General features: G+C 46.8%; 1 pseudogene across 1 annotated transcript; it reads left to right on the top strand.

Moving 5' to 3' along the window:
- The first annotated feature begins 43,612 nt into the window (after window positions 1–43,612).
- On the top strand, window positions 43,613–125,600 carry LOC143925131 (protein mono-ADP-ribosyltransferase PARP14-like; annotated as a pseudogene). The gene is made up of 13 exons (XR_013261939.1): window positions 43,613–43,810; window positions 78,538–78,743; window positions 82,812–82,845; window positions 86,815–87,018; window positions 92,061–92,297; window positions 96,951–99,196; window positions 106,243–106,398; window positions 107,933–108,154; window positions 108,284–108,347; window positions 111,864–112,562; window positions 115,553–115,692; window positions 121,439–121,613; window positions 124,871–125,600. The product of XR_013261939.1 is annotated as a protein mono-ADP-ribosyltransferase PARP14-like (transcript).
- Window positions 125,601–144,179: the final 18,579 nt, after the last annotated feature.

Here is a 144,179-nt window from a genome sequence, read left to right as displayed (position 1 = left end):
CTGGCTCTTCCCATTTACACTGTGATCAGCCGTGATTGGACACGGCTGATCACATGGTAAAGAGTCTCCGTCGGAGACTCTTTACCGAGATCGTAGTTGCCGGGTGTCAGACTGACACCCCGCAACAACGATCGCCACGATGCGCGCCCCCGGGGGCGCGCAGCGGCTCATAATCCTAATCACGTCATATGACGTCCGGTTAGGATTATGAAACCACTTTGCCGCCGTCAATTCCCTATAGGGCGGGCGGCAAGTGGTTAATCAATGTGCCCGGCCCCCTACTCTACATGCAGGGTGCCAGCCCCAAGGATATTCATGCTTTTTTTTTTTTAAGCACATGATTATCCCCTTCCCGCCGAGCGTACGCAGATGTGCGTACTAGGCTTCTGGGGGTTATACCGGGATGATGGGCTTCCGGGGGTTATACCGGGATGATGGACTTCTGGGGGTTATACCGGGATGATGGGCTTCTGGGGGTTATATACTGGGATGATGGGCTTCTGGGGGTTATACCAGGATGATGGGCTTCTGGAGGTTATATACCGGAAAGATGGGCTTCCGGGGATTATACAGAGATGATGGGCTTCTGGGGGTTATACCGGGATGATGGGCTTCCGGGGGTTATACCGGGATGATGGCCTTCTGGGGGTTATACCGGGATGATAGGCTTCCGGGGGTTATACCGGGATGATGGGCTTCCGGGGGTTATACCGGGATGATGGGCTTCCGGGGGTTATACCGGGATGATGGGCTTCCGTGGGTTATACCGGGATGATGGGCTTCCGGGGGTTATACCGGGATGATGGCCTTCTGGGGGTTATACCGGGATGATGGGCTTCCGGGGGTTATACCGGGATGATGGGCTTCCGGGGTTTATACCGGGATGATGGGCTTCCGGGGGTTATACCGGGATGATGGCCTTCCAGGGGTTATACCGGGAAGATGGCCTTCCGGGGGTTATACCGGGATGATGGGCTTCCGGGGGTTATACCGGGATGATGGGCTTCTGGGGGTTATACCGAGATGATGGGCTTCTGGAGGTTATATACCGGGATGATGGGCTTCCGGGGATTATACAGAGATGATGGGCTTCTGGGGGTTATACCGGGATGATGGGCTTCCGGGGGTTATACCGGGATGATGGCCTTCTGGGGGTTATACTGGGATGATGGGCTTCCGGGGGTTATACCGGGATGATGGGCTTCCGGGGGTTATACCGGGATGATGGGCTTCCGGGGGTTATACCGGGATGATGGGCTTCCGGGGGTTATACCGGGATGATGGCCTTCTGGGGGTCATACCGGGATGATGGGCTTCCGGGGGGTTATACCGGGATGATGGGCTTCCGGGGTTTATACCGGGATGATGGGCTTCCGGGGGTTATACCGGGATGATGGGCTTCCAGGGGTTATACCGGGATGATGGGCTTCCGGGGGTTATACCGGGATGATGGGCTTCCGGGGGTTATACCGGGATGATGGGCTTCCGGGGGTTATACCGGGATGATGGGCTTCCGGGGGTTATACCGGGATGATGGGCTTCCGGGGGTTATACCGGGATGATGGGCTTCTGGGGGTTATACCAGGATGATGGCCTTCCGGGGGTTATACCGGGATGATGGCCTTCCGGGGGTTATACCGGGATGATGGGCTTCCGGGGGTTATACAATCCGGCGCTTCCAGCGGCTAGGGAGGGACTTACGGCTTCATTCCAGTCTCCTAATTGTAAACACGGAAGCGACGTCATGACGTCACTTCCTGTTTACTCGGCTGCCAATGGCGCCGAATTTAAAAATATATACACTATTCAGAATCACCGAAAACGGCGATCTCAATACTTTGAAGTGTAAAGGAGGGATTGGAGGTCTTTTAGACCCCCCCCCCCCCTCCGATCCCTCCATAAAGAGGACCTGTCACCACCTTTTACTGTCACAAGGGATGTTTACATTCCTTCTGATAGCAATAAAAGTGATCAAAACTTTTTTTTTAAAAAACAATTTATTAATTTTAAAATAAATAAGTAAAAAAAAAAATTTTAAATCGCCCCCCGTCCCCACGAGCTCGCGCAGAAAAGAAAACGCATACAGAAGTCGAGCCCGCGTATGTAAACGGTGTTCAAATCACACATGTGAGGTATCACCGCGATCGTCAGAGCGAGAGCAATAATTCTAGCACTAGACTTCCTCTGTAGCTCTAACCTGGTAACCGGATTTTTTTTTTTTAAAGTGTCGCCTATTGAGATTTTTAGGTATCGTAGTTTCTCGTCATTCCACAAGTGTGTGCGATTATAAAGTGTGACATGTTTGGTATCTCTTTACTCGTTGTAACATTATCTTTCACACTATGAAAAAAAAATTAGCTAATTTTACTGTTTGTTTTTTTTTTTTTAAATTCATGAAAGTGTCCCTATTTGCAAAAAGTTGCGTTTAAAACACGGCTGCACAAATACCGTGTGACATAAAATATTGCAACAATCGCCGTTTTATTCTCTAGAGAGTCTCTGCTAAAAAAATATATGTAATGTTTGGGGGTTCCAAGTCATTTTCTAGCAAGAAATATGGATTTTAACTTGTAAACACCAAATGTCAAAAATAGGCTTAGTCATGAAAGGGTTAAAGCACCGCACCCCACCTAGTTGTAGCAAATTCATAAAGAGAAGAAGCGGGGGAGGGGGAATGGCGCTGTCAATGATATAAAATGTGTCGGTTGCCACAATAGTGACAAACCAAAAGCTTAGTGCCTGTTCATTAATATGATCCGTCATAAAAAATGATATAAAAGGATATTATTCTTGTCATTTCCTGGTGTGGTTACTAGCACTTTATACACAGTATCTCACAAAAGTAAGTACACCCCTCACTCACATTTGTGTAAATCTTTTCTTCTCTCTTTTTCATGTGACAACACTGAAGAAATGACACTTGTCTACAATGTAAAGTAGTGAGTGTACAGCTTGTATAACAGTGTAAATTTCCTGTCCCCTCAAAATAACTCAACACACAGCCATTAATGTCTAAAGCGCTGGCAACAAAAGTCAGTACACCCCTAAGTGAAAATGTCCAAATTGGGCCCAAAGTGTCAATATTTTGTGTGGTCGCCATTATTTTCCAGCACTGCCTTCACCCTCTTGGGCATGGAGGTCACCAGAGCTTCACAGGTCTCCACTGGAGTCCTCTTCCCCTCCCCCATGATGACATCACAGAGCTGGTGGATGTTGGAGACCCTCCCCTCCTCCACATTCCCTCTGAGGACGTCCCACAGATGATCAATAGGGTTTAGGTCTGGAGACATGCTTGGCCAGTCCATCACCTTTACCCTCAGCTTCTTTAGCAAGGCAGTGGTGGTGTTGGAGGTGTGTTTGGGGTGGTTATCATGTTGGAATACTGCCCTGCGGTCCAGTCTCTGAAGGGAGGGGATCATGCTCTGCTTCAGTATGATCCCGTTCTAGTCCTCAGTACTTACCTCTCTCCTCCTTGTAATGTATGAGGATCCCCTCCAGTCCTCAGTACTTACCTCCCTCCTCCTTGTGGTGTATGAGGATCCCCCTCCAGTCCTCAGTACTTACCTCCCTCCTCCTTCTAGTATATGAGGATCCCCCTCCTGTCCTCAGTACTTACCTGTCTCTTCCTTGTAGTGTATGAGGATCCCCTCCAGTCCTCAGTACTTACCTGTCTCTTCCTTGTAGTGTATGAGGATCCCCTCCAGTCCTCAGTACTTACCTGTCTCCTCCTTGTAGTGTATGAGGATCTCCCTCCATTCCTCAGTACTTACCTCCCTCCTCCTTGTAATGTATGAGGATCCCCCTCCAGTCCTCAGAACTTACCTCCCTCCTCCTTGTAGTGTATGACGATCCCCTCCAGTCCTCAGTACTTACCTCCCTCCTCCTTGTAGTGTATGAGGATCCCCCCTCCAGTCCTCAGTACTTACCTCCCTCCTCCTTGTAGTGTATGAGGATCCCCTCCAGTCCTCAGTACTTACCTTCCTCCTCCTTGTAGTGTATGAGGATCCCCCTCCAGTCCTCAGTACTTACCTCCCTCCTCCTTGTAGGGTATGAGGATCCCCTCCAGTCCTCAGTACTTACCTCCCTCCTCCTTGTAGTGTATGAGGATCCCCTCCAGTCCTCTTGTAGTATATGAGAACCCCGATCCCCCCTTCCCCAGTACCTACCTTTCTCCTCCTTGAAGTGTATGAGGATGTATCCTCGGGTGCAGTCGGTGTCTCGGATCTCACACTCTCCTCCGTCTGATTTGCTCCTACTCCCGAAATACAGCTGCAGTTTATTCTTTAGAGGTTTCAGCTTTTCTGGCCCCTGATCCCAGTGTAGGGCCACAGGGTGCTGGTACTTGCCGTCTCCCATCCTGGAGGGAAATGGAAGGGGTGCGGTGAGATTCTTTGTGTATTCAGAGAATGTGAAAGCTTTTCTGCAGAATTTAGTTTCAGTTTTGAATGTCAGGTGACTTATTGTAACTACAAATTATAATTGCTGAGGATATGAGGGGTAAGGATGGAGATGATTTACTTTGTATCCATATCATGATTATCCACACCGTACACACATATATACATTCTTATCTGTGCTAAGATTATCCACACCCTGGAAGGATTGTTTGTAAATTCTGTATTGTAGACAAGACACACTTGTCTTTGTCCTCCTCACCTGGTTGCCCCCACACACGCCTGACACCATCTGACACCAAATACCTTTATCTTGGTCTCATCAGAGCACAGGACATGGTTCCAGTAATCCATCTCCTTAGTCTGCTTGTCTTCAGCAAACTGTTTGTGGTCTTTCTTGTGCATCATCTTTAGAAGAGGCTTCCTTCTGGGACGACAGCCATGCAGACCAATTTGATGCAGTGTGCGGCGTATGGTCTGAGCACTGACAGGCTGACCCCCCCCCCCCCCCACCCCTACAACCTCTGCAGCAATGCTGGCAGCACTCATACATCTATTTCCCAAAGACAACCTCTGGATATGACGCTGAGCACGTGACCTCAACTTCTTTGGTGGACCATGGCGAGGCCTGTTCTGAGGGGAACCTGTCCTGTTATACCGCTGTATGGTCTTGGCCACCGTGCTGCAGCTCAGTTTCAGGGTCTTGGCAATCTTCTTATAGTCTAGGCCATCTTTATGCAGAGCGACAATTCTTATCTTCAGATCCTCAGAGAGTTCTTTGCCATGAGGTGCCATGTTGAACTTCCAGTGACCGGTATGAGAGAGTGAGAGCGATAACACCAAATTTAACCCACCTGCTCCCCATTCACACCTGAGACCTTGTAACACTAACGAGTCACATGACACCTGGGGGAGGGAAAATGGCTAATTGGGGCCCAATTTGGGGATTTTCACTTAGGGGTGTACTGACTTTTTTGCCAGCGGTTTAGACATGAATGGCTGTGTGTTGAGTTATTTTGAGGGGACAGGAAATTTACACTGTTATACAAGTGCTAATTTTAGAGGCTTATATGCATTGTTTTGCCATAAAAAGTGATTTTAATAATGCTTAAAGTGAAACAATAAAAATGAAATATTCCTTTAACCGCTTGCCGACCACCGCACCCAGATGTACGTTGATGGAATGTCACAGGCAGGCAAATGGGCGCCTTTGAGGCGTGCGCCCGCTGAGGATGCATGCCTGTGGTTCCTGGTAACTCGATGTTCGCCAGCGGCCCGCAATTGCGGTATGGAGAGGTGGCACGGGGAGATGGCTTTGTAAACAAGGCATTTCCCTGTTCTGCCTTGTGTCATGACAGAGATCTACTATTCCCTGTCATCGGGAGCAGAGATCACTGTCATGTCCTAGGTAACCGCCCCCCTCCCCCCCACCACAGTAAGAATCACTCCCTAGGACACGCTTAACCCCTTGATCGCCCCCTAGTGTTAACCCCTCCCCTGCCAGTGTCGTTTGCACAGTAATCAATGCGTATTTATAGCACTGATCGCTGTGTCAATGGTCCCAAAATAGTGTCAAAAGTGTCCGATGTGTTCGCCACAATGTCGCAGTCACGATAAAAATCGCAGATCGCCACCATTACTAATAAAAAAAAATAATAATAATAAAAATGCCATAAATCTATCCCCTATTTTGTAGACGCTATAACTTTTGCACAAAGCAATCAATAGATGCTTATTGCTCACTGTCACAGAGTTGGTGTTCGCCTTGGGGACAGTCAGAGACGTCCTATGCAGGGCAACCCCAACAGGAGGGTAAAACTGGACCCGTATCTGCATGCAGCATTGGATCTGGGTCACAGGTACGCAGGGTGCTCATTCTTTGACTATCACCGCTCATTTTCAGCCAAGGCAGCAGCCAGACTCAAGGTGATCCTTTATCTCCCCACCTTTTAGCCCTTGTACACACGGTCGGAGATTCCGTCGGAATGTTTCCTATCGGACCGTTTTGTCGGATATTCCGACTGTGTGTGGTATGCATCGGACTCTTTCCGTCCGAATATCCGACGGACCAATTTTTCCAACTTGCCGGTAAAATTTTCAGACAAAATGCTCCGATCGGACATACTCCGATCATGTGTAGCCTACTCCGAGGGACAAAGTGCCACGCATGCTCAGATCAAATTCCTAGACCAAAGCTATTGGCTACTAGCCTGAACGTAGTCCCGTTGTAACGAAATAACGTCATCACGTTATGTACAATCGGATTTTCCGACAACTTAGTCCGACCGTGTGTATGCAACATCACTTCCGGACCTCTTTCGGAATAACCCCGACGGATTTGGTTGTCGGAATCTCCGATCGTGTGTACAAGGGCTTAGTGTTTCTCTCCCAGGTACAAGACCGTGACTAAATCCTTAAGTTTGATGTGCCAGGTATAGCGGATCTGCCCATGGGAGACGAATTTCTCAGGAACTGGAATGGCATGCCAATGTTCATTCCGTCAGCATCTCCCTCTTCACCTCCAGGTAGTTATGGACGCTACACCCTCCACGGGTCCTCGCCTCCATTTTTGGCCATCTTGGGTTCACAGGGCCATGGCCGTCAGAAATCCTCTTGATTCCCGGGTTCAGTTAGTCCTCCTCTTTGTTCGACCTTTACCCCATTGTTGCAGCAGCTCAAGTCTGGTGCAGCAACTGGGCAGGACAAACAGTGACGTTCGCCACAGACAACCAAGCCACAGCCAGTATTATAAATAAAGCAGGTCCAAGTAGCCTGCCATCGTGGCCTTCCTGCGCAGGCTGGTGCCACTATCCCCACAGCACCAATCTAATGTCCTCCGCGTCTACATCCCAGACAAACGCAATAATCTGGTCGACGCACTACCCGCAGAGCTGTCTTTAATACTGATTGGACCCTGGGCAAAAATTTTCTTGGGGCCCCCCCCTATGCAATTTCACTCTCCACCTGCTCTGAGACATACAGTAAACTGATTTTAAGTCTAGCTGATATTTATTGTATCAGATCAGGCAGAAATTGTGATTGGTTGCCAGCAGTTACAGTACAGCACAGGCATGTACTGGCCATTGGGACAACCGGGAGTTTCCCGGTGGGCCGATGGCTTAGTGGGCCGCTCAGATGTAAGGGGGCTGCTGATGGGACTCTCTAATGTAAGGGGGCTGGTGATGGGACACTCTGATGTAAGGGGGTGCTGATGGGACACTCTGATGTAAGGGAGCTGGTAATGGGACACTCTGATGTAAGGGGGCTGGTAATGGGACACTCTGATGTAAGGGGGCTGGTGATGGGACACTCTGATGTAAGGGGGTGGTGATGGGACACTCTGATGTAAGGGGGCTGGTGACGGGACACTCTGATGTAAGGGAGCTGGTAATGGGACACTCTGATGTAAGGGGGCTGGTAATGGGACACTCTGATGTAAGGGAGCTGGTAATGGGACACTCTGATGTAAGGGAGCTGGTAATGGGACACTCTGATGTAAGGGAGCTGGTAATGGGACACTCTGATGTAAGGCAGTGCTAATGGGACACTTAAAATGTAAGTGGGATGAAGTCCAGGGCCAAATTTCTGTCCCAGTCCAGGTACAGCATATCATTACTGCTTACTGACTGGTTGCTAGAGGTTACAGCACACATTATGGCTCCCTAATTAGTTGCTAGAGGTTACAGCACATCTGCTCAATGCAGGAGAGCATGATATACATATGAATGCTGCCTTTATTTACATATCAATGCCACCGACCGCAGCTATTTACTTAGAAATGCAACCGCTATTTACATATGAATGCCGGTTATTTACACGTAAACACAGGGTCTGCAGGTGAGTCATCTGTACACAACAATAGGGCAGAGCTGGGCAGCCTTAGTAGCAGCACTTCACACAGATATTGGGACACAGCAAGGGACTAAAACTTCAAGGGACAATGGAATTTAAACTGGGATAGTTAGCAAGTATGAAGCAGCTGCTTTGGGCCCCACAACAATGACAGGGCCCAGGGCAGCTGCCCCTTTTGCCCTGCCTTAAAGACGGCCCTGACTACCCGTTAACTTTGCGTCATTCTTTTCGCATGGAACCTGGAACCGACCCGACCATGTCTCTTATCCCACATTGGTTGTAGCTAACCTCGTATTCAAATAACACCTTCACGACGCTACCTGCCTTATTAATCTATCATTATCTCACAACACCCTGAAGGCCTACCGTACAGCCAGGGAGGTCTCTGACAGGTTACTAGCCTCAAACCCCAGAGCAATACCAGGAGATCTCCATCACATCCTGGCCTTCATATCATGCCGCCACACACAGTTGGCATTGTCACACAATACCATTAGACTCTACTTAGCTGACATCCAGTACTTCATCCCCTTACGAGATCCCAACAAACCGTCTTGTTTGCCGCCCATACGGTCAAGACCATGTTGTGTGGTATTCACAGGCAATGACCCCAAATCAGTAGCAAATGGCTACCCGTCACCAGCGCCATATTCCGAGATGTGTCCTTCATCCTGTCCCATTCCCCTTTCGCTTAGTTTCAGCCTGGTCGTTCAAGCAGCCATCTACCTGGCTTTCTACAGCTTCTTACGCCCCAGTGAACTCAGTCACTGTCCCAGTTGTAAGCTGTTACGTAGACGACCACCTCACACGCCATCAGACTTAAGGCCTGTTCACACGGTCGGAGTTTTTGACAACAAACATGCAAATTAGCTGTTTTGGAGCAACATCCAACCGCGTGTACGCTCCATCGGACAAACTTTTTCTGTTTTCATCTGACTTTTGTTGGCTGTGCGAACGGACAAACTTTTTGACAACAGAAGTCCGATGGAGCAAAGTCCGATCGTGTGTACGCAAAAGCATCAGACTTTTGTACAAGGTACAAACAAACACGCATGCTCAGAACCAATGCAAAAGATCAGACTACAATACAGAAGTTGACCAAAGGTGGCGCTGGAGTCATTGAACGTCCTCTTTTGAAGTGTCGTCAGTACGTTGTGACGTCATTACTTTCGTGTTTGTTGTCAAAAAGTCAGATCGTGTGTATGCAATACAAACTTGTGGACTACGCCCTTTGTACAAAAGTCCACGGGAAAGTTTGTACAAAGTCTGATCGTGTGTATGAGGCTTTACTTCATCTTGCACCTCAGGGTGTCCACAACAGTCCGATCTGAGGGTTGATATCAAACTTTTCACAAACTCTCGACGCCCGGTGCCCCGTGTCCATTCTAGATCAGTTATTAGCTCACCTTTCTGATCCCTCGCAGGACAGCCCATTACTACCGTTCCTGATTAGTCCCCTGATTAGCAGCAACCAGTTCATTAGGCACGTCAAGATCCTTTGAGCAAATTAAGCCTTGACCCCGGCCGTTTTCTTGGATATTCTTTCGCATTGGAGCAGCATCAGCAGCCTCACGAAACGGGGTCCCAGACCACGTGATCAAAAGATGGGCAGGCCGAAATCCACCTGCTTTACCCGATACATCCCCAATTCACAAGTGGAAATGTCACGAGCCTTCAGCAACCTTTCCCTGTAGTGTCTTATTGTACAAAAATGAATAATTACCTCCCTAACCGAGTCTTTTGCGCCCTTCTCTTGGCATATCGCCCAGCAGACTCACCAGGGCTCACCTTACAGTAGGCCAGGGAACACTTCAGGTCTATTTTATGTTGTTAGTCTTGTGACGTGTTTATGTGTTCTTTCATATCTCTTAGCCCTTGTACACACGGTCGGACATTCCGATGGAAAATGTCCGATCGGACCGCGTTGTCGGATAATCCGACCGTGTGGGGGCTCCATCGGACTGTTTCCGTCGGAATATCCAAGTTTGAGAGCTTGGCTATAAAATTTTCCGACAACATGGTACGATCAGACTTTGTCCGATCATGTGTAGAGAATTCCGATCGGACAAAGTGCCACGCATGCTCAGATCAAATTCCTACACCAAAGCTATTGGCTACTAGCCTGAACGTAGTCCCATCGTAACGAAATAACGTCATCACGTTCTGAAAGATCTGATTTTCCGACAACTTTGTCCGACCGTGTGTATGCAACAGTTTCGGACAAAATCCGTCATACAAAATCCGACGGATTTTGTCGTCAGAATGTCCGACCGTGTGTACAAGGGCTTAGAGCGGAGGGCTCCGACCATAAATATATATATATATAAATATATATATATACACACTAGACCAGTGTTTCTCAACCTTTATGGCGAGTACCCCTGCAAATCTAAAAAAAAAATCCTAATTACCCCTGTCTCGAGAAAGTGATGGGCACTGATAGGCGACACGGATAGGTGTTATTGTCACACAACTGGGTGGGCTCAGGGCGCAGTGCTCTGCCCCCTCCCCCAGTCCACCCTTTTTGAAGCCAATTAGAGGCTCAGGTTAAAAAAAAACAACCCCGTTGGAATCCATGCGTCCGGCGCCCTGCATGTAGATTTAAGGGTCGGGCACATGGATTAGGGGGACGCACCCCTGCGCCCCGTATGGACGGGCCACCACTGATCCCACCAGAGTTACCCCGCTGGGAGGCTGTTTAGGCCGTCAGCCAAACAGAAGTGCGAAAGGCATTCCCTGCTGCCCCCCCAGCTGCACACATACACATCCCTTTTATATGGGAGGCTGCATGCCGCGGAACGCCTCTGCTGCCAATAAGGATAGCTCAGGCGGGTTTATAACTTTATCTGAACACACTTGAGATCATCACTGCTCATCACCCACCCCCCCCCCCAATACAGAGCTCTCCCCCCTCGCCATCCTAGTACAGAGCTCCCCCCCATCCTAGTACAGAGCTCTCACCCCCATCCTAGTACAGAGCTCTCCCCCCTCGCCATCCTAGTACAGAGCTCTCTCCCCTCGCCATCCTAGTACAGAGCTCTCACCCCCATCCTAGTACAGAGCCCCCCCCCATCCTAGTACAGAGCTCTCCCCCCATCCTAGTACAGAGCTCTCCCCCCTCGCCATCCTAGTACAGAGCTCTCTCCCCTCGCCATCCTAGTACAGAGCTCTCACCCCCATCCTAGTACAGAGCCCCCCCCCATCCTAGTACAGAGCTCTCCCCCCATCCTAGTACAGAGCTCTCCCCCCTCGCCTTCCTAGTACAGAGCTCTCCCCCCTCATCATCCTAGTACAGAGCTCTCCCCCCTCGCCATCCTAGTACAGAGCTCTCTCCCCATCCTAGTACAGAGCTCTCCCCCATCCTAGTACAGAGCTCTCCCCCCATCCTAGTACAGAGCTCTCCCCCCTCGCCATCCTAGTACAGAGTTCTCTCCCCATCCTAGTACAGAGCTCTCCCCCATCCTAGTACAGAGCTCTCCCCCCATCCTAGTACAGAGCTCTCCCCCCATCCTAGTACAGAGCTCACCCCCCTATCCTAGTACAGAGCTCTCTCCCCTCACCATCCTAGTACAGAGCTCTCTCCCCCATCCTAGTACAGAGCCCCCCCCCATCCTAGTACAGAGCTCTCCCCCCATCCTAGTACAGAGCTCTCCCCCCTCGCCATCCTAGTACAGAGCTCTCTCCCCTCGCCATCCTAGTACAGAGCTCTCTCCCCTCGCCATCCTAGTACAGAGCTCTCACCCCCATCCTAGTACAGAGCCCCCCCCATCCTAGTACAGAGCTCTCCCCCCATCCTAGTACAGAGCTCTCCCCCCTCGCCTTCCTAGTACAGAGCTCTCCCCCCTCATCATCCTAGTACAGAGCTCTCCCCCCTCGCCATCCTAGTACAGAGCTCTCTCCCCATCCTAGTACAGAGCTCTCCCCCATCCTAGTACAGAGCTCTCCCCCCATCCTAGTACAGAGCTCTCCCCCCTCGCCATCCTAGTACAGAGCTCTCTCCCCATCCTAGTACAGAGCTCTCCCCCATCCTAGTACAGAGCTCTCCCCCCATCCTAGTACAGAGCTCTCCCCCCATCCTAGTACAGAGCTCACCCCCCTATCCTAGTACAGAGCTCTCTCCCCTCACCATCCTAGTACAGAGCTCTCTCCCCCATCCTAGTACAGAGCTCTCCCCCTCACCATCCTAGTACAGAGCTCTCCCCCCATCCTAGTACAGCGCTCTCCCCCCTCGCCTTCCTAGTACAGAGCTCTCTCCCCTCATCATCCTAGTACAGAGCTCTCCCCCCTCGCCATCCTAGTACAGAGCTCTCCCCCCATCCTAGTACAGAGCTCTCCCCCCTCGCCTTCCTAGTACAGAGCTCTCCCCCCTCGCCTTCCTAGTACAGAGCTCTCCCCCCTCATCATCCTAGTACAGAGCTCTCCCCCCTCGCCATCCTAGTACAGAGCTCTCTCCCCATCCTAGTACAGAGCTCTCCCCCATCCTAGTACAGAGCTCTCCCCCCATCCTAGTACAGAGCTCTCCCCCCATCCTAGTACAGAGCTCACCCCCCATCCTAGTACAGAGCTCTCCCCCCATCCTAGTACAGAGCTCACCCCCCTATCCTAGTACAGAGCTCACCCCCTATCCTAGTACAGAGCTCTCTCCCCTCACCATCCTAGTACAGAGCTCTCTCCCCCATCCTAGTACAGAGCTCTCCCCCTCACCATCCTAGTACAGAGCTCTCCCCCCCATCCTAGTACAGAGCTCTCCCCCCATCCTAGTACAGAGCTCTCCCCCCCATCCTAGTACAGAGCTCTCTCCCCTCACCATCCTAGTACAGAGCTCTCTCCCCTCACCATCCTAGTACAGAGCTCTCCCCCCATCCTAGTACAGAGCTCTCCCCCCCATCCTAGTACAGAGCTCTCCCCCCCATCCTAGTACAGAGCTCTCTCCCCTCACCATCCTAGTACAGAGCTCTCTCCCCTCACCATCCTAGTACAGAGCTCTCTCCCCTCACCATCCTAGTACAGAGCTCTCTCCCCCCATCCTAGTACAGAGCTCTCCCCCCATCCTAGTACAGAGCTCTCCCCCCCATCCTAGTACAGAGCTCTCTCCCCTCACCATCCTAGTACAGAGCTCTCTCCCCTCACCATCCTAGTACAGAGCTCTCTCCCCTCACCATCCTAGTACAGAGCTCTCCCCCCATCCTAGTACAGAGCTCACCCCCCTATCCTAGTACAGAGCTCTCTCCCCTCACCATCCTAGTACAGAGCTCTCTCCCCTCACCATCCTAATACAGAGCTCTCCCCCCATCCTAGTACAGAGCTCCTCCTCCCCATCCTAGTACAGAGCTCTCCCCCTATCCTAGTACAGAGCTCCTCCCCCAGATACTTACCCCATCCTCAGTGTAGGAGGAGCAGCTGCCAGGAGGGCGAGGCTGTCATCCTTTGTCTGAGTGCCACCTGCTGGCAGCCGCTCCTCCTGCACTGAGCTGGAACACGATCCTGCCTTCTGCTTTTAGAACAAGTGACAGCCGTTATCGGCGGGATAGTGCCAGAGGTGGCGCTACACAGCCCTGCGATAGGGTGACTCTGCCAGGAGAATGGCCCCCTTTCTGCACATTCCCCTTCGCCACCACAAGAGGCAGCATTTTATTGCCTTACAGCGGTTATTACACCCCTACAACAGAAATTTCCTATATCACATCTTACTAATCAATAGATGTGACAGGTGCATTAGTTTTCTTTTTTTGAGGCTTCCCCCCCCCCTTTTGTTTTCCCCTGGTGATCTGGCCAGTAACACCCCTCCTGTATTACAGCGCCCCCACTCTGGATGAAGAACAGGGGACACAGCAGACAGCAGCATTGTCAGTCTGGGGGGAAGGGGGGATTAGATGGACTAGCAGATTTAGATACACTAACAAATTGAAGGCAAACTCCAACTCACACTTTATAATCAGTTACAGTAACAGGTTTTTTTTTTCCCCTTTTGGGATAAAGGTTTTACATTCATAAATAAAAGCTGATCATTGTAAGCACCCCTGTTAGTGGTAAATGGTTTGTCTCAACACTGAAACATCTGCAGCACAACTTGTTCTTTGGAAAAACAACAGACTTACTGGCAGGATCACCAGGTGAAAATGGAAGCCTAACAAAGAAACCAAATGCAGCCGTCACATCTAAGAATTGGTACGCTGCCATATAATACATGTTTGCTGTTGGGTTTAATACCAAAGTAATGAAGGGACACCAAAAGATACGTCAATTTAACCACTTGCAAAATACGCTATAGCTGAATGGTGGCTACAGCACGATCGTCCAGCTCTGGGAGGACGTCTATTGACATCTTCCCAGAACAGAATCACCCACGTGCCCGCTTTGGCATGCACCTGGCACGCACCTGGGCATGCTCTGTCCTTCAGAAACAGCTGAACACAGATTGGGGTAAAGGGCCAATCACAGCTGATCATGATGTAAACATACTTGCTGGCTATCGGCATTCCTTTCCTCGCACTGTCACAGAATGAGGAGTGGAGGTCCGGTAACCAGCAAGTGTGACAGGGGACATCTGCACTGATAATCAGGGCACCGATCATCCATGTCCTCATGATCAGTGTAGACCCAATCAGTGCCCATCTGTGCTGCATATCAGTGCAGCCTCATTAGTGCTGCCTATCAGTACCCTTAAGTGCTGCCTGATGATACCAATCAATGCTGCCTCATCAATGCCCATCAATGCTGCCTCATCAGTGCCCACCAGTGACTCCTCTTCAGTGCCTCCTCATCAGTGCCCACCAGTGCCTCCTCAGTGCCTCCTCACCAGTGCCTCCTCATCAGTGCCCACCAGTGCCGCCTATCAGTGCCCTTCAGTGCTGCCTGATGGTACCAATCAATTCTGCCTCATCAGTGTCCATCAATGCTGCCTCATCAGTGCCCACAGTGACTTATCATCAGTGCCCACCAGTGCCTCCTCACCAGTGCCCACCAGTGCCTCCTCACCAGTGTCTCCTCATCAGTGCCCACCAGTGCTGCCTATCAGTGCCCTTCAGTGCTGCCTGATAGTACCAATCAATTCTGCCTCATCAGTGTCCATCAATGCTGCCTCATCAGTGCCCACAGTGACTTCACATCAGTGCCCACCAGTGCCTCCTCACCAGTGCCTCCTCATTAGTGCCCGTCAATGCTACCTCATTAGTGCCCACCAGTGCCTCCTCATTAGTGCCCACCAGTGCCTCCTCACCAGTGTCTCCTCATCAGTGCCCACCAGTGCTATCAGTGCTGCCTATCAGTGCCCATCAGTGCTGCATATCAGTGAATCCTCATCATTACCCATCAGTGCCTCCTCATCAGTGCCCGTCAGTGCTGTATATCAGTGCATCCTCAGTGCCCATCAGTGAAGAGAAAAATTACTTATTTGCAAAATGTTATAATGGAAACAATTGTTTTTCAAAACTTTGTGTATTTTTTGGTTTATTTAGCAAACAATAAAACCCCCAGAGGTGATTAAATACCACCAAAATAAATCTCTATTTGTGTAAAAAAAAAAAGATAAAAATGTCATGCGTGTACAGTGTAGTATGACCGCGCAATTGTCATTCAACGTGTGACAGCGCTGAAAGCTGAGAATGGGTCTGGGCAGGAAGGGGGGGGGGAGCTCGGTAGGCAAGTGGTTAAAAAAATAGTGGGATTGATGTGCGTAATGCTGATTTCATGCGTTCCCTGTGTGTAGATATCGGCAGTCATTTTTTTTTTTTTCTCAGCAGTTTATTTCTGGGAATTTCCCACAAAGGAAAGTGAAAGTGAATCTGATCATTTGCAGAGCGCTCGCTGTACGGGGAGACGCCCTGCGACTGTCAGGAAATGGCAGAGGCTGCCCCGGGCTCACGTGAAGAGCACCGCTCTCTGATCACTGTAACAACAGAAAACATCCCCAGTCATCTTTGTGGAACAGAACGCGTTCATTTTCCGAGTGATGACGGGCTGCTGGCGGAAAATCCGACCGTTTTGTCTGCTAAATTGGACAATTGTTGTCGGATTTTCCGAGCGTGTGCACAAAAGTCCGAAGTACAAACACGCATGCCCAGAAAGCAAGGAAGAGCCGGAAGCGGCCGGTCTTGTAAACTCGCGTTTGTAATGGAGAATTAACATCCGTGACGCGACAAATTATGAAATCTGGAAGCGCAGCGCGCAATTCCCTTCTTCTGTAATGGGATGATAATGAAGCTGCTTTGCTGGTGATAATGATGGAGAATTTTCAAAGGCTTTTTTTTTTCTAGTGATATCAAAAATAATATTATTATTATTTTTTTTTTTTTTGGGCAAGTTACCACAACACCATTACCCCGGAGTTTATAAGATCAAAGATACAAGTATGTTGTTGTCCCTTGTTAATGTTACATTGTATTTTTTTAAATGTAACCACCGACACCCAAATTGTCATTTGAAGTAAAACACACAGCAAAATATTTTTTCTACTTTTTTTTTATTGTGCTTTAAAAAATGAAAACAAATAAAATGAGACACGCTCTCTGCCAATAGAACTTAACTAAAAAGTGCATTCGATGCATCCAAAAATATAGAAAATATACCAAATCAAATCATTATTATTCAACCAAAAAAATTAAATTAAAGCCTCAGGCATGTGTCCTGCTTCTTAATATAGGGGGGTCACCAATGCCAAGAGTTGGTGAAAGCAGGTGTAGCACTGACCCCCCGAAGGAGCGGCTGATTTAATTGGGCTTACCGTTACCTTCTTGACCTCGTGAATGTCTAGGGGGTTTCCCGTGGCAGATGGCCCAAGAACTGTAGAGACTGACGCCAGATCCACTTAGAGGGATTTTTATTTGCAAAAAATAGTTAACGAACACAGTCTCCCAACATAGGGCTAGAAGGTTTAGGTAGGAAAGTCCAGGTACTCTTAGTGCTAAGTCAAATAGGAAAAGTCTGCAATGATGGGCACAGGTAGGCTGCATTGGTGGGCATGTGAGGCTGCATTGATGGGTACAGGGAGGCTGCAATTGGTAGGCACAGTGAGGCTGAATTCATGGGCACAGAGAAACTACATTGGTTCGGCACAGCGAAGCTGCATTGGTTTGGCACAGTGAGGCTGCATTGGTTTGGCACAGAGAGGCTGCAATGATGGGCACAGTGAGGCTGCATTGATGGGCATAGTGAGGCTGCATTGATGGGTACAGGGAGGCTGCATTGGTGGGCACAGTAAGACTGCATTCATGGGCACAGTAAAGCTGCATTTTATGGGCACCGTGAGGCTGCAATGATGGGCACACTGAGGCTGCATTGATGGGCACAGCGCGGCTGCATTGATGAGCACGGCGAGGCTGCATTGATGGGCACGGCAAAGCTGCATTGATGGGCACAGCGAGGCTGCATTGATGGGCACAGTGAGGCTGCATTGATCTCTTGTATCAAGTCTGCAGTCTCTAGCCATCTCTTGTACTCAGTCTGCAGTCTCTGACCATCTTTAGTATGATGTCCTCAGTCTCTAACCATCTCCTGTACCATGCCCGCATGCCTCTGACATCCCCTGTATCATGTCTGCAGACTCTGACATCTACTGTATCATGCCTGCAGCCTCTGACCATCTCTTGTATCATGCCTGCAGCCTCTTACCATCTCTTGTATCATGTCCTCAGTCTCTAACCATCTCTTGTATCATGTCCTCAGTCTCTAACCATCTCTTGTATCCTGTCCTCAGTCTCTAACCATCTCTTGTATCCTGTCCTCAGTCTCTAACCATCTCTTGTATCCTGTCCTCAGTCTCTAGCCATCTCTTGTATCCTGTCTTCAGTCTCTAACCATCTCTTGTATCCTGTCCTCAGTCTCTAACCATCTCTTGTATCATGTCCTCAGTCTCTAACCATCTCTTGTATCCTGTCCTCAGTCTCTAACCATCTCTTGTATCCTGTCCTCAGTCTCTAGCCATCTCTTGTATCCTGTCCTCAGTCTCTAGCCATCTCTTGTATCCTGTCCTCAGTCTCTAGCCATCTCTTGTATCCTGTCCTCAGTCTCTAGCCATCTCTTGTATCCTGTCCTCAGTCTCTAACCATCTCTTGTATCCTGTCCTCAGTCTCTAACCATCTCTTGTATCCTGTCCTCAGTCTCTAGCCATCTCTTGTATCCTGTCCTCAGTCTCTAGCCATCTCTTGTATCCTGTCCTCAGTCTCTAGCCATCTCTTGTATCCTGTCCTCAGTCTCTAACCATCTCTTGTATCCTGTCTTCAGTCTCTAACCATCTCTTGTATCCTGTCCTCAGTCTCCTCAGTTCAGGTGGTTGAGCAATATCATCCATTTTTACTTAGAATATCCTGAACACATAGATGATGCTGTAATATCCAGCAGGTTTTTATATGAATAACTGTCAGTTCTGAGTGTTGTGTCTTTTCATTCAGTGTGAGATCTCCCCATTGGTAGTTGGCAGATGTTGTGTCTGAACATAGAGATAAATATCCCGGGTGCTGCAGACAGTAGAAGAGCAGATGCTTGTTATGCTGAAATTCAGAATACTGTTACATGACACAAGGAGGCCGTGTCTTTTCTCTAGCGGTGTTTCCCTGAACCCGCTAAGGGCTTTCCTCTTCTGGCAAATTCTGATCAAACTGCCATGCGACTCGAAATCACCACTGCTAAATTCATCCTGACTCTGCAATGTAATACTGACATGTAATCACACAACATACATGATATACAATGTAATACTGACATGTAATCACACAACATACATGATATACAATGTAATACTGACATATAATCACACACATGGGTTGGACTTTATCGACTTTTGTCCTTTTTCAACCTCACCTACTATGTAACAATCTTGGGGAACTGAGGCAAAACAAGGGCTAATTTAATCAACAGACACAAACAGCATGAGACCCATCAAGCAGTATGTTAATTGGTGTAGTATATATAGTACTACACCTTTGCACTAAGGAAATCCATGCCAAAAAGACAACTAAAATAGCTAAAAATAAAAAAGAATAGACCTGAAAATGCATAGCAACTTAGCTTCCATTATCCTGAACCTAAGGCTACTTTCACACTGAAGCATTGCGGGCGCTGGCGGTAAAGCCACGCTAAATTTAGCGTCACTATTCGGCCGCTAGCTGGGGCGGTTTTACCCCCCCGCTAGCGGCTAAAAAAGGGTTAAAACCGCCCGCAAAGGTGGAATCAAGTGGAATACAGGGGACGGAGTGGGTGGATTATATAAGGGGTGTGGTTTATGAGGAGTGGGAGGGGTCAAAAATGATGGGCGGGTTCTGGCTCCCCTCCCCCATTCAAAAACTTCACCAGCCGCCACTGCTGTGGGGATATGTGCCAAGTCGATGTGGCCTGAGGGCACAGGAATTGCAAGCTGGGCTGGCTGGGAACAGTAGTCCACCATCCAACATGTGCTTTTAAACTACTAGACCTCCAGGGTAGGGGGTGGGGGGGAGGTGCTGCAGGCCTCTGGCCTAGTAGCAGTGAGCAACCAGTGCCGGCTTTAATGAACTATTCAGAGTTGCTTAAAGAAGAAGATGTGACATTACTTCTGGATAAGTTTTGTGCAGGAGGAGAGGAGTTCTGGGAACATCACCCTTACACGGTCAAGAATGATGTCCTCATCCTTACACTGTAATGGGTGAGGAAGTCCTGGAAGCAATAGGGGCTGGGCCATGCCGTTGGGTGACGTTCGTGAATCGGCCCGGTGTCATGTCAAATAGTGTCCCCCGTCGGATAGTGTCCGCTGTGTACTGTGCATGCGCAGTATACATCACAACCAGATTCCGAAAATATCCGAAGATGAACGGCGCCTGCGCCATGAGTCCAGGTTCTATCCCCACCATCCAAGTGGACATAGAGTTAGAATAAAAAGAGCCGATCGAAGCGAGGCCGTGCCCGAAGCGTGGCGAGCGAAGCGAGGCCGTGCCCGAAGCGTGGCAAGTGAGCCCGCGAGGGGCCGTCCACTTGGATGGTGGGGCTTGCACCTCGACACACGCCGCAGGCGCCGTTCATCTTCGGAGATTTTTAGAATCTCCTTGAGTTCCGTACTGTGCAAGCGCTGCGCCTGTGCAGTACACAGCGGAAACTATTCCATAGGTGGACATTTCTGGACAGAATACCGGCGCCCCTGTGAGTTTCCCCTCCCTCCAATGCTGTGTCAGATCGCCGTGCAGCCGCATAACGATGTCCCACCTCCTCTTGTGATAGACGGCACAGTGATCCAATGCTAGGAATCATTGTGCCGTGTGTCATAGGAGGCGGGACATCGTTACCGCGGCTGCACGGCAATCTGACACAGCGGAACATCTCATTAGATGGCCAGATCTGGCACAGCGGGACATCAGGAACTGGTAAGCTTTATATAATGCACTGGCAGGATATGGATATATACAGGCCCAGAAATTCTCTCACAGCTATGGTGGAAACAGACAAATCACATAATATTCAGAATAATACTTTCTATTCTTAGGTCAATTGTTTTGTATTATTTAACCACTACCCAAATGGACGGACTAGCTTTAGTTTTATGCTAACCAGATCAGATGCCTTAGCCACACAAAGCAAGCCAGTGTTGGAAGGATGTCTAGTATGATCAAGTGACCTCTTGAGTGTCTGGCTGTATATAATGGACACTGGCAGGTTGCTCGGCTTATATTCGGGTCGGCCTATACTCGAGTATATACGGTACTTGGGTCCTTACCAGGTTTCAATAATGCCGTGTACACATGACCGGACTTTCCAGCAGAAAAGGTCAGACGGTCTTCTCAACGTACATTCGACAGACTTCCGAATGAACGGACTTGCCCACACACAAACAGACTAAAGTCTGTTGGAAAGTCCGTTCGTTTTGAACGTGATGATGTACGACGGGACTAGAAAGGGAAGTTCAATAGCCAGTAGCCAATAGCTGCCCTTGTGTCGTATTTGGTCTGTCGGACCAAGCTACAGACGACCGGTTTTCCCGATATGAATTGAGTCCGTCGGACAGATTTGAAGCATGTTCTATTTCTAGGTCCCTCGGATTTTTTTTAAAGAAAAACGTTCGGACTATCCGATGGAATGATTCCGTCTGACCTAGTCTGCCAGAAAGTCCGGTCGTGTGTATACGGCATAAGACAATAATTTAATACTATAGGGGCATGATCTGAGATACCCCTGGCCTCATACTTAATATCACAAAGATATGGAGCAAGGAGTATGTTCCCAACGCTAAATCTATTCTAGAGAGAGTCTTATAACTACTGAAAATGCATGGAAATTGCCTATTTGTTGGATTATGCTGTCTCCAGAGATCTATCAATCCCAATTCTTCTACAACTCTGGCAAAGGCCGTAGGCCCCAATGAAGTTTGCTTATCCGTTATATTGTATTTATCTATTGCGGAATCCATATAGTTATTAAAGTCACCAACCAGTAGGCATGCACTCTAGTTTACCAGATACAAACTGAATATATTCTTTAAATACTGCCATTGAATATGGCGGGGGAATATATATATATTTCCAATCACATATGGTCAGCATTATAATGTACAGTACAAAAAAATAAATTGACCTTTACTATCCTTCTTAATTTGTCTACATGTAAAATCCAATCCATTAGATATAATTATAGACACTCCTCTGGAATATGATGTATATGTAGAATGATACTGAGTATTAAACTGATTCCATTTTAAAGCAGATGCCAAGTTGAAGGCTGGATAACGAGATGAACGGCCACACGAAAATACCGGCATCTTCAGAGCTGTGGTTCCCTATCACCCTAGGCCCTCGGTGCAGGTAATATCTCAATTATTACTATTTGTCTTAATAAATGTTTCATATATACATATATACATTACTTAAATCTTTCTGTTAAAGTTCATGCCTTAAAAGTCCACCATGTAGGGGACCTCCTTTTCTTTTCAAAAAATGTGTAGTACCCTGTGCTGTTACTTTGAGTTTAGCTGGGAAGAGTATAGAATATGGTAAATCCATCTGCCTCAATTGCCGCTTCACTTCCATAGATCCCACCCTTTGATGCTTATCTTTGAACCGTACATCCGTATATCTGAGAGTTGTCTAGCTCTCTGCAAAATAATATCCCTATTGTTATAGTTCATTTTCTAGATCAGGGTCCTAGCTGCACACCTGTAGGCGATGCTCTAGTAGGGACTCTATGAGCCCTTTCTACTGAGAAGAAAGAGGAAAAATGTTCTGAAACCGTGGTGGATATAAGCCTTTTCTCTATGAATTCAGCTGAAGTATTTCCCTCTACCCGTTCAGGAAGGCCTACTATTCTAATATTATTCCGGCGAAGACGATTCTCCATGTCTTCCAATTGAGTCATGTATGGATAATTGTTGCTTAAGTCTTTTATTAGAGTTCACAACTGTGTATAGGAAGTCTTCACCTGTGCTTATTCTCTCCTCAGCAGCTGTCATTCTCTCTTTAAAGATTTGGATATCTTGTCTGATTGAAGTTAGGTCCTCCCTCATTCCTTTTAAATTATCAGAAAGAATATTCACAGAGCTGTTACATGTAGAAATGGCTTTCAATATATCTGTCAGCGTAATTACATGCTCTGTCTCTGAGGTATTCAATATACTTGAGGATTTAACAGAGTTATTACACAAAGCATTCTCTGAGGCTCTGTTACTCACTGTATCATCCGGATGTTCCAGTTGAGTTATTACCCCTTCTCCGTACATGCCCTGGGACTTATCTGAACCGGCAGAGGCTCCCTCTTTAACTGCACCCTGCAGTGAGATGGATGCTGCAGACAGAGTTTCTTTTTTATCCATCTCTGGTGCATGTGCAAATTTCTGAAGACGAGTGGCAATGTCTTGAGGTTTATCCTTCGCAATATTCGAGTTTTCTTTTCTGTACTGTTCTGAGGGGTACTTTCGGTTGCAAACTGGTCCCCAGAATGGTCCACATTCCCCAAATCCTTCTTAGTCCTCAGTGTCACCCTCACACTCTCCTAGCAGGAACGTAGCTAAAGGTAAACTAGAGAACAACCAATATAGCAGGCAGCAGATATAGCAGATATAACAAGCAGCTGATACGACAAGCAGAACGTGTGGCAACCAACTAGTTTATAAGGCAATAAGTATAGCAGGCAGCTTATTTAGCAAGCAACGTAGATACAGCAGGCAGCTGGTATTATCTCTATAACAGATAGCTAATATAGCAGATTGTAAATATAGCAGACAGCATTGTATATATATTTTACTTCTCTTTTTTCTCCTTTTTTCCTTTTATAACAAGCAGCTGATATACAAAAATTAGTAGGTATAGCAGGCAGCTGATATTATTTCTGTAACAAGCAGCAGGTATAGCAAGCAGCTGATAGAACAGACTGTTTTTTTTTCCCTTTCCTTTCTCTCCTCTTCCTTTTCCTCCTTTAACTGACAATTGCGCAGTTGTGTGACGTTGTACACAAATAAAATTTATGTTGTTTTTTTTCCCCCACAAATAGAGTTTTTCTTTTGGTGGTATTTTTTCACCTCTGCAGTTTTTATTTTATGCGCTATAAAGAAAAAAAGAGCGACAATTTTGAAAAAAAAAATATATATTTTTTACTTTCTGCTATAAAACCAATCCAATAAAAAAACTAAAAAAAAAAATGTAATTTCTACATCAATTTAGGCCAAATCCCAATAAGCGAATATTGATTGCTTTGCGTAAAAGTTATACCGTCTACAAACTAGGGTATATATTTTTTTTTTTACTAGTAATGCGATCAGCGACTGCAATATTGTGGTGAACAATCGGACACCTAACTGACACTTTTTTGGGGACCAGTGATACTAATACAGTGATCAGTGCTAAAAAAATATACACTGTCACTGTACTATTGACAATGGCAGGGAAGGGGTTAAATATCAGAGGCAATCAAAGGGTTGAATGTGTTAGTAACAAGTGCTTACTCGCTGTGTGGGAGGTGCTTATACTAAGGGAAGGCAGAGATGCGTGTTCCTGCTCTACAGGGACACAGAATCAATGTCTTCCCTACTGACAGAACAGCCGTCTGCCTCGTTTACATAGGCAGATCGCCATTATGCCTGTGTACTAAAAATTGTCCGCGGGACTCGCTGCTGGGCTCTCGCTGTGTGTGATCACAGCGGGAGCGGGTCGCCGATGCGCGCATGCCCCAGATCTGGAAGTTTAAGATCACGTACTAGGTATGTGATCTGGTGCAGAGCGGCCACCCTGCCATGGTAAATGTGGGTGAACAGTCAGGAAGTGGTTAATTCTTTTTTTTTTTGCAGATAAAAAAAAATCGTTGTTGCAGGACAATAATTATAAAGAAGAGCCTTGTTTGTCCTTAAGAAAATAATATATTGGTACATTGTATTCGGGGGGCGTGGCGACCGAGCTCCAAGATGAATGTCTGAGCTGTGAGCTCCGCTCGGCCGTCGGAGAGAATCACCCTTCCGAACCTCCATCGGTGACATAAATCCACGCAGTCTCACCCACTGTACAGCGCAGATACCGACGCATCTACCGAGCATGCCCAAAAACAAGAAGAACCCGCAGACGCCGCGGAAACTTCCGAAATTCTTCGGAGCGCGCGGGTCTGCACAAAATGGCGCCGGATCACGCGAGACTCACACTGCGCACCCAGGGAAGGCCTCGCAGCAACAACATCTCCGGGCTACTTCCCTAAGCGGATCCTCCTTGGGGATTGCTAGCCCGACCACAAGGAGCCCGGCTAAACAAAAGCAAAGGATCTCCTCTCCTGACGGAACCCGAGCAGACCGCGACATGGAGGTAAGCGGATCCGCTCCTACAGGCCTTACTCCACAGACCCCGGCCTCTGACCCGATTGTGGCCTACCCCACCTCCGACCGACCGGTCTCGGATACGGTCCTTAAGGAGATGCTGCTGTCCCTTAAAGCCTCCATACAATCTGACCTCACTGTTGAAATCACTAACTGCCATAGAGAAGTATTAGCCCTGGGCAACAGAGTGGACCAAAAGGAACAAAGAATGGGGGAATGCACTACCTCCTTTAATGCTCTAGTGGAGGCCCACAGGTCACACGGGGAGGAAATAGCCTGGCTAAAAAGTAAAGTAGCCGACCTCGAGGACTGCTCCAGGAGGTGCAACATTAAGATTAGAGGCATTCCTGAGGCCATACCTCCAACCCAATTATTACAGTATGTACCCACGCTATTCTCCACCATTATCCCTGCATTATCCCCTCAGGACTTGACCATAGATAGGATCCATAGGATCCCCAAGCCAGCACTCCTTCCTGACGGTGCTCCTCGGGATGTCTTACTTAAGATGCATTACTACCATGTCAAGGTAACAAATTATGGCTGCGTCCCGTAAACGTGACAACAAGCTCCCTCAATATGCAGAGCTAATCCTCCTCCCAGACCTGTCACGGCATACCCTTCAACTGCGCCGCAACCTGGCGACCATTACAAAAGCCTTACGAAATCACAATGTACCACACAAATGGCGCTACCCAGCAAAGCTGTCCATATCACACGAAGGCACCACACACATGATCTCCACCCTGGCAGAAGGTATTGCACTTTTGCGACAATGGGGCATAATACCACAGCAAGGCCCTTTGGAGCCACCGGCCACACAACTCCGCTCCACTCCGGATGAGTGGCAAATGGTCTCACGCAAACGGGCCACCAAAAATGTCACCGATGGAAACACATGATCTCACACCGTTAATCATCCAGATCTCTCCTCGGACACAAGGGCTCTTCATCTTTTCCCTTGTTCTTACCCCTGACACATGTCATATATGCAGCTCTGTCTGCACCTGGATCGTTCTCAAGATTCTATTTTTAATGTTATGTTTGTTTTTGTTTACTATTGTGGTTACCCCCTCTATTTTCTTAGCACCAGACCTACACATCGTGGAAAGATACCTCTTGCTCTACTGCATATGCGGCTACCTTGGCAGTACACTATGGGCCGACCTCCTGGAGTCAAGTTGACCCTGGCAACCCTCAAAGGACACAGTGAGTACGCTTACAAGTCATACCCCACCTGAAGAATGACTATTACATGTGTATCCATTAACGCCAGAGGTCTTAACCACCCTGTTAAACGCCACTCGTTGTGGTCCGAAGCCCAGAAGCTCAGGGCGGATATCCTGTGTGTGCAGGAAACCCATTTCAAAATGGACAATCACCCCAAATGCACACATAGGAACTACCCACATGTGTTTGTGGCACCCACTCCGAACAAAAAGAAAGGTGGTGTTCTCCTAGCCCTACGTGACACTGTCTCATTCAACCTCAAGAACTCCATAATAGCCGACAATGGTTGCTACATCATCGTACAGGGTGACATCAACTCTAAATCTTACACCATTGTGTCCATATATGCCCCTAACACCCGTCAGGTCAGATTTCTGAATAGACTGCTCCGCAAAGTGCAATCCATCCAATATGGTAGTCTTATTATCGGCGGCGATTTCAATTTAATTGTTGATCCACAACTGGACACACCCGCAGCAGCAAAACATACCTTAACAAGATCCTCCAAACAGTGGGATTGTATGACGCGTGGCGATGTACGCATGGCAACGAGAGAGACTTTACCTTCTTCTCCCATAGGCATGGTTCTTACTCAAGAATAGATTTGTTTTTAGCAGATAAGTGGACTCTACAAAATGTCTCCTCCTCTCAGATTTATGACATTACGTGGTCAGATCACGCTGCCATCTCACTATCCATTCATGAGAAGGGTGTCTCCCCCACTTCACCCATCTGGCGCTGTAATGTTAGGTTGTTACAAGAACCCGACACTAAGGAACTGATCTCTCAAAATCTACAAGCGTACTTCCAAGATAACGACCACTCCATAGAGAGTCCCTTTACACTCTGGAATGCTCATAAAGCATTTATAAGGGGCATCCTTATTCAGCTAGGAGCTAGAGCAAAAAAAGAGATACACAGCGACCATAGACTCCATAACATCCGACATTCACAGACTAGAAGCCCTTAATAAGTCATCACCCTCACACCAGCTAACCAATCAGCTGTCTGCTCTTAGGGAAAAATTACGTGAACACCTGGCCCAGAAATACGACATTTACCTCTGTCATTTGCAGCTGCGCACATACGCCAATGCAAACAGGGCAGGTAAAAACCTTGTCAATAGGATTAGAGCGATACGCACCAAAACTAGAATTTCACATCTAATACACCCCACATCTCATCACAAAATTATTAACCCTCAGGATATTGCGAACCAATTTGCACAATATTATAGTGAACTCTATAACCTTAACACCTCAAACCACCTAACCCAAAGTACAACATTTTCTCAAAGATTTGGATCTCCCAATGCTCTCTGAAGTACAAATTGAATCGTTGAATTCACCTTTCACGATTCCTGAGATAGCATCCATTATCACCTCAGTTCCTCATGGGAAATCCCCTGGCCCTGATGGACTAAACAACGAGTACTTCAAAACGTTCTCCACTGTCCCCTCTCCATACCTCCAAACAATTTTGACACAAGCAGCAGATTCAGCAACGTTTCCCCAAGAGATGCTAAAAGCTTATGTGACCACTATCCCTAAACCTGGTAAGGACCCTACTACCCAAAGTAATTTTAGGCCTATTTCCCTTCCGAACACAGACATAAAGATTTACACCAAACTGATCGCCCTTCGGTTAGCAGAGTACATACCATCCTTAATCAGGAGCGACCAGATGGGCTTCATAAGGGGGAGACAAACTTCTGATGCAACGAGACACATTGTCAATATTGTTCATTATGCTAATATGCCTAAAACGCCTTCTCTGCTGCTCTCTATAGACGCAGAGAAGGCGTTTGATAGGGTAGAATGGTGCTACATGAAAGAAGTACTCCATAGATTTGGCTTTCGTGGTCTTATCTCCAACGCAATGTTAGCTCTGTATTCCAGTCCATCTGCTCAAGTCTTGACCACTGGTATGCTCTCCAATCCCTTTACTATCTCTAATGGCAACCGCCAGGGATGTCCGTTATCCTCAACCATCTTTAATCTTATGATAGAACCACTGGCGGAGGCCATTAGATCCCAGGTCAATGTCTCTGGACACATGTTAGGATCACGTAGTCGCATTATTAACCTGTTCGCGGATGACGTTATCCTGATGTTAACAAATCCATCCCGGTCTTTTCCCTTAGTACACGAAACCTTGAAAAAATTTGGAGAGATCTCGTTCTACAAAGTTAACTTTGTCAAATCCTTGATTTTAGACTTAGGAATTGACAAACGTACCAGACTCCAGCTTCAAAATGCCCTCCCATACAAATGGAAGGATGATGGCATACCCTACTTAGGCATTATAATAACCAAATTCACGAAAACTCTGGTCTCTGCCAATATTAAGCCACTACTCCTTAAGGTATGAGAAACACTCAAACACATAGCTAAGATCGAATTGTCATGGATGGGTATACTATCAGCGTGTAATATGCTGGTTCTCCCTCTCATACTGTATATGTTTAGATCCATACCTTTACCTGTTCCAACCTATTTCCTCAAGACTTTGTCCACCACTCTGTGGAGATTTTTGTGGAATGGGAAAAAAGCTCATTGCTCTCCTAGTAACCTAACGCCTCACAGTCGCGTAGATGGAGCGGGACTAATTGACGTCTATGACTACCTATGGTCGACTAGACTGGACCAACTCCAACACTGGTATAAAACTACCGATGTACCGCTCTGGGTTGAGTTAGAAAAACACATGGCCCCGATACCGGACCTTGCAGTGCTACTTGTGGGTGACATATGGAAGGCTTGGGCTCTCCACTCCACTGCCCCTACCATACAAGACTCACTACAAGCATGGAGGTTCTTCCTAAACCATGCCCATAAACTCTCCAACACCATAGACTACAAGTTTCCAATCAGCCTAGTCGAAGCTAGAATCCCTATGCTGTCTCTAAGACAGTTCCCCAACTATGGTATCCATACCATCCAGGATCTACTGCCCAATGGTAAGGATCTCACTAGTGAACAGATCATAGATAAATATGGTCTCCCCAACCACTATCAGTTCACGTGCATTCGTGTAGCACACTTTCTGAAACACAACCCTCTCCCCACACTAAAATTACCACCCACAGGAATTTCCTCACCTGCGAGCACCCCACAAGGAATGGAATTTTGCTTTTCTACTCCCTTCCACAGGACAAGAAGTCCTTTGTGAAGACAAAAATCGATCACTACATGGGAAGCAGACTTAGGTAAAATGTTCACGGACAACCAGTGGACAACTGCATTCCGCAAAATTCAAAAAGCATCACACTCTGTTATCACTGGGCAATGACCATTAGAATTATCAACAGATGGCAATACACACCGTATAGACTAGCAAACATTTTCCCCTGCGCCCCGGGAACATGTTGGAGGAACTGCGGACAACCAGGACATCTGCTACATATGTTCTGGGAATGCCCTAATCTAGTGAGCTACTGGAACCAAGTATTCCAACTTATAACATCTCTCACGGGTATCAACACTCATCCCAACCCGACACCCTAGCGATCTTACATATAGGTCTTGACAAGTTTCCCCACAACATGAGGATTGTAATTTCCAACATTCTTCTCTCTGCGAGATCCCTGGTATTACAATACTGGAAAACTGCTCTGACGGTGAACATTTCCGACCTGACCAGAAAGGTACACCAACACTACACCTTAGAGCGTGCATTAGCCATAAATGCATTGAAATGTAGACAATTCAATGCAATATGGAGTATGTGGACTGCCAAATATATGAAGTCTTGAATTTAGACTTTAGTCTTGTGCTCAAGTAAACCCGTGTTCTCACTCCTTATAAGAACAGTTCTGTGCAGTAGAGTGTGCGTATACCATCGTTTGTGTAACCACATGCTTTCTTCTTCTCTTTTTTTGTTTTCCTTTTACCTTGTTCACTTATCCCCTTTTCCCTTCCTGTACTGTGATAACAACTGATTGCTAATGTGAAACCAATATGTCCTGTACTTCCTACCCTTGTATTTCTTTTTCAAAAACAATAAAAACTTATTGAAACATAAGAAAATAATATATTTATGAACTTTGTATCTTATGTAATGACAAAGTTATTGCCTAATGAATAAATCTATAGCAGAATTGTAAATATTGCTCCGCTCCATAGGGGGTGTAGAGGTGTGAGAGGCAAAGTGATTAAACGTGTTCAGTTGCCTGTTTACTGGTTTATACTTTGATTTTACTTTGCCTTGCCATAATAAATCTATTTAATCTGCAATCAAGTTGCTTGTGGCCTACTTTCTGTGTACTATTACAGAGTGGTGGCATACCGACATTGAAGTTACACAGCCAGGTGTGTCAGTGGGGACCGAGCACCGAGGACCCATCATATCCATACTCCTGCGGGGGTAAGCGCTACACTACAAACTTACATGGTGACTGTGAAGGATAACCTATTCCCATCTGCCCAGGACTTCACCCACACTACATTATAAAGGGGTTCAAACTCTACCCACATCTAAAGCCAGAAGATAGACCCTACTGAAAGGGGTACTAACCCTTGACTACATGCAGAACACACAGGATCTAAAAAATTCCTGCTGAGCAGGTATACACATTAAACATTTGGCCTCCCTTTCACACTGTAACACTAACATGCTTACATGGATTGTTAATTAACCTTTTGGACACTGTTTTGTATACTTAAAATAACCTTTCCCTAGATTATGAAAAAAAAATATTTATGCCATAAAGCAAAAAACCTACGCTGATTTGGCTGTATGACACACATCCAAAGTATTTAATATCAGAATACAGTGTTGCTGACATATAATATTATCCTTCTTCTCCCTCTCTCAACCTCTCCATTTTCATCTCGTCCTTCTTTTTCTCCTTTATCCGTCTCCTTCTTCTTCTCCCCCCCCCTCCATTTTCATCTTCTCCTTCTTCCTCTCCTTTACTTACTCCTTCTTCGTCTCCTTCTTCTTCATCTCCTTCTCCTTCTTCTCCTTCTCTGTCTCCTTCTCGTTCGCCTCCTTCTCCCTCTCCATTTCCATCTTCTTCTTCTCCTCCTTCTCTTTCTCTTTCTCCTTCTCCTCGCCTTCCCCTTCTTCCTCCTTCTTCTCTTTCTCCTTCTTCTCCTTCTCCCTTTTCTCCTTCACCTTCACATTCTTCGTCTCTTTCTTCTTCTCCTTCTCCCTCTTCACCTTCCCTTCTCCTTCTCCTCCTCCTTTTCTTCCTTCTTCTTTGTCTCTTTCTCCTTCTTCTTGTCTTTCTCTTTCTTCTCCTTCTCCCTCTCCTTCACATTCTCCTTCTCCTTCTCTCCCGCCCCCCCCTTTTTTCTCCTTCTTCTCCTATTTTTGTTTCTCCTTCTCCCTTTCCTTCTCCTCCTTCGCCTTCTCCTTTCCCCTTCTTCTCCTTCTCCTCTCTCTTTCCCCCCTCTCCCATTTCTCCTTGTCATCTCCTCCTTCTCCTCTCTCTTCTTCTCCTCCTCCTCCTCCTCCCCTCACCTTCTCCTTTTCCCTATACCCTTCTGCATTTTTCGCCTTCTTCTTCAACTCCTTCTCCTTTTCCCTCCTCAGTGGACCTTCACCTTCGCCTTCGCCTTTCCCTTCTTCCTCTTCTCCTGCTCTTTCTGCTTCTTCTCTTTCTCCTTTCCTCCTTCTTCTCCCTCTTCTCCTTCACCTTCTCCTTCTTTATCTCCTTCTCTTTATTCTCCTTCTCCTTCTCCTGCTTCCTTTCCCTTCCACCCCCTCCCTCTCAATATTCATCTCCTCCTTCTTTTTCTCCTTCTTCTTCTCCTCCTTCTTCTCTTTCTCCTTCTCTTTCTCCTTCTTCTCCCTCACCTTCTCCTCCTTCTTCTTCTCCTTCTCTTTCTCCTTCTTATCCTCCTTTTTCTTCTTCTCTTTCTCCCTTTCCCACTCTCCATTTTCATCTTCTCCTTCTTCTTGTCCTTCTCTTTCTCCTTCATTCCCTTTTCCTTCTTCTTCTTCTCCTTCTTTTTCTCCTTCTTTTTCTACTCCTTCCCCTTCTCCTTCTTCTTCTCCCTCCCCCTTTCACCCTCCTTCTTTGCCTTCTTCTTATCCTACTTTTTCTCTTTCGCTTTCTCCCTTTCCCGCCTTCTGTCTCTCTCCTGCCTCCTCTCTTTTTTTTTTCTCTGTCATCTTCTCTTACTTACCTTTCTTCTTCTCATTTTCCTTCTCTTTCTTCTTCTCCTCCTTCTTCTCCCTATCCCCCTCTCCAATTTTTGTTTTCTCTTTCTTCTTCTCCTTCTTCTTCTCCCTCTCCTTCTATTCCTTCTCCTTCTCGTTTTCCTTCTTATTATCCTCATTGGTAATAGTGGGAGGAATAGTGCCCCATCATTGGTATCAGTGGGCGCAATAGTGCCCCACCATTGGTGTTAGTGGGCGGAATAGTACCCCATAATTGGTGTTAGTGGGAGGCATAGTACCTCATCATTGGTATCAGTGGGCAGAATTGTGCCCCATCATTGGTATCAGTGGGAGGAATAGTCCCCCATAATTGGTGTCAGTGGGAGGAATAGTGCCCCATCATTGGTATCAGTGGGAGGAATAGTACCCCATCATTGGTATCAGTGGAAGGAATCGTGCCCCATCATTGGTGTCAGTGGGAGGAATAGTGCCCCATCATTGGTGTCAGTGGAAGGAATAGTGCCCCATCATTGGTGTCAGTGGGAGGAATAGTGCCCCATCATTGGTGTCAGTAGGAGGAATAGTGCCCCATCATTGGTGTCAGTAGGAGGAATAGTGCCCCACCCATCATTGGAGCACAGGTGTGTCAGTAGGAAGGTGTCTCTGAAGCTCCTCCAGGTGATCGGTGTGAGAGGGGAGTGGTGGTGAAATCTCTCCCAGCTCTCCTGGCCCCTTTCTGGGGAAGCCATGGAGGCCAGCGGGGCCTCTCCTGTTGGAAGCTCGCATCCAACTCCTGGGCCATCGGGTGACATGCCTTCCCCTGTACATGCCATGGCTTGTGATCTCTCTGCCCCTGGTGAGGATGAAGGCTCAGAGGCCATTCGGGAGCGAGTGGTGGCCAGGATAAAGGTCCTGAATAGGGAGAGAGACAAGCTCTGGAAACTGAAAGTGGAGCTGAAATGTTTGCGAAGGCAGCGCGAGGGCTTGCACAGCAGGAAGCGCGGATCGATGGATTCAGAGATCAAACTGGCTAAAGTCCGGGTGGACCATTGTGTCCATAATGGAAGGAAGAGATGGGCCCTTCAAGGAAAAGTTTGGCAATGATGAAAGGTTTGGAAGGAGGGCAAAGGCGGAGGAGGAGACCCCCAGTTCTAAACCCCTGCCCCCTCAGGAAAGGTAAGCAGCCCCATGCCTTCCCAGGACCCGGGAGGCATGCTGAGGGCCATCCAGGCAATGGAGTCTCCTATGCGGGGGGATCAGTTGGCGTTTGGTGGTGAGGACATAACAGACAATGTGCCTGGTGGTGTCAAGCCTCAAGCAGGGGATAAAACTGTTTTTGTGTCATCTAACACGATGAGCAATGTTGAAAGTGTGCCCAGTGACAGTCAAGTTGCTAATCCTATGTGTAGCAATGCTGATGCTGCAGTGCAGCAAGAATTGCATTTAAAAAATGACATTTCTGTAGAGGAACTACAAGTGTCAGCTCAGCCTGTTAACCCTCCTTTGGCTGAGTCTAAAGCTGTTTGCCCCACAGCTGCTGAAGACTCTACAGCGCAGCATCAGGAGACAGCTGGTACTGCAGCAGAAACTGTGACCATTCCTGATGGGAAATTGAATGTGTGTGACTGATAGCAATTGTGCAAGTGTGAGGGACAATCGTCCCAGCTCAGTCCAAGCAATTAATAATAATAATAATAATAACAAAAATAATAATGCACAGACTACTGTGACATCAGTGTGGAACCTTTGCCCTGATAAGCCTACATTTGCTCAGGTGGTACGCTCTGCTCCTGGTTTCTCCACTTCCAAGCAGTTTTTCCCCCTACAAGCTACCACTTTGAGCACCCCAGGATCTGGTCTTGGGTCTCTGGCTTCTGCTGGGGGTCCGAGAAGAAATGTGGTAATTCTCAAATGGAAAGGTGGTGCAATCCCTCCAGCATGGTGTGCAGTGGTGGATTTGATTTTGGAGATGGGTTATGGGGCAAATGACCTGTGTGCCCTAATACATGTACAGTGGGGCAAAAAAGTATTTAGACAGCCACCAATTGTGCAAGTTATCCCACTTAAAAAAAATGAGAGAGACCTGTAATTGTCATCATAGGTGTCACCTCAACTACGAGAGACAAAATGTGGAAACAAATCCAGACAATCACATCGTCTGATTTTTGAAAGAATTTATTTGGAAATTCGGGTGGAAAATAAGTATTTGGTCTCCTAAAACAAGCGAGATTTCCGGCTCTCACAGACCTGTATCTTCTTCTATAAGAGACTCCTCTCTCCTCCTCTCATTACCTGTATAAGAGGCTCCTCTCTCCTCCTCTCATTACCTGTATAAGAGGCTCCTCTCTCCTCCACTCATTACCTGTATGAATGGCACCTGATTGAACTTGTTATCAGTATAAAAGACACCCGTCCACAACCTCAAACAGTCACACTCCGAACTCCACTATGGTGAAGACCAAAGAGCTGTCGAAGGACACCAGAAACAAAATTGTAGACCTGCACCAGGCTGGGAAGACTGAATTTGCAATAGGCAAGCAGCTTGGTGTGAAGAAATCAACTGTGGGAGCAATAATTAGAAAATGGAAGACATACAAGACCACTGATAATCTCCCTCGATCTGGGGCTCCAGGCAAGATCTCACCTCGTGATCACAAGAACGGTGAGCAAAAATCCCAGAACCACACGGGGGGGGGGCCTAGTGAATGACCTGCAGAGAGCTGGGAACAACGTAACAAAGGCTACTATCAGTAACACACTACGCCGCCAGGGACTCAGATCCTGCAGTGCCAGACGTGTCCCCCTGCTTAAGCCAGTACCTGTCCGGGGCCCGTCTGAGGTTTGCTAGAGAGCATTTGGATGATCCAGAAGAGGATTGGGAGGATGTCATATGGTCAGATGAAACCAAAGTAGAACTGTTTGGTAGAAACACAACTTGTCGTGTTTGGAGGAGAGAGAATGCTGAGTTGCAACCAAAGAACACCATACCTACTGTGAAGCATGGGGGTGGCAACATCATGCTTTGGGGCTGTTTCTCTGCAAAGGAAACAGGACGACTGATCCGTGTACATGAAAGAATGAATGGGCCATGTATCGAGAGATTTTGAGTGCAAACCTCCTCCCATCAGCAAGGGCATTGAAGATGAAACGTGGCTGGGTCTTTCAGCATGACAATGATCCCAAACACACTGCCCGAGCGATGAAGGCGTGGCTTCGTAAGAACCATTTCAAGGTCCTGGAGTGGCCTAGCAAGTCTCCAGATCTCTGGCCCATAGAAAATCTTTGGAGGGAGTTGAAAGTCCGTGTTGCCCAGAGAGAGCCCCAAAACATCACCGCTCTAGAGGAGATCTGCATGGAGGACATGGAGGCCACCATACCAGCAACAGTGTGTGACAACCTTGTGAAGACCTACAGAAAACATGTGACCTCTGTCATCGCCAACAAAGGATATATAACAAAGTATTGGGATGAACTTTTCATATTCACCAAATACTTATTTTCCACCATAATTTGCAAATAAATTCTTTCAAAAATCAGAGAATGTGATTGTCTGGATTTGTTTCCACATTTTGTCTCTCGTAGTTGAGGTGATACCTATGATGACAATTACAGGTCTCTCTCATTTTTTTAAGTGGGAGAACTTGTACAATTGGTGACTGACTAAATACCTTTTTGCCCCACTGTAGCTGGGACACAGGATTATACTATTAGCTTCACCAGGCCAGAGGGTCTTGACCTGTTCTGGGAGCGATATGAGGCTCGGTGCAGGTCAAGACCTGAATGGGAAGGTCTGGCCCCAGTTGCAGTTTCGCAAAGGTCAACAGTGAAAAAGATCACAATTACTCTGACTAATGAGAGTGTCCCTGCTCGGGATCTAGAGGTCTAGTTAAAAAATGATGGCGAGGCTTTGACTAAGCCCAATAAAATCCTCGATGAGCGTAACATCTGGACTGGGGATTGGTCAGTAACAGGTTGGCCAGGGATGTGAATGTTGTCCGTCACCTGCCCTCCTCTGCTTTTATAGGGAGGGATAGGATGACTATTTTCTACCCTGGTCAGCTGAAGCTGTGTCACCGCTGTGGAGAAAAGGGGCATTTGCGTTCCTCCTGTTCAGCCTTGATATGTTCAGTGTGTCGGGGTCAGGGTCACATGGCCAAGGACTGCACCAATATGATCAGGTGCAACCTGTGCCTGCGCCTTGGCCATCCCTACAGCCAGGGCTGGACTTACCATTGGGCTTGACTGGGCTCAAGCCCATGGGCCCCGCCCAATAGGGGGCCCTGCATGCCCTGCCGAGATACGTACCCGAGTGTACTCGGCTAAGCTCCGCTCACAGTCACGCCCAGTCCCTATAATGGACACAGGGACTGGGCGTGACTGTGAGCCGATCCGAGTACACTCGCCTACTCTCGGCTCCGCTTGGGACTGCGAGAGGACCCGAGTGCTGCCGAGAGCCAACCAAGAGGAACCGAGAGCCGCCGAGATACACAGGACTTTGCTCCATTTTTAAACTTCAAGACTGCAATGACAAGGCTGCAAATGACACTGGGGCAAGGCTGCAAATAACAAGGCTACACTGACAAGGCTGCAATGACACTGGACAAGGCAGCAGATGGATGGGCAAGGCTGCAGATGGACACTGATAAGGCTGCATTGATGGGCATTTAAATGTAAGTTTTTTTCCTTAAACTTCTCTCCTAAACATGGGGTGCGTGTTACACGCCGATAAATATGGTAATGTATAGAAGGTAGGGCCCGAAAGTGACTCAAGCCCAGGGGCCCCCACCACCCTAAGTCCTGCCCTGCAAGTGGGGCAACCCGCTTTCGTTTACCTTCCGGCGAGATCAGAGAACCTTCCACCTGCGTCACCGACATCTTTACCTGCTTTGTTTGAGTTCCTGCATGCTGAACCGATTGAAGTACCTAATTGGCTGGCTCTTCTCCAACGACCGACGGGCCGCCTGCCCCCACCTGGGGCAGGCGGGGGAAACCTACTACCCAGACCACAGAGAGGCCGCCGCCGACAGAGGCCGTCATCCCTGGAGATTCATAGAGAACTATAAAGCTCTTCGGATGTGAGTACATTCCCCCCCTCCCGCTCCCCCCCCCCTGTCCCCAACCTAGACTGAACTGTGAACTGCCGTGTACACCTATTTTGCCCCCCCCCCCACCGCCCCCCTATTACTATCCGTAAGGCCGGCTCCTGCACGTTTGAAGTGAGGGTTTCAAAAACTTAGAAGAGAGGGCTTACGGCTTAGGCGTCCTCCCTCCTCCCCTGGTTTGCACCGCCGCAGCTGAGGGACAATCTTACGAGACCCTACCTGGGAACATAAACTATGGATGTACCGTTACTCAGCTCCGAGGCCGGCTAACTCGCCCCCACGGGCTGCTACTTTCCACCTTCTTGCAGACGGAGCTCTGCTGCGCCTTCCCCCCCCCCATGCTACACAAAAATTGATGAAGGAAGCTTCAGAGGACTGCCTATGCAGATTGCTCACCCAAGAATGCTCAGGACACCACCTGAGATCACCCCTTTCGGGATTGAGATGGACGGGGTTTGGGTGACAGGGGGGGGGGTCTGGGGTTGGTGGGCGAGGGGAAACTACGAGGAAAATGACTGCCGGGAGAGGGGCCTCAGGGGAAATTAAGTGGGGGGATGCTGGACTTCACAGTCCCCTACTACCAGACATTGCTAGGCGTATGGACACCTACCACGCTTCCTTGATGCTCGGGTCATACTTTTATAGGGAGTGGGCTGGTAGCGGTGTGCGTCAGTGATGTTGGGATCGCTAACCCCGGTTGCTGGGGGGGTGGGGGGGGGGGGGTGTGGGCATGGGTGGGGGGGAGAACCTTAAATTGAAGGGGTACAGGCAAAAGCCGATGATAGAGCTGATAGTCTTTCACTGAACGGTACGGCCTGTTTTTTTCTTTTTTGCTTTGGAATTACAATTGTTTCTGGTTATATGTCTCGGTTTAAATGTCTATTGCTGCAAATGTTGAAATGTTAATGCTGTTGTTATACTGCAGAAGACAAAGTTATGTGACTTATAATTATTTGCCGGGGTGGTGGGGGGGGGGCTGGACGCTCTCTTGTGGAGCCTTGCCCTACCACTCCCCCAACTATGATAGCATATCCGCCGGGGGGGGGGGGGGTATTTTTCCCCCCAGGTGGATTATTTGCTACTACCGCGAATTTACGCGGAACGTGGGCTCTTCTGCCCTCGGTACTCTTCTACAACTACAGCTTCTCTCTGTTTTTTCTTTTACACTTTCTATCCCCGCTTTACCCGCTTATCTTACTCACTCCCCCCTGTCCCCTGACCCACAAGGTTTATGACGATGGACGCTTTCAGAGTGATGTCCTTTAATGTGAAGGGCCTCAATGTACCCGAGAAAAGGCGCATGCTTTTACGTGAATTGAAACAATCTCGTACTGACATTGCACTGATACAGGAGACACATTTCAAGACCGACAAACTTTATTACCTACGAAATAAGGACTACCCAGTTAGGTTTCACGCCACTAACCCATCCACCCAGGGCATCACTTAGGGTGGTGGGGGCCCCTGGGGTTGAGTCATTTTCGGGCCCTACCTTCTATATATATTACCGTATTTATCGGCGTATAACACGCGCCGGCGTATAACACACCCCACGTTTAGGAGGGAATTTTAAAGAAAAAAACTTACATTTAAATACCCATCAATGTAGCCTTATCAGTGTCCATCTGCAGCCTTGCCCATCCATCTGCAGCCTTGTAATTTGCAGCCTTGTCATTGAAGTTTAAAAATGGCGCCGCCGAGATACAGAGTCCTGTGTATCTCGGGTCTTCTCGCAGTCCCGAACGGAGCCGAGAGTAGACGAGTGTGCTCGGCTCACAGTCACACCCAGTCCCTTTGTTATCTCCATCATAGGGTGGGACTGGGCGTGACTGTGAGCGGAGCCGAGCTGAGTACACTCGGCTATGTATCTCTACGGGGCCCCCTATTAGGCGGGGCCCATGGGCTTGAGCCCAGTCCAGCCCAATGGTAAGTCCAGCCCTGCCCACTTGTACGTGGCATCATGTCTCCATGCCAGCTCCAACAGCGGTTTGAGCATCGCTCGTCTGTGAAGAGTGGCTCGGGAGAGGTCCGGTAGTATTTTAATAGGTACTCCGTCAAATTCTAGGTCTCCCATCTCCCAAGCCTGCCTCAGGATATGCTCCTTCTGGGTGTAATGGTGTAGTCTACAGAGTACGTCCCTGGGTCTCTCCGGGTCAGCAGGAACGGGTCCCAGGGTCCTGTGTACGCGGTCTAGTGTCACTTGAGCAGGTAGTTCCACCCCGTCTATGCTGCGGAAGATTGCCAGAACAGACGGCGCTAGATCTCTCCCACCCGTGGCTTCAGGGATGCCTCGGAGGCGGAGGTTGTTCCTCCGGCTCCTATCTTCCATCTCCTCCTGGTGTAACTATTGGTCCGTCAGCGCTGCTAAATACACAGCCTGGGACCTTTCTAAGTCAGTCACACGCTTATCTAGGGAGTCCGTGGAAGCTTCCTCCTTAGTAATTCTGGCTGCCAGACCCTTCATCTCCCCCCTGACCTCTGCTATCTCTTTTTTGTGTGCCACTTCCACTGTGCCTATAAGGGCCATGATATCTGCTTTGGTGGGGAGGGCTCTGAGCAGGGAGCAGAGTTCAGAATCAGAGCGGTACACAGGGGGAGAAGACTGGGTAGGGCTGTCGGAGAGTGGGGTAAAGTCTGCTGTTAGAAGCGCTGGCATCTCCGGTTCGATGGGAAAGTTAGAAATGCGCTCCGCCGCCGGAGTCTCCTCCATACCTGCACGTGTCTCCGCCATCTTGGAATCTTGCGGACGGGTCTGGGAGCGCTGTATTTCACTCGGTGGCGGTCCCGGTGGGGTGGGAGTGATCTGTCTATTGCTGCGTCTCAGTGCCTTCTTCTTTGCGGATCGCATGCTGCGTTATCCCGCTGTATTTGCCGGGGTAGTCAGTCGCTCCTATGCTGTGCGTCCACTCTCCGCCATGTCCAGGCCACACCCCCAGCTTTCCTCTTGTTAATGGTTGGGTTGGGCAGTTCTTTGAGATTCGCTCTGGAGTGCGGCAGGGTTGTCCCCTGGGTCCCCTGCTCTATGTGTTTGCAATCAACCCCTTTATCAGGAGGCTACAGTAGATAGCAGCATTGTCAGGGCTGGGCTCAGCCTTTCCTTCTCTGAGCTGGTCGCCCAGCTGTCGGCTAATTGCCATCTCTCATCTCTCTCCACAGTTACCCAGCTGTTCCTGATCCAGCTCGTCTGACCTGCCTACTTAAAGCTGCCCAGCTCACTTCATCTCTGCCTTCGCTTTGGTCACATCACAAGAAACCATCTTCTGTGTACCTCTTGGCATGCTGACATCCCTTCTGGCTCCTTTGCCTGCTTGCTGTTCCACTTGGATCCCTGACTTCTGGCTTGGCTGATTACCTGATCCGGTTACTGGCTATGTTTGACTACGCTTACTCTATTTACCTTTTTATTTTTTTTATTAATAAACAAGTGTGATTTAATTACACTTCTGTCTCCGTCTGATTCATGGTTTCTGACATGTTGTGTGGGGTGCCAGTGGGGAACCCGGGTGAGCCGTCACTGAGGGTTGTTGCCTATGCGGCGATGTGTCTGCAATTGTCACTGGGGCAAATGAAGCAGAGGAGGTGGTCTCTCTGACATCACATTACTCTGAAGCATCAGGCTCCAAGATGAATCAGGACAAGAGTGACGTTTTCTGGATGGGAAAGGAAGGTGAGGGCTTTGATCTCCTTTCCAGTGTCCGGGAGCGCAATCAAAATTCAGATACTAGGCATTGAATTTGGACCTGGCAATTATGGCCTCAAAAACTGGGAAGGCAGACTGGAAATTGCCAATGCTAAGGTGGTCAGCTGGAAGAGATGAAAGTTATCTCTGAGGGAAAGGGTTGATCTGATTAAGACTTACCTGATTCTAATCTTCTTGTATGTCAGCTTTGTCTGCATCTTGCCAGTGTCTCTCTATGCTAGGGTCATTAGTGTGTTCTTCCAGATGCTGTGGGGGAACAGACTGAACCCCATCAAGAGGAATGTCACCTACCTATCCAGGAGGGAGGGTGGCTTAGGTATGGTCAACCCAGTTCTTTTCTTTTCACTGCTATTTCTCAAATGTAACATCGGTCATATGCTTGCAGTGGAACATCCTGGATGGGTAGGCATATTTAGATCTTGGTTTAGGCCTTTTCTGCGACTTTGGGAAGAAGGTGGCCAAGTGAAGAATCTCAGGGGTCATCGTGGTCAGCTACCAGCCTATGTTGCTCCGTGCCTGAAGTTACTGCGGCAGTGGCGATTGTCGGCTGAAGATCTCAGATCGGTTCCGAGGAAAGTCCTTATGAGTCGAGTCTTGAGCGAAGTCTTTCATGACCCACTGGCCTTAAGGGATTGCCCAGGCCCAGTTTTGAGGGTGGGGTTAAGATTGATTAATTTGGACAGAGTACCCCCTAAATTTAGGGATCTGGCCTGGTTGTGCTTCCATGGGAGGCTCTATGTTCGGGGCAATTTGAAATTCCGCAGTGGGGTGGATCCTAGCTGTCCTCGGGAGGAGTGTGCAGGTGAGGAGGAGACTATGGACCATTTTCTGCTTCAGTGCCCCTTTAACATAGAGGTGTACAAACAGGTGGGACGGGCCCTCGGTGTCCCTTTCCTCTCCAGGCTGGGTTATGCTGAGTGGGGGTACGGAGCATTCAATACTGGGGGGGTTTTTTGTTTGGATACACTTTTTCTAGTTAGCCTAGTAGTCCGTTATTTCACCTGGAACGCACGGTGTCAGGTCAGCATTCGGCATAAAATCCTTCCTGTTGAGGTGGTGGTGTATGACATTCTGCATGAGGTGGAGAAGATTCGGGTGCTTGAGAGGGACAAGCGGAGTCGGGGGGCTTGAGAGAGACAAGCGGAGTCGGGGGGCTTGGTTGAAGGCGTGGAGGGGTTTCAAGCCTCCCTGACTGCCAGGAGTCTCTTTCCCGGGTGTGGCCGTCTGTCTCTTATCACCTGAGATTTTATCACTTATGAATAATTTTTGATAAATGGCTGCATACATAGGTGATGGGTTGTGCCTCTTAGGCCCTCTCTGCGGCTTTATGTAAATAGTTTTCTAAACATGTTTTGCTAATGGACTATGTATATATTGTATATATTCTGAACGTGGATGTGTATTCCTTTGTTTTCTGTTGAAGTTTTATAATATGTTTTTGTTTTTTCCTTTTGTATAAAATTGGTCTCTTGATTCTTTTTAATAAAAGATCAATAGTGTCCCATCATTGGTGTCAGTGGGAGGAATAGTGCCCCATCATTGGTGTTAGTGGGGGAATAGTGCCCCATCATTGGTGTCAGTGGGAGGAATAGTGCCCCATCATTGGCATCAGTGGGAGGAATAGTTCCCCATCATTGGTGTTAGTGGGAGGAATAGTGCCCCATCATTGGTATCAGTGGGAGGAATAGTTCCCCATCATTGGTGTCAGTGGGAGGAATAGTGTCCCATCATTGGTGTCAGTGGGAGGAATAGTGCCCCATCATTGGTGTTAGTGGGAGGAATAGTGCCCCATCATTGGTATCAGTGGGAGGAATAGTGTCCCATCATTGGTGTTAGTGGGAGGAATAGTGCCGCATCATTGGTGTTAGTGGGAGGAATAGTGCCCCATCATTGGTATCAGTGGGAGGAATAGTGTCCCATCATTGGTGTTAGTGGGAGGAATAGTGCCCCATCATTGGTGTTAGTGGGAGGAATAGTGCCCCATCATTGGTATCAGTGGGAGGAATAGTGTCCCATCATTGGTGTTAGTGGGAGGAATAGTGCCGCATCATTGGTGTTAGTGGAAGGAATAGCGCCCCATCATTGGTGTTAGTGGGAGGAATAGTACCCCATCATTGGTGTCAGTGGGAGGGATAGTACCCCAAGGGCCAGATTAAGACAAGAAAAGGCCCTTGGGCCGCAGTTTGGAGACCCTGCTCTAGATTGTGTACTATATGATACAAAAAGTGATGACTAATGTAGATTGCACAAATAAAAAAGTCATATTATGGATCAGTGTGTACAGAATGGGTACAAAGTTAACTATCTCTAGCAATGACGGGAAACATAAACCATCTGTATTCTGATTAGACAGTGGACTTTGTAAGTTTTAGCTACAATAAATCACCTGAACTCCAAAACTGAAAGTACATTTTTTTGTATAATAAATTTCACATTCTCTGAAGACATCAACCTTCACACCACCCGCCTCCCTCATTTCCCTCCAGGATGGGAGACGGCAACTACCTGCACCCTGTGGCCCTACACTGGGATCAGGGGCCACAAAAGCTTGAACCTCTGAAGAATAAACTGCAGCTGTATTTCGGGAGTAAGAGCAAATCAGACGGAGGAGAGTGTGAGATCCGAGACACCGACTGCACCCGAGGGTACATCCTCATATACTACAAGGAGGAGACAGGTAGGTACCAAGGAGAGGGGAATAAGGGGTTCTCATATACTATAAGAGGACTGGAGGGTACATCCTCATACACTACAAGGAGGAGACAGGTAGGCATGGGCGTCCGCAGAACTTTTTCTAAGGGGGGGCATCATTTCAAGGCCACTCATGCTCCGCCCCTTTTCGACAATCTCATGAATATCTTTCCACTGGTAATACATATGTGTTATATAACAGATAATTCATCTTCACTTTGTATTGGGAGTTACTCTGGCGGCTGTGTTCCATGCCCATATAGCCTAGAGAATGTACATCTTTTTACATTGCAATACATCTGTTGTGGCCATATTTTGATCTCATACTGTCACTGTATTGGCTGTTTTCATCAAGATAAAAATATGGCAACAACAGATATATTGCAATGTAAAAATATGTACATTCTCTAGGCTATATGGGCATGGTACGCAGCCACCTGAGTAACCTTGCGGACGCCCATGCTTTCAAAAACCAGCCCTGGAAAAAATTTCATAGCAGCCTCACAGCATTATTATACCAGCCCAACAGCATAACGTCATTATTTTCTTGTTCATGAAAGGGAAAAACCATACATTTTAAAGCACATTTGATGAAGAGAGTATTAGATATACTGTAGATATGAAATTACATAGGGCTTATATATTCAAATTCCAGTTAATAGTGGTAAGTGATCAATCATCAAGGGGGACCCCAGAAACTCAGAACGTGGGGGGGGGGGGGGCACCTTCTGCAGAAAGAATACTCTAAGGTAAGGGGGGTGGGTTACTAATGTAAGGAGGAAACCCTTTATATCAGTGCCCCTTACATTATCGTATTCACTCCCCCCTTACATGACTGACCCCAGACTGGCCTGGCGGTGCTTTCACTGACCTCCTCTCAGGTGCACTGGGCAGGGCTCAGTCAGTCAGCTCCAGCTTGGTGGCTCTGGTTTTATCCTATAGTCTCCTGTCCACAGTCCACACAAATCTGACTTCTCCCATGACCCCCATCCTGGCGGTGCTCCCACTCTTGACTCCTCTCCAGACTCCCTCAGAGACTGCAGACATGCTACAGGAGATGGTCAGAGACTGCAGACTTGATGCAAAAGCTCAATGCAGCCTCACCAGTGCCCACCAAATGCAGCCTCACTGTGCCCACCAAATGCAGCCTCACTGTGCCCACCAAATGCAGCCTCACTGTGCCCACCAAATGCAGCTTTACTGTGCTGTGAATGCAGTCTCACTGTGCCCATCATTGCAGCCCCTCCTGTGCCCCATGTCCAAGTCTGCAGTCCCTGTCTGTGGGAAGGTGTGTTGTTGATGCTCGGTACGGTACCTTGCATGCCAGCAGGATATCCATGACGGCCAGCAGCAGGCAGGGTCTGTTCTCGTTTTGGGTGGGGACGGTGCTCCTTCCAGAGGATCTGTCTGCTGTGAGATGGAGTGGTCCCTGGCCACCTGCACCTTCAGCCGTCCTCATTTTCTGGCCTCAGTCAGCCTGCCCTCTGGTCCTGGGGAAGTGGAGAGCACTGGGTGGGAGTTGGAGAGAAGGGGGAGAAAAGAGTACTGGCGGGTTGGAGAATAGTGATGGACGAACTTCCGACGGGACGTTTCGCGAACGCAGACCGCGAACGCGGCCGATAGTTCGCGAACCGGAACGTTCGCAGCGGGCCCCATTGATTTCAATGGGAGGTGAACTTCGCAAACCTACAGGTCAAATTTGCAGCCACAAAATAATTAACAGCTGTGCAGACATAGTCCCACCACATGGCCAATGACTTAACACATGTATGAGGTGAATTTGGGATCAACAACTACAAGCATTCTTTTTTTATATGGGAAATTGTTGTGACAATTCAGGACTGTGGAGCACATGAAGGCAATGGAGGAGAGGGAAGGTCAGGGACCAGGGTAGGCAAAGAAGAGGGTGCAGGAGATGATCACCAGCAGCGTGACATACAGCAATGACACCTGCACCGTGATATACAGCACTGACAGCAGCACCGTGATAGAGAGCACTGACATCAGCAGCGTGACATAAAGCACTCACACCAGCACCGTGATATACAGCACTGACAGCAGCACCGTGACAGAGAGCACTGACATCAGCACCGTGATATTCAGCACTGACACCTGCACCGTAAGCAGCCCCAGGAGGAAGTCAGCATAGCACAGGGATGGTGGGAGCCCCTCATAATGAGCATAGCACAGGGATGGTGGGAGCCCCTCATAATGAGCATAGCACAGGGATGGTGGGAGCCCCTCATAATAAGCAGCCCCAGGGGGATGTCAGCATAGCACAGGGATGGTGGGAGCCCCTCATAATAAGCAGCCCCAGGAGTAAATCAGCACAGCACAGGGATGGTGGGAGCCCCTCATAATGAGCATAGCACAGGGATGGTGGGAGCACCTCAAAATATGCACAGCAGAGGTACAGCCCCAGGAGGAAGTCAGCACAGCACAGGGATGGTGGGATCCCCTCATAATATGCACAGCAGAGCTACAGCCCCAGGAGGATGTCAGCACAGCACAGGGATGATGGGAGCCCCTCATAATAAGCAGCCCCAGTAGAAATATGACCCACCCCTGTATACCACCCCTGCGGAAGGGCCTGCCTCTTCCTCTGCCTGTCATATTTTAAATGACCCTGTGACAAAACTCTCAGTCCCTATACCGATGAAGGACTGCTGCAGTATAGGGCAGCGGTCAGCAGTAGTGCACCTCAACCCTATGTATTGTGGACCGATACCAGTCCTTATAGAATAGCAGACTGTACCTCACTCAACCCTATGTACTGTAGCACCCTATACCTTACCAGTCCTTATAAGGACTTTTGTGGACCAAGTAGGTTGTGTGTGAGTGATTAGCAGACTGTACGTCAGTCCCTATACCGATGAAGGACTGCTGCAGTATAGGGCAGCGGTCAGCAGTAGTGCACCTCAACCCTATGTATCGTGGACCGATACCAGTCCTTATAGAATAGCAGACTGTACCTCACTCAACCCTATGTACTGTAGCACCCTAGACAGACCAAGTTACCAGTCCTGATAATAGGATTTTTATATACAGCTTACCTGTAAAATCCTTTTCTTGAGAGTACATCACGGGACACAGGAGCTTCATTACATAGTGGGTTATATAGGCACCTCTGGTGATTGGACACTGGTTGACCCAATTAAAGAGAATTCCTCCCCTATATAACCCCTCCCATCAGGGAGGCACCTCAGTTTTGTAGCAAAGCAATAAGAAACCACGTAAAACCCAAGAGGGGCGGGAGCCCTGTGTCCCGTGATGTACTCTCAAGAAAAGGATTTTACAGGTAAGCTGTATATAAAAATCCTATTTTCTTGATCATACATCACGGGACACAGGAGCTTCATTACATAGTGGGATGTCCCATAGCAATGCTCAGGTTGAGGGGAGGGAGACACAGATCATGAATCTAGACCGCCAGGGACCTGAGGACCTAAACTGCAGCCTGCAGTACACTGCGCCCAAAGGCGATATCCTCCTGCCCTCTGACATCCACCTGATAGAATCTGGTGAATGTGTGGACTGATGACCAAGTCGCAGCCTTACAGATCTGAGCCAGGGAGGCCTGGTGATGCACTGCCCAAGAAGCACTTACAGCCCTAGTAGAGTGCGCTCTCACCTGAAAAAGGAGGAATCTTCCCCTTTAAGTCATAGGCCTGAGAAATAACCTGTCTGATCCACCTCGAAAGAGTGGACTTTGACGCTGCCTGACCCCTTTTAGGGCCTTCTGGCAGAATAAATAAACAGTCAGTTTTTCTTATCTGAGCAGTTGCCTGAAGATAAAGACTGATTGCTCTAACCACATCTAAAGTGTGTAAGGATTCTTCCTCTGTGGACTGAGGGTTTGGAAAAAAGGATGGTAGGATTACATCCTGATTCAGGTGAAAAACCTGAAACTACCTTAGGTAGAAAGGACCTGTTGGGACGCATGACCACTCGGTCCTTATGGATAATTAAATAGGGCTCTTTACAGGAAAGAGCTGCCAATTCTGATACCCTTCTAGCCGTGGATATGGCTACTAGGAACACCAGCTTCTTTGTCAGGAGAGTTAAAGAAGCCAGATGCAGAGGTTCAAATGGTTGGGCTTCTAAGGCCGAGAGAACCAAATTCAGATCCCAAGGGCATACCGGAGGTTTGACTGGCGGTCTCATCCGCATAGCCCCCTGGATAAAAGCCCGTACTAGGGAATGTGATGCAAGCGATCTTTGAAAAAAGACCGATAGGGCCGAAATCTGCACCTTGATGGTGCTTATGGCCAAATTCATTTCAAGGCCTGATTGGAGAAAGGCCAAGATTCTGCTAATGACATACCTTCTAGGATGCCATCTCCTGGGTTCACACCAGGAAACATATGCCCTCCAGATCTTGTAATAGATACGCCTGGAGGCCGGTTTTCTGGCATTGACCAGAGTGGAGAGGACTGGCCCCGAAAGACCACGGCCTCTCAAAATGTGGGTCTCAGCAGCCAGACCGTCAAATTCAGACTGCGTAAAGCAGGGTGGTAAATTGGACCCTGTGAGAGCAGATCTGGCCGGAGAGGGAGGGTCCATGACCTGCCCACTGCCAACTTCATGATTTCTGCGAACCATGGTCGCCTGGGCCAAGCCGAGGCCACTAGAAGGACCGGCTTCGTCTCCCTCTTGACCCTTCCCAAGAACCTCGATAACAGCGGGTTCGGGGGGAAGGCATAGATCAGATTGTACTGATCCCAGGGAACTGTCAGAGCATCTGACCCCTGAGCAAGTGCATCTCTTGTCTTTGACACAAAGTTGTCCAGTTTCCTGTTGAATCTGGACGCAAACAAATCCACGTCTGGAGTGCCCCACTTGTGACATATGCCTTGAAACACATCGAGGTGCAGAGCCCATTCTCCTGGGCACAACTGCTGGCGGCTGAGATAATCTGCCTGCCAATTCTCCACTCCTGGAATGAAGACTGCAGAGAGGCACGGAACATGCTCTTCTGCCCAGACAAGTATGCGATTCACCTCCTTTTGGGCCACCAGACTTCTGGTACCGCCCTGGTGATTGATGTAAGCCACTGCGGTGGCATTGTCGGACTGAATCCGAACTGGGAAACCTCGCAGTCTGTGAGACCACTCTCTGAGTGCCATGTAAATTGCCCGAATCTCTAAGACATTTATGGGCAGCAGACTTTCGGTCGCAGACCATTTTCCCTGCGAGCATGTTTCCTGCAACACGGCTCCCCAACCTGTCAGGCTGGCATCCGTGGTGACAATCTTCCATGAGAGGGGAAGAAAGGTTTTGCCTTTCAGCAAATTTTTGGTCTGTAACCACCAGACAAGACTTTTGCGTGCCCGAGGGGATAAACGCATAGGAAGATCCAGGGATTGGGGCTTCCTGTTCCAAATCGCAAGGATGCATCTTTGCAGGGGCCTTGAGTGGAACTGGGCAAATGGAACGGCCTCGAAAGAGGCGACCATCTTTCCCAACAGTCTCATGTACAACCGAATGGAGGAGAATCTTCTGCCCAGAATCAGGCGCACTAGATCTCCAATGGCCAAGGCCTTTGGCTTTGGAAGGAACACCCTGCCCTGAGCGGTGTCGATAATCAGACCCAGGTAATCCAACCTGGTGGTCGGTTGTAAAGACGACTTTTCTAGGTTTATAATCTAACCTAGGCGGCCCAGATGTTCTAGCGTTTTGGTGACGCTGCGACTTAGGCATGTTGCAGTTCTCTCTACGAGAAGCAAGTCGTCTAGGTAAGCCATGACGGCTATGCCCTGAACTCTTAAGATTGCTAAGAGAGGGTCTAGAATCTTCGTGAAGACTCGAGGGGCCGTGGCTAGGCCGAACGGCAGGGCCACAAATTGGAAATGGCGCTGCTCTACCGCGAACCTCAGAAACTTCTGGTGTGCGGGAAATATTGGCACATGGAGATATGCGTCTTTGATATCTATTGATGCCATGAATTCTCCTCCTTGCAGGGAGGAGACCACAGTGCGTATTGACTGCATCCGGAAGGTCTGGATGTGTAGAAACCGGTTTAAGTCTCTCAGATCCAAGATAGGTCTGACACTTCCGTTTGGTTTTGGAACGGTGAAGAGATTCGAATAGAAACCTGAACCCTGATCTTTCGGGCTCACCTCTACTATCACACCTTGGGATAGTAATTGATCTAAGGCCAGAAATAGCGGTTTCTGCTTTATCGGATCCCTGGGGATCCTTGACCTTAGAAAACGGGAAGGTGGAATCTCCTGAAACTCTAGCCTGTAGCCCAGAGATACTGAAGAGATCACCCATTTGTCCTGAATCTCTACCCGCCAGGCGCCTGCAAACTGCAGGAGCCTTCCCCCCACTCGGCCGAGCGGGGGCGCCCCTTCACAAGGATGTCTTGGAGGTCTGCTTGGCAGGCTTCCGCCCCCAAGTCTTTTTCTGTCCCTGGGCTCGGCCCTGAGGCTTTGCAGCCGAGGAGGGCTGAGAAGGCCGTCGCCACTGTTTAGAGCCTGACGCTTCAGGAGAGAGAGTACGCCTGAATGAAGGACGTTTACTCTTCTTGACTGGAAGGAGTGTAGATTTACCTCCCGAAATATTTTGGACGAATTTATCTAATTCCTCTCCAAACAACCGTTCCCCTTTAAACGGGAACCCAGTCAAATGCTTTTTGCATGACATTTCAGCAGCCCAATTTTTTAGCCATAGAGCCCTACGCATGTGTACCAACATGAGGGACAAACGTGATGCTTGTTGGACAGAATCCAAAATCGCATCAATTATGAAACATAAGATGTGAGGCATCTCTGCATATTTCTCTACTTCCTCATTAGGAAGGAGTTCAAACATCTGTTTAACCTGTTCCTTAAGGAACTGACACAACTCCACGGCTGCGACTGTAGGTTGCACCACAGCGCCGGCCATGGAAAAGGAGGCTTTTAACAAGGTTTCCAGCCTTTTGTCAGCTGGGTCCTTAAATACCTGCGCATTATCCAAAGGACAAGTTAGGTTTTTATTCACACAAGAGATAGCCGCATCCACAGATGGGGCCCCCCATTTCTTGGTGAAGCTTTCCTCCACGGGATAATACATAGAAAACCTCTTGGGAGGAGTAAACAGTTTATCGGGATGTCCCCATTCCTTATACATCAAGTCAGCCATTAAAGGATGAATTGGGAAGGAACAAGCAGTCTGTGGAGCTTTCCTGACTCCCAGGGAAGAGACAGACTTCAGCAGCTGGCATTCTGAACGTGGTACGCACCAATTCAGTGTAATACTGCACCTGCTTTCTGAGTGCCTGGGAGGAGGGGACTAACTCCTCATCCTCTGACTGATCCGACTGCTCATGATCCCTTTCTAAAGATAGGGATCTCTCCTCATTTTCAGAGCAGCTGTCTGAGAGAGGGATTTCAGCAGAGGGAGGGGATCTACCCCTTTTCTTGCTATCTTTTAGGGAAGCAGAAATAAAATTCATTATCCTCCCTTCAAAACTCTCCAATGAAGCCCTAAGGGAGTCCTCAGTGACATAGACCGGGGCTGCGACATTAGGAGAGGCTGCAAAGCCTGAAAGGGGCACTGACTCGTCTTGAGATGCAGGCTCCACTCTTGCAGAGGGGGATGGTAATCTGCATGCACCTTTAGAACCCCTGGACCCAGGCGGTGACCTGCTTAGCATCCGAGATCAGACGAGATCGGGCGCGTTCAGGCTGATGTGGCCGTAGGCCCTGCCAGTGCTTTTGTTACCTGCCCCTGAAACCCTCTTACGAGGAGACATAGTACTGAGCTACAAAGCAGAGTTACTAGTGTAAAATGCAATCACTTTGTTGTGCTTAAAGTCTCACAATAAATCAATATAAGCTTAACTGCACAATATGATGCCGAGTAGGTGTCTTAAGGTTCGCCTGGATCCAATCCCATGGATGCTTACAGCCCACAGCTCCTGTGTCTCACCTTACAGTCCCCTGACGCTCTGGGCTTTTAAAAACGGCCGTTTTGGCGCCTGCATTGCAGTCTGGAGCACTTGATTGTGCACAGCTGGCAACCACACCCCCCCCCCTTTCCCTATTAGGCCGGGAGCGCGCCCGGCGCGCGTGCACGAGGACCGCGGGATCCGGGGGGGGGGAAGGGGAACCCAAAAGGAGTGACCTGGGACCCCCCGATCTGCGTGGGACCCCTTTTTTACTTATATTGTGGCAGGGACTGCAAGGAAACGTGAATAGCTGGGAGAACCAGGCATTTCACTGAGCGTGTTTGTTTGAAAGGCATGTAAGTATGCATCAGGCTTGCTCTTACTCCCTCAAGTGGTGGAAACCAGGTAAGACATACAACTACTCAAAATGAAGAAATCCATTCATATATTAAATATATAGGATGACTTCCCATACCTGTTCCCCGCCGCAGGAATTGCTGATTTCAGACCAATTCCAGCCTTCACCCATCACGGCGGGTATTGTTAGCCAACCTTCAGGCGTATCTAGGAATCTTACGAAAAGATTCTCCTACCTGGGCCTTGTAAAAAACTCTGCCAGAAACTTACGGGCGCCCTGAGTAAACAGTACCCCAAGTCTGGTTGTCCCAGAGTCCAGTCTTCCAATGGAGAGGACTTACAGGCAAAACCTCGTGTCTTCGGCAGACGAGGCCCGGGTACCATACCATCTTGGGAGTCAATTATCGGCCCGAGGTATGGATCCGGTTTGTTGTAGCCCTTCGGCCCTCGCCGGGACCCGCATAGAGCTAAGTTTTACGTGACCATCGACCAGACACTGGCGAAAAAACTGAGGTGCCTCCCTGATGGGAGGGGTTATATAGGGGAGGAATTCTCTTTAATTGGGTCAACCAGTGTCCAATCACCAGAGGTGCCTATATAACCCACTATGTAATGAAGCTCCTGTGTCCCGTGATGTATGATCAAGAAAAAGAGCTTTGTGGAACAAGTGAGTTGTGACTGATTAGCAGACTGCAGCAGAAGGGCAGCAGTCAAGTATAATATTCTTTCTATATTTGGAAGAAAGAATATTATACGTGTACAAGCCTATTACCATACCACTGATACCAGTCCTGAAAAGAACCTTTGTGGACCTAATAGTAACAGCTACTGATTAAACTGACCCTCACTGCCTGACACACTGCTTCCTGCCTGTCCCTATATAAAATGACAAAACAGAGGCTACTGGAACAATAACTGGAATAGCACTTTTGTGGACCTGATAGTAACAGCTAATGATTAAACTGACTGTCCCTACAGCAGCACACACCGTCCTGTCCCTTTCTCTAAACTGACAAAAGACACTCAGGCTGCTGCAACAATCAGTAGCACAGCAAACCTATATACACCTAACACCTATACCAGTCCTGAAAAGAACTTTTGTGTACCAAATAGCTAGCGATTTGGGTAACTGCAATCTCTCCCTGCTCCACACAGCAACCTCTCCCTATAGTGACAGAAGAAAGAATGTAAAATGGCCGCCGGATCGGGTGTATTTATAAGTTAGGGGGAATGTCCAAGTGTCCATGTGCTGTAATGTCTCAATTGGCTGTCCTGTACCCCATGATGGATGTGTCATCATAGGTCAAAGTTCTTTTACACAGTAAACACGGAAGTCCGCCGGGCGAACGGCGCCAATAGTCCGCTGAACGAAATTTGCTGCGAAACGACCGCCGGGCGAACCGTTCGGCCATCACTTTTGGAGAACACATGGGTGGGGGCAAAGAGCGAGGGGGAGTGGAGATCACAGGGGTGGGGAGTGGAGAGCGCTGGGGGGGGAACTTGAGAGCACTGGGGGGGGCCAATGAACAGGGGTAGAGAGCACGGTAGTCTGAGAGCACTGGGGGGGCTAAGAGTGTGGGATGGTGAAGAGCACTGGGGGGGCAGAAAAACAGGGGTGGAGAGCACGGGGGCTGAAGAGTACTGGGGGGGTATAAAGAGCAGGGGGGAGTGGAGAGCAATAGGGGGGGGAGCTTGAGAGCACCAGTGGGGACCAGAAAGAACAGGGGTGGAAAGCACAGGGGACTGGAGAGCACTATGGGGGGTGGAGAGCACATGGGTGGGGGCAAAATGCAGGGGGAGTGGAGAGTACAGGGGTGGGGAGTGGAGAGTGCTGGGGGGGAGCCAAAAAGAACAGGGGTGGAGAGCACGGAGGGTAGAGAGCACTGGGGGGGGGCTGGAGAGCACCAGGGGGGCAGAAAGAACAGGGGAGGGGAGAATGGGGGGCTTGAGAGCACTGGGGTGGGGGCTGGAGAGTGATGGGGAGAGCTGAAGTGCACTGGGGGGAAAGAACAGGGGGGAGAGCACTGGGGGGAGTGGAGAGCACGGGGGGAGAGCACTGGGGGGGAAAGAACAGGGGGAGAGAGGAGAGCACTGGGGGGGGGAAGCACTGGTGGGGAGAGCACTGGGATGGTGGCTAGAGAAGGATGGGGAGAGCTGGAGAGCAGCAAGAACAGGGGAGAAAACTGGGGGGGGGGGGCAGGAGAGTGTGGTGGAGGAGAGCACTGGGGGCGGGGACAAGGGGGAGAGCACTGGGGGGAGTGGAGAGCACTGGGGGGGAGTGAAGAGCACTGTGGGGGGGAGAGCACTGGGGGGACACGTGGGAGAGCAGAGCACTGGGAATGTGGCTAGAGAAGGATGGGGAGAGCTGGAGAGCAGGGAGGGCAGCAAGAACAGGAGAGGAGAGAACTGTGGGGGGGAGGGGGCAGGAGAGTGTTGTGGTTGAGGAGAGCACTGGGGGGGGGGGGCAGGAGAGTGTGGTGGTGGAGGAGAGCACTGGGGGGGGGGCAGGAGAGTGTGGTGGTGGAGGAGAGAACTGTGGGGGGGCAGGAGAGTGCGGTGGTGGAGGAGAGCACTGGGGGGGCAAGAGAGTGTGGTGGTGGAGGAGAGCACGGGGGCAGGAGAGTGTGGTGGTGGAGGGGAGCACTGGGGGGGGGGGCAGGAGAGTGTGGTGGTGGAGGAGACCACCGGGGGGGGGGCAGGAGAGTGTGGTGGTGGTGAAGACCACTGGGGGGGCAGGAGAGTGTGGTGGTGGAGGAGACCACTGGGGGGGCAGGAGAGTGTGGTGGTGGAGGAGAGCACTGGGGGGGGGGGCAGGAGAGTGTGGTGGTGGAGGAGAGCACTGGGGGGGCAGGAGTGTGTGGTGGTGGAGGAGAGCACGGGGGGGCAGGAGAGTGTGGTGGTGGAGGGGAGCACTGGGGGGGACAGGAGAGTGTGGTGGTGGAGGAGAGCACTGGGGGGGGGGCAGGAGAGTGCGGTGGTGGAGGAGAGCACTGGGGGGGAGGAGAGTGCGGTGGTGGAGGAGAGCACTGGGGGGGACAGGAGAGTGTGGTGGTGGAGGAGAGCACTGGGGGGGCAGGAGAGTGCGGTGGTGGAGGAGAGCAATGGGGGGGCAGGAGAGTGTGGTGGTGGAGGAGAGCACTGGGGGGGGCAGGAGAGTGTGGGGGTGGAGGAGAGCACTGGGGGGGGGGCAGGAGAGTGCGGTGGTGGAGGAGAGCAATGGGGGGGCAGGAGAGTGTGGTGGTGGAGGAGAGCACTGGGGGGGGCAGGAGAGTGTGGTGGTGGAGGAGACCATTGGGGGGGGCAGGAGAGTGTGGTGGTGGAGGAGACCACTGGGGCAGGGGCAGGAGAGTGTGGTGGTGGAGGAGAGCACTGGGGGGGTCAGGAGAGTGTGGTGGTGGAGGAGAGCACTGGGGGGGCAGGAGAGTGTGGTGGTTGAGGAGACCACTGGGGGGGGCAGGAGAGTGCGGTGGTGGAGGAGAGCACTGGGGGGGAAAGGAGAGTGTGGTGGTGGAGGAGAGCACTGGAGGGGGGGGCAGGAGAGTGCGGTGGTGGAGGAGAGCACTGGGGGGGAAAGGAGAGTGTGGTGGTGGAGGAGAGCACTGGAGGGGGGGGCAGGAGAGTGCGGTGGTGGAGGAGAGCAATGGGGGGGCAGGAGAGTGTGGTGGTGGAGGAGAGCACTGGGGGGGGGGGCAGGAGAGTGTGGTGGTGGAGGAGAACACTGGGGGGACAGGAGAGTGTGGTGGTGGAGGAGAGCACTGGGGGGGGCAGGAGAGTGTGGTGGTGGAGGAGAGCAATGGGGGGGCAGGAGAGTGTGGTGGTGGAGGAGACCACTGGGGGGGCAGGAGAGTGCGGTGGTGGAGGAGAGCAATGGGGGGGCAGGAGAGTGTGGTGGTGGAGGAGACCACTGGGGGGGACAGGAGAGTGCGTGGTGGAGGAGAGCACTGGGGGGGACAGGAGAGTGTGGTGGTGGAGGAGAGCAATGGGGGGGCAGGAAAGTGTGGTGGTGGAGGAGACCACTGGGGGGGACAGGAGAGTGCGTGGTGGAGGAGAGCACTGGGGGGGACAGGAGAGTGTGGTGGTGGAGGAGAGCACTGGGGGGGGGGGGGCAGGAGAGTGCGGTGGTGGAGGAGAGCACTGGGGGGGCAGGAGAGTGTGGTGGTGGAGGAGAGCACTGGGAGGGGCAGGAGAGTGCGGTGGTGGAGGAGAGCACTGGGAGGGGCAGGAGAGTGTGGTGGTGGAGGAGAGCACTGGGGGGGGGGCAGGAAAGTGTGGTGGTGGAGGAGACCACTGGGGGGGCAGGAGAGTGTGGTGGTGGAGGGCACTGGGGGGGCAGGAGAGTGCGGTGGTGGAGGAGAGCACTGCAGCCCCCCCCCCCTCCTTGATCCTCCTATCCAGGCACTGTGGCACACAGGGCGGGCTGTACAGATGGGCATCTCCTCCTCTGGATCACACAACGCTGGCTGGCTCTGTGTTCGGCGGCCGCTCTGTAACACGGTCCCGCACCCCCAGACCGGCTCGTGTGATAGGCAGAACGTTGATTCTCTCTACTTTCCCACGAGCCGCTCTGGGGGGGTGGGACCGTGTTAAAGAGCGGCCGCCAAACCCAGAACCAGCCAGCGCTGTGATCTAGAGGAGAGAGCGGAGGCTGCAGCCGCCAGCGGACTCAGGAAAAAAAATGCAGCATGGCGGCGGCTGCAACACCTTGGGGATTCCAGGGGGGGCACTTGACCCCCCTTGCCCCCTGCTGCAGACACCCATGCAGGTAGGTACCGCGGAGAGGGGAATAGGGGGTTCTCATATACTATAAGAGGACTGGAGGGTACATCCTCATACATTACAAGGAGGAGACAGGTAGGTACCGAGGAGAGGGGGATAGGGGGTTCTCATATACTATAAGAGGACTGGAGGGTAGATCCTCATACACTACAAGGAGGAGACAGGTAGGTACCGAGGAGAGGGGAATAGGGGGTTCTCATATACTATAAGAGGACCGGAGGGTACATCCTCATACACTACAAGGAGGAGACAGGTAGGTACCGAGGAGAGGGGGATAGGGGGTTCTCATATACTATAAGAGGACTGGAGGGTGCATCCTCATACACTACAAGGAGGAGACAGGTAGGTACCGAGGAGAGGGGATAGGGGGTTCTCATATACTATAAGAGGACTGGAGGGTACATCCTCATACACTACAAGGAGGAGATAGGTAGGTACCGCCGAGAGGGGAATAGGGGGTTCTCATATACTATAAGAGGACTGGAGGGTACATCCTCATACACTACAAGGAGGAGACAGGTAGGTACCGCCGAGAGGGGAATAGGGGGTTCTCATATACTATAAGAGGACTGGAGGGTGCATCCTCATACACTACAAGGAGGAGACGGGTACTGACACGGGGTCTTCATACTATACAGGGAGGAGAGAAGTAGTTACTGTCAGAGAATGCCTTAACGATTAATTTAGTCAGTTAAATCGATCGTTTTAATTGATCGATGGACCACAGTGCCTCCAATAGTACAATAATATATATAAAAAAATTAACTGAGTTAATTAATTATTTTAACCACTTCAATACCGGGCATTTCACCCCCTTCCTGCCCAGGCCAATTTTCAGCATTCAGCGCTGCAACATTTCGAATGACAATTGCGCGGTCATGCTGCACTGTACCCATTTGACATTTTTGACATTGTTTTTCCCACAAATAGAGCTTTCTTTTGGTGGTATTTGATCACCTCTGCAGGGGAAGGAAGTGATTAAGTTGCTTTGCCAAGCAGAAATCCATAACCATATAGACAAATGACGGTGTTGGGGTGAATCTCTCGTTCTGGGACGACAACAGATGTCCTCCCACTCTCGCCACGCTTGCACGCCCATGGGGGTGCCCAGCGCCGCTGTGTCCCAGGGACATGGAGCAAACCCCCGATCTTGGTAAAGAACCAAAGACGAGGCTCTATACCCATGTGATCAGCTGTGTCCAATTACAGCTGAACACATGTAAACAAGGAAATGTTGGTTATCGGATTTTCTCTCCTCACACTGACAGCGTGTGAAGAGAGGAGAGCCGATCAGCAAGATTTTTTTTACAGGGGAGACCTGCACAGGTAATCAGGGCACTGATGCAGCCCCAACAGTGCCCAGCAGTGATGCCAGTCAGTGCCCAGCAGTGATGCCAATCAAGACCTAAAAATGTCTGCCGGTTATTGAGCAGTTTGCCTTCCCCAAAATGGCATCTAGCTATGCTGGAGCTATGTATCCGATGATGTGATGGTGTGATCCTCAGATGATGTGATCCTCAGATGATGTGATCATCAGATGATGTGATGGTGTGATCATCAGATGATGTAATGGTGTGATCCTCAGATGATGTGATCCTCAGATAATGTGATCATCAGATGATATGATGGTGTGTTCCTCAGATGATATGATGGTGTGATCCTCAGATGATGTGATCCTCAGATGATGTGATCCTCAGATGATATGACGGTGTGATCCTCAGATGATATGATGGTGTGATCCTCAGATGATGTTATGGTGTGATCCTCAGATGATATGATGGTGTGATCCTCAGATGATGTGATGGTGTGATCCTCAGATGATATGATGGTGTGATCCTCAGATGATGTTATGGTGTGATCCTCAGATGATGTGACGGTGTGATCCTCAGATGATGAGATGGTGTGATCCTCAGATGATGAGATGGTGTGATCCTCAGATGATGTGACGGTGTGATCCTCAGATGATATGACGGTGTGATCCTCAGATGATGTGATGGTGTGATCCTCAGATGATGTTATGGTGTGATCCTCAGATGATGTTATGGTGTGATCCTCAGATGATGAGATGGTGTGATCCTCAGATGATGTGATGGTGTGATCCTCAGATGATGTTATGGTGTGATCCTCAGATGATGTTATGGTGTGATCCTCAGATGATGAGATGGTGTGATCCTCAGATGATGTGATGGTGTGATCCTCAGATGATGTGATGGTGTGATCCTCAGATGATGTGATGGTGTGATCCTCAGATGATGTGATGGTGTGATCCTCAGATGATATGACGGTGTGATCCTCAGATGATGTGATGGTGTGATCCTCAGATGATGTTATGGTGTGATCCTCAGATGATGAGATGGTGTGATCCTCAGATGATGTGATGGTGTGATCCTCAGATGATGTGATGGTGTGATCCTCAGATGATGTTATGGTGTGATCCTCAGATGATATGATGGTGTGATCCTCAGATGATATGACGGTGTGATCCTCAGATGATATGATGGTGTGATCCTCAGATGATGTTATGGTGTGATCCTCAGATGATGTGACGGTGTGATCCTCAGATGATGAGATGGTGTGATCCTCAGATGATGTGATGGTGTGATCCTCAGATGATGTGATGGTGTGATCCTCAGATGATGTGATGGTGTGATCCTCAGATGATGTGATGGTGTGATCCTCAGATGATGTGATGGTGTGATCCTCAGATGATGTGATGGTGTGATCCTCAGATGATGTGATGGTGTGATCCTCAGATGATGTGATGGTGTGATCCTCAGATGATGTGATGGTGTGATCCTCAGATGATGTGATGGTGTGATCCTCAGATGATGTGATGGTGTGATCCTCAGATGATGTGATCCTCAGATGATGAGATGGTGTGATCCTCAGATGATATGATGGTGTGATCCTCAGATGATATGACGTCCTCAGATGATGTGACGGTGTGTTCCTCAGATGATGTGACGGTGTGATCCTCAGATAATGTGACGGTGTGATCCTCAGATGATATGATCGTCAGATGATGTGATGGTGTGATCCTCAGATGATGTGACAGTGTGATCCTTAGATGATATGACAGTGTGATCCTCAGATGATGTGATGGTGTGATCCTCAGATGATGTGATGGTGTGTTCCTCAGATGATGTGATGGTGTGATCCTCAGATAATGTGACGGTGTGATCCTCAGATGATGTGATGGTGTGATCCTCAGATGATATGATCCTCAGATCATGTGATGGTGTGATCCTCAGATGATATGACGGTGTGATCCTCAGATGATATGACGGTGTGATCCTCAGATGATGTGATGGTGTGATCCTCAGATGATGTTATGGTGTGATCCTCAGATGATGAGATGGTGTGATCCTCAGATGATGTGATGGTGTGATCCTCAGATGATGTGATGGTGTGATCCTCAGATGATGTGATGGTGTGATCCTCAGATGATGTGATGGTGTGATCCTCAGATGATGTGATGGTGTGATCCTCAGATGATGTGATCCTCAGATGATGAGATGGTGTGATCCTCAGATGATATGACGGTGTGATCCTCAGATGATATGACGGTGTGATCCTCAGATGATATGACGGTGTGATCCTCAGATGATATGACGGTGTGATCCTCAGATGATGTGATCCTCAGATGATGAGATGGTGTGATCCTCAGATGATATGATGGTGTGATCCTCAGATGATATGACGTCCTCAGATGATGTGACGGTGTGTTCCTCAGATGATGTGACGGTGTGATCCTCAGATAATGTGACGGTGTGATCCTCAGATGATATGATCGTCAGATGATGTGATGGTGTGATCCTCAGATGATGTGATGGTGTGATCCTCAGATAATGTGACGGTGTGATCCTCAGATGATATGACAGTGTGATCCTTAGATGATATGACAGTGTGATCCTCAGATGATGTGATGGTGTGATCCTCAGATGATGAGATGATGTGATCCTCAGATGATGTGATCCTCAGATGATGTGATGGTGTGATCCTCAGATGATGTGATGGTGTGATCCTCAGATGATGAGATGATGTGATCCTCAGATGATGTGATCCTCAGATGATGTGACAGTGTGATCCTCAGATGATGTGATGGTGTGATCCTCAGATGATGTGATGGTGTGATCCTCAGATGATGAGATGGTGTGATCCTCAGATGATGTGATCCTCAGATGATGTGATGGTGTGATCCTCAGATGATGTGATGGTGTGATCCTCAGATGATGTGATGGTGTGATCCTCAGATGATATGATCCTCAGATGATGTTATGGTGTGATCCTCAGATGATGTTATGGTGTGATCCTCAGATGATGTGATGGTGTGATCCTCAGATAATGTGACGGTGTGATCCTCAGATGATATGATGGTGTGTTCCTCAGATGATGAGATGGTGTGTTCCTCAGATGATATGACGGTGTGATCCTCAGATGATATGATCCTCAGATGATGTGACGGTTTGATCCTCAGATGATGTGATGGTGTGTTCCTCAGATGATATGACGGTGTGATCCTCAGATGATATGATCCTCAGATGATGTGACGGTGTGTTCCTCAGATGATGTGACGGTGTGATCCTCAGATAATGTGACGGTGTGATCCTCAGATGATGTGATCCTCAGATGATGTGATGGTGTGATCCTCAGATGATATGATCCTCAGATGATGTGATGGTGTGATCCTCAGATGATGTGATGGTGTGATCCTCAGATGATGTGATGGTGTGATCCTCAGATGATATGATCCTCAGATGATGTGATGGTGTGATCCTCAGATGATGTGATCCTCAGATGATGTGATGGTGTGATCCTCAGATGATATGATCCTCAGATGATGTGATGGTGTGATCCTCAGATGATGTGATGGTGTGATCCTCAGATGATATGATCCTCAGATGATGTGATGGTGTGATCCTCAGATGATGTGATGGTGTGATCCTCAGATGATGTGATGGTGTGATCCTCAGATGATGAGATGGTGTGATCCTCAGATGATATGATCCTCAGATGATGTGACGGTGTGTTCCTCAGATGATGTGACGGTGTGTTCCTCAGATGATGTGACGGTGTGATCCTCAGATGATGTGACGGTGTGATCCTCAGATGATGTGACGGTGTGATCCTCAGATGATATGATGGTGTGATCCTCAGATGATGAGATGGTGTGATCCTCAGATGATGAGATGGTGTGATCCTCAGATGATGAGATGGTGTGATCCTCAGATGATGAGATGGTGTGATCCTCAGATGATATGATCCTTAGATGATGTTATGGTGTGTTCCTCAGATGATTTTATGGTGTGTTCCTCAGATGATATGATGATGTGATCCTCAAATGATTAGATGGTGTGATCCTCAGATGATGTGATGGTGTGATCCTCAGATGATGAGATGGTGTGATCCTCAGATGATGAGATGGTGTGTTCCTCAGATGATATGATGGTGTGATCCTCAGATGATGAGATGGTGTGATCCTCAGATGATGTTATGGTGTGATCCTCAGATGATGTGACGGTGTGTTTCTCAGATGATGTGATCCTCAGATGATGTTATGGTGTGATCCTCAGATGATGTGACGGTGTGATCCTCAGATGATGTGATGGTGTGATCCTCAGATGATGTGATGGTGTGATCCTCAGATGATATGACGGTGTGATCCTCAGGTGATGTGATCCTCAGATGATGTGACGGTGTGATCCTCAGATGATGTGATGGTGTGATCCTCAGATGATGTGACGGTGTGATCCTCAGATGATGTGATGGTGTGATCCTCAGATGATGTGATGGTGTGATCCTCAGATGATGTGATGGTGTGATCCTCAGATGATGTGATGGTGTGATCCTCAGATGATGTGATGGTGTGATCCTCAGATGATATGACGGTGTGATCCTCAGGTGATGTGATGGTGTGATCCTCAGATGATATGACGGTGTGATCCTCAGGTGATGTGATCCTCAGATGATGTGACGGTGTGATCCTCAGATGATGTGATGGTGTGATCCTCAGATGATATGACGGTGTGATCCTCAGATGATGTGATCCTCAGATGATGTGACAGTGTGATCCTCAGATGATGTGACAGTGTGATCCTCAGATGATGTGACAGTGTGATCCTCAGATGATGTGATGGTGTGATCCTCAGATGATGTGATGGTGTGATCCTCAGATGATGTGATGGTGTGATCCTCAGATGATGTGATGGTGTGATCCTCAGATGATGTGATGGTGTGATCCTCAGATGATATGACGGTGTGATCCTCAGGTGATGTGATCCTCAGATGATGTGATGGTGTGATCCTCAGATGATGTGATGGTGTGATCCTCAGATGATATGACGGTGTGATCCTCAGATGATGTGATCCTCAGATGATGTGACAGTGTGATCCTCAGATGATGTGACAGTGTGATCCTCAGATGATGTGATGGTGTGATCCTCAGATGATGTGATGGTGTGATCCTCAGATGATGTGATGGTGTGATCCTCAGATGATGTGATGGTGTGATCCTCAGATGATGTGATGGTGTGATCCTCAGATGATATGACGGTGTGATCCTCAGGTGATGTGATCCTCAGATGATGTGACGGTGTGATCCTCAGATGATGTGATGGTGTGATCCTCAGATGATATGACGGTGTGATCCTCAGGTGATGTGATCCTCAGATGATGTGATGGTGTGATCCTCAGATGATGTGATGGTGTGATCCTCAGATGATGTGATGGTGTGATCCTCAGATGATGTGATGGTGTGATCCTCAGATGATATGACGGTGTGATCCTCAGATGATGTGATGGTGTGATCCTGTTAGGTAATGGTAAAAATGGTAAAAGTAGAACAAGCCAGGAAATCGGGGGCCAGAGATCAGCATAGTTGGAGGCAGCAGACAAGTCTTCAATGGGAACACAGCAGAGAGTCTCTAGAATTGTTTGACCAAAGTGAAGGCAATTGATGAAATGAACCAGGCAGTTTAAATATCCAGGAGGCACTGGCAATTAACCGACAGCTGAGCAACCTGAGCACAGAGACGGAAGGACTGAGATCCCAGCCCTGACAGATCCTCAGATGATGGGAAGGTGTGATCTCTAGATGATGGGCGTCTGTCCAGATGAGGTGATCAGATGATGTCCCTGTCTACCTGACTTTCCATCTTATAGAATGACAAGACAATACACTCATAATATTATGAAAAATCTGACCCATAAGGTGTAACCTCTATGGTTGTTGGGTTACAGTTAAAGTGGTTGTACACTCTCTACAACCACTTTTACCTACAGGTAACCCTATATTAAGGCTTACCTGTAGGCAAAGCTGTATCCTGGCCTAGGCCAACAAGACCCAGGCCTAGGGCAGCACTTTGCAGGGGGGCAGCACGGAAAGAGTCCCCACTGGCTTGTGCTACAGTGTAGCGTCAGTGTAGTGTAGCGCCAGTCTTATGGGGGGGGGACTGGGGTGAGAGGCAAATTAGTCTAGCGCCCCCGTAAAGAGGCCACACTGCTTCCGGTACTAAGTGTGTTTGTGGGGGGGGGGCTGCTTCTAATTTTAACTGTCTTATCATCCTGGACCACAAACCTTCCTCACTGTGCTATTTGTTTTCTGATGCACCATTGGCATGGTTATATCTTCTTAGTCCTCTCCATAAAATTATCAGAAATTTGTGCTTAAAGTAGAACTATAGGCAACAGTTTTTCATTTTGGATAGAGTAAGGGAGGGTTATAGCCCCTGTTAATTTTTTTTTTTTTAGCATCCCAGTCCCATTGCAGAGATTTCCCTTCACTTCCTGCCCCAGCAGGAAGTGAAAGGAAATCTATGCAAATTAAGGGAATCCATTGCCCTCCCCCCCAGGCCCTCAGAACTAGTGTCCCCACTTGAAAATTTCAGGGCAGGTCTTAAACAGCAAAGGGTGTGGCCTTGACAGGAAGCGGTGGGGCATATTTAAATTCAGGGGTACATGAGTTTAGTCGGGCCTAGGGTAGCACAAATCCTAAATACACTACTGCCTGTAGGTGCTGGAAATATCTCCTAAACCTGCACGGTTTAGGAAATATTTCCAATAAAGCCGCGTGCCGATGTCTTCAGCGCATGCGCACTTTAGAAAGGGAGTAACGTCACGCGACTACGGCCAGGCACAGAGCCGGAGTTCGTGGCCTCGAATGGAAGAGGGGTGAAGATGGACGCTTCCTGCCAGTGGAGACAGCGGTGACATCACAGACTTCGGTTTCAGGTAAGTGACACATAATGGGCTACTATGCGATGCATAGTAACCCATTAGGCTTTACCTTTGCAGGGAAATAAAGAGGAAATAAAACCCACCAGGGTTTACTTCCTCTTTAATGTTCAATTATGTATTTACTTATGCATGCTCTCCCTTGACCACTGGGTGTGTTTCCGGGAATGTTTCTCCTGTGGGGCCAGAGATACATAGCTGTTAGTGTGTATATACATCTCAATTTGCAGGAACTGTTCTATACAGTCTCCTGGAAACAATATCTTTGTATGGTCCAGCTAAGTTATTGATAATGGGAGACTTCAATGCCATACTTGACCCTGCTCTGGATAGGCCAATCCCCCTAAATATTGCTCTAGAGAGCTCTCCGCTTGGGCCCAGTTGATAGGCCTGGTAGAGGATTGGTGATGGATAAATCCACTAGTTAGAGCATATTCTTGTTTTTCAACCTCTTATAAGCCTTCTTCCCGTATAGATTTAGCTTTTGCTAATTCGGCTATATTAGCGGATATGGTAGATGCTAAATATATGCCTAGTGGGTTATCTGATCATGCCCCGCTAATGCTCACATGTTGTCCTCAACCCAGCCCAGTGGAGATTGAGAACCCATTGGATCTCACATCCAGATGTGGTCAATAAAATTCCACCCCTTTTAGTGGAGTACTGGGAATTTTAATGTAGGGTCCTCCACTCCAGCAATAACATAGGATGCCTTCAAGGTCTATAGAAGAGGACAGTATATATCTGCCACCAAGGCGGTTAATAAAGTCTAACGAGCAAATAGTGAGGCTTTGCAGGCCGTATTGGATGAAAAAACAGCTCAATATGCTGTGGATCCTTCAGAGAAGTTCTTTGAGCAGGGGGGTCTGAATGGTTGGTTTTTGGCCATGATGGCTGAACACGAACAGCCTAGTATTCTGATTTCGGAAACACAAACCCCCTCAGGAGATACTACTTGTACACAATCTAAAATTCTGGAGACTTTTCTGAAATTTTATCAGACATTATATACATCTCAGTCGACTCCTGATTTTGAGCCAGCTGAATTATTGGCTTGGCTGGACTCAGTTGGGCTGGCCTGGCTAACAGACAGTGAGAGGGAGAGTAGTATGTCCTATAACATCGGAGGAACTTCTTTCGGCCATTAGTTCCTTTCCATTGGGGAAGTCACCAGGACCGGATGGCCTTCCTATTGACTTTTACAAGGCCCATGGAGACCTTCTTGCTCCAGTATTGGCCTCCCCTTTACTCGAATTGTTTGAAAGAGGGAGCTTTGCCGGACTCAAAGAGCCATGCCCACATAATCTTAATTTACAAGCCCCCAAAAGATCCACCCTCTTGTGCCTCATATAGGCCTATCGCTCTTTTGAATGTGAACTTTTTGTGGGGATCAAAGCACCCCCGATATAAATTAACCACCCTGATGCGCCCTTGTGATGACCAGGGTGGTTTAGCTTTTCCTGATTTATATTAATATTTTTGGGAATATGGTCCCTTGTATGGACATAGGGATATTATGGCATTGTCATGTGGTCTTTACCCCTATGTCTTGCAATATAGAGTCTATAAACTGCGGAAGTCTGTGAGTGCCGGGGTCTGTGTGTGTGTGGTAAGATTTTCCCAGAATAGGAGAAGAGATCTCACTTTGCAATCAAGAACTGAAACAGAAAGTAAAGAGCTCAGAGACACTTTCTGTTTTACAACCAGAACACACAGCGAACATCTTGCTATATAAACCTTCACCTGGTCAGCTGGACCTTCACTGCCAGAGGGATGGGGGACCCCCAGTACCGGCACCCCGTGTCCCTCCAGTGGGGTGACGGCCCCCAGAGTCTGAAGAAACGAAAAAATAAACTTCTGCTGTATTTCCAGAAGAGGAGCGAATCTAATGGAGGCGAATGTGAGATCCGAGACACCGACTGCAGCCGGGGATACATCCTCATACACTTCAAGGAGAAGGAAGGTAGGTACTTGGGGTGTATTATAATGTACTACAAGGAAGAGTTGGGTAAGTACTGAGGATGGAATGTGGATCCTCATACACTACAAAGAGGAGGCAGGTAAGTACTGAGGACTGGAGGGGAATCCTCATACACTACAAGGAGGAGACAGGTAAGTACTGAGGATTGGAGGGGATCCTCATACACTACAAGGAGGGGGAAGGTAAGTACTGAGGACTGGAGGGGGGATCCTCATACACTACAAGGAGGAGACAGGTAAGTACTGAGGACTGGGGAGAATCCTCATACACTACAAGGAGGAGACAGGTAAGTACCAAGGACAGGAGGGGATCCTCATACACTACAAGGAGGAGGCAGGTAAGTACTGAGGACTGGAGAGGATCCTCATACACTACAAGGAGGAGACAGGTAAGTACTGAGGATTGGAGGGGATCCTCATACACTACAAGGAGAAGGAAAGTAAGTACTGAGGACTGAGGACTGGGGGGGGGGGGATCCTCATACACTACAAGGAGGAGACAGGTAAGTATTGAGGACTGGAGGGGGATCCTCATACACTACAAGGAGGAGACAGTTAAGTACTGAGGACAGGAGGGGATCCTCATACACTACAAGGAGGAGGGAGGTAAGTACTGAGGACTGGAGGGGATCCTCATAGACTACAAGGAGGAGGGAGGTAAGTACTGAGGACTGGAGGGGATCCTCATACACTACAAGGAGGAGACAGGTAAGTATTGAGGACTGGAGGGGATCCTCATAGACTACAAGGAGGAGACAGGTAAGTATTGAGGACTGGAGGGGATCCTCATAGACTACAAGGAGGAGACAGGTAAGTACTGAGGACTGGAGGGTATCCTCATAGAGGAGGCAACCAGCTATCCTTGAGTAGAGATGGTTCTGAGAAATCTTAGAGACTCTGGGCGTCTGTCACCCAATCCCCTGGTATACAGAGTCAGCTGTGGGTCTGGTTAAAGGGGACACTGGCTGGTGCTCTGGCGAGCTTAGTCTACTCATTCCTCTTTAAAGGGACTCTGCTCTTGTGGCTCTAAGGAAGGAGTTTTTAGCTAACTACTGATGTCCCCAAGCTTAAGTCTACTTTTGCAACCACTGACTTTTTCTACAGCTTGTCCAGAAAGATATTACTCACACCTCTATCTCAACCCAATCGTACAAAAGATCCCTGGGGGTCCATATGATAAATGCAGCCAAACTATGTATCTTAACACGCTGGGGCACGTCACATAACCCAACGGTGTCTGAATGGCTTACACGCGTGGGAAGAATAGCCGAGATGGAAGAGCTAATCCACATAGCACGAGATTCCCCATCCAAATTTGCACAGACGTGCACTACAAGGAGGAGGGAGGTAAGTACTGAGGACTGGAGGGGGTACTCATACACTACAAGGAGGAGGGAGGTAAGTACTGAGGACTGGAGGGGGTCCTCATACACTACAAGGAGGAGGGTAGTAAGTACTGAGGACTGGAGGGGGTCCTCATACACTACAAGGAGGAGGCAGGTAAGTACTGAGGACTGGAGGGGGTCCTCATACACTACAAGGAGAAGGCAGGTAAGTACTGAGGACTGGAAGGGATCCTCATACACTACAAGGAGGAGGGAGGTAAGTACTGAGGACTGGAGGCGATCCTCATACACTACAAGGAGGAGGGAGGTAAGTACTCAGGACTGGAGGGGATCCTCATACACTACAAGGAGGAGGCAGGTAAGTACTGAGGACTGGAGGGGGTCCTCATACACTACAAGGAGGAGGCAGGTAAGTACTGGGGACTGGAGGGGGTCCTCATACACTACAAGGAGGAGGGAGGTAAGTACTGAGGACTGGAGGCGATCCTCATACACTACAAGGAGGAGGGAGGTAAGTACTGAGGACTGGAGGCGATCTTCATACACTACAAGGAGAAAACTATGATCATTTTAGAAAGGTTTCTGTTTGGTTGCTCGGGGTTCCCACACTTTCCATGTGGCTGGTGGGGGAAGCTGTGAACTTTCTGTGGTGAAGAAATCACTTGGCCGGCCAGTAACAGTTAATGTTATGCCGCGTACACACGATCAAACAATCGGGTGGAAAAGTCCGGCAAACTCAAGTCCGCCAGACAATCCCCCTGTGTGTAGCCTCCGGCATACTTTTTTGACCCGAAAGTACGGTGGACTTAGAATGCCGTGTTGCACTCCAATCTTCCCGCCGGACTCGCATTTCGGCGGACAATCCAGCCGTGTGTATGCCAGTCCGCCGTACTTTTGAAATGAGCGGACTTTTCCCGCCCGGAGAAAAGTCCGCTCATTTCGAGCGGGTCTCCAGGTAGGCGGGGCCCGCGAAAGAGACGTCGCTGGCCCCGCCGCCTGGTATGGACTTAAAGGGGAACCCCAATGCCGAAAAAAATCGGTGTGGGGGTCCCCCCCAAGTCCACAACAGACCCTTGTCCGAGCACGCTACCCGGCCGGCCAGTAAAGGAGGGGAGAGCGAGCGCCCCCCCCCTCCTGAGCCGTACCAGGCCGCGCACCCTCAACATGGGGGGGTGCCTTGGGGAAGGGGGGGCCGCGCGGCCCCCCCACCCCAAAGCACCTTGTCCCCATGTTGATGAGGACAAGGGCCTCTTCCCGACAACCCTGGCCGTTGGTTGTCGGGGTCTGCGGGCGGGGGGCTTATCGGAATCTGAGAGCCCCCTTTAATAAGGGGGCCCCCGGATACCGGCCCCCCACCCTATGTGAATGAGTATGGGGTACAATGTACCCCTACCCATTCACCTGTACAATAAAAGTACAAAAAAACACAACACACGAGATAAAATAATTTATTGCACAGCTCTGGGGGTCTTCCGTCTTCGGGGGTCTTCTCGCCGGACTCCTCCGCTATCTTCTTGTAGCTCTTTTACTAGCGGAGGAGCCCGGCTTTCTTCCTCGCCGCGGCCTCTTCTTCCGACTTCGGGGGTCTTGTCCCCCTCTTCGGTTCTTCTGCCGGGCGACCGCGCCTTTTTCTAGCTCTTTTACAGACGGTGGCCCGGTCTTCTGTCGCCGCCGCCGCCTTCCGTTCTTCTTCTTCTTCTCCTTCTTCTTCTCCTGGAAATGTTGACTCGACGTTCTCTCCGGCCGCAATGCCAGGGACGCGCTGCGCTGCCACTTATATAGGAACAAGGGGCGGTGTCACATGGGTTGGTGTCACATGGGTTGGTGTCACATGGCGACAGTCCCAGCATCCTCCGGGACTGTGACATCGTAAGGGGGCGGGGTCACCATGTGACACCAACCCATGTGACACCAACCCATGTGACACCGCCCCTTGTCCCTATATAAGTGGCAGCGCAGCGCGTCCCTGGCATTGCGGCCGGAGAGATCGTCGAGTCAACATCTCCAGGAGAAGAAGGAGAAGAAGAAGAAGAACGGAAGGCGGCGGCGACAGAAGACCGGGCCACCGCCTGTAAAAGAGCTAGAAGAAGGCGCGGTGGCCCGGCAGAAGAACCGAAGAGGGGGACAAGACCCCCGAAGTCGGAAGAAGAGGCCGCGGCGAGGAAGAAAGCCGGGCTCCTCTGCTAGTAAAAGAGCTACAAGAAGATAGCGGAGGAGTCCGGCGAGAAGACCCCCGAAGACGGAAGACCCCCGGAGCTGTGCAATAAACTATTTTATCTCGTGTGTTGTGTTTTTTTTGTACTTTTATTTTACAGGTGAATGGGTAGGGGTACATTGTACCCCATACTCATTCACATAGGGTGGGGGGGCCGGTATCCGGGGGCCCCCTTATTAAAGGGGGCTCCCGGATTCCGATAAGCCCCCCCGCCCGCAAACCCCGACAACCAACGGCCAGGGTTGTCGGGAAGAGGCCCTTGTCCTCATCAACATGGGGACAAGGTGCTTTGGGGTGGGGGGCCGCGCGCCCCCCCCTTCCCCAAGGCACCCCCCATGTTGAGGGCGCGCGGCCTGGTACGGCTCAGGAAGGGGGGGGGGCGCTCGCTCGCCCCTCCTTTCTTGGCCGGCCGGGTAGCGTGCTCGGACAAGGGTTTGTTGTGGACTGGGGGGGGACCCCCACGCCGATTTTTTTCGGCGTTGGGGTTCCCCTTTAAGTCCATACCAGGTGGCGGGGCCGGCGGCATCTCCTTCGCGGGCCCCGCCTACCTGGAGACGCGCTCGAAATGAGCGGACTTTCCTCCGCGTGTGTGGGCGAGTCCGTTCATTTCAAAAGTAGGGCGGACGGTACGGCGGACTTAGTACGCCGTATTAGTCCTCTGAAAAAGTGCCGTGTGTGGGCAAGTAGCCCGTTTGGAAATTCCGACGGACAGTCTGGCGGGAAGTCCGCCAGTCTAAGTACGTCGGACAGACGGCTACGTGTGTACGCGGCTTTACATAGTCTAGTTAGGTTGAAAAAAGACACAAATCAACTAATAGAAAAAGAACAAACAAATAGACAACCTCCACATACACAATACTACAGGTATACACACAATTGATCCAGAGGAAGGCAAAAAAACAATAAAGCATGATCCAAATTCCTACAGCAGGTCCTCCTCCCGGATGTTATTGCCGATAAATTTTAGTATCCAGTTATATTTTGTGCATCTAGAAATGCATCCAGATCTTTATTAAAGCATTCTATTGAGTTGGCCAGAAGTAGTTTCTGAGGGAGTCCATTCCACATTTTCACAGCTCTTACTGTGAAGAAGCCTTTCTTTATTTGAAGGTTAAATCTCTTTTCCTCCAGATGTAAAGCCCTTGTTCTGAAAGTGAATAACTTTACACCAAGTTCACCGTATGGACCACTAATGTATTTATACATTTATCAACAATTAAACGTCATTTTCCACATAGTCGCCCAATTAGACAGAGCATTGAGGTCGGCTTGTAAATTGGAGACATCCTGTAAGGATGTTATTCCACTGCATAGCTCGGTGTCATCTGCAAAGACTGAAACCCCAACTCTATATAAATAGGTTAAAAGGTAAGGGTCCCAACACTGAACCTTGGGGTAACCCACTAATAACACTGAACCTTGAGGTACCCCACTAATAACACTGATCATTGGGGTACCCCACTAATAACACTGATCATTGGGGTAAAATCCTAACACTGCACCTTGGGGTACACCACTAATAACACTAAACATTGAGGTACCCCACTAATAACACTGATAATTGAGGTACACCACTAATAATGCTGAACTTTGGGGTACCCCACTAATAACACTGGACCATGGGGTACACCACTGAAAATATTGATCCTTGGTGTATACCACTGATAACACTGAACCTTGGGGTACACCACTAACACTGAACCTTGGGGTACACCACTGATAACACTGATCCTTGGTGTACACCAATAATAACACTGAACCTTGGGGTACACCACTGATAACACTGAAGCTTGGGGTACACCACTAATAACACTGAACCTTGGGGTACACCACTGATAACACTGAAGCTTGGGGTACACCACTAATAACACTGAACCTTGGGGTACAGCACTGATACCACTGAACCTTGGGGTACACCACAAATAATACTGAAACTTGGGGTACAGCACTAATAACACTGAACCTTGGGGTACACCACTAATAACACTGAACCTTGGGGTACACCACAAATAATACTGAAACTTGGGGTACATCACTAATAACACTGAACCTTGGAGTATACCACAAATAATACTGAAACTTGGGGTACATCACTAATAACACTGAACCTTGGGGTACACCACAAATAATACTGAAACTTGGGGTACACCACTAATAACACTAAACATTGAGATACCCCACAAATAACACTGATAATTGAGGTACACCACGAATAATGCTGAACTTTGGGGTACTCCACTAATAACACTGAACTATGGGGTACACCACTGATAATACTGATCCTTGGGGAACACCACTAAAACACTGATCTTTGGGGTACACCACAAATAACACTGACCCTTGGGGTACACCACTGATAACACTGACCCTTGGGGTACACCAGTGATAACACTGACCCTTGGGGTACACCACTAATAACACTCAACCTTGGGGTACACCACTGATAACACTGAAGCTTGGGGTACACCACAAATAATACTGAAGCTTGGGGTACACCACTAATAACACTGAACCTTGGGGTACACCACTGATAACACTGAACCTTGGGGTACACCACAAAACATACTGAAACTTGGGGTACAGCACTAACAACACTGAAGCTTGGGGTACACCACTGATAACACTGAACCTTGGGGTACACCACTAATAACACTGAACCTTGGGGTACACCACAAATAATACTGAAACTTGGGGTACATCACTAATAACACTGAACCTTGGGGTACACCACTGATAACACTGAACCTTGGGGTACACCACTAATAACACTGGACCTTGGGGTACAGCACTGATAACACTGAACCTTGGGGTACACCACTGATACCACTGAACATTGGGGTACACCACAAATAATACTGAAACTTGGGTTACATCACTAATAACACTGAACCTTGGGGTACACCACTGATAACACTGAATCTTGGGGTACACCATTAATAACACTGAACCTTGGGGTACACCACTAATAACACTGGACCTTGGGGTACAGCACTGATAACACTGAACCTTGGGGTACACCACTGATACCACTGAACCTTGGGGTACACCACAAAGAATACTGAAACTTGGGGTACATCACTAATAACACTGAACCTTGGGGTACACCACTGATAACACTGAACCTTGGGGTACACCACAAATAATACTGAAACTTGGGGTACATCACTAATAACACTGAACCTTCAGTTACACTACTAATAACACTGAACCTTTGGGTACAATACTAACACTGGACCTTGGGGTACACCACTAATAACACTGATCATTGGGGTACACCACTAATAACACTAAACATTGAGATACCCCACAAATAACACTGATAATTGAGGTGCACCACTAATAATGCTGAACTTTGGGGTACTCTACTAATAACACTGAACAATGGGGTACACCACTGATAATACTGATCCTTGGGGAACACCACTAAAACACTGATCTTTGGGGTACACCACTGATAACACTGACCCTTGGGGTACACCACTGATAACACTGACCCTTGGGGTACACCACTAATAACACTCAACCTTGGGGTACACCACTGATAACACTGAAGCTTGGGGTACAGCACTGATAACACTGAACCTTGGGGTACACCACAAATAATACTGAAACTTGGGTTACATAACTAATAACACTGAACCTTCGGTTACACTAATGATAACACTGACCCTTGGGGTACACCACTAATAACACTCAACCTTGGGGTACACCACTGATAACACTCAACCTTGGGGTACACCACAAATAACACTCAACCTTGGGGTACACCACTGATAACCTTAGACCATTCAGAGTGAGAATCATTAACCACTACCCTCTGAATTCTGTCTTTTAGCCAGTTTTCTATCCATTTACAAACTGATATTTCCAAGCCTGTAGACTTTACCTTACACATGAGCCGTGTGTGGGGAACTGTGTCAAACGCTTTGGCAAACTCAAAGTATACCACGTCCACAACAGAAAACCCTTGTACACACGGTCGGAGATTCCAACGGAATGTGTCCGATCGGACCGTTTTGTCAGATATTCCGACTGTGTGTGGTCTACATCGGACGGACCAACTTTTCCAACTTGTTGGTAAAATTTTCAGACAAAATGCTCCGATCGGACATACTCCGATCATGTGTAGAGAATACCGATCAGACAAAGTGCCACGCATGCTCAGATCAAATTCCTACACCAAAGCTATTGGCTACTAGCCTGAACGTAGTCCCGTCGTAAAGAAATAACGTCATCACGTCGGATTTTCTGACAACTTTGTCTGACCGTGTGTATACAACAGTTTCGGACAAAATCCGACGGATTTGGTTGTTGGAATCTCCGACCGTGTGTACAAGGGCTAAGAGGTTCTAAATGTTGGGAGGCAACAGTGATTTGCAGTCATTTGAAATCGCGGGGCTGAATTGTGGCGATTCCGCCCGCGATCACGCGTGAATGCAGCCCAAGTCTTGGAGAACAGCCCTTATCCTTGGAATATTAGCTTTCTTAAAGTGATCTCATGAATCTCCTCTGTGTTGTATTTCTAAATGTAGCCAGCCTGCCACGTGCAGAAATGCCTCCTAAGGGCTCATGTACACACAGACTGAAGTGTGACCACCAGCCGGCAAGTGCGGCAAGATACTAAATCGATCCTACCCTGATCGCAATTCTTCCACATACAGGAAAGGGAGGTGGCGGGAAGTTGAACCTCCCCTAACCTCAGCAGCTTCTAAACTCTTGTACATGGACACGTCAACTTTTATGGAGTTGAGTTTAGGAGCTTTGCCAAAATAAAATGCAAAATCCTCCTAAACTCAAGTTTAGAAGCTGTAATGTACATGAGCCCTAAAGGTGTAACCAGCCAGAGCTAAATTGTAGCTTTGTCTTTCTTATGCCGCGTACACACGATCGAATTGTCTGGCGGACTTAGTCCACCGGACCGAATTACGCCGGACAATTCGATCGTGTGTGGGCTCCAGCTGACTTTTTCATCGTAAAGTCCGGCGGACTTAGAAAGTAGTTTAGACTCAAAATTCGTCCGCCAGACTCGTAGCCCGGCGGACAATACGGCCGTGTGTGTGCTAGTCCGCTGTACTTTTGAAATGAACGGACTTTTCCCACACAGAGAAAAGTCCGTTCATTTTGAGCGCGGCTCCAGGTAGCTGGGACTAGCGAAGGAAGTCAATGTTGCTGCCTTTGGCGACGAGATTGACACGCCGCTGGCCCCCGTCACCTTGTATGGACTTAAAGGGGAAGCCCTACGCTAAAAAAACAGCGTAGGGGTCCCCCCCAGGTCCATATCACACCCTTATCCGAGCATGCAACCCGGCCGGTCAGGAAAGGGGTGGGGACGAGCGAGCGCCACCCCCCCTCTGAGCCGTACCATGCCGCGTGCTCGGAAAAGGGTCTGATATGGACCTGGGGGGGACCCCCACGCCATTTTTTCGGCGTAGGGCTTCCCCTTTAAGTCCATACTAGGTGATTGGGCCATAGGCGGCGACATTGACTTCCTTCACTTGTCCCGGCTACCTGGAGCCGCGCTCAAAATGAACGGACTTTCCTCCGTGTGTGGGCAAGTCTGTTCATTTCAAAAGTACGGCGGATAGTCCGCCGGAAAAGTCCCGTGTGTGGGCAGGTCTGCTCGTTTGGACAGTCCGGCGGACTTTACTGCGGTTTGTCCGCCAGACTAAGCCCCTGTACACATGGTCGAAGATTTCGACAACCAAATCCGTCGGATTTTGTCCGTCGGATTTTGCCCATCGGATCTTGTCCGAAACTGTTGCATGTACACGGTCGGACTAAGTTGTCGAAAAATCCAATCATTCAGAACGTGATGACGTAATTTCGTTACGATGGGACTACGTTCAGGCTAGTAGCCAATAGCTTTGATGTAGGAATTTGATCTGAGCATGCGTGGCACTTGGTCCGATCAAAATGCTCTACACATGATCGGAGTATGTCCGATCGGACCAGTTGGTCGGAAAATATTTCCAACAAGTTGGAAAATTGGGTCCGACGGATATTCCGATGGAATCAGTCCGATGCATACCACACACAGTCGGATTATCCGACAACACGGTCCGATAGCACACATTCCGACGGATTCTCCGACCGTGTGTACAAGGGCTAAGTCTGCCGGATAGTCTGATCCGTGTGTACGTGGCATAAGTGACCCCTAAGTGCAGTCTGGTTATCAGTTCTCCCTAGGAGTTTCCTGTGCCAGTGGTCCATCTTGGGTAAAGGTATAAATATTTGGGGTGGGCTGATGCAAGCTCTCTTTCCCCCTGGCTCTGACCTGGGGAGAGTGCATGCTATAGAGGTGCTCTCTGCAATGGGTCCTGGGTTTTCCTTCCTTGAGAAGCCTGCACTTGAAGGATCTCTTAAAGCTGCTTCTGAAGAGTGTTTACCAGGATGGAAGTATCTGGTAAAGCTGGTGGATTCTTCTGAAGATACTAGTGATGATTATTAAAAGAATACTGATGCTGGAGTGCTAGTATTGAAGTCAAAGTATATGTAGAGCCAGAGTTCTACTTTGATCTAGAGCACCTGCGAGTTTTATCCTTTTCTCCCCAGTGACATTTGCTATTGGGGGGTGTAGAGGGGCTACATAGATAAAGTTGTTGTTACATGCATGAGAGCCTCATGAAACAGAGGACAGGTGCATAGCTACCCCGCTGTCATTGGTGGAAACATCTTCCTGTCTGTGATTGCTAAACCACTTCTCAGGATCAATAACAAAAACTGTATTAGAAGTTTTACGTTTAAATCATTTTATCTGTAATATTGCAACTGGGATGGTTAGAGGTTGGCTGTTGTCTTAGCTAGGAATCTCGCTAGGGTTGCGAGGAGGAAGAGTTTTTTGCGTAGATAGCTATGTGGGACTGGGAGGGAGATAGTTGTCTTGGGGGAGATGCTACGTAGGGTTTTTAAGGGGGGGGAAAGTTCCTTGGGTAAGTAACTATTTGGGGCTTGGATGGAGGGAGGTGCCCTGGGTAGCTAGCTATGTGGGAGAAGAAGGGGTGTCTTGATTATATAGCTACGTGGGAATTTTTTGGGGTAGGTAGTTATGTTAAATGGGATTGGAAGGGGGAAGGATGTTTTGGGTAGTTAGTTACGTGGGGCTGGGGGGGGGGGGGGGGTTGGGTAGGTAGCAGGGTGGAGCAAAGATGAAGCAAGGAGGTGGGGGGCCTTGGGTAGATAACTATGTGAGTCTGGGAGGCTGGGAGGAGTGTCTTGGGTGGGCAACTATGTGGGCTTGGGAGGGTCAAGGTTATATTGGGTAGGTAGCTATATGGAGCTAGAAGAGTGAAGTGTGTCTTGGGTAAGGATGTAAGTGGGGATAGAAGGTACATGGGTTTATTCAGTAGGTAGTTAGGTGGGGCTGGGAGCAGGGGCGGACTGACAACTCATGGGGCCCCGGGCAATAGGAGATTATGGGGCCCCCAGGCAATCAGATTATGGGGCCACACAGTATACACAGACATGTTTCTATTGGCTGAGAAGGTACTGGTGAGGTGGAGCAGCTATAATCTCAGGATTTTTAGACCAAAAGGATGTCGGTAAGGGACATTTCAGAGACAGATGTAAAAAAAAAAAACACAGATTTTTACATACTGTCCCTGGTTTTACTGAGGCTGGCAACCCTGATGGGGCCCCCTAGTGGCCCAGGGCCCTCGGGCAGTGCCCGAGTGGCCAAATGGTCAGTCCGCCCCTGGCTGGGAGTGGTGTTTTTCAGTAAGTAGTTACATGGGAGGGGATGGTGTGTCTTGGGTGGACAGCATAATTCTCCATATCAGAGAGACAGGTAGCTACTGTATGTGGGGCAAGAAAGGTGAGGTGTGTCTTGGATAGGTATCTAAGTGGGGGTGGGGAGTTTCCCCCATTGGGGGACAAAATATAGGAAGGACAGATGTGTCTGAATGGTAAAATATCTGTAATCTTCTCTATCACAGCACGAGATCGGGTTCTGCAGAGGAAGACTCATGAACTGAAATTACCGGATGGAACGACATTACAGCTGGAAGTCCGATTACCGGAAGACATACAGAGCACGGAGACGTCCCCTCCCCCGGATGGGGAGATATTACAGCTGGAAGTCCAATTACCGGAAGACATAGAGAGTAGAGAGACCTCCCCTCCCCCACAGGACGAGGCTGGTGTAAGTGTCGGGGTACAAAAAAGGGGGAGGGGCTCACACGGGTCCAGAGATTTTCAGTCTTTATGGAGAGTCTCTGCCAATGTTCACATAACCTCCAATCTCTGTGCTAACAGCCTCCATATATATATGAGGGCTAAAGACATTTTTCAGAATTTTCATTTGATTATCTAAGTCTTTCTCAACCTTTTCAACACAGAGGAACCCTAGAAATAGTTCTCCGGTCTTGGGGGAACCCCTGCTAAAAATTAGAAATCTACAACTCATGATACATTAGTGTGATGGTCGGTGGGAAGAATGGTCATTACACTTGTGGTCATTGGGAAGAATTACCTCCTTACAGATAGCTAAAAAGATCAATGGTGTCGGTGGGAACTTATCTGAGAGGCAGAAATTGCCAAATGCTGAAGGAACCCCTACAACCTCTGGAGGAACCCTGGTTGAGAATCACTGATCTAAGTGTTCAAAGGTTATGATTCAACCAGTTTCCACCAGAGCAGGTAAAAAAAAATGAAGGACGAACATAGAATTTTTTTGTTGAATCTAATGGGAATGAACTAATTTCTAATCGTTGAACTCATTCCTCGACAAGAAAAATCATACAGAATGTTCATTCTATGGAAATCAAATCATTCACATGGTACTCAGATGAAAAGTCAGGGTTATAACGGCACCATTGATTGGTAGGATAAACAATTTTTAAATCACCCAGACGTTCAAATGAAATTTTACAGTTGTGAAGCCAGCATAAACATTACCACGTTGAAGACTTTAATTTAGAGGTCCCCTGATTCGAGAGGAAAACTATTCGTCCAACAAGGCCACCCTGACACCCCCAACAAAGAAACAATAATGGCAGCAACAGTAAACTGCCACAATTGAAGGCAAAATTACATGTTGTTGAACCCGGTTGTTGTTGAACCCAAACCCTACCAGGTACTTGAGTCCTGAATCAAGGGGATAAGGTTAACAATTTCCTAGGTCCCAAACAATAGGAGAGCCCTAAATATGGGTTACACTTGAACAGAGGCTTAAAGTGCTAGTTCCTCTTTAACCCTTGCAAAAATACTGAGCCAAAACTAAAAATGGGACTTTATATGAGGCCATATGAACTAAATACATACACCTCCATCCCTGATATCTTGAAAAATAAAAAATAAAGAAAAGTGGGACTTTATATGAAGCATGGTTAGATTTTATTTATTGATATTTATGACATTTTTTAAAACAATGTTTCTATATTGAACTAATCATGTAATACTATGTTATATCTATATTTATCAATTGAGATCCATTATCTTACTGTTACATCAATTTATTATCTATGGTGGTATATATGTGCATGACTTTTTGATAATAAACAATGTGTATATTGATTGGCTCATTCGGTCTAGTGAAATGCTTCATATAAAGTCCCACTTTTCTCTTTAACCCTTCCCATTGGCCAGTGTTGCACTTGATGCTGGCTAGTGCTGGGGCCCAAGATGATGTTGGAGCACTCTTGACACAGAGTTTTTGTAATCTCAGTGGAAAAAAAAGTTGGGAAACCCCCAAACTGAATCCTGAGTTTTGATGGAGAGTAACAAAACCAGTGGCCAGCGCCCTGTCTTCACTCTCTCTGTCCACTGTGGAACCTCCTCCTCTTGGGTGTCTGGAACCTTAGACACTTGATAGACTGCTCCCAGTAATATCAGCAGGCAACAACTCTGGTCATCACAGCAGTGATCTCAGGTGAAGCAAGTGGCGCCCCTCTTCTGTTGCTCACTAAGTCCCTCTGATGGCAGTGGCCTGAGTGAGTGCAGCAGTACAGTGAGCTCTGGCACTTCTTCAGGTCAGCAGCATATACACCAGCCATCTCCTCCGACTCTCCACATGGGACTGACCCATACCCTGGGCTTCTTGTCCCTTTCCTTCTCTCTCCTGCTCACAGTTCTTTTGGGACTGGTAGTCCCACAATGTCTCTCTCAGTTCAGGGTTGGCTCTCGAAGGCTACAGTGTCCAGCAGCCCTTGCAGCTCCATGGATGAGCTATTCCCTGCCTTCCTCAAGCCAGTCGCTTCAGGGTGGAGCTCTCTGATGGCCATGGCTGCAAGGCAGCCTTCACAGTTTCTGGCCAGCAGTCTCTTTATCCTCCTCTCTGTGAAGCTTTCCATGCACTGGCAGCCAAGGAAAAATGACAGCTGGAGTGTGTCACAATCCGGAAAGGAAGAGCAGAAAGATAGAGCATGCTCACTGAGGGTGTAAAGCTGTATAGTGCAAGAACCCTCCAGTGCTTCTGTGCTTTATATTTTCTTCCAGACAACATTCAAGACTCTCTTGTGCAGACATACACCTCTGCCTGCTCCCTGCATCCCAAAGACTCTTAGGGATGGTGAAGCCCTGAACTGTTGCCATTACCTACGTCATAACAGGGCTGTGCACACCTGTCCAGTCAGGGTGCTGGTTATCACACCTAGATCTGCACCTATAGCACCTAGGTTATCTTCAAACTATGGTTATGAAGCTTCATCCCTCCCAAGTCTCTACAGAGTCTCCAAGCTCCAGGGCCCAGACAAGGATTCACTAGTCTCAGAGGAGACTCAACAATCAGTTTTCTCTGGACCAAACACACATTCAACATATGGGCCCTAATCTGTTCCTCCAGGCAATACTCAGACTCTCTTATACATGCATGCACATCTGGCTGCTCCCTTGCAGCCACACAGACTCTTGGGGAGGTTGGATTCCTGAATTATTGCCAGTACCCAATGCGTAAGGGCTGTGCACATCTACTCAATCTGGGCGATGGTTGTCTGCAAAAATTGGAGGCTTTATCTCTCCCAGGTCTTTACGAAGCCTCCAAGCTTCGGGATTTTTTTGATCCCAGAGAAGAGTGAACAAGCGCCCATCCTGGAGCCCCTCAACTTGTATGGATGGGAATACTGGGCGACACTTAACCATTCTCACACTGTTATAGAGCATGGCATTGTCATACAAAGAGAGGCCCGTAGTATAACCCCCAAGGCAATAAACGGATGGCCGGAATCACAGGGGTTAATGGGGGCTTAGGGTACAGGGAGTTAATAGTAAGGGGGGAATTTCAGGGATTATTTAGGGCTGTTCAGAGTGGGTTATGGGGATGGAGTGGAGCTTTGGGGAGGAAGTGCCTGAAGAAGGAGCATACTGACATTCCATCCGACCAGAAGTGAAGTCATCCCCCGGCATCCCGTGTGACAGAGGACCAGGAAAACGCCGGCATCCACTGGCGCAACCCGCTCCACGGCATCCACGCTCTGCCCCTGATGGACTCCCTCCTGGACAGCTGATCTCCCTCTCCTGACATGTCTATTTTAAACATACTCTTGTGAGTATAATGCATCCTTTGCCTAAATAAATTGTTAAGATTTAATGCACTTAGAGTGGTGCTTTGTGCTTTCTCCTCTTTTTTGGTTCAGACGTTCCCCATTAAATTTCTTGATAGGGCAGGGATATGCAATTAGCGGACCTCCAGCTGTTGCGAAACTACAAGTCCCATGAGGCATAGCAAGACTCACACAAGCATGACACCCAGAGGCAGAGGCATGATGGGTCTTGTAGTTTTGCAACACCTGGAGGTCCGCTAATTGCATATCCCTGGTCTAGGGGATCAATTGGCACCAAGATCACTTTGAAAGGTGGTAAATATTAAATAACAAGGTCCTACAAAAGCTCCAGAAGAAGCCACATTTGCGGTGAAACATATAGAGGCAATTACACTTTTGTACCTTGACCATTGGGTTGAATGGGCCCGAATTTTATAAATTGTTTTATATTTTTTAGGTAATAAAAGTTCTATATATTTTTTGTAAATTAGATTTTGATTGATTTTTCTGCACCTTAAAACTCCAATCCTTTGTTCTCTTGGTATACATTGTTTTTTCAAGGAACCCCACTGTTCTTTGGTTAGACACATCATACATAAGTCCTTCAGCGGTTGGGCTGTGGAATCCAACCTCTTAATGTTTAATAATATGTACTGGTCCCCAAGAAAGCTCCATATTTGAGAAGTAAAATTGGTCCACACGGACGTAATGATTGTATTTTTTTTTTGTAGGCTTGTGGAACAAAGAAGAGCCAGAAACTCTCAGGTAACGGAACAATATAGAGTGTTCTGGGTATTTACATGCAACAAATAAGTCTCACGTGGAAAGTGTTAGCATCTATGGGAGCACCACTGCCACAGAGAGCAATTGACAGCTCGCTAGGCTGTCAATTACAAATCCTGGACCGCCATTCTGTGGCCCAGCTATGTCCCTGATTTAATTGAAAATCAGGTTTCGGCCCTCCTTTCGGTACCAGCACCACTAACGGTGCATGATTTGGGGCTGAGAAGAGGTCTGACAGCAGGAATTGGGGTTGATTTAAGAACTGAAGGTACAGAAATTTAGGCTAATCTGGGGGTCTTAAGAAGCAAGAATTGGGGCTGATCTTTGGTGGGAATGTACCGTATATACTCGAGTATAGGTCGATCCGAATATAAGCCGAGGCCCCTAATTTACCACAAAAAAACTGGGAAAACGTATTGACTCGTGTATAAGCCGAGGGTGAGACATCCCTGTGTACCTCCCTGTGTCCATCCCTGTGTACCTCCCTGTGTCCATCCCTGTGTCCATCCCTGTGTCCATCCCTGTGTCCATCCCTGTGTACCTCCCTGTGTCCATCCCTGTGTACCTCCCTGTGTCCATCCCTGTGTCCATCCCTGTGTCCCTCCCTGTGTCCATCCCTGTGTCCATCCCTGTGTACCTCCCTGTGTCCATCCCTGTGTCCATCCCTGTGTCCCTCCCTGTGTCCATCCCTGTGTCCATCCCTGTGTCCATTGCAGCCTACCTGTGTCCTGTGCATGCCTCCGTGTGCCAATCTGCAGCCTCTTTGTCCTTCTGCAGCCTCTCTGTGCCATTTTGCACCGATCTGCATGTATAAAAAAACATACGGCGGCCATGCCAGGTTTCAAAAGCCGCACCTCACTGTTCAAAAGCCGCGCCTCTTTGTCTGTGATAGGCGGAACACTCAATTTCCCAGCAGTCAGTGTTCCGCCTATCACGGACATCCTCTCATCCTCGTCCATAGTATGAGGATGAGAGGATGTCCGTGATAGGCGGAACACTGACTGCTGGTAAATTGAGTGTTCCGCCTATCACAGACAGGGAGGCGCGGCTTTTGAATAGTGGAATGGCCGCCGTCTGTCTGCATGACACGCAGATCAGGTAGGCAGACAGCGGTGACTCGAGTATAAGCCGAGGGGGGCACTTTCAGCCTAAAAAAAGGGGCTGAAAATCTCGGCTTATACTCGAGTATGTACGGTACAAGAATTGGGGATCATCTGAGGTCTGAAAGTACAGGAAGTGGGGCTAATTTAAGATATGATGGTGCATTAATTGTGGCTCATCTGAGGGGTGAAGGTGCATGAACTGGTGTCAAACTGAGGTCTAAATGGTACATTCATTGAAGCTAATTGGAGGTGTGAAGGTACAGGATTCAGGGCTGATCTGAGGTCTACAGGTGCAGGCACTGGGTCTGATTTGGGGTCTGAAGAGGCAGGAATTGGAGCTTAACTTAGGTTTGAAGAAGCAGGAATTGGGACTGATCTGAGGTCTGAAGATACAGGAAATGTGGCTGAAGTGGGATCTAAAGGTGCAAAAATTGAAGCTGCATTGAGGTTTAAAAGGCGCAAAAATTGGGATTGATTTAAGGTCAGGACATCCAGGAATTCGAGATGATCTGAAGTCTGAAGAGGCAGAAATTGGGCTGATCTGAGGTGTGAAGAACCATGAATTGGGGTTGATCTATGGTAGGAATGTACAGGAAATTGGGCTGAACTGACATTTTCAGGTGCAGAAATTGGAACTGATTTAAGGTCTGAAGAGGCAGGAAATCGAGATGATCTGAGGTTTGAAGAGGCAGAAATTAGGGCTCATCTGAGGTCTGAATGTGCAGGTATTGTGGCTGGTCTTAGGTTTGAAGAGGCAAGAACTGGGGCTGATCTAGGTGGGAAGGTACAAGAGTCAGGGCTGATCAGAGGTCTGAAGAGGCAGGAACCAGGGCTGAACTGAGATCTGAATAGATCTGCGGTGAGAAGGTAAAGGAATTGGTGCTGATATGATGTATGAAGGTAGAGAAATTGGGTCTGAGCTGATGTCTGAAGGTATTGAATAACGTGCGGCACAGTGGTGTAGTGGGTAATACTCTCACCTAGCAGTAAAAAGGGTCGCTGGTTCAAGTGTCTTTATTCAACCTTACTAACTATGAAACGTATATTTGAAATTGGTGAATAAAATACAAGAAAAAACTCTACAGAGCTATTGTGATAATGCAAAAAAAAAAAAAATAGGTGAAAAAGTCCCATATTAAATCCTGTGCCAAGTGAAAATGGAGAGATCCAGGAGTAGCAAATGTGACACCCAGGAGATGTATACGCAAGAGGCCAGTGATCCAACTTATTTAGAGAGGTCAGTGAGCACTTTTTCAAATAGATCCAGTAATAGAAACTCAAGCATGAGCTCTAGTGACTCCAAGCAGTCATTTCACAGATATAGCCAATCCTGTGACTCCAGAAAGGCAATCCACTAGATCCTCACCCACATCAAAGGGTCATAGATATACAAAACAAACGCTCCACAATGCAGTATTGTAAAAGCATATTTATTTATTTTAAAAAAAGCACTGCACTTAGATTTAAAACGGTGATAAACAGTGTGTGTAAAATCAAAAGCCGTAGGTGCCCCTGATGATGTCACCTCTGTCAAAAACGTGTAGGGCGGAGCCACGCAAACACGCTACAGTGCATACGCGATCGTTGTTCGGCCATCTTTAGTGTTGCAAACTGACCTGTTTGCGGCTTTTGATCTTACACAGGCTGTTTATCATTGCTGGCAGCCACTAGGCCTTCTCCCTCCCATACATATCTTCATGGTTAGAGTGACATCACAGCTACCAGATACCTTCCTCCATACCATACCTCCATATGGTTGGAATGGTTTCAAAACAGATTTTTTTAAGCATCTCAATGAGTGAAACTGAGAGTTGCAACTGTGGAATCTGTGAAATTTCACCTGAATCAGGTTAGAATTATCTCCAAAATCACTCAAGTCATCCCTAATTATGAGCAATGGTCACGGTGCCCTTCCATGTCTGCAAATTTGCAGTGTAAAGGGCGAGTGAGCAAAATTGCTGGACTGTCCACAAACATCCAAAGTGTGAGGTAAAATATGAGAATCAGAAAATGTAGGCAAAAATATCAACAAGGGCTACAAAGTGTCTGCCAACTGTTCTCAGGGGAAACAGACAGAACTGAGTATGTTGAAGGTGGAAGAAAGATGTTATCAACTGCTTTATATTTATGTATTGGGGAAGCTAAACATGTGTCATGGTTATGCAATAGAGTTGGTCTGCTTACCTGTTTCCATGTGTTCATCTCTAGAGACCAGCCGACCCTCACCTGACTGCTTTTGTAATCCATCCTCTGGCATGACTCCACCCTAGCTCCTATCAGAGAACTCTACATTAACCTGTGCACTGCAGGCCAACCCTGCTGATCAACCATTGTGTATTCCTTTGTGTGTTTAGCTTCCTGTTACCTGCCGTGTGCTCTTCTGTTGTTTTGTTACTGACTTTGGCGTGTTCTTGACTATCCCTGTTTGCCTGTGATCCTGACCTATTGGCGTGTCCCTGACTATTCCTGTCTGCTTGTGGCCCCGACCTTGGCTTTGTCCCTCACTATCCCTATCCTCCTGTTGCCTACTGTGGGTGTGAGCTGGGGGTCGCGACCTGGAGCCAGTTGCAGCCAAGTCCATCCACTAGAGGCGCTGGTGAGCACCTGCTCGCTCTTAGACTCCGCGCCCCAGGGAATCTTACGCTCTAACCCCAGTGGGATCTGTCTCCCATCCGCAGCAGTCAGCCGTAGGGTCCACAACCTTGCGGTGGACTCCTGATCCCTACGGTGTGCATCTGTCACCTCGCCTCAAGGTGACCTGACAACATGGAGGTTGGAGATATTTGGAATTTATCAATCCCATGTCTGTATTTTTCACAGTTTTATAATTCTTTGAAATTTCTTACAGAACAACCAACTCCAGAGAAAGAAGAGGTGTCACCCAACTCTTCGTCCTCTCCAGTTCTGATTGAGAACATCCCGGCGAGCTACAATCATGAGATGGTAAACCTCCTGGTGGAGAATATCAGTGAGAAATCCAGGGACGCGGACTTCTACATAGAGAATATTCCGGATATCCAATCTTCCATCATCACCTTCACATGTGATATAGGTCAGACACCCAACAAAGACAAACATGGTGCTACTGTCCATTAAAACAAGTCAGATTCCATGTTTTATCTTAGAGAGCAGAATACGACATGTGACTGGTTTATATGCGATGCAGGAATATTTATCTTTCACATTTCACATTATTCCGACTGATTTGATGTGAGGGGAGTTTCAGGGCAAATGTTTGGAGAAGGACCCTCCTATAAACCGGTCACTATCTCTTTAACACACAAGTCAGTCTTGTCAAGGTGTGTTGCTACTTATGGAGCCCTGGACATGTAATGCTCCAATAATGGTAAAGCAATGCATACTACCTGTGGCAATGTGGTGAGTCTATGGACTTAAAATGTTCTGTTCATGCCTATTTGGACTTACTTCAGCTTCCTCCCAATAACACTCTGATAGGTTAGCTGGTTTCCACCACAAATTGGGCTTTGCATGTGTGACTGATAACTGTGGTTTTTCTGTACAGGTATTCAGGAAAAGTACCAGCACTGTGCGTACAATACATATGTAGCACTACTAACCCCTGAAGGAGATGCTGGTTTTATTCGGGCTTATGCCGCGTACACACGGTCGGAGAATCCGTCGGAATGTGTCTTATCAGACCGTGTCATCAGATAATCCGACTGTGTGTGGTATGCATCGGATTGATTCCGTCCGAATCTCCGTCGGACCCAATTTTCCAACATGTTGGAAATATTTCCCGACCAACTGGGCCGGTCGGACATACTCCGATCATGTGTAGAGAATTTTGCTCGGACCAAGTGCCACGCATGCTCCGATCAAATCCCTACATCAAAGCTATTGGCTACTAGCCTGAACGTAGTCCCATCGTAACGAAATTACGTCATCACGTTCTGAAAGATCGGATTTTTCGCCAACTTGGCCCGACCGTGTGTATGCAACAGTTTCGGACAAGATCCGACGGACAAAATCCGACGGATTTGGTTGTGGAAATCTCCGACCGTGTGTACAGGGGCTTACGATTACCTCACCTGCTCACTTCTTCATCTTAGGGGGGTCCCGTGAAAAGTAGCCCAAATGATGATAAATCCAAAACTTATGCCGCGTACACACGACCGGACTTTTCAAGGGACTAGGTCCGACGGTCTTTCCGACGGACTTTCGGCAGAGTTTCCACGGGCTTTCCGAATGAACGGACTTGGCCACACACAATCACATCAAAGTCTGGCGGATTCGAACGTGATGACGTACGACCGGACTAGAATAAGGAAGTTCATAGCCAGTAGCCAATAGCTGCCCTAGCGTCGGTTTTTGTCTAGCACACACACAAACAAATTTCTCGGTCCGGCGGAGTTCCGGTGGAAAAATGTAAAACATGTTCTGTTTCTAAAGTCCGCCCAATTTTTGGCAAGCAAAGGTCCGATGGAGCCCACACACGATCGAATTGTCCGACGGACTCCTTCCGTCGGACCTTTGCTGTCAAAAAGTCCGGCCGTGTGTACGCGGCATTAGTATTTTTGAAGATTTGTTTAGGGATAACACCAAAGAAAGACACAGCCCTTCAATAGAGGGTTGGAGGAGAAGGGGAGTTCAGGCACCTAGTAATTGCAGGTTGGAGGTATCAGTCAGATCCAGAGGACAAACAGCTCCACAGACTGGATCCAGCAGCCACTGGATAGGCCACTCTCACTTGACCCAGCAACCAATGAAATGCTAAACAAAGTCTCTGCCACAGACTTGTCAATTGTCTTAGTAGTTTTGAGAGTTTATGAAAGAACTACCATACAGTACCAGATTCTTTCAGCCGACTGATACTATAAGGATATTGATCCGGATCGCGTCCTTAAACTGAGTTTCCAAGCTCCTCCAGAAACACCAGCCTTGCGCTCGGTCCTCCACCTGAGAAGTCCTCCCCTGAATCCTCCAGTCGCTCGGCTTCTCTCCGCAGGCGGGACAGCACAGGATCACCCCTGGATCAGTAGGCCCCAAGACATTCCTGGGCCTACACTCTCAGTTGCGAAGCCTCGGAGCAGCCGGCCCCCGAGGCGCAGATCCATGCGACACAGACCACAGGCCAGGAGGGCCATGGGGTCGGGATATCGGACCCCAAGACAGGGACCCAGGAACAGGCAGACAGACAGACCCAGAAAAAATGGTGTCTGTACCTTAAATACCCTCTCCCAGAATGTACAGAAGGGAAACCACACCCAATGAACCATTTCCGAGCAAGAGGTGGCATTCAATGCATCCAACCTGCTGCTGTTCCACACCCACCGATGGTGACAGCGACAGGGACACATATGGTCAAGTGGGAATCAGTGCAACCCAGCTGGACTGGTACAGAAACCCAAACTTTTGGAGAAATTAGTCTGAGCCAAACTACAGCTTCAGACAATTAAATTTGAAAAATAACAATAGCGTCTGCCCATCAGGAGCAGGGCACTACACATACAATAATTGTGTACATAAACTGCACAAACCAGGCAGACAGCACACATGGGTATAGCTGGGAGGGTAGTGGCTTAATCCAGACCCATTTTATGGTGTCTATCTGGTCCAGTAATGGGACCGAGGCTTCAGATAATGCCTATTTTATTGTAGCTGAATGCTACAACCCCCACAATGGCCGCTGATCTGTGTCCCAGGGTGTTCTCCCACTAGTACAATAGCAGCCAAGCAAATAGCCACATTCACTCCTCTGGCTCAGTAGACAATCTAGAGGTTGGCTTTTTTAAAGTTTATTGCAGATTAACTTGGATGGGGCTTATGGAAGCCGTGGAATACTCCAGAACACCGAACAAGAATGTGAGGACACTCTTCTCTTTGCAGCGACTTCTCAGAACATTCCATTCAGCAGTCGTGCATTACGTGGACAGCACTGGGACACCATAAGCAATGTCCCAATCCAGACAAGCCTTAGTATTAATGTATCAGGGGGTTAAGAGCAGCGACAGTCACTAGGGTCCTTCTCTCAGGTCTGTGCTCACAGTTTCTCTGGGATTTGGATGCCTCCCTCCCGACTCAGGCAGTCTTTTCAGTGAATCTTTCAGACTAAACCCCAGTGAAACCCCTGTCTTAGCATCAAAGAAATTTGCAGCAGGATAGCCCCCCAACTATGCACAGCTGGGACCTCAATTAAACTAGCAGAATCTTCAGCTGGGCTCCTGAGAAGGTTAGCATCCCTTCTGCCTGGGAACCTATCTTTCTGTGGAAGAACACTGTTCTGCCAGGCTCCAGACTATTTATTCCCCCTTCCCAGCCACCATCTGTGCACCTTCCTCCAGGAATTGGCTGGAGTTGCATAAATATTCAGGCTGCTCATTTGACTCTCCCACCCACTATATTCTGGAGGCCTCCAGAAGACAGGGAGAAGCAATCAAACCTGCAGCATGTAGAGCCCAGAGCAGACCAAAGCAATCACATGTTGCTCTGCTGATTACAGCAGAGCCACAAAGCTAAATTTGCCTGGCCTAACTTGTAGCCTATCCGGGAGGGTGCTAAAATATTTCAAGATGGATGGAATAAATGAGTAAAATAATAATTTAAAAAATAGAATACGCTGCTGCATAGCATTCATGTTGCCTCATGTTTTGAGTCTTTAAAAAAAGAAAGCCTGTTGATCTTTCAGATATCCACTGAGTAGTGTTGCCAGCCATGCCCATTTCTTCTCAGCTGGGCTACAGAGCCCCACACCCAGTGGCAGCCCGTCCATTAGGGGCACCGCCCCCCATCCATGCGTCTGGCCCCTGATCTACATGCAGGGCACTGGACGCATGGATTCCTATAGGGGTTTTTTTTTTTTGCATGTGATTAGAGCCTGGGGCCTAATAGGCTTCAAAAAGGGTGGGCTCGGGGGGAAAAGAGCACTGTTGGCCGAAGCCCACCAAGTTGTGTGACAATAGCAAATTAATATTCACTATTGTAACACTGATTCTGCTCCCAGCCAGTCAGGAAGCTGCGGCCGCCCGGAGCGCTGCCCGCTAGATGAAGTAAGTGCGGGGGGGGGGGGGTGTTCTGTAAACAGGGAAGAATAGGGAACTGTTTGAGATTTTAGAGCAGCAGAGGCTCTGTGTTGTCAGCTCACTACAGGAAGTTAGGAGCTCACTGGATTTCTGGCAGATCAGTAGCCAGGGCCGTCTTTAATATTAATATTTAATATTGATTGGACCCTGGGCAAAACTTTTCTTGGGGCCCCTCCATGCAGTTTTGCTCTCCACCTGCTCTGAGACATACAAGAAATAGCAGCTAGACTCAAAATCAGTTTACTGAATCAGATCAGGCAGCTATTGTGATTGGTTGCCAGAGGTTACAGTGTGTCATTACCGTTGACTGACTGGTTGCTAGAGGTTACAGCACACATTACGGCTCACTGATTAGTTGCTAGAGGTTACAGCACACATTACGGCTCACTGATTAGTTGCTAGAGGTTACAGCACATGATTTCTGCTTGTTGATTGGTTGCTAGAGATTACTGTGGATATGACCTCAGGGGGTCATGATACACATATGAATGCCCGCTATTTACATATGAATGCCACCGCTATTTATATATGAATTCCGGTAATTTACATGTAAACACAGGGTCTGCAGGTGAGTCATCTGTACACAACAATAGGGCAGAGTTGGGCAGCATTAGTAGCAACACTTCACACTGAGATATGGGGACACAGCACAGGAATAAAACCTCAAGGGACAAGGGAATTGAAACCAGGATAGTTGGCAAGTATGGGGCAGCTGCTTTGGGCCCCACAACAATGACAGGGCCCAGGGCAGCTGCCCCTTTTGCCCTGCCTTAAAAATGGCCCTGTCAGTAGCTATATCCTGTTACTTGTAGTATTTTTAAATGCCTAAAACACGGGTTAGTGTGCATGCATTGCAGAAAGGTATCAAACGTTTTTCTTCTTAGATAATGTCCAGGAATACACTTTAGGTGTATGTTATTAGTCCAGACCTGATCAACTATTTAGTCATGGTCTTCGGTAAATACCTGGAGAGCCATATTGCCAGGCTGGGCTGGGAAGCACAAGATTTGGGTATCTATTTATTCACTGGGATGTGATGTCTCTCTATTCACAGATATTGCCGATTTCATTGCAAAATTCTCCGATAACCAAAAAGTAAAACAACATAAAATAACAGCGAGGAGTCTGGAAGAAACCAGAAGTGTCCGAGTGGAGGGGATCCCCCCCAATACCCCAGAGGACATGGTCACACGTTACTTCGAGAGCGCAAAGAATGGAGGAGCGAGTGTAGACAATGTGGAGATGTTATCAGATGAAGGAGCCGCGCTGGTCACATTTCACCAGGCAGGAGGTGAGAGGAGTAAACGAGGAGGGCACAGGGGGTAATGGAAGGTAATGTCCGGGGCAGGAAGGGGTGGACCTGATACTGTATAGTGTCACTGTCAGAAGTGCTTAAATCTCCTGCTCCTCATTCCAGCATCCTGGTTTTGGCTGTGACATTCTCCTTGTCTGCAAGGTGATTGAGTTGGTCAGTCCCTGGGTGGAGACAAAACCTGATTTAAGCCAGCCAAGCTGGTAGTCTCATGCTTGTGATAACATGTGTAATATGTGCAAACTTTGTCTGCCCTAGTCTCCTGTTTGGATTCCCTCATTGACGGCCTTGAATCAGATATTGACTATTCTCTGAACGCTGCCTGCCTTTTGAACACAGTTTGACCCTAAGCCTTGCCTGTCTTGTACCTGGATAGTCATTGAACCATTCTGCCTACCTGCCAACCACAAGTACCTATTTGCTTTGCTCAGTTTGCACCTGCCCTGGCGTGGTGACCAGGGACTATAGCATTGTGTATAGGGCCTTGGAGCAACTGAGTATCGGTAGGCCTGCTTGCCTTCTGGGGTTGCTATAGGTGAGGAACACAGAAGTGTCTGTTTACCTGTGCTAGGGGTCAGCGTGACGGTCACCCATGTGCAACCAAAGTGTCCCAAAGGCCACACATCAAAACAGACCCGCTGTGTGGTGTGAATGGCAGTCTGAGCACCAAGCCAGTGTGATCATTCGCAATCACTAGGTATAAATGACACTTTGCACCAGATCAGCGTCAAAAGTAACTAGGCCACCAAAATGCAGCAATGGGCTTAAGTAACTTAAGTAACTGTGTTTAGGGGACTAAACTGCCAAGGTACTTTATGACTATACTAAGCCTAGGCTCTATGGAGCAGAGGTACACATTAAATGAATAATGAGTAGAGGCTAGTGGAATAGCTTGGTAGGCATAGTCCTTTATGATGTCCTTCTGCTGGCTATAGTTGGGGCCCTTTAAGAAGCATTGGCGCACTTAAAGTTGTTGTAAACCCTTACAAACCACTTTGACCTACTGGTAAGCCTAGATTAAGGCTTACTTGTAGGTCCAAGAAATATCTCCTAAACCTACACGGTTTAGGAGATATTTGCCAAAAGACAGGCACCGAGTGACGTCATCGTGGCTTCATTGAATGACAGCGGCGGAGCAGCAAGACCCACGAGAAGATGGATGCTCCAGACTACAGGGGACAGCGGTGACTTTGATGGCTCCTGTGTCAGGTAAGTGACACATAATGGACTAGTATGCGATGCATACTAGTCCATTATGCTTTACCTTTGCAGGGAATCAAAGAGGAAGTAAACCCATCGGGGTTTACTTCCTCTTTAAGAACAGTGTTGATAGACCAGCATGCAGCATAGGTACAGTACAGGTGTGGTATAGATATGGTATACAGTGCTGTGCAAAAGTTTTAGGCAAGGTGTGAAGAAATGCTGTAAAGTAAGAATGCTTTAAAAAACATATATTTTATTTCTTTTATTTTCATAAATATGCAAAGTGAGTGAACAGAGGAAAAAAATCTAAATCAAATCAATATTTGGTGCAGCTACCCTTTGGCTTCAAACAAGCATTAATTGTTACACTTGCGCACTTTGGGCATTTGCATAAAGCCATTGCATTTTGCAGGATTAGAGTCAGGTATGCGATTAACCAATTATACCAAGCAGGTGCTAATGATCATCAATTTCATATGTAGGTTAAAACATAATCATTAACTGAAACAGAAACAGCTGTATAGGAGGCTTAAAACTGGGTGAGCAACAGTCAAACTCTGCTACTAAAATGAGATTGTGAAAGACAGTTTCATGTCACAGGTCTAATGCCATGGCAGACTGAGCACAGCGACAAGACACAAAGTAGTTATACTGCATCAGCAAGGTCTCTCCCAGGCTAAGGTTTCAAACCAGACTTGGGTTTCAAGATGTGCTGTTCAAGCTCTTTTGAAGAAGCACAAAGAAATGGGCAACGCTGAGTACCGTAGACACAGTGGTTGGTCAAGGAAGCGTAATGCAGCCAGATGAGACACATCACATTTACTTCCCTTCAACATTGGAAGATGTCCAGCAGTACCATCAGCACAGGACTGGTGGAAACCAGTGGGACCCAGGTACACCCATCTACTGTCTGGGGGAAGTCTGGCCGTAAGTGGTCTTCATGGGAGAATTGCAGCCAAAATGCCAAAGCTCCAATGTGGAAACAAGGCTAAGTGACTCAACTATTCATGGAAACATAGGAACCAGCAGGTGATCTGGACTGATAACTCAAAATGTGAAATATTTGGCTGTAGCAAGAGGCAGGGGAAGGGCTGGAGAGTATTGTTGTAAATGATGTGGGTTATGCGCTAGTTTTAATATATTTGAAGATGTTTTGATTAGTGTACTTCATTAATAGGTAGCGCTTTACCAGCTTTTGTTTTATTAATTATTGTAAATGAGTGTCTGCCGCCAACTGTGAAGCATGGTGGAGATTCCTTGCACATTTGGGGATGCATTTCTGCAAATGTAGTTGGAGATTTGGTCAGGATCAATGGTGTCCTCAATATTCAGAAATACAGGCAGATACTTCTCCATCATTCCATACCATCAGGGAGGTGTGTGATTGGCCCCAAATGTATTCTACAGCAGGACAACGAGAACTATATTCAGTGTAAAGGAAAACAAGAAGTCCTGGAAGTGGTAATTTGACCCCACAAAGCCCAGATCTTGACATCGTGGAGTCGGTCTGGGGTGTCATGAAGGGATGGAGGAATTTGAGGCAGCCGATATCCACAGAAGATCTGAGCTTAGTTCTCCAGGATGTACATGGAACAACCTACCTGCTGAGTCCCTTCACCAACTGTGTGCAAGTCTACCTAGAAGAAGGCAAAAGGGGGGGGGGTCACACCAAGTATTGATCGAATTTGGATTTCTCTTCACTTCATTTACTTTCTATTTTTTTTAAATATTTCTGAAAGCGTTCTTCATTAACAGCATTTTTTCACAGCTTCCTAAAACTTTGGCACAGTAGTGTACTTTAATCTTTTCTTCAACTTCCTCTGAAATTTCATTGGAAACGGCACCTAAATCTCTAATAGCCTAACCTACGAGAGCTTGGCAAAAGATATATGGAAAAAGGAATGGTTTAAATGCCTGAGACTTTTTATCACTATTCTAAAACAATTTTAACCAGTAGAGACCCGCGCTATAGCCAAATGACGGCTACAGCGCGGACCTCCTTTGCCAGGACGACGTCTATTGACGTCGTCCCGTGCACGAGCGGCCTGCGCGCCCTGTGATCGGCGAGTCTACGAGACTCGCCTGATCACCGATCCGAGCAAGGGGTCGATCCCGACCCCTTACCACGTGATCAGCTGTCAGCCAATGACAGCTGATCATGTGATACAACGGAGCCGGTAATCGGCTATTTTTCCTCCTCGCGCTGACAGCGCGAGGAGAAAAAAAAAGAGCCGATCACCGGCGGCCGTGATCGGGACATCAGTCCCGATCACGGCCAGCTTATCAGTGCCCACCTGCCCCCTGCCAGTGCCACCTCTGTAATAAAAAAGTGCCCCCCATCAGTGCCACCCATCAGTGCCCATAGTGCCACCAAGCAGTGCCCATAGTGCCACCCAGCAGTGCCACCCAGCAGTGCCCACAGTGCCACACATCAGTGCCCACAGTGCCACCCATCAGTGCCCACAATCTGCCTCAACAACGGTGCTGCACCCCAGTGCCACATATCTGTGCCCATCAATGTCATCTACCAGTGCCCATCAGTGCCGCCCATCAGTGCCCAGCAGTGCCACCTATCAGAGCCACCTATCAGTGCCACCTATCAGTGCCCATCAGTCCCATCTATCAGTGGTAGCTATAAGTGCCACCCATCCGTGCCACCCATCCATGCCACCCATCCGTGCCATCTTATCTGTGCCCATCTTTGCCCATCAGTGCTGCCTTATCTGTGCCCATCAGTACTGCCTTATCTGTGCCTATCCATGCCACTTTATCTGTGCCTATCGGTGCCACTTTATCTGTGCCTATTAGTGCCGCCTTAACTATGCCTATCAGTGCCCACCAGTGCAGCCTATCAGTGCCCACCAGTGCAGCCTATCAGTGCCCACCAGTGCCGCCTCATCAGTGCACTTCAATGAAGGAGAAAAATTACCTGTTTGCAAAATTTTATAACAAACTATTAAACATGATTTTTTTATTTTTTTTATTTTGCATCTTTTTTTGTTTGTTTAGCAAAAAATAAAACTCCCAGCTGTAACTAAATACCACCAAAATAAAGCTCTATTTGTGGGAAAAAAATGATAAAAATTTAATTTGGGTACAGTGTTGTATGACCGCGCAATTGTCATTCAAAGTGCATCAGTGCTGAAAGCTGAAAATTGGTCTGGGCAGGAGGGGGGTTTAAGTGCCCAGTAAGCAAGTGGTTAAAAACTTAATATAACTTAATATATGTAGAAAAAAAATAAAGTTAGGGACTGTCTTTTCCACCTTCTTCAATTGCAGCTGGATGTTCACTGCAAAAATGATACTACAGAGTATTAATTATAGTCTACTTGTTGCCATGAAGGCTAATGTTATTTTTATTGTAATTTTGCACATTGCTCCCTCTTTTATCTTCTAACTAACAAGCACTATATTTCATTTTTATTGCAGTTGTAAAGTTAGTGATGACAAAGCAGCATATGCTCAATAATAACACAATATTTGTGTACCCATATTACCCATCCATTGGACATTGCTTGTATGGAAAGGACGGCCCTCATATACAAATGCCTGATTCGGTAGAAATCCCCATCTGTCCACATATACTGGCTTTTATTTTGAAGGATGAACAGATAAAACTAAAAATTGTACAAGCAATGGCAGATGTTTCCTGTGATATCACATGGCCGAATGTAGACCACCCCACTCCTGTCATCAAACTGTCTTTGCCCAGTACCCTCTCCAGTCATCTCCAAACCTTGGCAAAGATCGTTCCAACATGGAGCGATAAAGTCCACAAAAAGTTTAAACTTTTTATATCACAGTACAAAGCCGCAGAGTGCGACCTGAAGCCATCAGTATGCGAAGCCTTTAAAGAAAAGATGTCTGGCTCATCATATGATGGAGTCCTCATAAAACCAGACTTAGCTGCAGAGAAGGCTTTCATTGTGGGTATTTCAGAAGATGTTGAGAAGATTGAGCCAATATTCAGAAAACTGGTAGAAGAAACCACCAGACAGCTGAGCAGAGTGGAAGATGAGGTTCCTCTTGAACCCGAATCTTATAAATTTATGTTGGCGCTTGGTTTGGAGAAAAGCATCCTGGAAGATTCTCCACATGTGAAGATTAGTTATGATGGAACTTCTAAGGCAGTCAAACTCTATGGGCCAAGAGATGAAGTTCTCACTGCCAAATGTGAAATTCTCAGTATTAAGCAAGGCCTGAAGTCCAAGTCTGTTCCTTTCAATCTACACATCATGAAGTTTCTAAAGACAATAGACAATGGAGAATTGTCGTCTAGTCTTCTTATGAAAAACAACATAAAAGCAACTTTTCATGTGGAACATAATGAAGTCATGTTAATTGGTTACTCTGATAAAGATCTGAGAAATGGAGAAGAAACCATGAAGAAGGAATTGGCCTGTAAGCGGATTTCTGTTAAGGATAAACGTGCCACTCAGAGTTCGGAGTGGAAAAATCTGAAGAGCTTCCTAAAGGAGAAGTTTAATGCTGATGGGATGACGGTTTCCATAGAGGAGTTCCCTTTGGAGGATGGAGCTGAGGTGGTGATCACTGGTCTATCCTCACCTGCAGAAGAAACCTACCAGCAGATCCATGACTTTGTGGAGAAGAACACTTTGGTGGAGAAGGACATCAAGCTAAAATCAACGGCAGTGTTGCAGTTCATGGAGGAAAAAAAGAAGAAGGATTGGAATGGAAAAATACAGAATGTGAAGGTTGTGAAGAAACAGAACTTTATCTCCTTGTCTGGCCCAAAGTTCTATGTAGAGGAAGCAGAAACCAACATAAGAAAAATGATTTCTGAAATATATTCTGACACCTTATACATTGATAAACCTGGGGTCAAAAAATTCTTTATTGAAAATGAAGATATGTATGTTACTACAGTATGGAACAATCACAACTGTGTGGTACATTTACAGAAGGAGGTAGATGACAGAATTTCTAATCTAAACAAACCCCATTTCCAAGTCAGCCTCCAGAATGGAGCCACAATGGTTATATATAAAGGGGATCTGTGCCAACACAATGCTGATGTCATCATAATTGCCTCAAATGAGAATTTAAAGCCAACTGGGGGGCCAGGACTGGCTTTGGTAAAAGCAGCAGGACCCGGTCTTCAGAAAGAATGTGAACGGATTATTCAGAAGGAAGGGGGGCTGGATCGGGGAGAGTGTGTCATGACAGATGTGAGTAGTTTACCATGCAAGAAGTTAATTCATGCAATTGGTCCCAAATTGGATAAAAAAGAAAATGTAAAATGTGAGCGTCTTCTACGGAAAGTCATAACCGAGAGCTTGGAGATGGCTGCAGAGAACGGTCAAAGCTTGGTTGCATTTTCTGTCAATGACTTTGTTACTTCTGGGGCCCCTCTGGACCTGTGTGTCCAAAACATTGTAAAATCCATAAAATCTTACACAGAAAGCCTAGAAGGAGCCAACACCATCAAAAACATCCATCTTGTGGACAGTGATGAAGGTGTTTTAAAGACAATTACTGAATTCTTGAATGAAGAGTTTGAAGCTTTGCAGCTTACTTCAAAAGATGGTTTGGAAAAGCAGAAGAAGACTCCAAAGAAAGTGGAAATGATGATGAACAAAGTCAACGACCAAATAGTAACCACCAGGGAAGGGTTGAACGTCAATATAAAACAAGGAAATATTGAAGATGCAATGGTAAGTTCTATTCATTACATGTTTTCTCTTCATCTTAAACAATTGTTGCCCAACTGTTTTATCAGGGTTAAGTGATAGTATACATTTTTTGGGGTTGTATGTGAGAGTTGCAAAGAGAGATCACACAAAAACTTGTAGGCATCAAATTTATTCAAGTAATGACAGATACAGATAAAAAATGTAATAATATTATCAAATATAACAAGAATACATAACTAAAGATGACTTTTTCGGCCATGGAGACCCACCCGCTTCCGCGGCATGACACAAATGATCAGATTAGAAGCCTGCATGATAGCTCTGAAACAAGATTTATGCTGCGTACACACGACCGGACTTTTTTCGAGGGACTAGGTCCGACAGACTTTCGACTGAGTTCTGACAGAGTTCTGACGGACTTTCCGAATGAACGGACTTGGCCACACACAATCACACTAAAGTCCAACGGATTTGAACGTGATGACGTACGACTGGACTAGAATAAGGAAGTTCATCGGCAGTAGCCAATAGCTGCCCTAGCGTCGTTTTTTGTCCGTCGGACTAGCACACACACGAGCGGATTTCTCGGTAGGAACTGGGTCCGGCGGAGTTCCGGCGGAAAAATTTGAAACATGTTCCATTTCTAAAGTCTGTCGGATTTTTACAAATCTAAAGTCCGCTGCAGCCCCACACACGATCGAATGGTCTGCCGGAATTGTTCCGTCGGACCTTTGATGTCGAAAAGTCCGCTCGTGTGTACGGGGCATAAATATTCCAAATTTTGGCTGTAGTATATTAGGACTGTGGGTAAGGCAATGGCCAACCCCTCTTGCAGACAACATGACAGTTTAAGGACTTGGTCAGTTTGTAATGGCATTCCTTTAGTATGAAGTCAGCTAAGGTAACCAGGATATCGGTTATTTTATTGTAGGCTTTATTAGATATTGTGAGACAACTTTAATAAGGAAATAGGAAATTTCCCTATCGCCAACCTATGGCTCGTGAATTAGAGCGGAGACTGCGAGCCGGGGCCTTCTTGTCCAACATCAATGCCTGGCCTCACAAATGCTTTTCTGGAAGAATCCTCAAACATCCCCATAGACACCCTTCTAAACCTTGTGGACGGCCTTCCCAGAAGAGGTGAAGCTGTTATAGCCTCAAAGGGCATCCCAATACTTTAACAATATAGTGTAACTAAACATTTTATAAATATGCACACACATACAATATTTAACTTTTTAATTTATTCAACAAAAATCTCAATAGATGTAAAAGTTTACTATGAAAAATATACAGTACGTTTTCGACCACTTCATGATGCAATATTTCTACAATTGAAAGATGCTTGTGGTTTTCCTTACACGAAGTGCCCCCCCCCCCCCAAAATTCCATTGGGATTCCAATAAGGGCTTTGACTATGCCAGTCCACAACCCCCCATTTCTTCCTTATTCTTTTTTTGCCATTCCTTGATGGATTTGCTATCATTAAAGCGGAGTTCCACCCAAAAGTGAAACTTCCGTTCATTGTACTCCTCCTCCCCTCCGGTGCCACATTTGGCACCTTTCGGGGGGGGGGGACAGGACACTTGTCTTTCACAGGTATCCTGTTCCCACTACCGGGATCCTCAGCCACGGGTATTGACATCACCGTCTGGTCTCCCTCCTCCTTCTATCCCCGGCCGCCGGGCCAGTAAGAGAGAGGAGCGGAGCCTCGCGCATGCAGAGTAGGGTTCCCCGGTGTGAAGCCATAAGGCTACACTGCCGGGTTCCCTTACCCGCAATGGAGGCGGCAGCACCCGACAGCTGATGGAAACATCATCTGCAGTGCCGACATCGCTGGACTCCAGGACAGGTAAGTATCTGATTATTAAGTCAGAAGCTGCAGTATGTGCAGCTGCTGGTTTTTAATTTTTGCAGTGGTGGGTGGACCTCCGCTTTAACACATTGAAAGGTCTTCTGCTAGTTTTAACTTTAACTTTCAGACAAATGGACCTACAAATGGCCCAACACCAAACCATAAAATATCCACTACCATGCTTCACCGTTGGTATAGGTCAGTGAAGCTTGGCACCCCAGATGTTTTGGAACTACATTTCCCATGCACTCTGCAGTGTAGTTGAGCATCATTGGAAATGTAGTTCCAGAACATCTGGGTACCAAGGTTCACCATCACTGGTATAGGTTCTTCTGAAATGCTGTCCTCAGTCTGGTGACTTTGGTTACTATGGCTAGGCAACTCTTTGATTCATAAGTCTGCAGTGCATTAATGCAGAAGGACTGATATTTCCCTACATATTTAATGGCAAACTGTAGACTTGCTCTGTTGCTCTTATTGGACACAAAGGCTTTTTCTTGGCACACCTCCTATGTAGGTTTGATTTGTTCAATCACTTTCTGATTGTAGATACCTGCACCTCGACACTGGCTGTTGCAAAGGTTACCTGCAGATGAAATGTTGGGGGTTCTTGTAGACTTATATTGATATCCAACAGTAAACTCCTTGGCTGAGTTTTCTAGTCCTGCCAACCCTGTACAGATAAGCAGCCCTTGGAAATTTATACTACTTGTCAATTTATTTTTTCTCTACAAGGCACACTATGATATCTAGTGGATACAACTTGACTCATAATTTGTCCAGGTACCACATCCCTAACAAGTGACAGCACTATATATATTTTATATATAAGGTTTGTAGCACTGACCCCCCGAAGGAGCTGCTGATATTTGATTGGGCCTGCACTCTGCTATTACACCGCTATTAACTTGGCTCAATCCCCTTGACACAGCTGTGGTGCAGTGTTGGTGTGAAGCTAATAACAGAGGATGACCCCGCAATGTACAATACAACAACAGTGTACCTTTACCTGTACCTGGGTATCCGTTGTTCCACCTGTAGGAAAAGGAACAACACTGCACTCCAATTGTAATTAACCAGAACGTGTTTTTACTGAAATTGGTATAAAACAGTAATTACAATATTTACACTGTCACACAAACATAATGCAACAGTGCAATGGGTATTCACAACAATCTGTACATATAAATTTGTCTTGGATGACCCCTTAGAATGTATCTCCAAGTGGGACTAGTGCCCAGAGTAGCAACGCTTTAACTCTGGGCACCTTTTCACTTCCAGCACACCTAGGTAACCACAGGAGTATAAAGTTATCAATACAGTACACAATCAGTAGGGAGCTCCTCCTACTTTATGATGCAGTCTCTCTTAATATTAATAGGATGCAAGGCCTTTCGATGAGACGCAGTCTTTAGTCTTCTGTCTTCTGCTAGCTATTTGTGTTGTAGAAATTGTAATCCAAACAGTTGAGCAAAACAAGGATTATTGTAGGGTGAGTGTTAGAACTGTTCTTGCAATGCAGCACCCTCACAACTGCCTTTGGTGTAATTGGCTCTGAACCGCACAGTGTCAGTAATTATTGGAGTGTAGGCTTGAGGCCTGCTTAAACTCAGACCTTTAGATAAGATCTCCTCTGTGGGACTACAAGTCCCAGCGACACTGTGCTTAGAGTCTAATTGGGAAAAAGTGTGTTAATAACTATGGGCAGCAGCCCTCTCACCCAATCCGGCCTGAAGAGTAAACAGCTCCACTTCGGTTGTCTCAGTCTTGCTTCACACCAGCCGACGCCGTCACACCACTACGCTCTGCAAGATGAACTGGGACCCTCTGTTGGCTCTGACCGGTGTCTCTGGATCCTTCCCGATCCGATCACACAGTCTTTCCAGCACACAGGTGTTAAGCAGAGTCGCTGGCTGTTCCGCTCTGCGGTTGGTGTAGACCGCGCTCTCTGGAGACCTCCTCACAGGTCCTTGTAGGCGGTTCACGCATCCAGAAGAAAAAGAAAATGGCCACGTAGGCCCTTTTATACCCTACCCAGCATGCAATTCAGTACTGAGTGTTCATGGGTAGGTCACTTTGCATTCTGGGTAGGTAGGTCACTTGTATAATATAAACAGTCACTTCCTGTAACATTTCTCCATGTTCTTGAAAAGGAAAATAAATTAAGTCCATTTCATGTTTAGGCCACCAGATGGTGCCAAATACCAATTTATAACACTGCCATAGATTAACATTACATAACATTAACGGGCAAGAATACCAGTGCTACAGGTTTTTTAAGGTACCATTTCAACATGAAGACACCATACACAGCATTTTTCTATACTAAATAGCCTTCTTTGTGCGGTCGTGCGACGTTGTACCCAAACAAAATTGACGTCCTTTTTTCCCCAGAAATAGAGCTTTCTTTTGGTGGTATTTGATCATCTCTGCGTTTTTTAGTTTTTGCGCTATAATCAAAAAAAGAGCGTCAATTTTGAAAAAAAACGTAGGATTTTTTACTTTTTGCTATAATAAATATCCCCCAAAAATATTTTTTTTAAAAAGTTATAGCGTCTACAAAATAGGGGATCGTTTATGGCATTTTTATTATAAATGTTATTTATTAGTAATGGCAGCGATCTGCGATTTTTATTGTGACTGCGACATTCTGACACCGGACACTTTTGACACTATTTTGGGACCATTGTCATTCATACAACGATCAGAACTATAAAAATGCACTGATTACTGTGTAACTGACATTGGCAGGGAATGGGTTAACCACTAGGGGGCGATGAAGGGGTTAAGTGTGTCCTAGGGAGCGATTCTAACTGGGGGGGGGGCTACCAGGGACATGACAGCGATCACTGCTCCCGATCACAGGGAGCAGTGGATCTCTGTCATGACACAAGGCAGAACAGGGAAATGCCTTGTTTATATCTCTCCACACCGCAATTGCGGGCCGCCGGAGAACATCGAGTTCCCGGGACCCGCGGGCATGCTCCCGCGTGCCTAAAGTGCGGCAAATTTAAAGGGATGTACCTGTATGCCCATTTTCCTGCCTGTGCCAGACAACTGTGTGGCAGTCGGCAAGCTAATATAGGGGGTAGCTATGTATAGGTAGTAGATATTTTTGTTGAATAACTTAAAAAGGCAAATTTTGTATGTGTGTACAAATGTATGAAAAAAAAGCTTCCAATCTGTTACATTGCTACGGTCAGGGGTGCGTATTAGTACCAAGTCACAGTCCTCAGGATCACCCCACCAGTAGGTGAGCACTGAGCAAGCTGGGGTCCAGTAGCAGATACAGCAGGTAGCGATCAAGTAGAAGTGTAGTCAGGAAACAAGCCAAAGGTTGGTAACAATTGGTTGTCGGTTAGGATCAAGCAGAAGTGTAGTCAAGGAACAAGCCAAAGGTCAGCGGTAGCGAGATAATGGTTGGAGAGAGCACACTAATCTGGCAAACAGAAAGTGCAGAGACATAGCTTAAATAGGAAGTTCATGGGAGGAGCAAAGAGTTCAAGGTTCGCCAGAAACAAGGTTCAAGGCAAGATTGTTCCAGGAATTGTCCAGGGAGCTGTCCAGCATCTCACGTGACTCAGCAAGAAGAGATTCCACCAGATACAGCAGGGGTCCCAGGTTTAGAGTCAGGTCCTTACACACATAATGGTCCACATTCTCCTATCTAAATGAAAAATTGCAGGAGATATAAGTGTCTCCCGGAATGCCAGTCTTGTAACAGACATCTACAAATCAGGCTCTTATATCACCCATATTGTATTCTAAATGAATAGGCTAAATGGTGGTGTCCAAATCCATGTACAGACTATTCATGGTTGCAGCGAATAGCAAAAATTCGGCCAGTCATGTGCTGTGGAATGCCCCTGCGGAGAGGGGTGTGGTAACCCCTCAAAACTGCATTCCCTTCTAGGGAAGTTCTAATCAATGGCACCTAATCTGGAAGTCCTGATTCTAATTTCATGGATGAAAGGGCACACTGCCCTTTTTTTAACTTGACAAATATACACTTTCTTTAACCACTTCCCACCCAGCCAATGTACATATACGGCTGGGTGGGAGCCGCCTCCTTCTGACTGGATGTTCAGGAACGTCCATCAGGAGGAGGGGGATCGCGTGCGCGTGCGTGCCCACGCAGCGGCGCGATCCCGATGCGCTCGTGTCACCCGTACACGGCGCATCTCGGATCGGTAGGAGGGCTCTGTGATTGGCCCTCCTGATCACATGACGGCCGTGTCTAATCACAGCCGTTATGTGATGTAAACAAACAGCCGGTTGCTAGGCAATCGGCTCTCCTCACACGGAAGTCGTCGCTGAGGAGAGGAGAGCAGATCGCTGCAGCCGTCTGGTGATCAGTGAGTATGAGATGTTTTTACTGCTTTTTACTCACTGATCACCAGTCTAGTGTAAACACACATGTCCCCACACATGTCCCCAAAACACACATGTCCCCAAATAATAAAAAGACATGTCCCCCACATATGTCCCACTAAAATCACATGTCCCAATGATTATCTGCACACATATGTACGTGATCACCTGCACACATATGTACATGATCATTTGCGTACATATGTCCGTGATCACACAAACCAATTATTATACACTTAACTGAATTTTTTTTACCAAAAACATGTAGCAGAATACATTTTGGCTTAAATTTACGACAACATTTGATTTAATTGGATTTCTTTTAAAATAGAAAAAAGAAAATATTGTTTTTTTTCCAAATTTCCGCTTTTTTTGCGCTTATATCGCAAAAAATAAAAAACGCAGTCGTGAATAAATACCACCAAAATAAAACTCTATTTGTGTGAACAAAATGATACAAATTTTATTTGGGTACAGTGTAGCATGACCGCGCAATTGTCATTGAAAGTGCGAGAGCGAGGAAAGCTGAAAATTGGGCTGGGAAGGAAGGGGGTGAAAGTGCCCGGTATTGTAGTGGTTAATTTAGATCATAAGAATAAATACACCTTGTCAGTTTTATGTGTCATCTGTTCAACTATATAAAATTTATCTGAAGGCTCTGTTTAAAAGAAGATCAAATATTTACCTGTATACTGTATATCTGTTGAAAAAAGGTCAACATTTTCCATGGGGGTGTACTTACTATTTTACATGACTGTAACTGGTGGTCTTTTAATCAGTAACTCCTCTAACCACTGACTCTTAATGGATTTGCCAGTAAGTATCTGTCTTCTTTCTGTAGACCGATGTGGTGGTGAACTGTATGGGGACAGAGCTTAATCTACGGCAGGTGGAAGACGGCTCTATAAATATTCCTGATATCTGTAACCTGTCCTGTGATTCTGTTATCCATGCTGTGGTTCCGGAGTGGGATGGTCCAACTGGTTCTTCTGAGAAGGTATGGAAATGAAAGAAAGGGAAATCCTCTCAGGTAATTGAACGTGTGACAATCTTTCACAGAGGTGGACACGTTGTAGTGCCTGGCACTGTTCACAAGCCAAAGGTACTAAGTGCTTGCAGGTTGGGATCAAGCAGAAGAGTAGTCAAAGAACAAGCCACATGCGGGTAACGAGTGGTAGAGAAAATACGCATTGCAGCAGCAGTGACAAGAGTGAAATTTTGGTTGAAGTCAGCACAATAATCTTGCAAACAGGAAATACTTTGATAGGAAGTTCATGGAAGGAGCAAAGAGTTCAAGGTTCACCAGAAACAAGGTTCAAGGCAGGATCATTCAAGGAATTGTCCAGGGAGCTGTCCAGGTAGGGTTGCCACCTGTCCAGGATTCACCCGGACAGTTGGGGTTTGGAACCATGCGTCTGGGTTTCAGACTGCCTGAAACCCAGACACATTATTCAGACTGGTCTATGGCTTCCCAGCAGGGTTGCTGGCTGCAGTTGTCTAAGCTGAGAGTGACTGTTACAGTCTTTCATGCTGCCCAAAGCCAGCACTAACAACCCCCCCAAACACACACACAGACAGGAGAGGAGAGAGGGCTCGATCTGCACCTCCCCCCCACCCCCTACCCCTCTGTGTCTGCCCACACTCCAATCCCCAGCGCTGTACTTCAGAAAAGGAAAGTGGGGGCTGGAAATTTGAAGTCCAGCAGCCTCAGATACATCTGGATGAGAGGTGGTGATTGCCAAGGGGTGAGTGAGCTCACCATCCATCCCAGTCTGTGACTGAAGTCTCCCCCCTTCTCTCTCCTGCCTCTGAGAGAGTACACTAAGGTCTATCAGGGTTCTCAGAGCACCCCTTACATCAGATTTCCCCTTTACACCAGAGGCCACAGCATTTCCTCTCCATAAATCAGAATTCTTAGTGTTCCTCCTTAAATCCGGGTTCCCAGAGGATCCCTTATGTCAGAGTCCCCAGAGTTCTCCTTTCCATCAGAGTCTGCAGAGTCCCCTGTTACAGTGAAAGGGAACTCTGTGAGTTCAGATGTAAAAGAGGAACTCTGCGGACTCTGATGTAAAGGGAAACTCTTGTTATTAATTTCATATGATTAGAAATGTTATTTAATAGCAATATATATATATAGTTTATAATATAAAAAAAAATAGCTGTGCGCCATTAAAGTGTTCGGGTTTGACTTGAAGAAAAGGTGGCAACCCCATGTCCAGGTGGCACAGCAAGAAGAGATATTGCCAGATGCAGCAGAGGTCCCACGTTATTATCCTGGCCCTGACATCACTATTGTCATAGTCCACATATAGATGAGGCAGATATTTGCAAGCCTGATTGCATTATCCCACACCCCTGGTCTCCCTTAAATGTTCCCAGTAAATGATGTGTGTAATTAAAACATAATAAAAAATGTACATGGCTAATTCTAAGGAAATTGCTAACATCAGTTTTTAACATTTGTCCATATCCATAAAATGTTGCTTTACCATCACCCTCCTGTATTAGCAGCTGATCTTATCTGTTGACAGATTTTGAGAAATATTGTAAGCTACTGTCTGAGTTCCACAGAAGAAAAACAGTGCAGATCCATCACAATCCCAGTGATTGGAACTGGAATTTTGGGATAACCCAGGAACACCGTGGCTGCATTAATGTTTGAGGAAATTCTGGAGTTCAGCAGCAAAAGTCAACTCCGATATCTGAAACAAGTGGATTTCATGCTGCACCCGAGTGACACGGAAACGATACAGGTAACGAAGAGTTTTCATGTGATTGTGGTAAGAAGAAGAGTGAAGTAACAGAATATTGTACGATTTTGTGGTTCTTCACTGTAATGAGCAATTTAATAAGAACATATCATCCTGTATTGTTGATTTCAGGCTTTCTCCTCTGAGCTGGAGAAAAAGACCACCGATGGAGGACAGAAACTAGAAAAACTCAAATGTAAGTTATATTTGTGCTATGTACAGGAACATTATAGAATCCATATACTGCAGACAGTGTGCTTCATTGTAATGATGGAATGTGAAAAGCCACCGATGGTGCACAATGTCCCTGACTGCTGCTAGTATAGGACCAGTGGATTTCTACCGTATTTATCGGCGTATAACACGCACTTTTTTCCCCTTAAAATTAGGGGAAAATCGTGGGTGCGTGTTATACGCCTTTCAGCCGCCTTCGGCCTTTCTCGGCGCCTTTCGCCCGCCTTCGGCCTCTCTCGGCGACTTTCGGCTGCCTTCGGCCCTTCTGGCGGCCAAGAAGGGCAGAGAGCGGACGAAAGCTGCTGAGTACGGCCGAAGGCGGCCTAAAGCCACCGAGTACGGCCGAAGGCGGCCAAAAGCCGCCGAGAACGGCCGAAGGCGGCCGAGAACTCCCGGGCTCTGCCGAGATACACAGGACATCTCGGCGGGCGCCATTTTTAAAAATAAAACACTGACAACAATGCACAGGCTGCATGACAAGGCTGCAATGAGGACAGGAAAGGCTGCAATGAGGACAGGCTGCAGGGAGGACAGGCTGCAGGGAGGACAGGCTGCAGGGAGGACAGGCTGCAGGACAAGGCTGCAATGATGGACAGGCTGCATGACAAGGCTGCAAATGACACTGACAAGGCTTCAGATGGACACTGATAAGGCTGCATTGATGGGCATTTAAATGTAATTTTTTTTCCCTTAAATTTTCCTCCTAAAAGTTTTTTTTTCCTTAAAATTCCCTCCTAAACTTGGGGTGCATGTTATACGCCGGCACGTGTTATACGCCGATAAATACGGTATTTCTATTGATGTCTATGTCCCTAATGGGAAAAACCACCCTCGCTACTTGTTCTGAGATGAGGGCTATTATTGTTGAGACAGAAAGTAAAGAGAAATCTAAAACATTACAGTTGTAACCACAGCAGGAATAGTGGGGAAATCTATCAATAGGGACCTGTTCCTGTGACAAATGTTCCCCTCACTTTATAGGGGTTCCTCTCACTTCCCGTTGTGTCTGCAAGAAAAAAATCACAAAGGGAAATCGAAAATGAAACAAAAAATGGAGGATTTTAGCACACTGCTATACAGGGCAGATTACATCTAAAAAGAGAAAATTTAGCTTTTAATGTTTTTAAGTTTGAAGGATACATTTTAAGCCTTTATCAAATAGGCTGAAATTTTTGGAAGAAAAAAAAAGAAATCAGATTTTACCTTGAAATCTAAAATGTGTTTCTTCTTTAAAAGACTAAAGATAGATAAATGTGACAGTTTTGCTGCACAGTTTATGAAGCCTGTCTAAACAGGCTGCAATTTATGACTGATCGAACGGGATTTAGCATCTGTAAAAAAAAAAAGTGTCTTTTTGTGCACTGACGATGGAAATAGCATACAGGTTGGCACCACAGCTAGAAAGCTTTTTTGAACAGGCTGCAATTTCTGAGTGCTTGAGCAGGCAATTAACATCTGAAAAAAAAGTATCTTTTTTGCACTTTAGAAATAGCATACAGGTTTGTACCACAGCTAGAAAGCCTTTTGAACAGATTGCAATTTCTGAGAGACTAAGCAGGCATTAAAGAGGAAGTAAACCCTTTCAAACCACTTTGACCTACAAGTAAGCCTAGATTAAGGCTTACCTGTAGGTCCAAGCAATATCTCCTAAACCTATATGGTTTAGGAGATATTTGCCCAAAAATGGGCACAGCTGTCTACGGCGCATGCGCCGTAGACAGCGGCGCGCAGGCGCACTAAATGCGGCAAGTCCAAGAATGGATTTGCCTAATTTGTCGACTCCCGTGCGCATGCACGGGAGTGACGTCATCGCGGCTTCGCCGAATGGCAGCGGCGGAGCTGCGAGACGCGACTCCCGTGCGCATGCGCGGGAGTGACGTCATCGCGGCTTCGCCGCTGTCATTCGTCGGAGCTGCGAGACGCCACCAGCAAGATGGATGCGGCGGACTACAGGGGACAGCAGCGACTTCGCTGGCTCCTGTGTCAGGTAAGTGACACATAATGAGCTACTATGCGATGCATAGTAGTCCATTATGCTTTACCTTTGCAGGGAAAAAAAGAGGAAGTAAACCCATCAGGGTTTACTTCCTCTTTAAAGTTATTGTAAACCCTTTTATAATAAGGCTTACTTGTAGGTACTGGAAATGTCTCCTAAACCTGCACAGAGACATTTACCATATATGCTTGCACCAACGTCATCAGCGCATGCTCACTGTAAAAAGGGCACAATTGTGCCATTTCTCAAGGAATGTGCCATAAGTGGCGGCTCCCACGCGCATGATTGGTAGTGACATCACCACGGCTCTGGCCAATCACAGCCCCAGAGCCCGCAAACCTGGAAATAACTCCGGGATATATGTTGCCGGTCACAGCAGTGTACGAGGACCACTGCAACAGCTTCAATCTAAGGTAATAATTTCATAATGAGCTAGTATGAGATGCACATTAGCTCATTATGCTTTTTGTCTTGCAGGTGTTTTTTTTTATGAGTTTAAAAAACTTTAAAGCCTGGTTCACACCTATGAAGGTTCTCTCCGAGTGCATTTTGCATTTTTCAATACATGTTTTTGATACATTGAAGTCTATGGTACCAAAAAACAGAAAATAGTCCCTGGCCCTTTCCATAAAATGGACAGATGTGAACATTACCCATAGGAAACCATGTTAAATGAATTCTGCAAACCTGAAAACGCACTAAAAATGCATAAGTGTGAACCAGGCCTTAACATGTGAAGGAAATAGCATACAGGTTTGCACCACAGCTAGAAAGCCTGTTTAGGCTGGATTCACACCTATGTAGTTTTAGTGCTTTTTGCATTTTGCAGATTTTCTCCACAGAACGTGTTCCATAGGAAACCATGGTAAATGGACTGTAGTACAAATCTGAAAAATGCAGAAAGCACTAAAAAATTAGGTGTGAATACAGCCTCAGGACAGACAACAATTTCTGAGAGCTTGTTCAGGCATTTAACATGCATAAAAAAACATATTAGCATTTTTTTTGGACACTGACAATGAAAATAAGGTAGTTTACAGGTTTGTACTACAGCTAAAAAGCTGTCTGAAACAGGGTGAAACATGCCTGAGCTCATCCCTAGAGTTGAGGGAGAGTGGAATTGTGACAGTTTTTGTGGTCCTGCATGGTTGCTTTGGTAGCACATATGTTAAAATAAGGAAACTCAAAATATTCCTGGTCAGGTTAACATCAGTCCATAAGAAAACAGAAAGATACTTTTTTTGAGACTCTTCAAAGCAGCAAAGTCCAGGCCACAGTGAGCTTAGCCAGCAGCAGGGGTTAGCACAAATGTTACATGCATACAGCGTATTAGACATCTCTTTATGAAGACCTTGCTGCCAGCAAGATACTACATGTTATAATGCCGCCATATTAATGAGGACTTACTGACTTTCTACATAGTATAAAAATTCTGTAATAACTTTGTTTCTTATCCCAATATGTTTTATCCTCTCTTAACAGCCTTCTTTATTAGTATAAGCCTTTCTACATTAGCCTTTTTATGGATTATATGCCAATTTATAATACCCTTTTTTTGGAATAAAAACCAATCTGACAAAAACAATTATGGTGAGGAAGAAGAAAAAAAGGACAAACAATCCAAAATTTTTGAGCTGAGAGAAAACATTGAGCCGGCCATTTTCCACTTGGTTGCAGAAAGCCGCGAATCTGTGAAAAAAGCCATAGATTGGCTCCAAAGGCTCGTAACAAAGGACCAGAATGACAATACTATTGAAAATGAATGGATACGGGACTTAGATTATAAGGACCATGACATTCTGGCTCAGCTTCAAAGGGACAATGGAGTTCATATTACTTTTAACTCACCACAGTCCACCATTAAAGTGACAGGCCTCATTAAGGATGTTCTGGAGGTCCGCGTTAAAATTGAAAACATGGTAAGAAGTGTGCAGGAGAAGAAGTTGCGAGAACGAGAGGCGAAGCTGTGCAGTAACAAGGTGGAGTGGGGATATTACCAAGGCACCAATTTTATTCCCTTCGACCAAATGACAAACTTCAAGCTGGAAAGAGCTTATAATGACCAATTAAGTTCTGTGGATATTGATATTGCCGGTGTAAAATACTTGGTAATTATAGAACTGAGATCTGCAGGAGATGCCAAAGGAAACAAAATTAAGCTTCAACGTAATACAAAAAACGGTAATTAAACAAACAAAAAAAAAAAATCTAATCTTTATTAATCACCTGATAAAATATTGTTAATTATTATCAGCCTTTATTAAGGGTGGGGTGGCTCCAGCTAAGAGAATACAAATGAATTGTCAGCCCTGGGAGTTCTTAGTGGTCACAGAAGCGAGGACTCTCTGTGTTACTCTGGAGAAATGATTTCATGCTGAGAACCACTGGAAGACCAATATACAGTATGAGGAGGACCTTCAGATTAAAATGTGCCTATAGACATTACATGGTAGTATTCCAATACACCTATACCACTTTAATGTCTATAGTTTAGCCCCTAACTGCCCCAAATGACTATTTTTTGGAAGACAACATGATTGGACAGGTAAAAAACATTAATTTAGCCAGAAGAAAGGCCAATAATAGGACTGTAAAAAAAAAAAAGCTAGTCCAGTGTCTGGTTTAGCAACCTGCTAAACCAAGAATTCTCTGTTGTCCAACATTATCAAGCCCTGATAAAGGGGACCTTTTAGAACCCCTAGAACACATTGACTTTTTCACTTTCAATGCATTTTTATTAAAGTTTTTCAAAGGAAGCATATGGAGGTGGTCCATAGCTATCTTTAAATGATTCAGGTGGTTAGCAAGACACTGGCCAGGATAAATCTAGTTGGAGAGTTGAATTTGCTTCAAGATAGAGACCAGAGAAAAAGAAAATGGAGGGTAGATAGATAATATTAGAGGGGGGTAGAAAGGGAGTAATGTGGGGAGGGAGGGAGGGAAAGGTGGATATGGAAGACATCCAATTCAGGACTTTAAAGTGGAACTTAAAAGGGAAGTTCCACTTTAACACTACCTTCCACCTTCCTCTCCTACTTTTGGAGTTTGTTTTGGGGAGGGGGGGGGGGGGCATATACCTAGCTTTCAATTTGGCTCCGACCATCTAGGCGATCAGATCGGAAGTTTTCCTCCCCCCACTTCCCGCAAGCTTCTGGGACACATCACAGGTCCCAGGAGGCTGCAGATCAATTCACAAAGTACTGTATGACCCGGGAACCCGGCTGTGAAGCTGCAAGAAGTCACAGCTGGCTTCCTTTAGTAGACATGCTGGTGACCCAAAGACCGACAAAGTTCCGGCCCAGATGAGGACAGCACTGGACAGGTAAGTGTCCTTTTTTTGTAGCTGCTGACTTTTATTTTTTTTTTAAGCCTGAAGATCCTCTTCAAGGTTCAGTGCCCAGAGAAATTAATAACTTGCTATGAGCATCGAATGATGAGTGTGTTGTATCCATGGGGTCCATAACGCAAGGAATTTCCTATTCATGTCTCATTAGCTTTTTTAATGGCTTTTCTGGACTAAAATACTCTTTCCTGTACTTCCAATACTAATTTATCAATGGCTGAGGATATCGGGGCAGTTGCTGAGGCTGCTCCCTTGATAGCCACACCCAAAAAGGTTTGTTAAGGGGACTATTGCGGTACTAAATAAATAATTCATAGAAGACTTTGTTATAAAAAAATTACAAATAATTTAATCAGGGCAAAAAAATTAAATCCATCAAAACTTCCATATTGCTAAAATCAAATACACCACAATTTAATAAACTACCGACGGGTGGCCCCGTAAAGGTTTCTATTGAAGAGGGGTATAGAAACGTTTCCTCTACCGGTTTTGCGGCGAACCGCTTCTTCAGGAGGATAGTCTACAGAATAAATAAAAATATTTGCAAATAATCAAATAGCAGCAAATCATATAATGACATAACAGAAGATTTACAATGATTTAAATAGTGAGGGGATCAGCTCACCCACAGAGGAGGAAGCAGTAAATCACAGGACCCATCGGTTTCCTCCCACGGCAGATGCGGGGGGGGGGGGGGGGGGTTTGTAAAGGACTCTTCAAATTTAAACAGATATATATGATATGAGAGTTAAAGTGAGATGAGACATTAACCTATACACACCTAAAGAGCGATATATAGGTGGAAAGAGATGGAGAATAAACTGTGTGCATAGGGGCTATAAAAAGAGCCTATAAAAAAGAGGTGCTTAATTGTGCATCCTAAGGTGTCCTAAACATACAAAAAAAATACCAAAGAAACTAACCAAATTAGGAAGAAAAGGAAAAAGAAATAAAGAGTCTGTGGAAAAAGGGAAACCACCAGAAAGGATAGGGTAAAAGGGATATAAGTGAAACAAGTGTGAAAATGAAAGCCAAACATACTGTTTGGACTATATTATCCAGTGCACACCACCCATGTCCATAGAAGGAGATCGAACAGGGCAACACCATAGTAGCCAAAGAATACAAATGTATAGTGTGCAGGGCAGGTATCACCTACTATAAATATAATACACTCACCAAAGAGAGGAACTGGTCAGCATGTGTGCACAGGTTGCTGTTGTTGATGGACACCACAGGTGTATTGCAGGTTAGCACACCAGGTAATCATGATAATTGATATGGTAATTCATTAGCCAGGAAACAAACATGAACCTGGGGCCACCCGTCGGTAGTTTATTAAATTGTGGTGTATTTGATTTTAGCAATATGGAAGTTTTGATGGATTTAATTTTTTTTGCCCTTATTAAATTATTTGTCATTTTTTATAACAAAGTCTTCTATGAATTATTTATTTAGTACCGCAATAGTCCCCTTAACAAACCTTTTTTGGGTGTGGATATCAAGGGAGCAGCCTCAGCAACTGCCCCGATATCCTTAGAATTCCCAATTCTTGACAATTATCAATTGGGATGAGGGTACTGTTATATGTATTACGTATATTTTGTATTTAAGGCTATACTCAGTCTATGGCTATATCAATGGCTGAGGGATATATATGTAGGATGACTGAGGGAGGTCTTACCTGCAATTCCATTCTGCAGTGTGTGTGATAATGATGGTGGCCTATTGGTCGGCACTCTGAGATTTGTATCATTGTACACCGATGGGGGATAATTGTGTTCCACATGGATGGAATGAAACCAATCTGTTACTCCTTATATTACAGATGAGTCTCTCATAATTCCCCCACATTGGGATGCCATGGACAACACTCAGCTGAAGGTGGTAACGCTGGACAGCGGCACCCCGGAATACTCAGAGGTTGTGGGTCTCTTTGCACAGACGTGTCAAATGAGGATAATTAAGGTAATAATAAAGGTGAAACTTCCTTCTGTGGAGAAAGACACTATCCATCCACATCACATGCGCAGATTTCAAGGATTTTAGCAAACTTGAATGCTTCTGTCACATAGACATTGAGACATTGGTAACTCCAATGTACTTACTGAAAAGTGAAGCCTAAGCTGAAAAAAAAAAAGACACCAGTTCATTTTTGTACATAAGTTGGGGGGGGGGGGGGGGCTGGGGGGCTGGGTGAGGACAGTATACACTTTCTATGGTTGCAAAGGATTATTTCCAGGCCGGTCATATAAAGTCAGAGCTGCTATAGATTGAAATAATAAAGTATATACATACTAATACATATGATAACATTTACTGGCCTTGTGTAACAATTATATAATATTTTAATATCAGTAATGTTTTACTTTAAACCAGAACTCCAGCCCAAATAAAAAATAAATAGCAGAAAATGTATCATTCCAGGACCCCAAATGTTTTTTTATAAACTAGACTTAAGTTAGGCAGTCATGGTTCTGGCCCACCCCTCCCACTTCCCAAACCTTGCCATTGGTTACAGGTCCGATGGGCCCAGAACATGGCAGTAGTAGAAGTAAAAAGTGTGTTCAAAGCTGAATTTGGTGAGCACTACAGAGTAATGAGCAATCTCTACTGGGTATCTTTTAAATGGACCTTCTATGAAAATGAAATGGTCTACAGATTCAGGGCAATGGTACACCCACCTGGCGGAACCCTGTCACTAAAGACTCCTTAGCCCTTGTACACACGGTCGGAGAATCCGTCGGAATGTGTCCTATCGGACTGTGTTGTCGGATAATCCGACTGTGTGTGGTATGCATCGGACTGTTTGCGTCGGAACCAATTTTCCAACTTGTTGGAAATATTTCCCGACCAACTAGTTCGATCGGACATACTCCGATCATGTGTAGAGAATTTTGATCGGACCAAGTGCCACGCATGCTCAGATCAAATTCCTACATCAAAGCTATTGGCTACTAGCCTGAATGTAGTCCCATCGTAATGAAATAACGTCATCACGTTCTGAAAGATCGGATTTTTCGACAACTTAGTCCGACCGTGTGTATGCAACAGTTTCGGACAAGATCCGACGGACAAAATCCGACGGATTTAGTTGTCAAAATCTCAGACCGTGTGTACAGGGGCTTAAGGAGGATATCCACTGGGAGGATGAAGACTTCTGAATAGGGCTTGTCCTAACCTATCTACTGGTTGGGAACTACAGTATGCCAGCACCTTTTCCCTTTCTGTGATATTGGGGGTGCTATCACTCCAGTCTCCTAGAAGTTAGACTGTGGAGCTTGGCACATGGAGTTGCAAGCCAGCAGTGGGAGAGAATCATCACCAATTTATCTAGATATGTAGATGGCTGTGGACATGGTATAATTGGACAGAGGGGTGGCTGTGGACGTGGTATACTTGGACAGAGGGGTGGCTGTGGACGTGGTATACTTGGAGAGAAGGGTGGCTGTGGACGTGATATTGCAAAAGCATTTGACACAGTTCTCCACACACGGCTCATGTGTAAGGTAAAGTCTACAAGCTTGGAAAGATCAGTTTGTAAATGGATGGAAAACTGGCTAAAAGGCCGAATGCAGAGAGTCGTGGTTAATTATTCTTACTCTGAATGGTCTAAGGTTATCAGTGGTGTACCCCAAGGTTCCGTTTTATTAGTGGTGTACCCCATGATTCAGTGTCGGGACCCTTGACACTAAGCTATGCAGTGGAATAACGTCCTTACAAGATGTCTCCAGCTTATAAGCCAAATCTCAATGCACTGTCTAATTGGGCAACTATGTGGAAAATAAGGTTTAATGTTGATAACGGTAAAGTTCTGCACTTGGGGGCTAAGAATATGCATCATACATACTAGGGGGAAAACAACTGATGAAGTTAATGGTGGAGAAGGATCTGGGGGTTTTGGTAGATCATAAGCTCAATAATAGCATGCAATGCCAAGCTGCCGTTTCCAAAGTACTTTCTTGTATTAGGAGAGGTATGGACTCCAGAGAGAGAGATATCATCTGTACAAATCATTAGTAAGACCTCATCTGGAATATGCAGTTCAGTTTTGGGCTCCGGTTCTCAAAAAGGATATCGGGGAACTGGAGAAAGTGCAGAAAAGGGCAACCAAACTGTTATGATCGACATGTATAAATACATAAGTGGCCCATATTGTGAACTTAATGGCACTCTTTATGTCTAGAGGAAAAGAGATTTCATCTCCAAATACGGAAAGTCTCTTCATAGTAAGAGCTGTGAATATATGAAATAGACTCCCTGCAGAGGTGGTTCTGGCTAGACATGTGCACTAGCGAAAAATGTGTTTGTTTTCGTTTCATTCGTTCGAAAATACGAAAATTCATAAATTCAAAGTTTCGGAATTCGTAAATTAGAAATTCGTAAATTCAGGATTTGGAAATGCATAAATTTGTGAATTTGAAATTCGGAAATTAGAAAATTCAGAATTAGAAAATTCGGAAATGTGAAAATTCGTTAATCTGAAAATAAAATCCAAAAATGAGAGAGAACAAACATTCCAAAAATTCGAAATAACCAACTAAGAAACTTATATTAACTATTAAATTATAGGTATTGGAAGTTCCTTTCAAATGTGGCTGTTAGTGAAGTTACGAATTATCCAAAATAAAGAATGCCGCATCTAAACAAATGGAACGAAACTAAATAATAAATAATAATCATACATTGTTCTATTCGTTTTTAGATATGGCATTCATTATTACGGATAATTTGTAACTTCGGATACATTTTTATTCGTTACGTTCACCAACAGCCAAATTTGAAAGGAAATTCCAATACCTATAATTTAATAGTTAGTAATAGGTTATTATTAGTTAGTTATTATTTCAGATTTTAGAGTTTTCAGGTTTTTGAATTTACAGATTTTGTTCCTTTTTTCTGATTTTTATTCTCTTGAATTGATGCGGATTTTCATTCTTATTTTTGGATTTCCGAATCTCCGAATTTTCGAATTTCCAAATTTTCAAATTCCGAATTTCCAAAATTTAGAATTTTCGGATTTCTGAATTTCTGAATTTCCGAAGTTTAGTATTTTCGAATTTCCAAATTTTTCAAATTTCCAAATTTTTCGCATTTCTGAATTTTTTAATTTCTGAATATTCAGAAAAAATTGGGAAATTCGAAAATTCGGATATTTCAAAATTAAAAAATATGTCTAAATTAGTTAAAGAACGCATTTTACATAATGTAACTGGATACTGACATTTATAGGTAAAGCTGATCCAGGGAAAATCGGATTGCCTCCCGGGGGAGCAGCAAGGAATTTTGTCCCCTATTGTAGCTTGCTGGGGTTTTTCGCCTTCCTCTGGATTAACTGTGGGTATAGGATTGTGTATATGGAATTGTAATAATTTTTTTTATTTTTTTTTATTTATTTGGTTGAATTAGATGGACTTGTGTCTTTTTTCAACCTGCCAAACTATGTACCTATTTAGCGTATCTAGTTTTGCTAATGCATTTGATGCAGTTTCCCATAAATGCCTAATTTACAAATTAAGCACTTTTGGTATTAATGTTATTATATGTACCCGGATAGAAAACTGGTTGCAGGAGCACATCCAGAGGGTAGTAATTAGAGCCATATTTTCTGAATGGTCCGGAGTTGTGAGTGGAGTGTCCAGAGCTCTGGGGTGAGAACCTCTGGGGAAATTGAGGATGGAAAAGGCAAGCAAAAGCATGCAAGCTGCAGCAAACATGGCCAGCAGACTATTAGAATTCATTAAAAAGGGTATTTACTCAAGAGATAAATGTCAGGGCCTGGATCACCTGTTGGAGGCACTGTGTTTCCCTGGGCAAAGGGTTGTAATTCCAATGTCCACTAGCAGGTGTCTTCCAGCAGCCAGTGGAGCCAGCTAGCTGTTTTCCTGATCCTGCTCCTGTCCTGTACCATGTACACAGTACCCTGCTGCCTTGTACTTGTTCCCTTGTACCTGTTCCCCCTGGTTCCTTATCCCAGTTTTGGTTACCCCTTTCCATCTGCTTTATGCACCTCCAATTTTCTCCTGCCTTTCTGTGTTCCCTTTTGTATATATTGTATACAGTATATACTGTATAGTTATTCGTTAAGCTTTCTGTTTGTTAGTTATTAGTCAGGTATTCTGTCACTGGGTTTTGGGTTCACTTATACTTTTATGTTTGCTGTGTGCCAGTGTTTGGAAGGATTTAGTTTCATTGTAAATAAATCTCCCTTTAAGCATACACAGTCTGGTCTCAGTTTCCTGAGTGTAGCAATACAAATTAGACTTAGCACTAGAGCGAGAGGTACTTAGTAGGGGAGGGCCTAAATACCTCTCCAGCAGACCCCAGTAGCAACTTTTTATCTGATGCTAGCTGCTGGAAAGGTATTTAGGTCCTCCCCTACTAAGTACCTCTCGCTCCAGTGCTATGTCAGGAATTAACGACAAGGATGGTCTAATTTGTATAGCTACACTCAGGAAACTGAGACCAGACTGTGTATGCTTAAAGGGAGACACCAGCTGGTGGACAATGGAATTACAACCCTCCCCCCAAGGAACCACAGTACCAACAGCAAGTGATCCAGGTCCTGACAATAAGACTATAATTCTACCACATTACAAAACTCTAGCTTGTATACATCTTAAGTATTCCACCCAGTTTTGAACGCTAATTTACTTGTTCAAGGATGTTCTTGAACTGGAGAGAATACAGAGAAGGGCAACAAAACTAATAAGGGAGGGTAGAGGATCTTAGTTATGAGAGCTGGAGAACCTTCATTTTGAAAAATGACTGTAAAAATCAAACATATTCTCCCTGGGGTTGAGACGCTTAGCCCCCATTCACACCGATGCGACTTGTGATACGATTTGACAGTTCCAGATAACATCACAAGTCGCATCCTATTGTCGGCAATGGAACAGCTCATATCGGTGCGACTTCGACTTTGCGGTGCCGCACCAATTTGCAGAAAAGGTTCCTGCTTTATTTTTGCGATTTCAGGTGCAACTTGCATAGACATCTGTGCATGAAGTGGCACAGATGTCAGCCAAGTAGCTCCTGAAATCGTGCTGACCTGCTACTTTGAAATTGTGCAACTTCAAGTGAATGAATGTGAAAGAGGACTTAAGAGGGGATGTGATCACAGTATACAAATCTTAGGTCTCTCAAGAAGACACCCCATGAAGATGGACAAGAATTTGTTCAGTCTTAAGTTGACCATAGATGGTTTGAATGTTGGCCGGTTCAGCAGGAACCGTCCAAGTTTCAAACCATGTATGTCCCCAAGGGTGATTGTACCCAAGTCGTTCCATCGATCAACTCGGGTACTGGTTGTGTGTCGGATTTTTAGGATTATTGCCAGGGGCTATAGGCGCTCCCCGCGCCCCCTCACCGGGAGACATTCCCCCATCAACACTGACTGTGTTGCAGGAAGGAAAGTTGTATCATTTATGGCCGGTTTTAGACTGTGTAGTGTCAGAGGGGTAAGGATGTGGCACTCCCTTCCACAATTGGGGGTGTCAGTGGGAAGTGTAGATAAATTCAAAAAGCTTTTAGTGAACACAATGTACAATATGGAAAATGGTAGTGACAAAACACGCACATAGAACTGGATGGACCAGTGATATTATTCAACCTAACCTTTGCCAGCTGAACATTGAACGCTGTAGATTAGTGCACACATATCCATATTCTGTCCAGCAGTTGTTTCAGCAATTTTATTTGTCCTTCCTCCCAGATTCAGAGGATACAGAACAAGCATTTATATCAAAACTACCAGATTAAGAAGATCAGCATTGATACCAAGAACGGCACCAAGACCAATGAGAAGAGGCTCTTCCATGGCACCGAGAGTGGGACAATAGAGAATATAAATTCAAATGGGTTCAACAGAGCCTACGCTGGGAGCAATGGTGAGAAGAGACCCCCTCCCCCCCCCCCCCACCACCACCACCTTGTTATCCTTCCCTATTCTTCTCCGGTCTGACGCAAGAACAGCTAAAGTCCGCTCAAATTCAATATTCACCAAAAGAAGCAAAGTGTGTCCAATGGAGCACACTGTAAAACAATCCATGATAAATGTATAATGTCTCTGCACAGATGGAGCAGCACTGTGACTTATTGATCAGTGCGGTGGTGTCCTGGCCTGGGTTCAGTTAAAAATTCTATATTGGCACTATATGTCCATTAACGTAAATGGTAAATATTTGGCATTTTGCAGAGTAGAGTAGGGACTGGCCAGAGAGGGATCTCTTTGATGTAGGTAGCTGGCTTCAGGGCCGGTGCAAGGATTTTTCTCTACTTAGATGAAGGTGCATTTTGGTGCCCTCCCTCGCCACCGTACTGTATGTTATATACACTGGTCTGTATATGATGTACAGCATGGTGTCAGGGTACATACTGGTCTGTATATGATTTACAATATGATGTCAGGGTATAAGACCAGTCTGTACCCTGCTGGCACTATATAAAGATCAGTCTGTCCCCCTGTTATATACACTGGTCTGTATATTATCTATGGTACGGTATCAGCAGGGTACATACTGCTCTGTATATAATGTACAGCTGAGTGTCGTGGTATAAGAACAGTCTGTACCTTGCTGACACCATACCGTACATTATATACAGACCAGCCTAAACACTGACCCTCTACTGTACGTTATCTATATGTTACTGTACTGAGCGGTATGTCGGGGCAGTCAGGAAGTGGTACGTCAGAGGTAAGTCTGCCATAACGTGGTAAAAAATACAAATATACTGGACTTTACTAACTTTTTAAAGATGAACTAAAAAATTCTCTATATCTTTATTGAGCTTACTTACCATTAGTGAAGGTTATCCCCAAAGCAGTTGGATCCTGGAGAATCTTCTGTGCAGGGATGCCCCATCTTCTTCTATTCCCTGAAATGCCACTGCAGGGCTTAATAGCCTTTAGGTCTTCTGTAAAGAGTGCCCCCCAGCACACCTCTTCCACTGATGCCCCCCGCCCCCCCCATCAGACCTCTGCGCTTCATTAGAAGGGCACCCTGAACTCCAAAGGAAGGGCTGTCTCCTTGGAGGACAGAGGTAAAAGCCTCTGGCTGGTGAACCATCCCATGGTCCCAGTGTCAATTATCAGTCACACTGGGCGAGGAGACTGTATACATGGATAGTGCAAGTAGTCATTTACCTATGAAAGAGCAGAGCAGACATGATGAGAAAGTGATAGGGGTAGAAGCGGTGTTGAAACTGCTATAACACCCATTCAAGAAACACTCAGGCAAGTAACATGCGGTCTGCGACTTACCCATGCAATGAATGTGCTAAAAGTTTGTTTTGTTGGCCAAATGGCCAAACATTGGTTTATGGGATTTGGTACAATAATAGTGTAGCAAGGTCTTTTACCTCTTTTGGTCTAATGAGAACCTCCAAGGCGAAAGACAGCCGACATCCTTCAATATGTGGTGGGTTGTGAGGCATGGTGGGTGCAAAGATGGTGAAAGTCATTCGGTGCCAGACACTTCTTGGATGTAAAAGAGGCTTTATTTCTTTTGACAGTCCTTTTTATATATTTTGGGGGAAAGAGGGTTAGGGCCAGGGCACCCTTACATAGTTGCAAACTCAATCGGTAGACTCCGAGACTTCAATAGAAACACAGCCGTGCAGGGAAAGGCCCCAGCAAGGCACCACTTCTACATGTGCAGGGATGCTGTCTACTATGGTAACAGTCCTCTAATGCCGCGTACACACACGACAGGACTTAAGTCCGGCAGACTTTCGACGGAGTTCTGACGGAGTTCTGACAGAGTTCTGATGGACTTTCCGAATGAACGGACTTGGCCACACACAATCACACCAAAGTCCGACGGATTCAAACGTGATGACGTATGACTGGACTAGAATAAGGAAGTTCATAGCCAGTAGCCAATAGCTGCCCTAGCGTCGGTTTTAGTCCGTCAGACTAGCACACACACGAGCGGATTTCTGGGTCCGGCAGAGTTCTGGCGGAAAAATTTGAAGCATGTTCCATTTCTAAAGTCTGTCAGACTTTTGTGAATGAAAAGTCCGTTGCAGCCCACACACGATCGAATAGTCTGCCGGAATCATTCCGTCAGACTTTGGATGTTGAAAAGTCTGGTCGTGTGTACGGGGCTTTACAGTTCCTAACTCAAATGTATGAGTTCTTTTAGCTCCACTACTCCTTGTATTTCTTCAATACTGAGCTCCTGGTCTCTCGCTAGACCCTCTTATTCACTAACTATGAATCCCTTGAGCTCCGCCAAGGTTTGCAGTGGTATCCCCTCAAGCGTCACCCACGCTTCTCTGCTGGGTCCCTAGCTTGGCACTCCAGATACTCCTCAAGCTTCACCCCTCCTTCGCCCCTGGCTTGACACACAAGGCTGCTCTGCAAGCATCTTCTCTGCTGGTTGGGTCCCTGACTTGATCACCGCCTGAAGTTTCCCGATTCTCCGCCGTGTCCTTCGGTGAGAATGTGGTTCCGGTACTTGCTTCAGTTACTCACTGTGGTCTCTGGTAAAGGCGATTGGTCCCTTTGTGGTGACAACTTTCCTTCTACCTATGACCACTGACAGGTTAAACGGCCTGCAGAACCTTCACTTCTGGTTAGACTGCAAGCTGCAATCCCAACCCTGCGCTGCCCTCTCATTTCTGGATAGGCCCTCACACAGCCTGGCAGCCAGATGCCCCCGGGATAGGCCCAATCTCCGGCCTAGCAGCCCAAGGCGTACGACACACGTCCACCCAGAAAGCGGTCCAGGTGACACAGAACACAGATCACCTGACCTCACATATATGTATATATACTCTCCCAGCAGACCAAGAGATTCAAGAAAACTCCTGCCCATTGACTAGGACACCCACATACCTATAACCTGACTTTGGGTTGCCCTTCTCGTATTTAGTATCACCAAGTACCCGACCACCTAGTGGTAGAAGAGGAAAATGCAACAAGGCCACGCTTAGGGAGAAATTCATAGATCCCTATCAATTGACTAAGATAACTACTCTTGGCAAGTAAATTTGTGAGGAGTTCCCGGACTAAAATCCAGGGTGCTACAATAGGAATATAAAATCTTAGACATGACATAGGTTTTCTCATGTGTAGATATATATTCTGTGTTTTATTGCTGATCTGTAAAGAATATTTTTCTTTCTCTTTCTATGAGTACAGCTGCGTTGTTGGGAAAAGGGACGTATTTCGCTGCTGAAGCCATTTACTCTGCGGAAGACACATACTCCAAACCGGATACAAATGGATACAAATACATGTACCTGGCCCGTGTCCTCACTGGTGTATACTGTGTTGGGAATGCCGCGATGATCGTCCCTCCAGCCAAGAGCCCATCAAGCCCCACCGACCTGTATGACAGCGTCACAGATAACGCATCAGCACCCTCAGTGTTCGTGATATTCAATGATGTCCAGGCCTATCCGGAATACCTCATCACCTTCTCCAAGTTCATCAAGTAGCTTCAGAGAGCACAATGTAGAGTGTATGGGGAAGTGTTAAGACTCCCGGAGGACTTCCTGCACAGCTTAAAACATCACCTGATGGTCCGTTCCTCTTGGCACACACCTTTTTTTGTGGCTTACACCAAATTCCCACTAAGTAACTTTTGGCTTCTTTAAAAGGAACTCATATCATCAAGCAATATCCCGCTCTGGTTTAAAGTGAGCCTGTAGCCAGACCATACATCGGCAGCAGCAATACAAAGTAGAGTAATGCAGGCTGGAACCCCGGCCAGATTTGTAGTTCTTTCTGTGTTCCTGTTGCAGATTTTTTTCCTCACTTCCTGTCTGGTGAAACTGTTCAGGACAGGAATTATAGGCAAATCTAATATAATGGAGCCCCAGATAGCAGTAGAAACTGGGTTCATCCAAAACCAGGAAAAAAGGTTCAACACACACTTTAAAGCGGAACTACAATCTATCAGAGGACCACAAACTAAAAACACTATATAATAATTTTTTTAACCATTTATTGCCCGTATGTCGTCATATGACGTCATGGGCTTTGAGTGGAGATATCTGGAAGATGCCTACAGCTACAGATATTCAGATATCTTTTTTTTTTTTTCAGCCCGTGATTCCCTGCAATGTGAAAGCTATCCTACCGGCTTATTAGCCACTGGATTTCTTTTACGGGCAGTGGGTGAGGGGACATGCCCCCCCCCCCCTCCTGCCATCCATTGGCGCCTATCCAGGCTCTCCTGTGCAATCGGGAAGCCGGAGATTTGACTCGACATTGGTGCCGGATTACCACAGAGCTGGCTGAGGACTGGCTGGTTCCCGGCCATCTCTATGACTCTGGGAGTTGTAAACACTGCCATTATTTCCCTTAGAAAACAGAGATCTATGTTTTTTTTCATCTCATGCTTTCCAGGGTAGAGGAGATATCTGGGGTCTTTTAGACTCTAGATCTCTCCATAAAGAGGACCTGTCATGCCTTTCTATCACAAGGGATGTTTACATTTCTTGTGATGGATAGGAATAAAAGTGTTTAAAAAAAAGAATTAAAGGGACAGTGTGAAAAAAATAAAAAAATATAATAATAATATATCTTTCAGAATTACACGAGGCCTCACGTTGCAATCTCTATTCTCTCTAAATTATCCCCTACTTTTTTCTAGGATTCAGAATATGCTCAGGCTCTTGAGTGTCTACCCCATCTTGTTTTAGGGCTTAGAGTTAATTCTATCAAAATGAATGCTTTTCCGAAACTTCTGTGTTGTTTAGCGCCCTCCCTATTCAGCTAACAAAATCATAGTTGGATTCTTTTCAGACGGAGGTTAATAAATTTATATGGGCTAATTCTCTGGCCCCTTTTTTCTAGACAGACCTTATATTGTTCTCAACAAAGATGAGGTTTGGGCCTCCCTTATATTTACAGAGAAACCATAATGTAGCGCTAAAAAAAATAAAAAATTAGCCAGCAGCTATAAATACTACAGCTGCTGACTTTTAATAAATGGACACTCACCTGTCCCGGGTTCCAGCGATGTCCCGGGTTCGGCTCTCGGCTGCTGCCGCCACCATTCTAGGTGAGGGAATCAGGAAGTGAAGCGAATCGGCTTCACTTCCCGGTTCCCTACTGCGCATGCGCGAGTCGCGCCGCGCAATAGGAAATCTCTGCGCTGTCACTGGGACCCGTGTGTGTCCCAGCAGACAGCGCGGCAGGGCAGGAAATGGCGTAGACTCCCACGGGAGTCTATGCCCGGAAGTGGGTGTAAATACCTGTCTATGACAGGTATCTCCACCCCCCTCCCCCCTGAAAGGTGTCAATTGTGACACCGGAGGGGGGGAGGGTTCCGATCAGCGGAGGTTCCACTTTAGGGTGGAATCCCGCTTTAAAGTGACTAACACCCAAAAAAAGGACACTATAAAGTCCAAATAATAAAATTGAATAAGTCCTTGAAATCCACATGGGATTCAGATGTGATATTTCACACGGTATGAAGGCCCAGGGGTAATCTCAAAGACATTCACAGCAGTGACATCCAGTTGAATCGAAAGAAGCTGAAGGGTGGGTACTCTTACCAGAGGCACAGGACCTGTGTGGGTACACTAGGTCAAACGAGCATATATAGATGGATCATCCACTCCACATGGGCTCTACATCGAATCCCAACCGGTCCATCAGCCAATGGAGAGGCTGTGGGTCTTCAAAGCAATGAAGAGGTGTTCAGCACCGTCACGGAGGTTCTAATCTTCTTCACCACAAATTCCAAAAAAAATTTATTTTTCCAGTGGGGAGAGCCAAGCTCGAAGAAAATCATATGTAAAACAAAAAAGAATAACGGCTTCCCATAGTGTAGTTTGAAAAAATACAAATTGCTGTTTATTGACATAAAACCAACATCTACAATAAAGCGAATGTTAAAAAAGTGATCACATAATAATAAAAACCAATACAGGGATACGAGGTTATCGTGTTCCCTGTATTGCTTTTTATTATTATGTGATCACTTTTTTAACATTCGCTTCATTGTAGATGCTGGTTTTATGTCAATAAACAGCAATTTTTATTTTTTCAAACTACACTAAAGGAAGCCGTTATTCTTTTTTGTTTTACATATGATTTTCTTCAAGCTTGGATCTCCCCACCGGAAAAATATATTTTTTCTGGAATTTGTGGTGAAGAAGATTAGAACCTCCCTGACGGTGCTGAACACCTCTTCATTGCTTTGAAGACCCACAGCCCCTCCATTGGCTGATGGACCGGTTGGGATTCGATGTAGAGCCCATGTGGAGTGGATGATCCATCTATATATGCTCGTTTGACCTAGTGTACCCACACAGGTCCTGTGCCTCTGATAAGAGTACCCACCCTTCAGCTTCTTTCGATTCAACTGGATGTCACTGCTGTGAATGTCTTTGAGACTACCCCTGGGCCTTCATACCGTGTGAAATATCACATCCGAATCCCATGTGGATTTCAAGGACTTATTCAATTTTATTATTTGGACTTTATAGTGTCCTTTTTTTTTGGATGTTAGTCACTTTAATATTATTTTTTTTTTTTGGCGCTACATTATGGTTTCTCTGTATGTATATGAATTTTGTCACATTCGTGTGTAGCTGCTTGATTCACTTTTTTAGGTTAGCGCAATAATTTTCTTTGTATTTACTCCCTTATAATTGGCTCTATTCCGACGCAAGTTGTGCGTCGGAATTTTCTACACACGATCGTAATTGATACAATTGGATTTTGTTGTCGGAAAAGTTTAGATCCATATCTCAAACTTTATGTGTATCGAAATTCCGATGGAAAAAGTCAGATGGAGCCTACACACGGTCGGAATTTCTGACAACACGCTCCGATCTCACATTTTCCATCAGGAAAGCCCGACCATGTGCACAGGGCATTACTGTTAGGGAAACAGCTATGGGGTTGTTAACCAAATGGTATTTAACCCTGGTCAAGCTACACAATATGCACCCTACTGTTCCTCCCACATGTTTCTCCCTGGGGCGCTCTCACATAATGTTTGGTCTTGTGGCAAGGTGCAGTATGTTTGGCAGAAAATGCAGTCCTTTTCAGCCATCCTGGTGGGTAGCCCTGTCTCACTAACCATGGCACGGTACCTATTGCCCCCCCCCCCCCCCACCCACACTTCTTGGGGTATCCCACGTCCAAGAAAAACTGATCCATAAGTTGTGTGCCACAGTTCAATGAGTGATTGCACTGCTTCGGAAGTCCCCAGAGATACCCTTCCCACAAATTAAATCTAGAGTTGAGGCAATTATGCTCATGAAGAAATTATTTCACATCGTACATAATTCGAAGACTAATTTTGATGATAAACTGGGCCCTTGGAAACACCATAAACACCTTCATCCTTTAACCGTTTTTCCCTTCTCAGTCTCCTTGGGCAGGGAACGCCTTTGGTTACATGTCTTTTTGTTTTGCATAACCTCCTGGTTTCTAAACAATTCATTAATTCTGTATGTAGAACTATGTTGACATTTTGTTACTTTGATTGTATTACTGTCATAGATCACACCTGATTTGTACCATGTTTTGGTTTGCTTTTGCATACTGCATGCTTCAACGCAAGTGTCAAGTTCCCTTACTTGTTCCACTTTTATATATTTTGTTATGGTTATGCTGATATCTCTGTTTTTTTCTCATAATCTTTAATTAAAAAAAAGTAAGCAAAAAAAGTCAGTTTAAGTAATAATAAATGTGTTTATTATGGCTGGATGTGCTTACAGCAAGTCCTGCACAGATTTAAATATATGAATAACCGATGTACAAAAATGCCCCCGTTATACCCTGGTCCAGCAATAACATATTTATTTAACTCCTAACTTGTAATTGTAGTAACTTTTCGTCACGTTAGATGACGAAACGCGTAAGTCTGGAACGCAACGTTACGCTACGCCACGTCCTGTTTGAAGGCATGCTGACTCTGCTGGGGTCTCGCGGGCTTCTATCGCCTCCATCTGTCATTTGCAGGGGGTTCGCAAAGGAGGATTCATTGTTTTACTTAAAATAGCCTACGGTATAACACTACAGTGCCTTGCGAAAGTATTCGGCCCCCTTGAACTTTTCAACCTTTTGCCACATTTCAGGCTTCAAACATAAAGATATAAAATTTTTATTTTTTGTGAAGAATCACCAACAAGTGGGACACAATTGTGAAGTGGAATGAAATCTATTGGATATTTTAAACTTTTTTAGCAAATAAAAAACTGAAAAGTGGTGCGTGCAAAATTATTCGGCCCCTTTACTTTCAGTGCAGCAAACTCACTCCAGAAGTTCAGCGAGGATCTCTGAATGATCCAATGTTGTCCTAAATGACTGATGGTGATAAATAGAATCCACCTGTGTGTAATCAAGTCTCTGTATAAATGCACCTGCTCTGTGATAGTCTCAGGGTTCTGTTGAAAGTGCAGAGAGCATCATGAAGACCAAGGAACACACCAGGCAGGTCCGTAATACTGTTGTGGAGAAGTTTAAAGCCGGATTTGGATACAAAAAGATTTCCCAAGCTTTAAACATCCCAAGGAGCACTGTGCAAGTGATCATTTTGAAATGGAAGGAGTATCAGACCACTGCAAATCTACCAAGACCTGGCCGTCCCTCTAAACTTTCAGCTCAGACAAGGAGAAGACTGATCAGAGATGCAGCCAAGAGGCCCATGATCACTCTGGATGAACTGCAGAGAACTACAGCTGAGGTGGGAGAGTCTGTCCATAGGACAACAATCAGTCGTACACTGCACAAATCTGGCCTTTATGGAAGAGTGGCAAGAAGAAAGCCATTTCTCAAAGATATCCATAAAAAGTCTTGTCTAAAGTTTGCCACAAGCCACCTGGGAGACACACCAAACATGTGGAAGAAGGTGCTCTGGTCACATGAAACCAAAATCCAACTTTTTGCCCACAATGCAAAACGATATGTTTGGCGTAAAAGCAACACAGCTCATCACCCTCAACACACCATCCCCACTGTCACACATGGTGGTGGCAGCATCATGGTTTGGGCCTGCTTTTCTTCAGCAGGGACAGGGAAGATGGTTAAAATTGAGGGGAAGGTGGATGCAGCCAAATACAGGACCATTCTGGATGAAAACCTGTTGGAGTCTGCAAAAGACCTGAAACTGGGACGGAGATTTATCTTCCAACAAGACAATGATCCCAAACATACAGCAAAATCTACAAAGGAATGGTTCACAAATAAACGTATCCAGGTGTTAGAATGGCCAAGTCAAAGTCCAGACCTGAATCCAATCGAGAATCTGTGGAAAGAGCTGAAAACTGCTGTTCACAAACGCTATCCGAATTTCGGCTGTTCGTGGTCCGCCCGTTCGGCGGACTATTGGCGCCATTCGCCCGGCGGACTTTCGTGTTTACTGTGTAAAATAACTTTGACCTATGATGACACATCCATCATGGGGTACAGGACAGCCAATTGAGACATTACAGCACATGGACACTTGGACATTCCCCCTAACCTATAAATACACCCGATCCGGCGGCCATTTTACATTCTTTCTTCTGTCACTATAGGGAGAGGTTGCTGTGTGGAGCAGGGAGAGATTGCAGTGACCCAAATCGCTAGCTATTTGGTACACAAAAGTTATTTTCAGGACTGGTATAGGTGTTAGGTGTAGTTCAGGATAGGCAGTGCTGTGCTAGTGATTGTTGCAGCAGCCTGAGTGTCTTTTGTCAGTTTAGAGAAAGGGACAGGACGCTGTGTCTGCTGTAGGGAGAGTCAGTTTAGTCATCATCATTAGCTGTTACTATCAGGTCCACAAAAGTGCTATTCCAGTTTTTGTTCCAGTAGCTTCTGTTTTGTCAGTTTATATAGGGACAGGCAGGAAGCTGTGTGTGAGGCAGTGAGGGTCAGTTTAATCAGTAGCTGTTACTATTAGTTCCACAAAAGTTCTTTTCAGGACTGGTATCAGTGGTATGGTAATAGGCTTGTATACGTATAATATTCTTTCTTCCAAATATAGAAAGAATATTATACTTGACTGCTGCCCTTCTGCTGCAGTCTGCTAATCAGTCACAACCTACTTGTTCCACAAACCTCCTTATAAGGACTGGTAACTTGGTCTGTCTAGGGTGCTACAGTACATAGGGTTGAGTGAGGTACAGTCTGCCATTCTATAAGGACTGGTATCGGTCCACAATACATAGGTTTGAGGTGCACTACTGCTGACCGCTGCCCTATACTGCAGCAGTCCTTCATTGGTATAGGGACTGACGTACAGTCTGCTAATCACTCACACACAACCTACTTGGTCCACAAAAGTCCTTATAAAGACTGGTAAGGTATAGGGTACTACAGTACATAGGGTTGAGTGAGGTACAGTCTGCCATTCTATAAGGACTGGTATTGGTCCACAATACATAGGGTTGAGGTGCACTACTGCTGACCGCTGCCCTATACTGCAGCAGTCCTTCATCGGTATAGGGACTGACGTACATTCTGCTAATCACTCACACACAACCTACTTGGTCCACAAAAGTCCTTATAAAGACTGGTAAGGTATAGGGTACTACAGTACATAGGGTTGAGTGAGGTACAGTCTGCCATTCTATAAGGACTGGTATTGGTCCACAATACATAGGGTTGAGGTGCACTACTGCTGACCGCTGCCCTATACTGCAGCAGTCCTTCATCGGTATAGGGACTGACGTACAGTCTGCTAATCACTCACACACAACCTACTTGGTCCACAAAAGTCCTTATAAGGACTGGTAACTTGGTCTGTCTAGGGTGCTACAGTAAATAGGGTTGAGTGAGGTACAGTCTGCCATTCTATAAGGACTGGTATCGGTCCACAATACATAGGGTTGAGGTGCACTACTGCTGACCGCTGCCCTATACTGCAGCAGTCCTTCATCGGTATAGGGACTGACATACAGTCTGCTAATCACTCACACAAAACCTACTTGGTCCACAAAAGTCCTTATAAGGACTGGTAAGGTATAGGGTACTACAGTACATAGGGTTGAGTGAGGTACAGTCTGCCATTCTATAAGGACTGGTATCGGTCCACAATAGATAGGGTTGAGGTGCACTACTGCTGACCGCTGCCTTATACTGCAGCAGTCCTTCATCGGTATAGGGACTGACGTACAGTCTGCTAATCACTCACACACAACCTACTTGTTCCACAAAGGTCCTTATAAGGACTGGTAAGGTATAAGGTACTACAGTACATAGGGTTGAGTGAGGTACAGTCTGCTATTCTATAAGGACTGGTATAGGTCCACAATACATAGGGTTGAGGTGCACTACTGCTGACCGCTACCCTATACTGCAGCAGTCCTTTATCAGTATAGGGACTGAGAGTTTTGTCACAGGGTCATTTAAAAAATGACAGGCAGAGGAAGAGGCAGGCCCTTCCGCAGGGGTGGTAGGGGTAGGGCAGGAGCAACAGGCTTGAGCCAAAGTGGGAAGTTGCAGAAGGTGCGTTCAATTACTTTAAAGGACGCACCAGACTTGGTTGAGTGGCTCACTCAGCCTTTCTCTTCTGCACCCTCCTCATCCTCTCGATCTGCACCCTCTTCTTCACTCTCTGCTATGTGCACCCCCAAAGACACTACCACCAACAACACCACCACCACCACCACCACATACCTTCCACTTGAGTCACAGGAATTATTTTCCGATCCATATCAAGACATTTCTGATGCGCAGCCACTCTTGGTATTGGATCAGGAAGAGGAGGTAGCAACAACCGCTACTTAGCAGTCTGACGACAGTACCCAGATCAGCCCAAGGAGGAGGTTGGTCCCCGGTGTTGCTGCCTACTCCGAGATCTCTACTTATTACGGTGGGGAAGGTGACGTTGATGATGACGTGTCTAGTGATGTCACGTGGGTGCCCACAAGAGACTAAGAGGAGGGGAGTTCAGAGGGAGATATGGACCAGCAGATAGGGAGGAGAAGCAGGAATAACTTACATTGCACAGGAGGGACAAAGCAGACTGCAAATGTATCAGGAGCGAGTCATCGACCATGTACGGTCACATCTGGCGCTCCCAGGACACCGGCACATGGCTCCGCAGTGTGGGCTTTTTTTAACGTGTCCGCTGCTGACAATAGCGTTGCCATCTGCAATCTTTGCAGTCAACGCATTAGTCGCGGTAAGCCCAACACTCACCTAGGGACGACCGCCTTAAGAAGGCACATGGGCAGCCATCACCGAGCCCAGTGGGAGCAACGGAACACACAAAGCCACACTGCAGGCTCTCACCGTCCAGCCTTGTCTTCTACTTCTCCTTCTCCTCTCTCCTCACAATTGTCCTCCACTCCACCTTCCATCACGCCAAGCTCACGTTTTTCTGCAAAAAGGCAGGCTTCCGTAGGCCTAATGTTCGAGCGTAAAAAAATGATGACGCCGGATAACCCAACGGTTGACGGCTGGCTTGTCAGAACTGATAGCCCGCCAACTACTGCCATATAAACTGGTGGACTCGGAGGCCTTTCGCAAATTTGTGGCCATTGGAACACCACAATGGAAGGTCCCAGGAAGGAAGTATTTCTCAGAGAAGGGCATCCAAGAGCTATATGGCCATGTTCAGCGGCAAGTGAATGTATCTCTTGCACACAGTGTCGGTGCCAAGATACATCTAACCACGGACACGTGGTCTAGCAAACACGGGCAGGGAAGGTATATCAGTTTTACTGTCCACTGGGTGAACCTTCTGACAGCCGTCAAGCATGTAACCCGTGGCACCCGTGTAGATTTGGTTTTACCGCCACAGATTACATGCAGGCCTGACTCTTCTTCTCCTCCTCATACTACTCCATCCTCCTCCCTCTCCTCCTTTTCCGCTGCTAGCGTCTCTTCCGCTGCGCCGCCCAAGCTCCCCAGAACCTATTCGACATGCCAGGTGAGACGTTGCCATGCCGTGCTGCATCTGTTGTGCCTGGAAGCCAAGAGCCACACTGGCCCGGCACTCCTTTCAGCTTTGAGTTCACAGGCAGATCAGTGGCTAACAACGCTCAATTTGACAGTTGGTAAAGTGGTGTGTGACAACGGTGCCAATCTGCTTAGCGCATTGAAACAGGGAAAAATCACGCACGTGCCATGCACGGCACACGTCTTAAACTTGGTCGTGCAGCGATTCCTTGTCAAATACCCTGGGGTCCAGGACATCTTGCGGCAGGCAAGGAAAATCTCGGCCCATTTCAGAAGATCTTACACGGCCATGGCTCGCCTTGCTGACATTCAGCGGCGACACAATCTGCCGGTCAGTGGTCTTATTTGCGATTGCCCGACGCGATGGAACTCAACCTTCTATATGCTTGATAGGCTGCTCCAGCAGAAACGTGCAGTTAACGTCTACCTGTATGAACTCTGCGGCAGAACAGGTTCTGGGGAGCTGGGGTTTCTTTCACCGCGCCAGTGGCTGCTCATGCGCGACGCATGCAGACTTCTGCGCCCATTTAAGGAGATCACCAAACTGGTCAGTCGCAGCCATGGCGCCATCAGTGACATGGTACCTTATGCCTTCTTTATGGAGCGTGCATTGCGTCGTGTCATTGATCAAGCTGTGGAGGAGCAGGAGCGGGAAGATGAGGAAGTCGCAATGCTGGATGAATTCCCAGGGGGGGCTACTCTATCTGAGACAAGTCAACAACAGGAGTCTGAAGAGGAGTCAGAGGAAGATGGTGCCGGGGCGGATAAGGAGGAGCAAGAAGAGCATGCTTTAATTCTTTCTGGGATCCCTGTTGTGCGTGGATGGGGAGAGGAGAATGAAGAGGACAACATTATCCTGGATGATGAGCAGGAGCCAGGCCACCACACCGCTTCCACTTTAGTGCAAATGGGGGCCTTCATGCTCCAGTGTTTTAATAGGGACCCCCGTATAAAAATCATAAGGGTCAAGGACCAGTACTGGGTGGCAACGTACTTAGACCCCCGGTAGAAACACAAAATGGCGGAAATGTTACCGCCGTCACAGAGGGCTGGCAGAATGGAGCACTTCCAGGCCTTGCTTCGAGAAATGCTGCATTCTGCTTTTGCGTGCGCTGGCAGAGGAGCAATTCCCACTCCCAGAGAAGGAGTTGCGGGAACCAATCCAACAGTGCCTGCAAGAAGAGGCCGGTTTGAAGATGTGTTGGTGACTTCGGAGATGAGGTCATTCTTTCAGCCGTCCCATCGACAGGTGTCATCCGGATCCAGCATCAGGGAACGCCTAAACCGTCAAGTGTCCGACTACATCGGGTTAACGGCCGATGTGGACGCTCTGAGGAGTGATGAACCCCTGGACTACTGGGTGGGCAGGCTTGACCTCTGGCCAGAGCTTGCCCAATTTGCAATCGAACTGTTGGCTTGCCCCTCATCCAGTGTCCTGTCCGAAAGGACGTTCAGCGCAGCAGGGGGGATCGTGACCGATAAGCGTACTCGCCTAGCTCACGACAGTGTTAGCTACCTCACATTTCTAAAAATGAATGAGGCATAGATCTCGGAGAAATTCAACACATGTGACCAGTAGACCATGTATATGTCTATAAACAATTTTTTTAATCGAGCACAGAGATCTTCTTTCTTCATTTGGCTCACTTCCTTGTCCAAAAAAAGCACACCGTACTATATACCCGTACCATTCTCTTTGAAGAGGTTGAGCGGTGTCATATTTCTACTGGGGCTGCTTATTATGAGGGGCTCCCACCATCCCTGTGCTATGCTGACATCCTCCTGGGGCTGCTTATTATGAGGGGCTCCCACCATCCCTGTGCTATGCTGACATCCTCCTGGGGCTGCTTATTATGAGGGGCTCCCACCATCCCTGTGCTATGCCCATTATGAGGGGCTCCCACCATCCCTGTGCTATGCTCATTATGAGGGGCTCTCACCATCCCTGTGCTATGCTGACTTCCTCCTGGGGCTGCTTACGGTGCAGGTGTCATTGCTGTACGTCACGCTGCTGATGTCAGTGCTCTCTATCACGGTGCTGCTGTCAGTGCTGTATATCATGGTGCTGGTGTGAGTGCTTTATGTCACGCTGCTGATGTCAGTGCTCTCTATCACGGTGCTGCTGTCAGTGCTGTATTTCACGGTGCTGGTGTTAGTGCTTTATGTCATGCTGCTGATGTCAGTGCTCTCTATCACGGTGCTGTTGTCAGATAACTCTATCACGGTGCAGGTGTCATTGCTGTATGTCACGCTGCTGGTGATCATCTCCTGCACCCTCTTCTTTGCCTACCCTGGTCCCTGACCTTCCCTCTCCTCCATTGCCTTCATGCGCTCCACAGTCCTGAATTGTCACAACAATTTCCCATATAAAAAAAGAATACTTGTTGTTGTCGATCCCAAATTCACCTCATACATGTGTTATGTCATTGGCCATGTGGTGGGACTATGTTTGCACAGCTATTAATTATTTTGTGGCTGCAAATTTGACCTGTCGCGAAACGTCCCCTCGGAAGTTCGTCCATCACTACTCTCCATCCAACCTCACTGAGCTCAAGCTGTTTTGCAAGGAAGAATGGGCAAGAATTTCAGTCTCTCGATGTGCAAAACTGATAGAGACATACCCCAAGCGACTTGCAGTTGTAATCGCAGCAAAAGGTGGCTCTACAAAGTATTAACGCAAAAGGGGCCGAATCATTTTGCACGCCCCACTTTTCATTTTTTTATTAGTTAGAAAAGTTTCAAAAATCCAATAGATTTTGTTCCCACTTCACAATTGTGTCCCACTTGTTGGTGATTCTTCACAAAAAATAAAATTTTTATATCTTTATGTTTGAAGCCTGAAATGTGGCAAAAGGTTGAAAAGTTCAAGGGGGCCGAATACTTTCGCAAGGCACTGTATACAGACGTACCTCAAAAAATTTGTATATCATCAAAAAGTGAATTTATTTCAGTAATTAAATTCAAAAAGTGAAACTCATACATTTTTTTTATAGATGCGTTACACACAGAGTGATATATTTCAAGCATTTCTTTTTGATGATTATGGCTTACAGCGAGTGAAAACCTAAAAATTCAGTATCTCAGAAAAGTAGAATATTACATAAGACCAATAAAAAAAGGATTTTTAATACAGAAATCTTGGCTGTCTATATACAGTATAGTATTCTCTCAATACTCGATTGGGGCTTCTTTTGAATGAATTATGGCATCAATGTGGGGTGGCATGGAGGTGATTAGGGATGAGCCGAACACCCCCCCCCCCCCCAATTTGGTTTGCAGCAGAACATGCGAACATGCAAAAAGTTTGTTCGAGCACACGACCACCGTTAAAGTCTATGGGACACGAATGTGAAAAATCAAAAGTGATAATTTTAAAGGCTTGTATGCAAGTTATTGCCATAAAAAATGATTGGGGACCCGGGTCCTGCCCCAGGGGACATGTATCAATGCAAAAAAAGTTTTTAAAACAGTTGTTTTTTTGGGAGCAGTCATTTTAATAATGCTTAAAGTGAAACAATAAAAATAAAATATTCCTTTAAATATCATTCCGGGGGGGTGTGTCTATAGTATGCCTGTACAGTGGCGCCGTTTTCCTGTGTTTAGAACAATACCACAGCAAAATTAAATTTCTAAAGGAAAAAAAGTCATTTAAAACTGCTTGTGGCTATAATGAATTGTCAGTCTTGGCAATATACATGAAAATAATTGAGAAAAATGGCAGTCCATTACCAGGCCCTTTGGGTCTGGTATGGATATTGTGGGGAAACCCACACCCGAATGTTTTAAAAAAATGGTGTGGGGTCCCCCAGGCACTATAAACGCTGAACAATGTATATATACTATACGGCCTGCCCTATATACTCTGCAGAAAATTGGGCCTTAGGTGTTGGTGGTACCAGAACACTGTAAGCCCTCACAGTTACTCTTGGTGGGTGCAAGAATAGGCCCTGCTGTGAAATATTAGATCATAAATTGTAATTGCATGCCCGTGTTAAACAGGGGCAGAAAAATTGGGCCTTGGGTGGTGGTGGTGCCACAACACTGCAACCTCTCACAGGTACTCTTGTTGGGCGCAGAAAGGGGCTCTGCTGTGAAATATTAGATCAAAAATTGTAATTGCATGCCCCTGTTAAACAGGGGCAGAAAAACTGGGCCTTCTGTGGTGGTGGTGGTGCCACAACACTGTAACCCTCACAGATACTCTTGTTGGGCACAAGAACGGACCCTGTTGTGAAATATTAGATCAAAAATTGTAATTGCATGCACCTGTTATACAGGGACTGGTGGTGGTGCCACAACACTGCAAGCCCTCACAGTTACTCTTGGTGGGAACGGGAATGGACCCTACTGTGAAATATTAGATCAAAATTAGAAGCAGTCTTCAAGGGATGGTTTTCAGTCCCCAGAAACCCAAGGAGTTGTACGTGGCTGGGAGGAGGTTGTTACGGATCATGTGATCCTTAGTGACCCAGAGGACTGAGAATCTAATGCCTCTGCAAACGTACGTTGCATGGCCTCCCTGATTCTGCAAAGCCTGCGAAAGGACCCTAGGATTTGTGCTATCAAGGAGAGGGATCATTACTGTCTGACAACCCTTCTTGATCCACGTTACAAGGGTAAGGTTGCTGAACTCATCCTGCCTTCACAGAGGGAGAAGAGGGTAAAACATCTTCAGGAGGCCTTGAAGAAAGGTTTGTGCAATGCAATTCCAGACCCTGGGAGGTTACAATTTCCTGGAGCTGGACAACGTGTTGCTGAGGCTTTGTTCAGTCAGAGGAAGAGTGGTGGAGAAGGTGGCCGGCTGACCGATGCCTTTAGACAATTTTTCAGTCCTCAGCGCCAAGGTCTGATCGGTTCAAGCAACCATCGTCAGTGTCTGCATTACATGGTGCAGAAATATCTAGGGGCAAGAGCAGACTTGGAGACCTTTCCAATAGACCATCCACTGGGTTACTGGGTCTTGAGGATGGACCACTGGACAGAACTTGCTCAATATGCAATTGAGCTACTTGCCTGTCCTGCATTCAGCATTCTTTCTGAATGCACATTCAGTGCTGTTGGAGGGTTTGTAATGGATCATAAAGTGTGCCTGTGGACAGACTCCGTTGATAGGCTCACATTCATAAAAATGAATCAGTCTTGGATCAGGAGCTATCAAGCACCTGATGCTGATGTAACTGATTGATTTTTCTATGGATGTGGGATCCCTTGAAGACCGCCTATGCTGAGTGACTTCCAACAATTTTTGGGGTTTAGGGCACCAACACCACCACTGCCTGAGGTCCAATTTTTCTGTCCTTGTTTAACAGGCATGTAATTACAATTTTTGATCTAATATTTCACAGCAAGGCCAGTTCCTGCGCCCAACAAGGGTATCTGTGAGATGTTAAAGTGTTGTGGCACAACCACCACCAAAGGCCTAATTTTTCTGCCCTGTTTAACAGGGGCATGTAATTACAATTCTTGTTCTAATATTTCACAGTAAGGCCCGTTCCTGCGCCCACCAAGAGTAACTGTGAGGTCTTATGGTGCGTACAGATGATCGGAATTTCCGACAACAAATGTTTGATGGCTGCTTGTTGTCAGGAATTTCTGACCGTGTGTAGGCTCCATTGGACATTTTTTGTCTGAATTTCGGACAAACAAAATTTGAGAACTGGTTCTCAAATTTTCCAATAACAAAATCTGTTGTCGTAAATTCCGAGCGTGTGTACACAATTCCGATGCACAAAATTCCACGCATGCTCTAAATCAAATAAAAGATGGAAGCAATTGGTCTGGTAAAACTAGCGTTCGTAATGGAGATAGCACATTCATCACGCTGCAAAGTTTTTAAGCTTTTAATGCAGTCAGTGCATTCTCTTCTGCTTTATAATGGTAGAATATGGAAGTTGTTTTGCTGCTGATATTCATATAGAGTTCTGACAAACTGATTTCTTTATTATTTCTCATGATCTCCTGAATAATCTTTTTTTTTCTTTTTTTTGCCAGATCTCCAGAATAATTTTTTTGGTTTTTTAAAGTGATCTACTTTTTTTTTTTTTATATCAAGCTCTACTGATTTTTTTTGTGATCTCCATAATATTTTTTTTCGTTTTGTGTGTCAAGTTACCATAACACCTTTATTATCTTGTATTTTTTAACCTCAAAGAGATTGGTTGGTGTTGGTGTCCCTTGTTAATTTCACATTGTCTTTTTGAAATGTACCTGCCTACTCACAAACAAAATGTCCTATTTGAACTAAAACACATAGCCAAGTATTTGTGAAAATAAAATAGGCATTTATTAGGGTTCATAACAAAATAAAGAGGAAGACAACTCTGGATAAACTGGTGAAATTGGCAAAGGCTTTGTACCCCAGGGCTGGCTTCAATTATTTGACAAGCAAAATTGGTAGCCTGAGGAGTCCATTTAAAAGGGAGTACAATACGGTCCAAGACTCCGAGAGATTGGGAGCAGCAGCAGATGACATGTATGTCCGGTGGCTGTGGTCTTACAACAGCTTGCGTCTTTTGTCAGACCAGACTGAACCCAGGCCATCACTCTCTTGTCTTCCTTCCACGCTTGCTTCTCGGCTGTGGCTCTGGTGTTGGAGTTGTGGCGGGAGGTGGAGGACAGCCCAACTCACACAGGTGGGTTTTGCTTTTAAGTTCGCCCCTCAACCCCCTATTTAGAGCCAGATAGATCACTCCCTCACAAAAGAGACATTGACCTACCTCCATTTCTTGCATTTTGCTGGCTACCATGCAGGCATAGGCCTCTTGAATATTGGGGTGGTTCTGAGGGCCGCAGTAGCAAAGAATCAAAGAAAGTGCTGACTCCTGCACATTCCACCCCTGGAAGGCGGATGGGAGGAACCTGGGATTTGGTCAGGCTACTGGGTCCGGCCACCTCCTGGCTGCCACTTTCCCTCGCCACCTCCTGGCTGCCACTTTCCACAGCCTCCTCCTGGCTGCCACTTTCCACAGCCTCCTCCTGGCTGCCACTTTCCACAGCCTCCTCCTGGCTGAGGCTTTCCTGTGTATGAAAATGGGACATAGTTTTAGTTTATTGTTCATCAATTAAACACACTTTTGAGAAATATATTAAACAATGCTATACCTGACTCAAGCTGTCCTTCTCCACATCTTCTTCCTGAGTGGAAGGCCCAGGTTGGAAGAAAAAGTAGAAGAAAGTGTGGAAGGTAGGGTTGAGAGTGATGGCCTGATTTCAGTGTGGTCTGACAGAAACTGCAGTCTGTCATAGTAACACAGCCTGGGAACATAAATGTCATCTGCTGCTGCTCCTGATCTCATGGACCTTCTTGCGCTCCCTATTATATGTGCTCCTCAGGCCACCAATTTTGGCCTTCAAATAGTTGATGTTTGCCGTGGGGATCTGCGGCTTCACCAATTCCTGCAATTGATCCAGCGCTGCCTGCCTCTTTCTTTTATTAGTTTAAAAGGGGTGTTTTACCTGCCACAGACATGACAGCTCTCTGTACATATCAGTGAATTGGCGGAGGAAGTCGTAATCATTAAATCTATCCATTTTATCTGCAAGACACAACACAAGATAAACCCTAATGTCAGGCTAAACTCTTCTAGTCTTGTCCCAATATAGGCCTCAATCTAGAAGCAGTATAGACCACTGATGCCACAAGTTCAAATTGTACCTTCGTTATCACGATCGGCGCTTACGCTACTCCGTTCTCCGCTACTCCGTTCTCCGCTCACAGATTGTACGTACAACGCACGCGTGATACGCTTTATATACACTGCGCATGCGTGAAACTCCGCCCGGCCCTGACCTTCTTGCTAGTATCTTCCCCACCCCTTCACTTTCTAAGCAATGGGAGAGCACAAGGCGAAGAAAGAGCAGGTGCATGCAGAGGAAAGCAGCAAGGAGGAGGATGAGGAAAGCCCGGAGCCACAAACGTCCCAATACAGGAGATTTAAGGCCTCAAATATGTCCTTTTAGAGATGGTGGAGATGGTGGACATCTTGAAGAGGGCCGACTATGATGGGAAGCATTGACCTTACCCAAACCCAAATGTGAGAAAGGCCAAGATCATGGCTAAAGTTGTAAAAAGTCTGCAGAAGGATTCTGGGGTACGGCGATCCAAGGATCAACTGAGGAAAACGATGGTCAGACCTCAAATTGATAGAGCAGGATCAGTACAGAAGAATCAAGAGAGTGCTGCAAAAAAGTAAGTATTTTGTCTTGTGTTCCTATTAATATTATTACGTTCATGGTGCTCCATGTACTTTTCTTTACTGTTGTACAGTAGTTTAAAATGGCAAGTTTGAGGTTCGTGGACACAGTAATCGTTCGTAGTAAACATTGTTTGTTCGCGCACTAATACAATGTTTTTGGCAGATGCAGGTTAACTACATTTGTACAGGCCTATTTGTATTAAAATAAGTTTATTACATTGTTGTCTAGATGGGTTTGTAACTAGAATGAAATGCAAACTTGATTCAGTGTAAGTAGAGGACACAGCTGGAAGCAGGAGCACTAGTGTGGGACACCAGAACAAACTTTTTAGGGTGTCCCACACAGGTGTTCCAGTGGATACTAGGGGTGTCTACATGTGGGAAACTTTACCAAAAAAGGTAAGCCAGCTTTAGAAAGGAAAAAAAATCATGATTTTAGCTTGGAAGGAACTCTGCCAAAACAGACAATTGTACTTTACTTCCATGAAATGTTTCACATTATTATTGCTGGCCTCAAATATCTGTGTGCTAAGTATACCTATTTTTTAAATCCCATAGGGGAGAAAAGACTCAGGACATTTAAGGTTACCAGGGACACCCAACCTCATAAAGAAGGGGAACTCACAACACCACAACCTCATAATGTGGAGGAAGGAGAGGTTTATGAAGTGGGCGAGCCGGATGTCCTGTGTATCTTGGTAGTTCTCGGCAGCTTTTGGCCACCTTCGGCCGTTCTCAGCAGCTTTCGGCTGCCTTTAACCATTCTCGGCAGCTTTTGCCCACTCTCGGCCGCCGAGAACGGCCGAAAGCTGCCGAGAATGGCCAAATGCGGGCCGAAAGCTGCCGAGAACGGCCAAAGGCGGCCAAAAGCTGCCAAGAAAGGCCGAAGGTGGCTGAAAGGTGCCGAGAACGTCCAAAGGCGGCCAAAAGCTGCCGAGAAGGGCCGAAGGCGGCTGAAACCTGCCCAGAGGCTCACAACGGCACACACTCACGATTTTCCCCTGATTTTAAGGGGGGAAAAGTGTGTGTTATACGCGGATAAATACAGTATTTATGCATTTATTTGAAAGCCAAAGGTGCTCTTTGGATTTTGGGCCCCTCTATGTCTCTAGGTTGTGAAAAAATCTCATACATGTGATGTCCCCATACTCAGGAGGCATAGTAGAATGTGTTTTGGGGTGTAATTCTAAGTATGCCTATGCTGTGTGTGTGATGCCGCGTACACACGACCGGACTTTCCGGCAGACTAGGTCCGACGGAATGAGTCCGTCGGACAATCCGATCGTGTGTGGGCTAATCTGATCGTTTTCCATTTAAAAAAATCCAACGGACCTAGAAATAGAACATGTTTTAAATCTGTCCGACGGACCCAATCCCTATCGGGAAAACCGTTTGTCTGT

The sequence above is a fragment of the Lithobates pipiens genome, unplaced genomic scaffold (assembly GCF_037356315.1).
Source record: "Lithobates pipiens isolate NorthernLeopardFrog02 unplaced genomic scaffold, aLitPip1_a1.2 Scaffold_22, whole genome shotgun sequence".
Lineage (NCBI taxonomy): Eukaryota > Metazoa > Chordata > Amphibia > Anura > Ranidae > Lithobates > Lithobates pipiens.
The sequence above is the reverse complement of the archived record's forward strand: the minus strand, read 5'-3'. Positions and strand labels throughout refer to the sequence as shown.